The sequence below is a fragment of the Panthera leo genome, chromosome C1 (assembly GCF_018350215.1).
Source record: "Panthera leo isolate Ple1 chromosome C1, P.leo_Ple1_pat1.1, whole genome shotgun sequence".
NCBI lineage: Eukaryota > Metazoa > Chordata > Mammalia > Carnivora > Felidae > Panthera > Panthera leo.
The window spans coordinates 71,699,153-71,832,473 of record NC_056686.1 but is presented as its reverse complement, the minus strand read 5'-3'; the positions used below and the strand labels follow the sequence as shown (position 1 = coordinate 71,832,473).

At 40.0% G+C, this 133,321-nt stretch overlaps 2 protein-coding genes across 3 annotated transcripts; one reads left to right on the top strand and one right to left on the bottom strand.

Moving 5' to 3' along the window:
* Window positions 1–12,551: 12,551 nt before the first annotated feature.
* On the top strand, window positions 12,552–117,345 carry ZNHIT6 (zinc finger HIT-type containing 6). 2 transcript variants are annotated; one of them, XM_042952470.1, is made up of 10 exons: window positions 12,552–13,398; window positions 14,533–14,598; window positions 14,685–14,791; window positions 14,876–14,961; window positions 23,985–24,088; window positions 45,974–46,042; window positions 47,428–47,508; window positions 48,882–48,959; window positions 65,888–66,012; window positions 116,945–117,345. In XM_042952470.1, exons 1-10 carry the CDS (start codon window positions 12,737–12,739, stop codon window positions 116,959–116,961), a joined length of 1,395 nt encoding a protein of 464 aa, XP_042808404.1. In that variant the 5' UTR covers window positions 12,552–12,736; the 3' UTR covers window positions 116,962–117,345. The 2 variants fall into 2 exon arrangements, with proteins under 2 accessions (XP_042808404.1, XP_042808403.1); XM_042952469.1 differs by lacking the exon at window positions 116,945–117,345 and adding an exon at window positions 69,832–71,390 and having other exon boundaries at window positions 12,553–13,398.
* A 7,518-nt stretch (window positions 117,346–124,863) lies between these two features.
* Window positions 124,864–127,773, bottom strand: CCN1 (cellular communication network factor 1). The gene is made up of 5 exons (XM_042952829.1): window positions 127,438–127,773; window positions 126,924–127,137; window positions 126,218–126,574; window positions 125,871–126,082; window positions 124,864–125,753 (listed from the first exon to the last, which is right to left on the bottom strand). The coding sequence occupies exons 1-5, from the start codon at window positions 127,498–127,500 to the stop codon at window positions 125,451–125,453; spliced, it is 1,149 nt and encodes a 382-aa protein (XP_042808763.1). The 5' UTR covers window positions 127,501–127,773; the 3' UTR covers window positions 124,864–125,450.
* Window positions 127,774–133,321: the final 5,548 nt, after the last annotated feature.

The window sequence follows — 133,321 nt, the reverse complement described above, 5'->3', positions numbered from 1 at the left end:
TATAGTGTAAATTCTTGGGACCATACCAATTCTTTATTGTTTTTAGTGTCTACATGGTATATCTTTCTTCATATTTTTATTTTTAACCTCTCTTCATCCTTTTGTTTAGGCATATCTGTTACACTCAGCATATGATTGGTTATATTTTTGTTTATTTTTAATCTATTTTGAGAATTTTAGACTTTTAATTAGAGTATTTAGTCTATTTAGTTAATGTAATTACTGTTATATTTGCATTGAAACCTGGTATTTTACTATTCTTTTGTATTTGTCTCATCTGTTTAATTTGTTTCTTTTCTCCTTCTTTCTTGCCCTCCTTTGGATTGGTAAATGAGGTTACATAAATTAGTACTTTTCTATTTTCCAGACAACTCACAGATATTATAAAACTTTAATTCCATCTATCTCTCAGACATTTTGGAGTGTTATTGTCAGTTATTTTAATTGTGCACATATTTAGAATCCTATAGGATATTTTTATTTTCTGATATTTTAAACTGACAATACTTACTTCGTTTTATTTACCTACTTATACTTTCTTGTACTTTTCTTCCTTTATTCCTTGAATTTTCCTTCTGGATAACTCCCTTAAGTATTTCTTTTTTTTTAATTTTTTTTAAGTTTATTTTTTGAGAGACAGAGAGAGACAGAGCATGAGTAGGGGAGGGGCAGAGAAAGAGAGGGAGTCACATTCTGAAGCAAGCTCCAGGCTCTGAGCTGTCAGCACAGAGCCCAACGTGGGGCTCAAACTCACAAACTGTGAGATCATGACCTGAGCTGAAGTCGGACGCTTAACCAACTGAGCCACCCAGGCGCCCCAAGTATTTCTTTAACAAGTTCTCTGTTTTCTGTTTGTCTAAAAACAATTTTGTCTGTAGGACAATTTCACTGGGTATAGAAGTCCAGATTGTCAGGCATTTTCTTTCTAAGGATGCCTCTACTGTCCTATAATGTCATCATTTTTGTTGAAAAATGCTACCAGTTTGGGGTTTGCTTATTTGAAGTTTTTTTTTTCTTTAAAGAGTGTTTTGTCTATCTAAAGATAAAATTCTTTGTTGCATTTTTTTCTGCAGTTTGGGATGTGTCAATCTAATGTCTCTGGCCTCTACTGTTTGTGTTGAGAAGTCATCATTCATATTGTTTTTCCCCATATGTAATATGTCATCTTCTCCTGCCTCTTTCAAGGTCACCTAAAATATGCTTTTATAGAGGCAAAGTTACCATGAAGCTAATAAATTTAAGTTTTAGGGTCCCAAAGTGGCCTTCAAAATGTCTTCACATGGGCATTTATGTTTGTAAAGTTTACAGATAGTATAGTAATTTTTAGTTGTTTTCCGTAAAGAGGACCCTAAATTGTGTGAGCCTTAGGCTTCACAAAACCTAGATCTATCCCTGCTTTTTGCCTGGAATGAAACATATAAGTAGTTCTTTCTGTAGAAAATAAGTTTTTATTATTTGATGACTACAATAAACAAAGAGAAAGAATGTTGCTAGTGGCACAGAAATGGCCTGAGAAGTAGAAACATGGGGTTTGGCAGCAGGCACCTCAGCATAACTCATTTTCTGACTAAAATGTTAAGTTTGATCCTCCCATACAAGACTAGCAGTTTTTATAGCTTCAGAAATAAATGTAAGCTAAGCCTTCAATGTATTGTGTCCTGCCCTATTCAAGCATAACTTTTTCAACATGACCTACATAGTAATTGGCTCTGAAGGTATGATTAAGTCATTGTCACCTCAGCCTGGGTACACAATTATGCAATTTGGGGGTTTTGGATTCAGAGTCCTGGTATAATTCAAAGCTAAATTAGAAAAATGGCACCTCTAGAGAAGAGCGACCGGTGGGGAATCTGAGCTATTGTCTCAGCTGTACCCAGCAGTGGAATTTTAGGACTGCACATAAGTGCAAAGTGATCTCAGTAACAAGCCATTAAAAATAACTCGATTTTATTAGGTATCGAGTTTAGGACAAATTTAGAGTTGAAATTCAAAAAATTTCTAATTTCTTCAAGCAAACACTGGAAATCCAGTTTCATGAAAAAAAAAACATTCTTCATGAAGGGATAAAAATTTCTCTCAACTATTAGAATATAAAAACTTTATTTGTACTTTATTGATATTACATTCAATTTTTCTCACTGGAACAGTTCAATTTGTAAAAGAGGGTAAGCCATTAACTACCAAAACAAATGCCCAGACACGGTATAAAAGATTCAGTTAAAATAATTTTTAATTGTTCCCAAATATTTCCTACACAATTCAGTATACCATAGAAAAATACTATAGTTTTTGTCTTCCTACAATGAAAAAATAAAAAAAATGTGAACAAAACTTAATTACTAGATATCAAAATGTTTTTGGTTTCGTAGTTGGAATTGAGAGATTAAAACAATCAGACTTTATTTAGTTTTGTTTTATAACCAAGTGTTGTTCTGGCTGGTAAAACTTGCTGCCTTCTGGGTTCAGGTGTTTAAAAGAAAATAAAATACATACATAAAATAAATACATAATAAAATTTCTTTTACAGTTTTTTTTTCTAAAATCTTTTTAGAAAGCTATTCCACATACTTCTCTGCTACAAATAGTTATGCCTTCTGTATTAGGTCCTGGATTCCTCTAATAGTAATGACCCAATTGTTGGATCCTTCTAAAGGCTCATCAATTATGATTGAACCTCCTGAATCATGATTTATTTGTTTCATCCAAATAGTGCCTTTGCCAATAATAGATGCAGCCAATTCTTCGGAAACAAATCATCTGTGTTGTAATAATAGGCCCATACAAATCACAGTATGTCATGCTCCCCCACTATAGAATAATCATACCCAGAACCAACCTATGGTTTCTTCTCTGATCACCTACTTCTGTGTCCCAATCTTAGAACCCAAGCTGAGGAAATGAATCTGGCTCCTGATCACCTATGGAATAAAGAAATTCAAGGCCTTTTCTGAAGGCCTAGAAGGCCACAGTGACTGGGCCTTTTATTATCTGTCATCCTGTTCACCTTCTTTATTCATCAGAGTCAATACATTCCAGCCATACCTAACTTATCTAATGTTCCCTGAAGACACATGTTTTCATTCCTGTGCCTGGTAAGTTCTCCTTGTCCTCCTGGCCACCTCCTATTCTTTCTTCAAGTTAGTTTTCCTTGGGAAAACTTTCCTATCTTTCCCCATAAAGGAATGCATGCTGCTTCCCCTTTAGGTCATATTCTGTCTTCTACACTTGCTTCACTGGGGTTGTTATTGCTCTTCACATGCCTGTCTCCCTTCACTAGATGGTGACCTCCCTAAAGGCAGTGTATAGATGTTAATGCTTATAATCACCCAGAATGGCACAGCGTATGATGCAAATAGGTGTTCACATCCTTGGTGTCTTCATGTTTTATTGCATAATGTGAACCAGAGACTATGCTCTGAGTTGGCAATTCAAACTGAGCAAAAAAGCAAGGTCCCTGTGCTTGATGAGCTTACCATCTAGCAGAGAAACTGATGCTAAGCAAATGAAAATATTCATGAGTATATTATTACAATGTGAAACAAGTGCTTTGAAAGAAACACACACACACACACACACACAAACTGTGACTTAGGTCCAGCAGAGAGGAGAAGGAGCGCCTAATGAATGCTTCCTTAGGAAAGCCGGGCCTACTTTTTCTGGCTGAAGGATAGGTAATTAGAGATGAGGTCGAAGAGAAGATATGGGTCAGATTATGAGGGATCTTTGTAAGGCCATAATAAAGCTTTAGTTCTTTATCCTAAGAGCAAGTTAAACATTAAAGCATTTTGAGGAGTTAGTATCAAACTTATGATTTGCAAAGATGCTCAGGCTTGCAGGTTGAACAAAGAGGAGACACATATTTATTGACTGAATTAACAAATGAACTACCACACTTAGCTAATTCTTGAATATTTACATTATCTAAATCTCACCTAATTGGAATTTGAATTCTAACAACCTCTTCTAGTACAGCACTGTCCAATAGAAATACATGAGCCACACATGTAATTTAAAATTTTCTAATAGCCACATTTAAAAAAGTAAAAAAAAAAAAAGATAAAACAGGTAAAATTAATTTTAATAATATAGTATGCATAACCAATATATCTAAAATATTTTTATTGCAACATGTAGTCAATATAAAAATGTTATTAATGAGATATTTTAACATTTTTGTAATGTACTGAATCTTTGAAATCCAGTGAACATTTTATACTTACAGGACATCTCAATTTGATTAACCACATTCCAAGTGCTCGTAGCCACTGTGGCTAGTGGCTATCATGTTGGCCAATGTAACTGTAATGCCTTCACCCACTGGTTCCCAAACATGACTACACATCGTAAGTATACACAGAGACAGTAGTTAAAAGACTTTCCAGCAGCTGTCTCCATTTTAAGTACCTCTACAGAAAGACCCAGAAATCTGTTTTTTATCAAGCACGCCATATTTGATGCTGATACAACAGTCCATGGAAAAGTATGTGGGAATTGCTGCATTGCCTCAAAGTTGTGAATATAACGAAACCTTTGTGAATATAATGAAACATCTTACATCCTGGAAAAAACTGAGTAATATCATGGGAAGCCCATAAGAAGGGTGTTTGGGACACCTCTGAAGTCATTTCAGAAAGTTACTATCATCCTTATTTTTTAAAGTTCTATCTGAGAAATCCAGCTCCTGAAAAGATAGCAAATTAATAACACTATTATCTCCTAGAGTTCCCAAGGCTAATCCTGAAGATGTTATATAAGTGAGAGGGTGCTAATGAATCTTGGAGCCTCCTCAGAAAGTCTGAGAAACCTGCAGAAGAGGAAAGTGAGTTGGGGCCCATTGCAGTGGGGAAAGAAAGGCCTAGAGTCATAGATGAACACTAATGGAGATGGAACAGGGGTAGAATAGAGGAATAGTATCTCTGGGTGTGCTCTTGTCTACCCACATTACCCTAGGTGGATCACAGCCCACCCCAACTCGAGATGGGCATAACACAGCAGGGCCAGCTGAACACCTGCCAATGGAGGTGGCATAACATCGGGGAAGCTGATAACTATACGTACAGGTTGGGTTGCAACAGGTTCTCTTCCTTCTACCCCAGGTTCTGGGTAATACCACAGAACACAGTAGCTCTTGAGAGCAGTGGCAAATGCAGGCATACTGGGAGATGGCCTGAGGGGCATATTCTCCTCATGGATGAACAGATTCTTTCTAATGGAACCCTGGCTATAACACCAGAAGCTTTCTACCCACTCTCCTCCTTACCCGCCACCTGGAAAAAAAATCAGGATCATAATCCAAGTCTCAGGATTTTGAGCCTCCCTTTCAAGTATGAATTACAGTTGAAGTTGCTGATATTCCCAAGTGAAAATGAGATCACAGGGGAAAATATTAATGTATCTGAGGAGTATAATCCAAAATTTCTTAGAAAACTGGACAATTTGTACTAGCAGAGCAGAATTAATGGATTTTTTTTAAGTAAGAAATTTGAGTAATGTCCAAAGAGATAACGGAGAATATTAGCAATATGAAGCAATAATAAGCTGGATAAACTGCTGTATGTATTTTATACATATTTGTGAAAAATATGGTGATTGAAATGAACTTAGTGGATGGACTAAGATTGGATATGATCAAATAACAAATCAGCAAGGTAGAAATTAGTTAAGGAACTCTCCCAGAAAGCATAAAGAACCCTGATAACAAAACCTGACAACATTACAAGAAGAGAGAGCTACAGACAAACATCTGTCATAAACATATATGAGATCTCCTAAATAAAATATCAGCTTGTCTTAAAAAAATTAAAAGACAATCTGACAATGACATTGTTAAGTGAAATTAAATGAATGAGTGACATTCCATTTTCATGGACTGTAAGACACACTATTGTTAAAATGCTAATCGTCTCCAACTGATCTACATATTCCACCCAATCCCTGTCAAAATTCCAGCAAATTCTTATGCAGAAATTGATAAACTCATCCTGAAATTTATATGGACATGCAAAAGACCAAGAATAGCCGACACATTTAAAAAATATATATTTTGAGTATAGTTGGCACACAATGTTACATTAGTTTCAGATGTACAACATGGCAATTCAACACCTCTATCTCTTATACAATCCTTACCAACACAATTTTGAAAAAGAACCAATGTAGGAGGACTTAATTACCCAGTTTTAAAACTAAACAAAAAATTGCAGTAGTCAAGGAAGTTTGTGGTATTGGTACAAAGATAGGCATATACATCAATGAAACAGAATAGAAAGTCCAGAAATAAATCCTTACGGTTGTGGTCACTTATTTTTGACAAAATATCAAGGCAATTCAAAGGGGAAGGATGGCCTTTCCAACAAATGGTGCTTGGATCAGAAGAGAATTGCGAAAAATAAATCAATTAATTTGCACTATAAAAAAACTCAAAATGGATTCTAAATCTAAAGGTAAGAGCTGAAACTATAAAGCTTTTAAGAGATATAGGAGAAAATCTTTTGGGTGTTGGGCAAGCCAGAAATTTATTAGTATGACACAAAAAGCAGAATTCATTTAAAGAATTGATAGACTAGACTTCATTAAAATGTAAAACTTATGCTCTTTTAGAAGACAAAATTAGGAAAATTAAAAACAAGCCATATACTGGTAGAATACATTTGCAAACCATACAAGGACTCGGTATTATCTATTGCTGTGTAGCAACTGCCCCGAAACTTAGCAGTTTAATACATTAAATATTTATTATGTCACACAATTTTCTGAATGTGAGGAATCGGTGCAACTGTTGGCCAGAGCTACAGCCATGTCAAGACTCGACTAGAACTAGAGAATCTGCTTCTGAGCTCACTCACATGACTGTTAGCAGGCCTCAGTTCCTTGCTGGTTGTTGCTGGGGCTGCTGTAAGAATATCGGACAAACTGTATGGCTTAAATAACAGAAACTTGCTTTTGTTTTTTTTAATGTTTATTTTTGAGAGAGAGAGAGAGACAGAGACAGAGACAGAGCACAAGAAGGGGAGGGGCAGAGACGGAGAGAGGGAGACACAGAATCTGAATGAAACAAGCTCCAGGCTTCGAGCTGTCAGCACAGAGCCTGACACTGAGCTCAAACTCAAAAACTGTGAGATCATGACCTGTGTTGAAGTTGGACACTTAACCAACTGAGCCACCCAGGTGCCCCAGAAACTTATTTTCTAATAGTACTGCAGGCTGGCAGTCCAGGATCGAGTGTTGGCGGTTTGGTTTCTTCTGAGGCCTGTCTTTGTAGATGACCTCCTTCTTGCTGTGTCTTCACATAGTCTTTTCTCTGTGTGCATATATCCCTGATCTTTTTGTGTCCAAATTTCCCCTTCTAGATATACACCATACTGAATTAGGTTCCACCTGAATGGCCTCAGTTTAAGTCAATCACCTTTCTAATGGACTTATCTCCAAATATAGCCACACTTTGAGGTACTAGGAGTTAGGGTTTCAACATATGAAGTTTGGAGGGACACTTCACTTCACTGTTACATGAGCCCTCCTGGTAGGGCAATTCAGAACATGATAGCTTGCTTCCCCCAGAGTGAAGTGGGAAAGAGAGTAAGAGAGCAATTGCCTGAAAGAGTAACCACAGCCATTTTTCAAACCTAGTCTCAGGAGCAACACAATATACTTCTGTATGCTGTCGGTAACACAGACCAATCCTGGATAATTTGGGAAAGTTTTATATCATTAAGGAATATCTTGGTAGCTATCTACCCAAGATTTTTATCCATAATATATGAAGAACTACTATAATTTGACAATAAAAAATAATTCAATTAAAAATAGGCAAAAGATTTAAATAAATATTTCACTAATCCAGACAGAGAAATGGCTAGTAAGCCCATGAAAAAATGCTCAACATCATTAGTTATAAAAGAAATTCAAATTAAATTCATAGTGAGATACGACCATACAACTATAATCAAAAAGACCGACAAGAAACACCAAGTGTCGGCAAGGATGGAAAGGAACTGGAACCCTCATACATTGCCAGTAGGAATGTAAAATGGCATAGCTATTTTGGAAAACAGTTTGACCATTTCTTAAAAATTAAACATAAGGGAGCCTGGGTGGCTCAGTTGGTTAAGCATCCAACTCTTGATTTTGGCTCAGGCCATGATCTCAAGGTTCATGAGCTCAAGCCCCACATCAGGCTCTTCACTGACAGTGTGGAAGCTGCTTGGGATTCTCTGTCTCCCTCTCTCTCTGCCTCTCGCTCTCAAAAATAAATAAATAAACTTAAAAAAAATTAAACATAAACTTGCCATATGGCCTAGAAATTCCACTCCCAGGTATCTACTCAAGAGAAATGAGACTGTGTGTGTGTGTGTGTGTGTGTGTGTGTATACACACACACACGTATGGGAATGTGGAAACAATTTTTTTCATTATACCAAACCTAGAAACAATCCAAATGCTCATCAATTGATGAATGAACAAAATGTGATATATCCATACAATGGAATATTATTCAGCAATAAAAAGGAATAAACTACTGGGGCACCTGAGTGGCTCAGTCAGTTGAGCGTCTGACTTTGGCTCAGGTCATGATCTCATGGATTGTGAGTTCAAGCCCCGCATCAGGCTTGCTGCCGTCAGGGCAGAGCCCACTTCAGATCCTCTGTCCCTCTCTCTCTCTCTGCCCTTCTCCACTTGTGCTCTCTCAAAAATCAGTAAAACATTTTTAAAAAAGGAATAAAATACTGATACATGCTACAACATGGATGGACCTCAAAAACTTTATGCAAAATGAAAGAGGCCAGGCTCAAAAGACCACATGTTATATTATTTCATATGAAATTTCCAGGAAGGGCAAATCTATGGGGAGGGAAAGTACATCAATGGTTGCCTGGGGCTGGAGAAGGGAACAGGGATTCACTGCAAATGGGAAAAAGGAAATTTGGGGTTGAGGGGGGTACATGGAAATGCTCTAAAACTGGATTTGGGTGATGGTTGCACAACTATAAAATTTAAAATTAAAATTATTGAATTGTATGTTTATAATAGGTGTATTTTATTTCATGTGAATTATACTTCACAGAAGCTGTTAAAAAGATGCATATGATAAAACAATACTATGTATTTCACAAAGACATGTGTATATATAGGGAGCCATATCAAATGTATAAGAGTGAGGGGCAGGGTAATGACAGTAGGGATGTACAAATAGTGACAATATTAAGGAGAGGGTTGTCACGCATGAGAAAAATAGGCCAAGAACCAGGGATTTGATTACCTCAACTTTGTCCTCCGTTATCTGAAAGAGAAAACAATTAAACAAAGCTATCATCAGCAGGACTTCCAAAATTAATAGTAGGATGAAGAAAGTAATACTCATATTTGTAGAATGCTTTACTGTTTACAAAGCTCTTTCACATACATTTTCTCATTTAATTCTCAAAATAGCTCTGTGAAATAAGTATAAATATCTCTATTTCATAAATATATTCACTGAGACTTGGAATGGTCACATAGCTACTGGCAAAGGAGATTTAAACCCAGTGCTTTCCCCTACCTCCCTTAATTGGCTGATCCATTCAGATTTTTTCCCCCAGATATTTGTAATTAGACAAGAGTCTCCATGATTTTATGCACTGAGGATATACAAGTCTTGGAGTTGCGGAGTGGCTATATTTTTTAGCAAGTTACATGGAGAAGAGAGACAATGTGCCTTCAAAGAAAGAAGAGTGAAGCCAATTCAGTGACAAGAGGCCATGTGGCCACAGAGGCACACATTCACACCCTCGTAGCCATGGAGACGTGCCACCCAGACAGAGTGCAGTCCAGCTGTCAGCTCTAGCTGCAGAGAGGCCTCTTGCCCACGATCATGCCCTTTCTGGGGCAGACTGTATCAGATGACTGAGTGGGGCAAGATATAAAGTATGAGGCAGTTCTGCCTGAAGTGGGCCGCTCTAAAGAGAGATGCTTTCTCCGAGCTATGCATCAAGTTGACCAAGGCTTGTCAGACCTGTATCACAATTTGAATGCTTCCTCTGGCCAATTCTGCTTGCTCTCCTTTCTTTTCACCAGTATTGATTCCTAATAACTCCTATCAGCATTTGTTTCTGAAATGCCCAACCTGCAACACATCACAACACATAGCCATACAAAATAAAACTCAGGCTTCCAGTCTTTCTGGTTCCTGCCTCTTGGGTGGACATAGCTGAAATTCCACTTCCCGGCCTTTATCTTAGGCTCTGACCAGAATGTTAATTTTCTGTTTCAGTGATGCCACTAATAGCCACGTAATCTTGAGCAAATCATTTTATTTCTCTGACTCTTTGTTTTCTTACTTGTCCATTGAAGGGTCAGGAAAGGCCCTTCTAATCCTCCTTCTGCAGTCAGCCATACAGTTGACTACACAAAGTGTCTGCTGGGCCACTGAAATGATTTTAACCATCCTTAATATATACCTTTTCATGACACTTCAGTCACAGCTAAAAGGCTTTCCTAGAAAGCACTCCCAGGTTTCTGGCTGTTAAAATGAACTCAACTATGATTTTGGCAAAGGGCCAGTTCCCAAAGTAGTTAGGGGAGCTGCAAGGTGATGCCTGGCACAGAGGCAGGAAACAGAAGTGATAGTACAGCAAGAAGATATAATCCTAAAGTGAAGGAGCTGGGCTGGTCCCACTATTCCAGTGAGGTGGAAAAAGGAAGGAAAGGAGTTTGAGGAACTGGATAGGAATTCAGTGACAGTTCCATATAACTTCTGCCTCCCTTTCTCTGTCCCTGTCCTGTCTCCAGCCTTGCATACAATGCCATGCTCTATACTCCAACAACCCAAAGTTCTCGCCTTCAGGACCACCCAAGTGTCACTTTTCCTTCAAACTACCGTTCAACAATACCACCACAATCTCTGATATTTCCATTAAAACTCCAGTCCCACAGCATTGGTTGTTTAACTTAGGTAACTGATTAGCTGGGATGCTATTGAAGAGCCTTACTTGCGTAACAATTTTTCCTCCAGTGACTGTGAAAAAAACACACAGATCATAAGAAGAACAAATGTAGGAACAAAAGTTTTAAAATCTTACAAAGTCTTTATGCGTCTCGTGTCTAATCTGTAGTTCCAGAACTTTCTTTGTGTTCTTAAATGGAAATCCAGATGGTTTTATTTTCTTGAGGATCGACACTCCTTTTTGTTGCTCCCATCTCACAAATCTTATCTTTAGCAAAAACCACAGGGATTCTTCCTGTCATTTCCGCTTTCCCCAGTGTAAATATGTAATCTAGTCTGAAAATCCAGTCAGGCTTTCTTTGACTCCATGAGCATCTAGCACCTCTAAGTATCTCTGAAAGAGACTATCCATATGATTCCTCTGGAGATTTCTTTCTCACTACCCATCAAGAATATTTTACTAAACTTTCCCAATTTACTTCAGTGATCCTTCCAGCACTGCTTAATCCCTGGTGCCCCAACTAGGTTTCAAAATTATCTCCCTCCCTCCCTTCCTCAGCTCACCCAATCAAAATTCTCATTTCCTGACCAACTTGCCAATGAGTAATACATCGAAATGCCCATCATTGAGGAGGTAATACAAAGCAGCCTACAGGTGAGAAGTCATTTCTTTGAAGTCTCCTTATGCAGCAAGAAAACTATATCTCCTATAAAGTCTCCTTATACAATGAGAAAAACACCTCGCAGATATGATGTGATGATTCCTAATATACATAATAGTGTATGTAATAATAATAATTTTGAAAAGTAACTGTGGGTTTTGTTTTAAGATTTTATTTTTAAAGAATCTCTACACCCAATGTGGGATTTGAATTTACCACCCTGAGATCAATGGTCCCATGCTCCACTGACTGTGCCAGCCAGGCACCCCTGTTTTGTGTGTGTGTGTGTGTGTGTGTGTGTGTATTTTTTAGATCTGTTCTTGGGGATTGACCTTCTGGCCCAGTCTTTAAATAGGGAGATATCTAGATCTAGATAGATCTAGATCTAGATAGTCTTAAAGAGAAAATCCTGTAGGATTCTGGGAATGGGAAACTGGCTGTGTTGTACACTGTTACAGAATTGAAAGAATAAAAGTTAATTTCTTCTTTCCTATCTGAAACCTCTCAGGATACCCTGTAACACTAGCCACCATGTGTTGAGTTTATTTCAGTAACTATTAGCTTATTTCCACGTATGATTCCATTTAATCTTCACAATAATATTAAGATTTGTAATGCAGTCGTCTCCAGAGTACAGGTGAAGAATGAAGCTTGCAGAGGCGTAGCATTAGCTATTTCTTCCATTTTCATACAAGATTCATCCTTAATGCAGCAGGGTGGGTCTTACCATCCCAAAACTGTCAGGGTTTTACACTGGTCTTCTCCGCCTGGCACCTCTGCTCTGTACGGAAAAGTACGGCCTCGCCCAGATGAGGGGGGCGGGGAAAGAGGGCGGAGGCTGCCTCCCCCCAGGGGATGGGTTTGGCGAAGCCCCGCCTCAGAAGAGGGAGGCGTGGCCTCACTCGGATTCTCTCGGAGGCTCTTGGCCCGACTGCCGCAGAGCCGTAAAGGGCTCTAAGAGTCGTGAAGTGGAAAGGCACGGAAGCGTTGCTTTACGACGATTCGGACGGAAGCGCCAGGCCGGCGTTTGCTGCTTGCGGCTTTCGGGCTCACACGTGGGTGGTTTTCGGTGTTCCGGCTCTCAATTCATTCCTTTTGGCGTGGACAAGCCTCATTGAAGGACAGAGTGGCCGCAAAGGCCAAGGGTCGTGAGCTGATGAATATTGCTGTTGAAAATGAAGAGACGTTGGGAGGAGGTCTGCAGAGTGGAGCGGAGGGGTCGCGGCTACGGCTCAAGTCCGGTAGGGAGAGAGTCGGGGGCACAGCCGAGACGGAGGCCGGCCGTGTAGAGGCGGGGAACGGATTGACAGGAATGGGGAAGACAGAGGATAGAGAAGGAACTGGGCAAAGGGTAGAGGAAATGCGAGTGGACCTAACGGTTGTGAAGCAAGAAGTTACGGACTGGTCAGAAATGGAAGAAGGGATGCTGGATGGCCGATGGGTAAAGCAGGAGGTAGAGGATGGACCTAAGGTGAAAGAGGAGAAACCAGGCACTTTGGAAGTGAAGCAAGAGATGGATAGTAGTTTTGTGGTAAAAGAAGAGAAGGTGAACGAAACAGATGTAAAGGAAGAGAAAGTGAAGGTGAAGGAAGAGGTAATGGACTGGCTAGATGTGAAGGAAGAGAAGAAAGCTACCATGGAGATAAAAGAGGAGGTGTTTGTTGGTCAGAACATAAAAAAGGAGGAAATGGTGGATGAAATGTGTGTAAAAGAAGAGAAGTATTTTCCAAAAGAAGAAGTAATGGATGATACAAAGATGAAAGAAGAACCTCACATAAATCCCCCAGTGGGCTTCAAGCGGAAACTGGCCATGTCCAGGTAGGACAGGGAGAAATTCATTGGGGGAAATGCTGTAGAGTCCTCCGTTGTCTAGATTGAAGGAAATCTAGCAGCCAGATGTAGAATAATGAAAAATAAATGCAAATTTTGGTCCCTGAAGCCTGCCTGTTGGTGGTGGAGGGAAGGGGGAACTGGGAAGGCAGGGTTTTGTCAGATGACAACAAATACAGTGAAAATACTTCAGGCTGTTAGTGTCCAGTGGACAGTGTGGTCAAATCAGGAAGTGAAAATTCTGGGGACCAGAAAACCCTTGGGCCAGATTCTGGTTTGACTTAATATGCTCTTGACACACTATTATTCTTAAAGAGATGATGGAGATAAGGAAAAGTCCAATCAAACTAACAATGAAAAAGTGGAGAAGTTAAAATTAGATAAAAATGCACTTGAAGTCTCTCAGTTGTCTAATTTATGGGTTCTATGAATATTTACTGCTTTTGATTTAATTTCCTTATAGTGTGTGATCATGTGACAGCATAGGAAATAAAATTGGGACTGTTAACTGTTAGAACACAGTGGGCCAAATAAAAATAACTGTAGTTTGGTTTTCAGTATCCCAAGATCCTAGAAGAGCAATTAAAGATAGATGATGGTTAATAGTATTTCTAGGCTATTTTAATCCTTATTCTAAGTTGGCTGTGGAGTTGAGAAGAAAAGATGCAGCTGACATTTTGTAAATTTGACTGGGTCTTATATTCTTTTTCTGGTGTGTGTGCCTTTAAGTATCTAAATTCATGGATTGGACTTCTCATTAATGCGTGCACATACGATTGTTAGCAGATTGCCAGGAATTACAAGTTAAAACGTTAGTGAATGATACCATTCTCTGATTGCAGTAGAAAAGAGAAGTCAAAAGTGAGATGATTTTTTTTTTAATTTAATACGTCTTCTTGAATTACGTAGTACTGACAACATTGTAAATGTTATTTGGAGACCGTTTCTTAGAGGAGAATTTTCTAAGGATGTTAGACAGCTGTCAAGTATTTTATCGGTTCCTGGCATATACTTTATTCACTGACTACATGTGTGTAAATTGGTTGTGATGAGTAACTCACCATTTAAAGTTTATGAATAAATAAGTAGAATTAATATTAAGTTTCTCGTGGGCTTTTGTAGGTGTGAAACTTGTGGTACAGAAGAAGCAAAGTACAAATGTCCACGTTGTATGCGATATTCCTGCAGGTATATATGTAATTTCCTACCTTACTACCTCTCTCTATACCCTTCTTACCTCAGAGTATAAAAGTACCTCCTCTTTGTCTCTTCAGTTTGCCCTGTGTAAAGAAACACAAAGCAGAACTGACATGTAATGGAGTTCGAGATAAAACTGCATATGTTTCCATACAACAGTTTACTGAAATGAATCTGCTTAGTGGTAAGTCATCTTATGCACAGCAGATTGGTGATTCCTGGCCATTGCGTATGTCATTTGTTTATTTTTCTATTTTGAAATTTTTAGATTATCGATTTTTGGAAGATGTGGCAAGAACAGCAGACCACATTTCTAGAGATGCTTTCTTAAAAAGACCAATAAGCAATAAACATGTAAGTATTTCTTTTCATCCCTTACAGTTACAATTCCTTTTACTCAGTTAGATTCATTTTTAAACCTAATAAATGTATTAAGTGACTACGGTGATCCAGAGCTATTGCAGTTACTAGTGATACATCTATGACCAGAACAAAGTTCTTCCCCTCATGGAGCTTGTAGTGTGGGGAGAGACAGATGAGAGGCACAGCTATAATTTCAGACAGAGTTAAATACCTGTGGAAGATAAAGCACAGGAAATTAAAGAAAATGAAAATGGTGTTTGTTGGGAGGAGATTGTGAAAGTATTTTCAATATAGGAGTCAGGAGAAGCTTCTCAGGAGATGACATTTAAGCAGTGATCTGAATAATGAGAAAGAGGCAGCCACGTGAACCTTTGGAGGAAGACTATCCAGGTAGTGATAAAAGCATAAGTAAAGACTGGCTTGGAGGGGAGGTTGGCACATTTGATGATTAAAATGGGGACAGGGTGACTGAAACATAGTTGAGTGAGGGAGAGAATATTGAATATGAGGTTAGAGAAACTGGTAAGGGCTCCTAATACAGTCTAAGTGAAAATAGAAGCCATGGCAGTGTTTTGAGCACGTTTGCTTTTTCAAAGAGCATTCATGCTGCTGTCTGAAAAATGAGCATTAGTGGGCAAAAGTGGAAGATTGAAAGCAGGGAGTCCAGTTACAAAGTTATCACTGTGGTTGAGATGAGAAATGATGGTGGCTTGCATAATACTGTTAAATTATGGGGAAGTGACTAGATTCTAATTTTGAAGGAAAAACTAACAGGACTTGTTTTAATACAATTAATTTTCATACCCTTTTATCCCTTTTTCATTCCTTCAGCAGTATGCAGAATTAAAGTTTACATGTTTGAAATATATTTCAACTGCCATTCTAGAAATTCTTTAATAGTGTTATTGAATCATGTCATGGAATTATGTTCCTTTTTCAAAGGCCATTTTGACACTGGAGTTGCAGAATTTTATTGCTTTTAAAACACCTTATTTTATTGGTATTACTGTACTGATACGGACTTGACATTTCACATATCTGAAAGGAAAATTGTCATTCATCAGCATTTTTTCTCAAGATTAATTAAGGATAATTAAAATTCTGCTTAGGAGCACCTGGGTGGCTTGGTCGGTTAAGTGTCTGACTCTTGGTTTCTGCTCAGGTCATGATCTCATGGTTGGTGAGTTTGAGCTCCATGTCGGGCTCCTAACAGGCAGTGTTGAGCCTGCTTGGGATTCTCTCCCTCTCTCTGGTCCATCCCTGCTTGTGTGCGCGTGTGCACACATTCTCTCAAAATAAGTGAACTTTAAAAAAAAGAACATAAAATTCTTCTTAAAAAATAAATTACTCTTTAAATTTTTTGTTTTTATCGTGAAATCTTGCATACATATAAAAAAAGGATAAAATAGGAATACACTGTTCAATGAATAATCATAAAGTGGACATCCATTAACTACCACCCAGGTCTAGAATTAGAACATTATCAACTTCAAAAATGCCCTGCCACTCCCTTGTGCCATTCCCTGATCCATTTTTTTCTTATGAATAGTTTTCTAGTTTATGACCATATTACAATTTATTTATCCATTCTATTGTTCATGGACTCTGGGTTTTCTGTAATAACAAAAAAAAAAAAACCCTTAAAACTGAGAACACTTTTGTTAATGAATTTTGGGTTATGTGCACACCTGTTTTTTCTAGGGTTTACGCCTGGGAGTGAAATTGTTTTATTGTGGGGTGTGCATATCTTCAGTTTTACTGGATGTAACCAAAACATTTTCCAAAGTGGTTATACCAGTTTAGACTCCCAATGGTGTACGTACCTGTTGTCACATCCTCTCCAACACTTGATATGGTCAGGGTTTTAAAATTTTTGTAAATTTGATGGCTATGTAATTTTACTGGGGTTTTTCACTTGCAGTTCTCTGATTCCTTATGAGATTGAGCATCTTTCAAATATTTTATTGGCCATTCGGATTTCCTCATGTGGAATTCCTGTTCAAGTCTCTTGCTCATGGTCAACTTTCTTTTTCTTAACTGGTTTGTAGAGATTCCTTGTATTTCTTGGATGCCTGTTGGTGGTTGTATATGTTATAAATACTTTCTTCCATTCCCAGGCTTATTTTTCACTCTCTATAGTGTCTTTGATGAATAGATGGTCTTAATTTTTTAATATAGTCAAATTTATTGTACATTTCCTTTATTGTTAGTAGTTTTATGTATTTATAAAGAAACTCTTTTATACTTTGAATTTATGAATCTCTTCTTCCATAATTATTTTCTAAAAGCTTTATGTAAAGCATTGCATCTTGCATTTATGACTGTAAACTACCTGAAATTAATTTTTGTGTATCATGTGGAGATCCCATTTAATTTTCCATATGGATAATCCACTTTCTTAGCACCATTTATTGAAAAATTCATCCTTTCCCTACTGCTCTGTAGGACCTCCTTTGTCATATATCACACATCCATACATGCTTGCGGCAGTTTCTGACCTATCTATTCTATTCTGTTGGTCTACTTATCTATATACACCAATATTACACTCCTTTATTTGTAGGTTTTTGTTTTTTTTTTAATGTTTATTTATTTTGAGAGAGAGAGAGAAAGATGGCAAGAGCAAGCAGGGGAAGGGCAGAGAGAAAGCAGGAGAGAGAACCCCATGCAGGCTCCTTGCTGTTAGCACAGGGCCCAACATGGGGCTCGATCTCACAAACCGTGAGATCGTGACCTGATCTGAAATCAGGAGTCGGAGGCTTAACCGACTGGGCCACCCAGGCACTCCTCTTAATTGTAGTTTTTTACTGCAACTAATTATCTCATAGAGTATTTCCTATGACTTTGTTCATTTTTTAGAGTATGGCTATACTTTAGTATGGGTATGGCTGTTAGTAATTCTATAAAAATGTGAAGAATCAGCCTGCTGACTCTACAGTCCCCTAAATTCTCCTGGGAATTTTGATAGGGTTTGCATTTATTTTATAGAGTAACTTGGGTAATTGGACTTCTTTACAGTATTAAATCTTGAAATCCTTCACTGTGTTGTATCTGCATTTACTTAATAGCTTTAGTATCTCTCTAATTTTCTCAGTGGAGATCTTACACATTTTTTGTTAGATTTATTCCTAGGCACTTTATTTTTTCATGCTTTTTTAAGTAGCATTTTCTTTTTTTGTTTTTTTATCTCTTTGCTGGTATTTAAGAATGAGATTTTTGTTGTTATTTTTTTTGTGTTATTATAATCTATGTTTTATAGCACTAAAATTTATCCCAGTGCCTTATCAATAGACACCTTGAGATTTTTCAATTATATACATTTGTGAAGTTAATACATTTATTAAACATTTCATCACAATTTCTTTTTATCTTTCTGTCCTTATTCTTCTCTTTCTCTTGTCTTACTGCCTTATGTTAGGACTTCCCATTCAGTGTCAAGTACTGATGTTGGTAGTAGATATTTATGTTTTAAGCCCCAAGTCCACACAGTATGCAGTTAATCCCTTTGTCAATGAGTTGTGATAACACATGTGAAGTAGTATCTACTAGGCAAGCTCATCAGAGATTCACTGCCCAAGGTTTTTATGGGGGCTGGTCACATAAGCACCCTCTGCCTAGCGAGTGCCAAATTCCAGACTCCCAGAAGAAAAGGAAATCAAACCATATTGTTTTACAGACAATTCAGGCACAGTGAACCATACTTACTATTTTAGGAAAAGTTTTATGTTAGTTTAGGGAACCATTTACCAGTCATTCAAATTCCCACACACTAGCCTAAAGATAACCGTCTCAGGCCCGCTATGTTACCTCTTCTGTACATACTGTTTTGCAACTCCTGATCATAGAGGGGAAACTTTCACAATTGCACCATAACGTTTGCTCTTAAATTTTTTCTAGAAATAATTTGATGACTAGATTATGGAAATTCTAGTCCTAGTTTGTTATCAGATTTTATCATGAATGGTAGTTACATTTTATCAAATACTTTTTCTGTATTTGATTATTTCATTTGTGTTCTTTTAATCTATAATTTTCTAATAATAACAAATAATATTTTAATTGATTTTCTATTTTAAGCTAAACTTGCATGGTGTGTCATTATCATATCAAGCTTTTTATACTTTGCAGAATTCATTTGTATTATACATATATATATACCTTATCCATGCATTCATTTTGTATTTCTGTGCATTAGTGAGATTGACCTCTCATTTTCCATTTTGGTATTCCCAAGTTTCTGTATCAGTATGATTCTAGTTTCAGAAAATTATTTGGGAATGTTCCCATTTTATTCTTGGATGCATTCACTAATATTGTAATTACTTCTTCCTTGGGAGTTTGGTAAAATTTATTAAGGAACCAGTATGGGCTTAGAGTTTGGGCCACTGAGGTATATTCTTTACTATTTGTGGGACCGTGTGTAGGTTTTCTGTGTCTTCTTGAGTTAGTATTAATAGATTACATTTTTCTAAGAATTTGTTCATTTGACCTAAATTTTCAAATTCATTGGCATAAGGTTCTTCATAAACCTTCTCCTTTACATGTCTATAGGAGTTACAGTAATTTCTTTTGTAATATGGTTATTTATGTCTTTTTTTTCCTAGATCAGTTGCTATTACGTTTTTTTCTATTTTGTTAATGTGTCCTCTTAACTTTTGTTATATCTTTTTTATGTTAGCTTAATTGCATTATGATCAGAGAACATACTTTTTTAAGTTCATTCCTTTAAAATGCATCAAGACATGGGGCACCTGGGTGGCTCAATAGGTTGAGCATCCAACTTCAGCTCAGGTCATGATCTCATGGTTCATGAGTTTGAGTCCCACATCGGGCTCTGTTCTGACAGCTCAGAGCCTGGAGCCTGCTTCAGATTTTATGTTTCCCCCTCTCTCTCCCTGTTCCCTGCTTGCTCTCTGTCTCTCTCTCTTTCTCTCTCTCTCTCTCTCTCTCTCTCCCTCTCTCTCTCTCTCTCCCTCTCTCTCTCTCTCCCTCTCTCTCAAAAATAAATATAACATTTAGGAAATCAAATCAAATCCATCAGGACTTGTGTTTATGGCCCAGCATATGGTCAAAGTTTTAATGTTCTCTGCTTAAGAAAAATATATTCCGGGGCACCTGGATGGCTGAGTCAGTTGAGTATCCAGCTCCTGACTTAGGCTCAGGTCATGATACCCAGGTCGTGGAATCAAGCCCTGTGTTGGACTCCGTGCTGAGTGTCGAGCCTGCTTGGGATTGTCTCTCCCTCTCCTTCCTTCCCCTGCTTGCATGCATGTATGCATGTGCGTGTGCACGCTCGCTCTCTCTCTCTCAAAATAAATAAACGTTAAAAAAAAATTCTGCAATTGCTGAATATAGTACTCTATATATACTTTTTAGGTCAGATTTATTAATTATGTTCAAATTGTTTATAATGTTACTTTTATTTTTCGGTCTGTTTTGTCTATAATTTTTAAAGAGAAGTATGTTAACATTTCTCAATAGATAAAATCAAACAGATCTGTGAGTTTACCTTGTGATTCAGTTTGTTTTGCTTTGTGTGTTTTAAGGCTAAATTATTAAATGCATACCTCACGAAATACTTCTTGGTGTATTTAACCTTTGGCATTATGAGGTAACCCTCTCTGTCTCTAGCTTTTTTTGTACTTTGACTAACATTTACAAAGCTGTATCAGTTCTTTGGTTGGTTTTTGTGTGGGCTATTTTTTTCCTTACTTAAGGCCTTTCTGTGTCCTTATGTTCTGGACATAGTTGGTTTCCAGTTTTTCTCCCATCTGACAATCTGTAACTTTTAACTGAATCATTAACCTCATTTACATTTTAATAAAATTACCTGTATATTTGACTTTAAGTGTGTCACCTTAGTTTTGCTATTTGTCCCAGTTTTTTTTTTCTTTTTCTTGTCTTTTGGGCTGATTTTGTTTTTTTTTAATCATTTGAATTTTTCTCTTTTATCAGTTTAGATATAAGTTTATCAGTTTAGATATGTTTATATATCAGTTTAGATATATACCCTTTTTCTATCCTTTCGTTGGTTAAGCTATACATTACAACATGCATGCTTAATTTGCCAATATCTGAAGTTAAGCAGTACCTGAACCAAATGCCTAGACAATGCAAAAGACCTTAAAACAAGAGTTGGCAAACTTTTTCTCTAAAGGGTCAAATAGTAAATATTTCTTCCAGGCCAATATGGTTTCTGTCACAACTACTCAGCTCTGCCATTGTGTAGCAAAAAAGCAGTCATAAACAATATTTAAACAAATGGGTGGGGGCTACATTCCAACAAAATGTATTTATAAAGATAAGTAGCAGGCAAATATAAGTTTATCAGCAGTTAACTGAAATTCCATTTAACCCTATACTGACTTTTCTTCCTGTTTCAATTCTTTAAATTGACTTTTAAAAAAAATCTCCATACAGTAGTTACTGTTTTATTCAGCCAGTGTTTATTTGGGTTTATCTTTATATTTCCCACTGTCTTTGCTCTTTATTCCTTCTGTCATCATCTTAGACCCTTTATTCCTTCTGTCATCACCTTAGACCCTTAGAGATCACTTTTTTTCTGCCTCAGGTACATCCTTTAGAATATCCTTTAGAGACGGTTTGCTGGTTACCACCACTTGGGTTACTTTGTAGATTTTTTGAATTTTTATTTATTTCCCATTCTTCACTCTAAAATGATTTTTCTCTATAGAATTCTGGGTTTAGAATTATTGTTCCACTGTCTTAGGGCTTCCATTGTTATTGTTGCAAAGTCATCTGTTGTTTTTAATTGCCTTTGAAATCTTTTTTACTCTGGATGCATTTTTTTACGTTTTCTGTTATTTGTACTATAATATGAACATGCATCTTTTCTTTTTCTTTATCTTATTTGAGAATTGTTAGATTTCTTGAATCTGTGTTGTATCTTTGATCAGTTCTGGGAAATTTTCAGCCCATTTCTTATTCCTTCTGTCTTCTAAAACTATCATAAATGTAAGTTAAATCTTCTTCCTACCTATCCTTTAACTTAATTGATTTTTTATCTTTTTTTCTCTGTAGTGTATTCTGGATATGTTCTAGTTTTAGTTAGTTCTTATGAAAATTTGCTGAGTCAGTTTTTATAGTTTCTCTTCACTGCAAGTATTTTCAAGCTGTTCTTTTTTTTTTTTTTTTTTTAATTTTGCATAACTGTTCTACAATCTGTGTGATTCTTTTAGTGTCTGAATACATGGAGAATTCTTAGCTACCTCTTTTTTTCTCTTTTGGTCCCTGCTCGCTAACCTTTGTTTTCTTGTATTCCTTATGCTTGCTTATTTTTTATTGAGTGCTACTTTTTTTTCTTAAATGATTTGTGAGAACTTTTTTCAAGAGTAGGACACAGGCCTTTTATTCTGCCAGGTACCTGGGAATATTGCAAATCTGGGCCTATCCTAAATCAAGTTGAAAGTTTAAGATTCCCTTGACCACACAAGCAAAGCAAATCATTTCAGACCTGAGCAAGAACTGGCCCATGACCACAGCTTCTGATGAATTGTTTTTCCTCACCCCCTGCACCCTCCACTGTTCCAGTCATTCTGATATAAATTTCCTAGCATGCTCTGGGGGTAGGGTTTATTTCTGGTTCACCCTTACCTGAATATTAATTAGGCATATTCTGTGACTCAGCCTCATTTCATGAGGGGTTCCTAAAAGATTAGAGTCATAACTCCTACCCTCTTACTGAGAAAGCTGTTGAAAGGAAAAGCCTGTATTTGCCAGAATTTGCAAAATTTTCCAAAAAAAAAAAAATCTGGAGAATTTTCAGCCCATTTCTTATTACTGCTTTGCTTACCTGTCCTGGTTTTCACTTCTTGTTAAATATTGGCGTGTATTTTCTTGTTTTCTTGTTAGCTCTCCAGTGTTTTTTAAGGTGATTTTGAAATGTATTTTATTACATATGTGTCTTTTCCCCATTCTCTGATATTCTTAGATGTTTTCAGTGGGAGAATTGGTCCTTATAATTGTCACCATTACTGAAACCAAAGCCCTATAAGTTATAAACTTGCATGTAATTTCTTAAATTATTTCTCTTTTTAACAAGTGATAGCTGACTCTTCCTTTCCCTTGGCTTATGATTTAATTCTCTAACTCTTAGTGTTGCAGAACCAAAAACTTGCACTTACACTTTGCCATTTGAGTGTTCAAGGAAGAAAACTTGATGATATTACTTCCTTCACTACTTTCTGGTATTGCCTAGTTCTGCTCAGCCAACCCAGACGGGTAGTGGAGTAAAACATGTCAGAGCCAGAATATTCACATGTCCCATTTTGTATAGCCTACAGTAGTAGCTACATTAAGTTAAGCCTTGTAAGTAGGCAATGCCTTGGTTCCTCCCATGAGTGAACTACCTGTATAGTTGTATACAGCCAAGTATGGTATAAAACCTCAGAAAGGGGTACATGGGTAACTCAGTTGGTTAAGCATCTGACTCTTGATACCGGCTCAGGTCGTGATCTTGCAATCGTGAGATCAAGCCCTGCAACAGGCTCTGTGTTGAGCTTGGAGCCTGCTTGGGATTCTTTCTCTCTCTCTGCCCCTCCCCCATTTGTGCAAGTGTGCATGCGCTCTTTTTCTAAAAATAAACATCAAGAAAAAAGTTCAGTAAAAGAAAAGGAACGGTACAAGTAGCCCCTATGAATTACCAAATGTTTTTAAACATCTCATTAAATCCTTCTTTTGGCTTACAGAACATATGATTAACAAGACAGCCTCCAGAATTGGCTATATCTGGGTTTTATTACAGGCTCTCACTCTCAGAAATAGGTGTATAATGTTGGCATCTCATTAACTTTCCTTCCTAAATTGAGGGTAGTAGTAGGTACCAGTCTCAAAGTATTGTGAGGATTAAATGAGATACTAATGTTCAGCACAGTTTGTGAAACATAAGTACTCAATAAATGTTAATTATCATATTTTGAACACTGTTTTATTCACTGTTGAAATTTAAGGCATTTTAAAATTAATTTTTCTATTTATTTATTTTTGGTTGTTAGATGTATTTTATGAAAAATCGTGCTAGAAAGCAAGGTATTAATTTAAAGCTTCTACCCAACGGATTCACAAAGAGGAAAGAAAATTCAACATTTTTTGATAAGAAGTAAGTTTCTAACTTCATTCTTAGTATATTGGGTATTCTAATTTGATCAGGAACATCTTTGAAGGTTTGGTTTGATATAGAGCATTGCTGCCCAAAGTGTAGTCTGTGAGCTTTTTGTTACTGGTCTGTGGCAAGATGATCGCACAAATTGAAAATAAGCATTTAGAAATTTTAACTAATTTTATGTCATGTGAATAATAAAAATTTGAGCTTACAGTTTATGTGTATGTGTGTGTATGTGTGTATCTGAGACCTAAGATACCATGGAAGGTTTCAGGGGCAAAATGATGAATCAAAGCAGGACCCTGCACAATTTTGACCCAAGCAGTTTGGCATTTATAATCCTTTCTACTTAGGGAAATACGATTTCACTTGAAAGCCAATGCTGAGGAAGAGAGAGGCTTGGAAAACTTACTCTGTAGTAAATCTGAAGTATAGATGATACAATAGAGATTAACCTGTGCTTTCTGAGAGTTTTAGGTCTGAAAGGTCCCATTAGTACAGAGGGGAACAGGATCCCAAAATATATCAAGTAGCCCACTAAATTATTAGATAATACTTTTCAAATGTCCACCTTCTGGATTTGGAGTAAAAAAATTCCTGAGTGAGTTCCTCCTTCCTTAGCCTCTTAGTAACTTAGTAACTGCAACTTAGTAACTTGCAGTTAAATTCTCTGGGCCACATCTGCATGATGTGGGGGTTGTACTAGGTAAACCCTAAGGTTCCCTTCCAGTTTTACCACTTCATAAATTGAAAAGGCAAAACCATCAGAATTATCATTACTCTAATAGAATTTCCACCTTTTCAAAAAAATGTTATATTAGGAGATGGTGTTACCCATTTATTTTTTTATGTTTCAAGAGGAATATTTATAAAAAGTGATTTTGCTTTTTCCTGGGTAGCTTTCCAGAAATAAAGTAATGTTTTGCATTTATCAAATATGAGATGATTCCACTGTGCATTTTCAAGCTGACATATTTAGAAATTGACATAATTTGTTTGTAATTTAAGGTAACTGGTTTATGTCTTCTCAAATATAAAATATATTCCTGTGTTATGAAGGAAACCATTCAGACTGATTGTTATGAGAGCTTAGTTCTCAGCACTAAAAAGCATGTACCCTCAAATGTAAAATTTGGGGGTCTCTATAAATACAAGAATGTATGTTAGAGGTTTTTTTTTTTTTTCCCCTTCCAAAAATAAACATTCAGTATGTCTCTTAGATTTAGAACCCAAATTTATACTCAGTTATTTTGTTACACCTCAGATCTGTGAAGTGGCAAATTGGACTCTTTCTGCATTAATGCCTTTGGCTGGTGAATTTGCAATTGTCTGGGGTTGGTTTTCCTTAAATTTTTTAGTGTTTTCCCATGAGGACATTAGCAACATACTTCATAACAGGCTTTATTATTTTTTTAATATTATTAAAAAATTTTTTTAAATAATTTACTGTCAAGTTAGCTAACATACAGTGTATACAGAATAGTCTTGGCTTCAGGAGTAGATTCTCGTGATTCATCACTTACTATAACACTCAGTGCTTATCCCAACAAGTGCCCTCCTCAGTGCCCATCACCCATTTTCCCTGCCTCCTCAACCCCTCACACCCTATCAACCCTCAGTTTGTTCTCTGTATTTAAGAGTCTCTTATGGTTTGCCTCCCTCTCTCTTATTTTTTCCTTCCCTTCCTCTATGGTCTTCTGTTAAGTTTCTCAAATTCCACATATGAGTGACAACATATGATACCTGTCTTTTTCTGACTGATTTATTTCACTTAGCATAATACCCTCCAGTCCCATCTATGTTGTTGTAAATGGCAAGATTTCATTCTTTTTCATCACAGAGTAGTATTTCATTGAGTGTGGAATCACACCACACCTTTATCCATTCATCAGTTGATAGACTTTTGGGCTCTTTCCATAGTTTGGCTATTGTTGATAGCATTGCTGTAAACATTGGGGTACATGTGTCTCTACAAATCAGCACTCCTGTATCCTTTGGATAAATTCCTACTAGTGCTATTGCTAGGTGGTAGGGTAATTCTATTTTTAATTTTTTGAGGAACCCCCCCCATGCTGTTTTCTAGAGTGACTGCACCAGTTTGCCTTCCCACTAACAGTACAAGAGGGTTCCCCTTTAGATTCAATTTCTTTGCTGTTTTCACACATGTAAAATGGAGCTGATGGTAGCTATTGTGTAAAGTTGTGACCTTTAGTGTATTAATTTACCTAGCCACTAACTGGAGTGTAGGAAGAAATGAGTGTATGTAGCAATTGTAAAACTAATACATCTTCATCATAAAAAAAAGTGTAATGGAAAAACAGCACCTATAAATTCTACTATGTGGATATGACCACTGATAACATTTCATGTTTCTTCTAATCATGTTTTCTTCTTTTTCCATTAGTAAAATACAACATTAAATACATAAGAGTATGCAAAGTTACATGGCTCTTTTCAAGTTCAAAATTATTAATATTTTTATGAATAAAAGGATACTTTTTTCTGCAGCTGCATTTGTTAATGCAAATCTGCCATATTTCTAAGTAGTGTATTCTAGTTATGACTATCATATTTATTTAATTATTACCATATTCATGAACATTTAGCTTATTTCTGGTTTTTAATTATTAGAAATGCCATAATAAACATTACATTAAACAATTCTTCCTTGAAGAAATGGCTTTGTGTGCTTACATGACTTTTTCTTTGCAATCAATCCCTAGAAGTAGAATTGCTGGATCAAAGACTGCATGCATTTAAAATTTTGAGAGGGGTGCCTGGGGCTAGTTGGTAAGGGTCTGACATTGGCTCCAGTTATGATTTCATGGATTGTGAGTTCAAGCCCCACATTGGGCTCTCTGCTGTCAGCACAGAGCCCACATCGGACCCTCTGTTTCCCTCTCTTTCTACCCCTTTCCTACTTGCGTGTGCGCTCTTCTCTCAAAAATAAGCATTAAAAAATAAAATTTTTGAGAGAGACTTCAAATTACCCTCCCCAAAAAAGTACTGCTTTGTATCTTCATCAGAAAAGTATATGAGAATGCCTATTGTAGTTATACTTGCACTTTAACTGAATGTAAATTTTTCTTGCATATCTGATTATTGGAAAGACTGAGCTCTTGAATTTTCTCTTTTAAGATGTGCTTTTTTATAGCTCATCTTACTCTCATAGGGAATATTTTCACCAGTCTGTTTATCCTTTAATTTGGTCTTACAGTCATCTTGATTCGTTTTAAATAGTTGTAAAAAAATTCTGTATAGTATAGAGATAGGAAAATGGAGTGGTTAAGAGCACAAATTGGACCTGAGCTACCTAGGTTCCTATTTATGATTAGCCTTCTCCTAGCTATGTGATATTAAGCTAAACCACCTAACTTTTTTGTCTTAGCTTCTCATCTGAAAATGTGACTAGTAATAATACTAAACTGGGACTAAACCAGTTTTCAGTTCCATTTGTGATATATGAGAATACCTATTTAAACATCTTGCTATCACTGAGTTCTCTCTTAAAAAAATATTGCTAATTTGATTCAAATGACATTTTTTAAAATTTCCTTTTATTTAAAAAAAAATTTTTTTTTTAACATTTATTTTTGAGACAGAGAGAGACAGAGCATGAATGGGGGAGGGTCAGAGAGAGAGAGGGAGACACAGAATCTGAAACAGGCTCCAGGCTCTGAGCTGTCAGCACAGAGCCCAATGCGGGGCTTGAACTCACGAACCGCGAGATCATGACCTGAGCTGAAGACAGACGCTTAACCGACTGAGCCACCCTGGCGCCCCAAAATTTCCTTTTATTTAATTGCTACTGAGATGAAACATTTGACTACACGTTTCAGAGTGATATCTGAGTTCAAGTGTAAAATTTGACTTGCTGGAAGGAGGGGATACTACATCTTTTCAAAGGATTTATTTTCACTTTCCATGCCCCAGTAGTCTGTTTTTAAGAGACTCATTTTCAGTACTCTTTTTCAACTTTCAGAAGTGATTAATGCTTTGACTCCGAGAAACCTAAATTTGAACATTGCCGCTACCATTTAGTACACAGTACGTGACCTTGGGCAAGATTGAATTTACTGCATTGAATGGATTAAATGAAATGATAACTAAAGTAGTACCTAGCACTGCTTCTCTTAGCTGAAACCCTTGGGGATATGGTAAATTTACTATATTCACTTCTAGGAGGTCTGGGGCAGTATTACATAAACAATACTATGTCTACAGTGAAACATGCAAATATTTACATTACAATAGGTAAATGATTGTGAACTGGCTCAGGCAGGTTTTGCTGGCTAAGGAGTTAAGGAAAAAAATCTTTAAATTTCAAATATTTGGGGACTTTGTTACTGGTCACATGAGATTTCAGTCCTGTATACTAAGAGGACTATTATAACTCCTAAAGTATTAAATTGCCCATTTGCTTATTTAAGCAGCTTGAGTTACAGTTTAATAAAAAACTCAAATGGAACTTGTTTAAAATTAAACATTCCAATGTTAATTTCTGAACAGAGTGAAGAATTCTTTGTGGTGTTTTTGTAAGTTTTCTGTGAAGTCTGAAATTATTTCAAAATACAAAGCTTAAAAAACCTAAATACCCTCATGTGAAGTGTGACTAATGCTGTATAATTGTGCCTGAGTTACCTCTGTAGAACTATCAGTAGGTTATATAGCAAGTGTAATAGGTACCTTAGAAGCATAGGTTCATTGCAAACCCAAGTATCCTTTATGGTAGGAGTATTTGACCAGTATTCGACCAGTATGAATCTCCTAAGTCTCATATGCAAAATTGTGTGATGTGCAAATTTTTATAAGAATAGGAAATGTAATTTTCATGTTATAGTCAAAGGTGGAATATAACACTAACCAATCTGTGAGGTCAAAAATGTATTTAATAGTGATGAATTTTAGAGGACTGGTGAATTTACAGGAATGTCATAATAGGTAGCTTCAATGAATAAAGAAAAGTTAAGGGATGCTTATGTTAAGAATAAGTTGAGGGGCACCTGAGTGGCTCAGTTGATTACGCTTCTGACTTGACTTCGGCTCAGGTCATGATCTCACAGTTAGTGAGATCAAGCCCTGTGTCAGGCTCTGCTGACAGCATGGAGTCTGCTTGGGATTCTCTCTCTCTCCCTCTATCTCTGCCCCTACCCCATGCACATGCACACACACTCCCTCTCTCTATCTCTCTCAAAATAATAAATAAACATTAATTTAAAAAAAAGGAATAAGTTAGGCTAAAGCAAGATTGACATTCTCTCTTAAAAAATAGAAGAGCTTAATAAGGAAATGTGTCCAGTAGAAGACTCACCTGCTTTCTCTGGAGCAGATCCCAGACCACTTCTTTAAAATAGTGACTCTTTCAGGGGCGCCTGGGTGGCTCAGTCAGTTAAGCGTCCAACTTCAGCTCAGGTCATGATCTCATGGTTTATGAGTTTGAGCCCTGCGTCGGGCTCTGTGCTGACAGCTCAGAGACTGGAGCCTGCTTCAGATTCTGTGTCTCCCTCTCTCTTTGCCCCTCCCCCTCTTGCACTCAGTCTCTCTCTCTCTCTCTTTCAAAAATAAAAACTAAAAAATAAAATAAATAAATAAAATAGTGACTCTTTCAGAGCTAACTTGTTTACCTCCTCTCTTTGTGGGGCATTATAAACTTATGTTCACTTTCACTCATTGCTAATCAATTACTGTTGGAAGAAATATGAAAGATTTATATGAAGAAAACCTAAACTGTACTGAATGACTTAAAAGATTGGAACAAATGGAAAAAGGTACCTATTCTTAGGAGACTCGGTATTATATAAATAACATTTCTTAAATGAATGATTTTTATATCTGATGCGATCCTAATGAAAATACTAATTTTGTTTGGTTTTGATTTGTGATTTTTTTTGAGAAGAAGGAAAGAGTTTATAATAATATGACTTATGTTCATTTTGAAAAATAAACATGGAAGAAGCACCAGGAAAAATATGAAAAAGAGTAATAAGGCGGGACTCATCGAACTTTATGAAGTTCTAGTAAAATTTTTTAATGTTGACATAGAAATCTATAGTTAGCTTAAATTATAGAAACTAGATATAAGGCTGTTTGGTACTCTAGCATCTGATGAAGGTAGCATTTCAAATTAATAAAGATAATTACTTAATAAATGGGGTTGAGTCAGTCAGCTTGCCATTTGTCAGAGGAAAGCCGGATTTTTAACTAGAATTTCAGGTGGATCAAAATCCTAAACTTGAAATAAAAAATACTAGTATATTTTCATAATCTTAAAGAGAGGAAATACTTAATCCAAAGCCATAAAGGAAAAAAAATAACTAAATTTGCATAAAAATTTTAAAAAATTGTGTGGTTAAAAAAGACCACAGTAAACTCAAAAGACCAACAGGACAAAAAAAAACTTTAACATGTATGACAAAGAGTGTTTATGCATTAATAAAAAAAAGATTGGTACCTAATTAGGAAAAGGGGCAAAGGATAAGAATAGGTGGTCATGGAAAGATACATATTTACATGTGTCATAGAAAGATATGTATATATATAATACATATATGCCGTAATAATATATGCTACATATATGCATATATATGCCATATATAATATGTGGCACATAAGTATTTATTGATAATATCTAATATAATGAAAGTATGGGTTAGCCAGACCAATTTGCTGTTCCACTGTTGCTGAGAATATACTTTAGTGGTCATTTTAGAAGGCAATTTGGTAGTATTTTTCAAAATGTTATATATGCCTACTCAAAGAAGTTAGCCTACAGATGTATCAGTACAGTTTATAGAGATACATGTATATCTGTTGCATCACTGTTTTTAATAGTGTAAAAACTGGCAACAACCTCAAGTGTTCATCAGTATGGATCGAGTCAAACTGATAGTCTCTTCACAAGATAGAATTCTAGGTAACCGGTAAACAAAAACAAATTAATTGTAGAAATATTGTCATGGAATGATATCCATGATATGTTCAGTGAAAAAAAAAGTTTAAACAATTGTCTGAAAGATAGGAACCTCACTTGTCCTGTTTATATACAGTTTGCATGCAGTGAAATGCACAGATCTTAAGAATACACGTGTTGAGTTTTGACAAATGCATAGATAGGCATACCTTTTTTTGTTGCATTTCATTCACTTTACTGTGCTCTGCAGATACTGTGTTATTTACAAATTGAAGGTCTGTGGCAACCCTACATCAAGCAAGTCTACTTGTGCCATTTTTCCAACAGCATTTGCTTGTTTCATATCGGTGTCACATTTTGGTAATTGTCACAGTATTTCAGACTTTTTCATTATTATGTTTGTCATGGTGACCTTTGTGATTAGTGATCTTTGATGTTTCTATTGTAGTTGGTTTTGGGGTGCCATAAACTGCACTCATGTGACAGTGAACTTAATTGATAAATGTTGTGTAGGTTCTGACTGGTCCACCAACTGGCCATCTCCCCATCTTTCTCCCACTCTTCAGGATTCCTATTCCCTGAGACACAACAATATTGAAATGAGGCCAACCAGTAACCCTACAGTAACCTCCGAAAGTGTTCAAGTGAAAGAAAGAGTCTCCTGTCTCTCACTTTAAGTCAAAAGCTAGAAATGATTAAGTTCAGTGAAGAAAGCATGTCAAAGCCAAGATGGACCTAAAGCTAGGCCTCTTGTGCCAAACAGCCAAGTTCTGAACTCAAAGGAAAAGTTCTTGAAGGAAATTAGAAATGCTGTTCCAGTGAACACATGAATGGTTAAGAAAGCAAAATGACCTATTGCTGATATGGAGAAAGTGGTCTGGATAGAAGATAAACCAGCAACATTTCTGTAAGCCAAACCCTAATCCAGAGCAAGGCTCTAAATCTTTTCAATTCTATAAAGGCTGAGAGAGGTGAGGATGCTGCAGAAGAAAATTTTGAAGCTAGCAGAGGTTGGTTTGTGAGATTTAAGGACAGAAGGTTTCCCTGTAACATAAAAGTGCAAGGTAAAGTAGCAAGTGCTGTTGTAGAAGCTGTAGTAAGTTATCCAGAAGATCTAGCTAATACAATTTAAAAAGGTGATTACGCTAAACAGATTTTCAGTGTAGACAAATCAGCATTATATTGGAAGAAAATGCCATCTAGACTTCCATAGCTAGAGAGGAGACCAATGGCTGGCTTCAAAGCTTCAGGCACAGGCTATCTTATTAGGAACTAATGCAGCTGGAGAGTTTAAGTTGAAGCCAAGGCTTACTTACCATTCCCAAAATCCTAGCATTATGCTAAATCTACTCTGCTTATGCTCTGTAAGTGGAAGAACAAAGCCTGGATAACAGCATATCTGTTTACAATATGGTTTAAGGAGTATTTTAAACCCACTGTTGAGACCTGCTGTTCAGAAAAAAAGATTTTTTTCGAAATTTTGCTGCTCATTGACAATGCAACTGGTCACCCAAGAGCTCTGGTGGAGATGTACAATAAGATGAATGTTGTTTTTAGGCCTGCTAACACAACATCCATTCCGCAGCCCAAGGATCAGAGAGTCATGTCGATTTTCAAGTCTTACTATTTGAGAAATACATTTCATACGTCTATAGTTACCATATATAGTGATTCCTCTGATGGATCTGGACAGAGTTCATTGAAAACCTTCTGGAAAGGATTCACCATTCTAGATGCCATTAAAAAATATTTATGATTCATGGGGAAAAGTCAGAATATCAACATTCACAGGAGTTTGGAAGAAATTGATTCCGGCCCTCATGGATGACTTTAAGGGGTTCAGGACTTCAGTGGAGACAGTAACTGCGGATGTAGTAGAAATAGCAAAAGAACTAGAATTAGAAGTGGAGCCTGAAGTGAATTAGAAGTGGGGTGCCTGGGTGGCTTAGTCAGTTAAGCGTCTGACTTCAGCTAAGGTCATGATCTCACAGTTCATGAGTTCGAGCCCCGCGTCAGGCTCTGTGCTGACAGCTCAGAGCCTGGAGCCTGCTTCGGATTCTGTGTCTCCCTCTCTCTCTGCCCCTCCCCTGCTCACGTTCTGTCTCTCAAAAATAAATAAACATTAAAAAAAAAAGTGGAGCCTGAAAATGCAACTGAACGGCTACAATCTCAATAAAACTGTGGATGAGGAGTTGGCTTGTTATGAATGAGGAAAGAAAGTGGTTTCTTAAGCTGGAATCTACTACTGGTATAGATGCTGTGAAGATTGAAATGACAGGATTTAGAATGTTATATAAACTTAGTTGATAAAGCAGTAGTAGGGTTTAAGAGGATTGACGTCAGTTTTGAAAGAAGTTCTGTGGGTAAAGTTCTATCAAACAGCATCACATGCTACAGAGAAATCATTGGTTGTTGTCTTATATATATATTTTTTTTAATGTTAATTTTTGAGAGAGAGAGAGTGTGAGTGAGAGGGGCAGAGAGGGAGACATAGAATCGGAAGCAGGCTCCAGGCTCCGAGCTGTCAGCACAGAGCCATATGTGGGGCTCAAACCCACAAGCTGTGAGATCATGATCTGAGCCAAAGTCGGACGCTTAACCAACTGAGCCACCCAGGCACCCCAATTGCTGTCTTATTTTAAAAATTGCCACAGTGACCCCAATCTTCAGCAGTTGCCACCCTGATCAGTCAGCAGCCATCAGTACTGAGGCAAGACCCTCCCCCAGCATAAAGGTTATGACTCACTGAAGGCTCAGATGATGGGCAGCATTTTTTTTTTTTTAGCAATAAAATAGTTGTAAATTAAGGTATGTACGGGTTTTTTTTGACATAATGCTATTGCACATTTAATAGACTAACAGATTACCATATAGTGTAAAAATAACTTTTTATGCACTGGGAAACCAAAAAATTCATTTAACTGGCTTTGTTGCAATATTTACTTTTATTATGGTGGTCTTGAACCCATGATTATTTCTGAGGTATGCCTATATCTGTATAACACGGTTCCTATGGATATGTAGAATATTACCATCACTCCAGCAAGGTCTTCCCTTGTTAGCTCCTCTCCTCTCCATAGACAACCTGTTCTAACTTTTTCCCTTGAAGGTGAGTTTTGCCTGATTTAAAATTCCATATATGGAATCCTGTAGCTCACCCTGATAATAGTTTAGCTGAATATGAAATATCTTGACATTTTAGTACTTCCATTCAGTTATTCCACTGTCTTCTTTTTTTTGCCACTGTTGAGAACACTTTTATATATAGTCTCCCCCCGCACCCCCCTGCCTTTCAGTTGACTTGCAGATCTTCGCTTTGGTCTTTGGAGTACTGCAAAATGGGTCTTCATGTGATTTTTTATTTTTTATATTTTTTAATGTATATTTGTTTTTTAATTTTATTTTGAGAGAGAAATTGCTGGGGATGGGCAGAGAGGGAGAGACAGAATCCCAAGCAGGCTCCACACTGTCAGTGCAGAGCTCAGTGTGGGGTGTGATCCTATGACCCTGGGATCATGACCTGAGCCAAAATCAAGAGTCAGACACTTAACCAACTGAGCCACCCAGGTGCCCCTCATGGGATGTTTTTTAAGTTTATATATCTTCTTTGAGATTTGTGCTTTCTGAATATGACAGTTCTGGAAATGCTAAGGTATTACTTTAATTTCTTATTTGTCTTTGCTACATTCGGGGTAGTTTATTCAGGTAGTTTATTCCAAGTCATTCTCCTCAGCTATATCTAATCTTATTAGCTCATGCATTGAGTGTTTGTTTCAGTTTTATTTTTCATTTCTAGAAGTTCTGTTTCTTTTTGCAGTCTGTCTTGTCTTTTAGATAGAACTGTATGCCTTTCTCATGTTTAAGTTCCCCTTTGTTTAATAATTTAGAATATTTATTATCTGTGTAAATAATTCCAGTGTCAGAAGTTCTTGGAAGTCTGTTACTGCTGTCTGCTGTTTCTGCTGACTTTTGATTATGGTGATTGGTTTCCTTGTTGTTTATCTAAAATGTAGCCGTGAACTCAAGTTGAGACAAAAGGTGGTATGGATTTACTTATGCCAAGATACTCCATGGCACCAATTCAGGACCCTCTTTAATTTCTTCATCTTAAGTTTCCCAGACTGTACTAGTAGGGATAATCTGAACCCCAACCAGTTTGAGGAAACAATAGTTTTGCATTTTCAATTGAGATCTTTCTATTCCCTCTGCCTTTCTCCCTAGAGCCCAAACTAAGGTCAATAAGTTTCCTAGTTGTCTTCCTTTGATAGGTATGCAGGATTTTTCTGGTTTACCCTTTTGCTGGTTTTATGCTCTGATTCCAGTTTAAGGTCTCTAGCTTATGTGGGCCCAAGATCTTGTCTTCTATCACCCCGTGGCTGTTGACAAACCTGTTACCAGGATTGGCAAAGGCTTTCAAAGCAGATCTAACTTCAGCATTCCACCATAGTCTTTAGTTCCTGCTTCCTTTTGGTTCCTGAAGATATCTCTTACTTGCTGATGAACTCCGTCTGTGTTTTATTTCTCCGGGATTTCTTAACGTATGCTATTGAGGTTTTCAGATTATCTTTTCTAAAATGTCCTAATGGTTTAAAATAAGCACTGGCCCCAGTACAAAGGTAATGTCAGTAGTGGAAAAGAGATGGATCAGGAAGACATAGCAATTCTACTTCTAGAAATTTATCTGTTAGATATAATCATAGAAATGGAAAATGAAATATGTACAAGGATATTCAATGCAGGGTTGGTTGTAATAGCAGAAGAGTAGTATGAATCTAAATAATTCATTAGTGGACTATTTACACAAATTATGGTATGTATTTATAATGGAAAAAGAATGAAGCAGGTCTGAATGTACAAATATGGCATGATTGTCAGAAATACAGAGTAATGTTACAAATTGGTAACAGTGGTTATCTTAAGGGAAGGAAATTGGGTAGAAGGGGACAGGGATGGAAATTTGCTGTTTTGTACCTTTTGAATTTTAGACCATTGGCATGCAATGCTTATTTTGAGAATAAATGAATTTTTTTAAATAGTAATTTTAAAAGGCATTGATAGATGTGGGCAGGACCATTATACATTTTGAGTTGTAAATCGAATCTCTGAAAAGTATTCTGGTACTATCATATAAAAAATACACATTTTTATCCACAGTTGCCACTCTTTTTCAGTAGCGTTTTAGTGTTTTGCTACAGGAAGCCCTGGATATCAAACCTAGAGATGTATTGGTTGTACCTGGATTAAGTAGCATGTCTCATCTGGTCACATGAGTCCCTCCTTGAAGTTTTATTTTATTTCTATTTGGGTCTGTGGATTCAGCAGTGAGGTCAGGAATGCATTTTGACTTACCAACTGGAAAAAAGAATTGGACTGAGAAGCCCCTTCCCCAAGAGCATTTTTAGGTAAATTCCAGGCTTGGGCTCTTTTGTGTGGACTAACCACCCATTTCCCAGAAAGGGACCCAACTTTTGACCTTCCTTTCCCCCTCAGTTTGTCTACACATTGCCTCTAAGCAACTCAGTCCTACTTACCATTCCTTTACAACTGTCAGTTTACAACTGAATTTTTAAGTCCCTTTTGCCTCAGGGTTCTTTAGTTGTCTATCTGTGGGTATCTCTTGGACTTACAGTATGAAGATAGAATTGTGCCCATTATTTAACAACAGTGTGAATTAATAATTGAGCTCCAATCCTGTTTTAGAAGTCAGCCACTAGATGTCTCTCTTGTAAAGAAATAATCATGTACAGCTGACAAAACTTTTTTTCTTTGGATAACATTACAGCATTCTAATTATATTGCAATAATATACCCATCTACCTCTGTATTAATGTCAGTAGCACTTTTTTTCCTTCAGCAATTATGTGCTGATCCACTTCATAAAGCACAGTATTTTGTTTGCATGATAACCTATAAGTAGTATATGATTATACTTTACGGCAAACTGACTTTAGAAAAGAGCAAAGGAAAATGAAGTGATGGGTTTAGCAGTTGTGGTCATGGGGGACAAGTGGATTTTGCAGTGATCTTTGAGGGATTACATAATAGGGACTCAATACAAACTTATTCACTAATTGAAAATGTTTAGCTCTGTGGTTTCTCTGCCATAGCAGCTTTGGATTAGTTTGGTTGGAAGAGTTTCAGAGCAACTGCAGGGACTTAGGAAACAACAGTGTGAAAGACTAGAAACTTAATGGTTCCCCAAACAGGCATATACTTACTGGGGCCATGTAGACAGTGGTAAGGAAGTTTCTGTGACATAGCATCACAGAAGTTGTACTTTTCCATAAGGGCAGTTAGGCAGCATTCATGGAAATAGAAAACAGTCTTGATCACCTTGGGGTCCCCAGACTGGTTCAGTTAGGGAAGTCCTTCCCTAGTCACCAGGTCTGCTTCTTCATGATGTGCTTCTAACATGTATCCCTTTCTACTTCCTTCAGTACAGTATTTATCAACTATTCTCCCATGCAGGCCTACTTTATCTCACCCTGGACTATTAGGGAACTTTCCCCACCTCAGTATCTCCTTACCTCAGTCATTTGATGCACTGATGCCCGAGACATCTTTATAAAATGTGTTTTTACTGTGATAGTCACTTGTTCAAAATCAAGGAGGAGTTAAGGATGTCTTGAGGTGAGAATATCAGATGCAAAAGGATGAAGTAGTAAATTTAAGACAGTGTATGTAGACACTAGGGTGATGTATGTCTAGAAACTAGGGTGAGAGGAGAGTTGGTAAGTGATAGGGGATGGACTGGAGAGAGCCCCACTGGAACTGAGCTTTGCAAGACTTTATATGCCAGGTTGGGGAGTTCAGACAGAGTCAAACTTTGAGCAGAACATTTTCCTGTTCATATGAGTGATCCATACTAAATATGGATCAGCCTACTCTGTCCCCACCCTGATTTCCTAATGTATTCAATGGAGTGTACCCAGGCTGGTTACCATGCCTAATCCTAGAATGTTTTCCTCATCCATTATTTTCTAGCCATCTGTGAAAATACATGATAGCTCATCTTCTCCATAATTTCTTTTTTGCCGCAGTTCCTATAGTACATATTCTCTTCACAGCTAATACAAAACACATGCCACATTTAGTGCTAGCATTCGATTTTTAGTATGCATATATATCTACTCTCCTTTCTGCATTCTAGTGTTTCTTAGTAGGGGCTCTTGGCATTTTGAACAGGACAGTTTTTTTTGTTGTGTGGGACTTTCCTATGTATTACAGGAAGGCTAGCATTTCTGTTCTCTGCCCACCTAAATGCCTAAAGTGCTTCCCAGTCTTGGAACAGTCAGAACTGCCCAGCCATTTTCAAATGTCCCCACCGCCCAGGTTGGTACCACTCCCAGTTGAGAACTGCTTTATTAAGTACTCAAATATTTATCAGTTATTTGAAGCAAAATGTGCTTTTTTATTTCACCTGCTATATCCATTTTCTTAATATACTGTCTACTAAAGCCAGTACCACATACTTAACCTGTTTCCTATTATTATTGTGTAGTGGTGAAACTAATTTTTAAAAGAGCAAAATGTAATATATAACTGGAACTTTTCAAAGTATTTTCATAATGATGTGAGACATATAAAATTATGGTTTTCATTCTCCCCAATTCCAGTAATTTTAATCCATGCTAAGTAACTACACAGATCCTTTGTATTCAGTCTTCCAAAAACACTTATTATGGTACCAATCCTAATAAAATAGATGGATTATTTTTATGAGCAATAGTTATATTTATTCTTGAGACTTTAAAATTGTTCTTGAAGTATATTTTAAAAGATTAAATGGCTGTGAGTGAAGGATTATGTAGATATTTTATACATTTGTTTCTTCCTTGAAGAGTTTCAAAATTTGGTAGATTTTCTTCCTGCTTTAAATTAAAATAAGGTTTTATAACTGACAGTGGAACAAAATGTTTTTTTCCTGAAATTCCTTTAGGTATTATATGCTGCTTCCGAATTTCATAACAGTTGACAGTTTACAGATTAGTCTGTCTCCCTTTTCTACTGCTCAGAAATGAAAGATGAAACCTAGAAAGAAGAAGACTTTAATTATTTGTGTCATTTAGGATGCTTTATGTTGCTTGAAATAAAATACCCACTTCAAACTGTTTGAGCTATAAAAAGGTAAATTATTGGCTGTCATAACTCAATATCCATCCAGATATAGGATGGATTTCAGAGTTCATAGATAAAATGACTCAATTACATCATTAACGGCCCATTTTTTTTGCTGATTTTCCATTGTATCTTCAGTGGTGTCAGCTGAATCCTCATGGTCATAGAATGCTCCTGGTAACAGTTTGAGTTGCAGTAAATATCCAGAAGTGCTTCTCTCCCAGCATCACTGAACAGGAAACCTGAAATTCACCACAATTGGGCCACCTAGGTCATCGGCCCAATCCTGAATCACTGTGTCAAGGAAGATTTAAGATAGTGGTTTTCTTAAGCTGACTAGTAAGTGCATGCCTCTAGAGGTAAGGAATGGATTCTATTCGTCAAAGTATGGTTGGGGATTAGGAAGGAGGATGATGATAAGAGATTGCCAAGGAGGCAATTAAAATGTTCACTATAACTCCTAAAAATTATTTCAAAATATGAAGGCAAATATTTAAAATAAAACATAACATATATTTGAATTGATGTTACATAAAAATACATAGTTTGTTGTTGAACTTTCATTTCTGGTAAGATCATAAAAGAATAGTCGATTAGAGCATAGACTCTGGAGGTATTGTACTGTCTGGGTTCAAATCCCAGCTCTGCCATTTCCCAGCTGAATAATGATCTTGGAGGAGGGACTTTTCTTTTCTCTACCTTAGAGTTCCCATGAAATAATGGCGTTCATTCAGAGTTGCAAGAATTAAATGAGTTAATACATGTAAAACATCTGGAACAATGTCTGACATATTGAAAGCACTTAATAAAGCATTACTGAAAGCATTACTGTTATTACTATTACTACTTGGCTAGTGCTATCTGGTAAAAGGATCTACTGATAGATTTCATAACCTGTGGACTTTACTAATTAGTGGTGTAGCATTCTGAAGATTAGACATGTGGAAATTCTAGCTTTCCTTACTCCCATGGAGGGACTTGTATTTAAAAATCAGAAGTAAAGGGGTGCCTTGAATAGGATTCAAGCATGGAGTCCACTTATCCTTTCCCCGTCCCACCTCTCATTCTTACAGTATATTGAGTATTCTCCCTCTGTATAGTATACATGAAGAACAAGGTGCTTTCATGTGAAAACTGTACTCTTCTCACAGTGATATGGAAGGAAAACACAGTGCCCAGGATTGGTGGTTGACCTACTGCCCTAAACAGAAGCCTGCCTTGGACTCATCCCAAATGCCTAGTGAGCCCTTAGGACTGCTCTTTGAATAAATATTGGTTAGTCAGTAAGAGAGGGGGATGAAAATTGGTGACTTTTTTCAAGAACAAAAATAATCAGGCTCATTTAATTTCATATTAGAAATCTTAGTTCTTAGAATTCAGCCTTCTTATGTAACTCTTAGCTATAGCATATTTCTTGAGGAGGATAGGTTTGAAGCTGTCAAAATGATTAGATAAGTAACCCTAGTTCTGGTTGGGTAATAATTTCTGAGATAAAAAAGAAACCTCTTAAAAGAACACTTCCAATAATGAAGATTTTTAGTTTTAAAAAGAATGTTAAAATTAGTCCTTTCTATGATTATTACCATCCTGCACTTTCCAGTGAAAACATTTTTGACTTTGCTGATTGTAAAAAATAGCCAATCATTATGTCAAAGATTTGTTTAATACAGACATATAAAGTAAGAATTAAGTCCTTTCATAATGGCAAGAAATAACTAACCATAGTTAAAAGTTTGGGGCATGTCCTTCATACTTGTAAATACATGTATGAATATATATTTTAAACATAAATGCCATCATTCAACACGTACATTTTTCTACTTCAGTGCATAGAGTTCTGCCTCATTTTTTCATTCATTATGTAGATTTAGTATAGTTTAATCAGTTTTTGATGATACCCATTTAGATTTTTTTCTTTCTATTATAAAGAGTGGCACAGTGGACATGAACATATGTCATTACCCATCCAGTTATTTCCTTGGACTAAATTCCTGGAAATAAAACTGTTGAGGCTAAAATATGTGTATTTTTTTCATTAAGAATATTTATTTTTTGTCTTTATGAACTTGAATTGCCAGAAGTTCACACCAGTTGATATTCCTATCACCAATGGAAAGTCTCCATTTCACCATGCTTCCCTAGTATTTCCCCAGTATTTCTGATTTTAACAATGTCTTTGTAAATTTGATAAGTGAAAATATTTCACTTCTATTTGCACTTCTTTGGTTATAAATGAGCTTGAAAATCTTGTTTCAAGAGATCAGTGCCATTTAAAAGGATCGGATATCTGTCTTTGTTTTCTACTCTTCTTCCTTGGAATTATGGTAGCACTCCAAGATGAAAGTTAACCATTTTAAGTCATGGAGTTAGAAAAATATGGGTATAGAACTTCCCTCCCCCTGTAAGTTTGTGTTATCATACACATATTACTTTCTTGAAATGGTGGGAGAGAATGACCCTTAATTTTAATAAGCATTAGCTGTTAAGTGCCCTGTATTAACTTGTTAAAACCGAGTATAAAATAACATTTATTTTCCTCTTTTAATACATGTGTTTCTCAACGTTTTTTTTTTTTTTTATTGCCTCCCAAGGAGCCCTTTTAGACATTTTCCTTCTATTTGCTCCCCCATGATATTTTGATACCACAGATATACTGTGTATATGTTTATGTGTAGTGGCCCTTTGGAGGGCCACAAACCATTGTAATATTTAAGATTATTTTTTTTTAATTTATTTAAGATTATTTTTAACCCTCCCCAAAACAAATTTTTATCCCTTTGGGGGTGATGCTGCTCCTATTAAGAATGCATGATTGAGGGGGTAGGAGAAAAAGCTTTGCTATGCATGAGTAGTTGCTTTTGTTTCATGGGACTCAGATCACTGTTATCTTACTTTGTCAGGTGGTCTATAGGGGAACATTAGGTTTAATAATTGCCATCATTACTTCACCAGTCTGTCATCAAACTCTAAACTAGTGTGCCATGAGGTGCTGAAGTTCCCTAGAATATTCAGGTACAGTATTTCCATTCTTGAGAACATTGATAATTTTGGCAAGGACACAGTGACATAATTGAAAGCATTTTGTTTAATTTAGGGAACAGTAGTCTTGATATAGTAAGAATAATAGTGTTTATTTTTTTTTTAATTTTTTTTAACGTTTATTTATTTTTGAGACAGAGAGAGACAGAGCATGAACGGGGGAGGGGCAGAGAGAGAGGGAGACACAGAATTGGATGCAGGCTCCAGGCTCTGAGCCATCAGCCCAGAGCCTGACGCGGGGCTTGAACTCACGGACCGCGAGATCGTGACCTGAGCTGAAGTCGGACGCTCATCCGACTGAGCCACCCAGGCGCCCAATATAATAGTCAGTGTTTAAACCTCTATCCCAGTGGTTCTCATTCAGTGGTGATTTTTGCCTCCCAGAGGACATTTCCAATAATTGAAAACATCTTTGGATGTCACAACTGGAGGAGTGGGTGTTGCTGGGGTGGCATCTCCTTAGTCAAGGCCTAGAATGCTGTTAAACATCCTGCACAGGAAAGTGCCTCCTCTGCCCCCTTTTTACCCTACCCACCATAACAAAGAATTATCTGGTCCAAAATGTCAGTACTACCTAGGTTAAGAAACACTGTTTTATCCCATGATTCTACTCCTTATGCTGTGTTTTCATAAAATAGTCCAAACAATTATGGTGGAGGGTGGGGGTATGCATACATAAAGATACTCACTAAAGCATTACTTTTTCCCTTTATAAAATGTGTTCTTTTAGAAAACTTACTAATATAATACAAAAAAGCATATAAAATTATCCACAATCCCCCTCAAAAATAATGTTGAGATTTTGATGTATGTGTATTTTTATAAGTGGGACATGTATCACTATGTGTAATTATGAAAAGTGGGAAACAGACTTAATGCTTTGAAGAATTTTGATGGTTACCAGAGGGGAGGTGGTTGGGGGGGGAATTGAAATCGATGATAGCGCTTATTATGATGAGCTCTGAGTCATGAATAGATTTAGTGAATCGCTAAAATTGTACACCTGAAATTAATGGAATATGTTAACTATACTGGAATTAAAATTAAAAACTTAATTAAAGAACTTAATTATTTGAGACTTAGGAAGTGATTTGATTGCCCAGTCAGGACTACATCAGTTTCAAGAACACTGAAGAATTGGCAACTACTTTAGAGATTAATTAACTCAACCCATTTCAGGAATTCTTATACAATACCCTTCAACCTCTCTTTGTCCATTTGTTCACTTAAATCTTCTATTCTGAATTACTGTTTGCAAATCCCTTTTAACCCTAGAGTTAAAAAGTACAGTTTTCCAATGAAGCTAACTTAATCCTTTGTACTAGTAGAGGTAAATGATAGACCCATCCCTAGGGATAGTCTTTTATTATTTTTTTTTTACCATAATTTAATATGGAAGAACAAATGGTAAAAAATTGGAAGCAGTCATAATGTCTGTCAGTAGAGAATGAATAGATTTTGGCATTTTTCATAAAATGAACTAATCTGCATATATTATAAATAAACCTAAAGCATAATGTAAATGAAAAGCAAGGCATAGGATATTTAGAGTATGGTAAGTTTGAAGTAAATGTTAATATTACACAAAATACTATATTGTTTATAGGTATAATATGTGTGTGTGTGTGTGTGTGTATAGAATATAAAACCATGGACGGTAAGAATACACACCCAAACTCAGGATAGTACTTACCTCTGATAATGAATGGGAAGGGAAGGAGATCAAGAAACAGTAGCAAGTTGCATCATCAGCTATATCAATAGCCTTTTATTTCTTAAAAGAAAAAAGTATTTTGAATAAATATGGCAGTTTGCAAGTTGGTTAAATCTTGAGTATGGGTACATTGTTCTTTATACTCTCTTTTTCTTTGTTTTTGAAATATTTCAAGATCACATTTTTTAAAAGTAAATGTACTTTTCAAATTTGTTCATGTTTGAACTGAGGCCAAATATAGAAAGATTTTTATAGTAATTTAGCAATGTGTATGTAATAAAATAGTAGTGAATGACTTCCTTACAATCAAAACTAGTTAACTATAGCAAAATAATTTCCAAGGGCTTTTCTCCCTTTGTTTTTGGAATGTTAAGTACTTTCTGATGGTATTTAGGGTCTACTGAGTGTTAAGAAAGATAAATGGTTCTTGAAATTACTCAAGCAATGATTGGGGTAACTTAATATGATTTAGAATTCTGCAAGATGACAAGTTCATAATCTTTTTTTCTCCTATAACTTAACATGGAAAAAACAAATATATTTAGAAAGAAACCATATTATACAACAGGATTAAAAAATCAATTTCTTTCTTACAAGGAAATGTGGAATCTCTGAGTCTCCCTTTTTTTTTTTAATGTTTATTTTGAAAGAGAGCGCACACAAGCAGGAGAGGGGCAGAGAGAGAGAGGGAGAGAGAGAGAATTCCAAGTAGGCTCTGCACTGTCAACGCAGAGCCCAGTGCAGGGGCTCAGTCTTACAAACAGTGAGATCCTGACCTGAGCTGAAAGTAAGAGTCACTTGCTCATCTGACTGAGCCACCCAGGTATCGCCTCTGAGTTTCTTGATGGTGATATGATGCTCTGCCTCTTTCACAGATAACGAACATTGCAGGGGTGTTTTCTTTTAGAAGAATTGTTTATTTAAAACCATTAACTTACATTTGCATTCAGATTTTTTAAGGTTTCTTCCTCTGAGATTTTAGATATCTGGTCTTTAAATTAGTGAAGGGTGTTTATGCCTTTGTTCTATCAAAAAAACACATATTAACATGACTTTCTTATATGGTAAGTGGCACTCTCAATGTAAGCATAAGCAAGCATATTTTTTCTAGCTAATGCCAAAAACTGTCTTGTTACTAAAGAAAACTTCCATAAGCAGATCTGTGATAACTTACCCTAATAGAAGGATTTTTACTTGATTTTATGGTTATTGTCTTCTGACAGAAATTTGACTAAATCGTATGAATGTTTAGTGGGAGATATTTTACTAGACTGTATTAAAATAAAACTATTTGAGATTTTGGAGCCAGGCTGCTAAAGGATAGATTTATAAGTGAAGCTGGCCATTTTGCTTGACAGTGGGTTGTTAGAAATTTCTCCTAAATAAAGAAAACATGTAAAAGCCATCATACAGTGAAAACATTTAAATTTCTGTATTGGATTCAGTATTTCTAACATTAACTTTTTTTAAAGAAGGAATGGTATATAGTGTCACCAAACTTAGATATGTTAAATAGAATATGGTCATTCCAAAATTAGACATTTAGTGAATTATTACTGTTGATCATGTATCAAACCAAAGTTTCGACCTGGAAGCAAAGGGACTCTAGCTCAGAGTGCATTCTGCTTAGCAACCAACTTGTCTACTGTTTTGCTACTGAATGCACGTACTCATGGCTAAGAAGTATCTGCAGCCAGCTGGTCGCAACTGGACAACACTTCATTCACCTAATTTCCAGACTAGTCAGGCAAAGACATCAGCTCATTATTTTTGGTCATGAGCAAATTTATTTGTAAACTTCCAAGTAGTAGCACACTGATCTCAAAAGCCCCTGAACTGTGACAAATTGCCATCTAATTCAGGAATATAAAGTCCTTGTAATTCAGAACTGCTGCACTTAATTTTGCTTTCCTTTTAAAAATCCTTGCAAGTATATTGTTTAGAAAACATAGTCTCTGAAATCCTAGAAAAAATAGAAAAGATACGTTAAATTCTAGGAATACTTTTCAAATTATTATCTGAAAATGAAAGTTCAGGAGGTTTGATTTGTGCGCACACTTTTATTATCTACCTTGATCCTCGTGATTCTTTTTTCATTTAGAAAACAGCAGTTTTGTTGGCATGTGAAGCTCCAATTTCCTCAGAGTCAAGCTGTGTACATAGAAAAAAGGTACAGTACTACCAATGTTTATTAAGAACTCCTTTGTTTTTATTGTGTTTTTGTATTTAAAATAAACTGTTAACTTAAATGTGATATCAGTAAATGTATGTCAGTAGTAGAATGGATAACTCAGTTGTTGGTATCTTGATTCAATGAAATGCTCAATACTATTGAAAAATGAATCAACTACAGCTACATCAACATGGTTGAATCTTAGAAATAATGTTGAATGAGAAGAGCAAATGAAGGAAGAATGCATAGAATGTGATTCTACGTCTAAATATAAAACAGTGTAGTCTTTAGATCTGCAGAGCTGGTAAAACTCTAAGGGAAATCATGATGGTGTTTCCTTCAGCAGGGGGAGCAGACATAAGGAGAAAACTGCAAGGAGACACAAGAGGGCTAAAAACTTTCAATTTCTTAAGTTGAGTGGTTGTAGAACAAATGAAAAATGACCCAGAATTCTACTATGCAAAGATTACTGCTATTAACATTGTGGTATAGCCCTCAAAATATGTATACTCAAAATTGGAATTAATTTGCATAAACAACTTTTTATCCTACTTTTTTCATATTTGCATATTTTTAAGTGTGATTTAAAAACTTTAATGACTGTGTACTATTTGATTCCTTCGGAAAATTTTCCAGTTGCTTTTTAAGTAATATATTGAGCATATATCCACATTTTGCATTAAGTGTCCTCTCTTTGTAACTGTGCTATGAATTTTAGTGAAGAACTTCCTTATTTGAAGTTGTATGCCAAACTAAAGTCAGAGAAAGGACTTCAATTTTTTAGATAGGGGTATGTAGCACATTGGTATATATGAAAATGTATAAATGAGGAAAACTACACATTCAGTGTCTTAATTTTGTTTCTGTAGCTTTATAGTTCAAAACAGTGTGCATACTTACAGGAAAGTTGAAAAATTTGAAATATGTTATTTCCAGGGAGAGTAGTATCAATTTTTACCCTGGTCTTATGATTTAGAATGAATAAACTTGAACATGCACTGAAATTAGCATCATCTGAAACCTTTTTTCAGATTTTTAATTTCTGTAGCTTTCAAATATATTTCATCCTGAATTCATTCTTCCCATCTTTGAGCACAGGTGTGTGTTAAAAGAGGCTTCATGTTTTTATAATTGATTTATAGGGAGCTTCTCAAAATATTGCTTTTTAGGACTTTGTTAAGTGTGTCCAAGAAGCCTTTTTGAGCTTTTTTCCGAAGTAATTTTTGCTTAAAAGGATGTTATATTTTGCCAAGAGTAAAATAAAAGATCTGTGTTCAGTTATTTAAACAAAAAAGCCACAAGATTTAGTAATTCTAAGTTAACACCTTTAGTAGAAACTTATAAATAATAAATTTTGTTTTTGTTTTTTTGTTGTTGGGAAGAGTACCGGATGATAAAACTATTAATGAAATCCTAAAACCTTACATTGATCCTGAAAAGGCTGATCCTGTAATTCGTCAAAGGTATGTTTCAAAAATCTTGTAATTTTCTGAAATTACTAAAAATATTGAAGTATTGGTTATGTGAATATTATGTAAAGCCATGACACTATTAGACTGTGATATGCCAGTGCAGTTTACTTTCTGTGTCATTTCCTTGGTATTTATTCAAGGCTTTTTCAGTCACAGATGATGCTTTTGGATAGTAACAAAAACAGTTCTCAACACTTAGTATTCACTGTTTTCTAGATACTCGTTGAAGCAGATAATAAAAAATGTATGAATTAATTTAATCCTCACAATAACCCTTGAAGGTAGATTACTGCTAATATGTCCATTTTACAGATGGGGAACCTTAAAGTGCTTAAGTGACTTCATACTGCAAATAAGCAGGGAAGCTGGGATTTAAACCCAGCCAGTGTGGAATCAGAGTCTGCACTCTTAACCCTTAAATCAAACTTCTTTAAAATTGAGTCAAAAACTCTGAAATTAAGAGTTTCCAAGTAACCCTTATAAAAGACAGGAAAATTCTGTTTCAGCCAGGTCTTCATAAAACTAATTAAGATACACTCTGCCTCATCTCCAGAAGTGTAGCGTGGACACAAATGGGCTAGAATAGCTAGCTCTGTCCCTTTTCAGCTGTGTGATCAGGAATAAGTTACCTAAGTTCCAGACCTTAATTTTCTCTACTAGATAAGGTTATTTGAAGCTTAAAAAAAAAAAAAAAAAAGCAATGTATATAGTTACTAATACAGGGTCTAACACACAGTAGGCAGCACTCAAAATAGGAAACTCTTATTAGAATGTGGATTAGTTTTCCTGAGCAGGAACCCGGTTGACTTTCTTTTCTCTGGATGATACCTGCTTGTTTTGGTTCCAGAGTAACCTAGTGTTTAAATTTTAAACTGAGTGGATTCTAAAATGTCTGACCCAATTCTAATTAAATCTCATGTTCTAGTGCCAATGAAAGGTTGTACCCAGACTGAACCAGAATCATGTCCCATATCAGGCAGTGTCTTTGGAATATGTATAATAGTTGTATTTCTTTCCTTCTTATTATTGATAATCCAGTTGTCATCATTGGTCATACGTTTGGCAGTAAGACAAAGTACCTGTCACTAAATTGGGTACATTTTAAAAAAAATAAATAAAATAGCAAGATTAACTTAATTTACTGAAATAGATATTTTTGAAATTAACATATTGTACAGAGAGAAGAAAGGTAATATTTTAAAATTCAGATCCTTGGCTAGAAAATATCTTTAACCCCTTTTCTGTGCTTGGCTAGTTGAATTTTAAGTATTGTTAGCTACTCATAAATGTTTAATCTGTAGATACTGTCTTGAAACATATTAAAAATCAGTTTTGCTTCCTTCAATATGACATTTTTATTTCAGGTTGAAAGCCTACATTCGCTCTCAGACTGGGGTCCAAATTTTAATGAAGGTTGAATATATGCAGCAAAATTTAGTAAGGTAAAATTATTTCCCTCCCCATTTCTTTAAATATTTTCAAATTCTAAAATATAATTAAGTAGCTTGATTAGCTCAGGTAGCTAGTTATTATACCAGTATGACTTTCAAATTAAAATTTAAAAATAATCAGACTTATAGGATAAATTCAGTTGAAAGTTACTTTGGTTAGGGGTGCCTGGGTGACTCATTCAGTTAAGCGTCCACCTTTGGCTCAGGTCATGATCTCATGGTTCATGGGTTCGAGCCCTGCGTTGAACTCTGTCCTGACAGCTCAGAGCGTGGAGCCTATTTCGGATTTTGTGTCTGCCTCTCTCCCTGCCCCTCCCTGACTCAGGCCCTCTCTCTCTCTTTCTCCCTCAAAAATAAACATTAAAAACAATTATTTTGGTTAAAATATTTTAAAATAGCATTATGTACAATTAAGAGATTCTTAAATCCCATCTTAACTTATTTCAAGAAGTATTCTCTACAACAGTTCTAGTGTTCAAGTTTTTACCTTTGGGAATACAAACATTTATGTGATCAACTGAGCATTGCATATATGGCAATGGAAAAAACACTGCAGAGAAATGTAAGGAGAGCTGGGTTCTAACAAACTGTATTATTTGAGGAAGTTTTTTTTGTTTTTGTTTTTTGGGTTTTTTGTTTTTTGGTTTTTGTTTTATTTTGGGGTTTTTTTTTAGAGTTTATTTTGAGAGGAAAAAAAAGAGAATGAGAGCAAACAGGGGAGGGGCAGAGAGAAAATCCCAGGCGGTCTCCGCGCCAGCAGCATAGAGTCCTACATGGAGCTGGATCTCATGAAACTGTGAGATCGTGACCTGAGCCAAGAGTCGGTCAGCTGCTTAACTGACTGAGCTACCCAGGTGCCTCTTCCCTAGACTTGTTCATTTAGTATATTTACATGCAGTTCATGTTTTACTCCCTTCCTTCCCCCAAAAGATTTAAGGTCTCAGATGAGAGAAGGATGGAAAGTTTGTGGGTTTTGCAGAGATAGCTATCTAGAGTTACAACATCCATGTTAACCAAAATCAGTATTTTTGAAATTGGTAATCAAACGCTTATGTAATTAGTGAGAAATACTGATGTAAAAGGTGCGTTCTTTCAGTTTTGCTTAGCGAAGTTTTAAAGTCAGTTTCATACAAATTCATGTTTAAACAAAACCATTTGCATTGTTCCCTTGGAATTTACCTCCAGTCAATCATTAAATATTTTTTCCTTCTTTTATCGTCTCTTACCTCATTCAGATTCAGTTCCTTTCTTAACATTTACCATATTTTACTTACTTAATTCATGTAAATGTTACTCCTATTTCATACCTTGGTGCATTCTTATTGAGTATACTATGGCTTCAGTCTCATAAGCCTGTTAAGAAAACACCTCTGAGGGTTTTTATGAAAAATGAAATCACTTTTTGGAGAGTTGTCTCATCTCATCTTCTCTAGGCTGTGGAACTAATATATACTCTCCCAACTCTCCTGACAACCTGGTGACGTGTCCAACATTCTAACACTTCTGCAGCACTCTGAGCATTTGCCACCTCCTTGTCATAGACTGCCAGTGTGGGGATAACATGTAAATGGCTCCAGAAGGATTGTAGAAGGGAGACAGTAGTAGTGCTATCCATCAAAATGATTGCCTCATCATTTTTTTTGTTGTACTTATCTGACCTTGAATAATTATAAATAGTAGCCATTGGCTACTATTTTAATGGCTACATGAATGGAATTGTTTGTTTTCTTAGTTAATAAGCATGCATCAACTTGACCATGGTCACCTTATTTACCTAATCTGTTAGGCAAATAATTAAATTTCTTTACCAGAGCTAAGGAAAACAACCCAAATCATTTTGGTACAACTGCTAAGAACAAAAGGTTTGGGGTTCTCTTTTTCTTCTGTTAGTTTATTAATGGTTTTTGTTCTGTTTCTTTGTTGTTTTCCTCCATTACCTGAAAGAGAAGGTTTGCTATATTTCCTTTTAAGTCAAGGCAAACTGGGGAGTGGCCAGTGAAGAAATGTGCCAGCTCACTAAGCCAGTCAAACTTGACTCTTGGGCATAGTATCTTCTTCCTCCAGAATTCAAGGAAGCCAAGATTGTATGTGTTAAAAGGTAGAATACTGAGCATTTTAAAGTTTATAATAAGGGCAGACTGCTTAGGCCTAGATAGCATTCATTTTTAACTTGAAAATGTGTAACTCTAAATGCTTGAAGAGGCAAGGAGGATGGAGATCTCCAGATGGAGATCTCAGCATATCCTAGTAGACCAGGGTCTTCTAGGAGAGTGGCAGAAATGCCTATAGCATGACATGATCCAGAGGGAAGCAGTTGGGGAAACCACTACATGCAGTTGTATTAGAAAGAAATCAGGATGCACAAGAGAACCAGAGCACGGGGAAATGCCAGTCAGATTGCTAAGGTTTATTTTAACAAAGAGGGTAAACCTGAACCCAAAAAAACATCAAAGAAGTACACTGAATTGAAGGTCAGATGACCTAATTCTAGACACTCAATTTCTTTGTGCTTCATTTTCAAGGTCCTTTATTTTCTCTTATTTTATACCTTCTTTAGGAACCCAAGGAGGACCAAAGTTGGGCCTTGGGTTAACCTTAGTCCCCAAAGGGACTGTCATTCCTTTGATAGCTTAATAAAGTAAAAGTTGAGTGTTAACTTCAAGGAATACCTAGAATTAGCTATTTTGATATTAAACCTGAGCTTATCTGAATAACATGATAAGTATTTTTACTTTATCTTATCTATATAGAAAACTTACCATTCAGATTTCCCCATTTGAGTTGTTTATTTGAACTCAGTGATCTATAAAAGCATCAAAGGATGGGAAGGTTATGGATTTAAAAATTGCCACTTTAGGGGTGCCTAGGTGGCTCAGTTGGTTAGGCGTCCGACTTCAGCTCTGGTCATGATCTCACAGTTCGTGAGTTCAAGCCCCACGTCAGGCTCTGTGCTGACAGCCTGGAGCCTGCTTTGGATTCTGTGTCTCCCTTTCTCTCTGCCCCTCCCCCACTCATGCTCTTTCTGTCTCAAAAATAAACATTTTTTAAAAATTTATAAAAAATAAAATAAAAATTGCTACTTTATTTCACTTTGAAAAGTGATGGCATTATTTTATGGCAATCATAATCTCAAACTCCAGTGAAGGAGTTTTTATCCTAAGTTGGGAAAAGGTACACCATATATTTCTGATTAAGTCAGCTTCATGATATAGTTATCCTAATTTCTATAAAACTTCCCAGTTTTCAAGTATTTTCTAATCATGAGTAATGAAATTAGATGCTATGAGGATACGTTTAGAAATAGATTTTCATTTGATTTTTTAAAAATTTACTTATTTATTTTGAGAGGGACAGAGACAGTGCAAGTGAGGGAGGGGCTGAGAGAGAGAGGGAGAGAGAATCCAAACCAGGCTCCACACTGAATGCAAAGCCTGACATGGGGCTCGAACTCACAAAACTGAGATTGTGCCCTGAGCTAAAACCAAGAGTTGGATGCTTAACCAACTGAGCCACCCAGGCACCCCTCATTTGATTTTTTTTATATTAAATATAATGTATTGTCAAATTGGTTTCCATACAACACCCAGTGTTCATCCCAACAGGCGCCCTCCTCAGTACCCATCACCCACTTTCCCCTCTCCCCCACTCCCCATCAACCCTCAGTTTGTCTCAGTATTTAAGAGTCTCTTATGGTTTGCCTCCCTCCCTCTCTGTAACTTTTTTTTTCCCCTTCCCCTCCCCCATGATCTGTTACGTTTCTCAGGATCCACCTATGAGTGAAAACATATGGTTTCTGTCTTTCTCTGCCTGACTTATTTCACTTAGCATAATACCCTCCAGTTCTATCCATGTTGCTGCAAATGGCCAGATTTCCTTCTTTCTCATTGCCAAGTAGTATTCCATTGTATGTATAAACCACATCTTTATCCGTTCGTCAGTTGATGGACATTTAGTCATTTGATATTTTTAACTAAAGATATTTAGGGGTGCTTGGGTGGCTCAGTCGGTTGAGCATCCAACTCTTAATTTGGCTCAGGTTGTGATCTCAGGGGCATGGAATCAAGCCCCACATCAGGCTCAGCACTGAGCGTGAAGCCTGCTTCTCTCTTGGGGTGCCTGGGTGGCTCAGTTGGTTAAGCGTCTGACTCTTGATATTGGCTCAGGTCCTGATCTCATGGTCGTGAGATTGAGCCCTGCATTGGGCTCTGCACATGGAGCCTGCTTGGGATTCTCTCTCTCCCTCTCTTTCTGCCCCTTCCCTACTCATGCTCTCTCTCTCTCTCTTTCCCAAAATAAATAAACATTTACAAAAAGATTTCTCTTTCCCTCTGCCCTTCTCCCCTGCTCCCTCACTCTGTCTCAAATTAAAAAAAAAAAAAAATGTAACCACAGTATTTTTCAGATAATGCAGTCATTGATAGGCTGTACACTTAGATGTATAATTATACTTCTATCATTAAAGGAAAGTACATTCAGAGAACATCTAAGTAAGATTATTATAGGTTTTTAAATGTTAGACTTCTGATATAAGATAAGCATGCTAAAATAGGAGGATTTTATTATTTCCTAAAAAGTACTTACAAGGCAGAAGCATGTAGTTTCCTTGTGGCTGTTGATTTTAAATGTATCCTACGATTTACAGCATTCCAGTGACTCCAGAGTAAAGTCTTTTTAACCAAATACTTGATGTTGCCAGTTTCCACTGGTTGTGTTTTACATTCTTGGAGGGTTTATAACAGTTGTCTCATGATATATATACCTGATGAGCTAGAGCAGTCTTAAATGTTTCCCAGTTTTTAGCATTGCCATACATGACTTTTATTTTTAGATTTAGGGGATTATAGAATGCAAGTCTAACCCTAAGGAATTTGCTGCTGATGTATTTGAGAGTTTTCTTTCCAGAATACACAAGGTTTGGATTTGTGTTTTCTTATAAAAGCTAACATGGCTTCTTAAGTAAATTCATGTATTCATTCTCTTGCAAACACTTTGTGATACTCACTGTGGTCCAGGTATCATTCTAGACATTGGGGTGATGGCAGTAAGGAGAACCATTCCTGTCCCTGGGAGCTTACATTCCCAGTGGAAGAGAATTCATGTAAGATGCTTGTGTTATTAGCAAGGCCTCTTTTTCTCCTCTTAACCAGCCCAGAAAGTAAATGAGTGGTTTTGAAATAGAAAAGCCTATGTTGGTAATGCCAGGTACTTTCAGGGGCAGCCATTGTATTGCTGCTCACTTATGCTATTATGGACTGAGAATTTTGAATACTCCGAAGTGTGATACTGTTCATTCAGTTGTAATTTTCCAAATCTACTTTTTGTATTTTACTTATTAATCCAACCATTTATTTTCCATAAAGAAGTTCAGCTACACTTTCTTTATGTTTACTTTGCTGCTTTGATGTTTATATAAGGTTCTAGTTTTGATAAAGGTGTGGTTTAAGCTGTTATGGGATAATTCTTTCCAAATTTACTCAGAAACCATTAATTAAGCACATTTAATCTTCTAGGCATATAAATACAACTTGAGGTTGATACAAGAATGAATTGGGTACAGTTCTACAGTAGTGGGGGAACACAAACACGAAGCAAAGGTGACTGACTGAGGTTCCTGGCATGGATCTGTTTCTGGAGGGATGGAGGTATAGGGCCTGGAGAGGCTTAGGGCACATTGAGTTTTAAGTAGAAGTGGCATTGTTTTTTGGAACATTATTTGCAAAAAGAATGGTCGTTTTATACTGTTCATTTGTTCTTAGTATCTATTCATAGTAAGATTATACATATTCCAGTAAGAAATAGTAATACTATCCTTTCAGAATACATAATCTGTGGAGAAGTAGACCTGATTTTACTTTAAGACGTTCCAGACTAGACTGTAAACCAGAAGTCTCACCATTGCAAACACTTAAGTTTATTAGAACACTGCTTCTCAAACCTAGCCCAAATTAAGAGATGTTCCAAAATAACGTTTTTGTTTTTATCCAAAAACCTACATCAAAGTAGATATTCTGTAAAGTCGAAATAATGTTATAAATTTGGTACAAACCTGAAAGTGGGGATCAAGGCAGAAATGATATTGCATTGTTGTGAAGATTACTGTGAGATGTTAGCTGCTTAGCACAGCACCTGGCACATAGCCAGTCATTCTCAGTAAATACATATTATTCATGTATTAGCAGTTGCAGCATTCAGGTCAACATCTTTTAGAATTGACTCAATATAAGAGTTTTTATTATTGTTTTAATCCTAGAGATTACTTCCGTAGAAAAAGGAGGAAATCTGTTTAAAACAAAAAGTTCTATATAGCTAGCAGTTGACTATATGTTATACAGTACTTTTATTTTTAAAATAATGGCTTGTTTCAGCCATTTGGCATTTCTTATACTTGTGGGAAGTAGCCTAAGTTCAATATTAGCTATACTCCCAACAGGCCACTCACCATTAGCCACATGGGGGCAGATACGTAATCATGCTAGTTTATATTTCTTTTAACATAAATTGGATATTGAAAGAATATGAGGTTTGAGGAACTTGTGTACTTATGGTGTTACCAACTGTTATTTCTGTACAGTCACTCCCACATCTAGATACATTTTCAACCTTTCTCCCAAACTCCAAATCCTGGTTTATATCTATCTTCACCTACATATCTCATTAAATCTTAAACTGTTTAGACCTCCTCACACCACATCTGTTTTTTCTGTGTGTGTGTGTGTGTGTGTGTGTGTGTGTGTGTGTGTGTGTATGTGTGAAATATGTATTAAATGGGTTGTGTTCCTGGCATCTGGTAAGCAGTCAGCAAATGTTGATACTTACTCTGTGTTACTGGCTCTGTCACTCTTGCAGTATATGAGACATAAGACCTTAGAGCCATCTTTTACTTCTTCCTTGCCACCCTGTGGCATTTAAAAACCTCCGTAATGAGTCTTCTCTATGTTCTCTCTTCTCCATTTTTCTGGGTTGACTGTATCCGTATCTGCAGCGGAGCCTATCCTTTCCCACCAACTAGATGTGATTTCCTTATCCTTTAAGCCTCAAAAAATATGTTGTGCTTCTCATAGTTTCCTGCAATCATGTTTTATTTTTTTCCCAATACAGTTTATCCTATTCAATGATACATTCTTTTGAAGACAATGACTATATTAGGCATCTTCCTGTTCACATTTCCTGCAGTGCTGAGTCAGTGACTTTCCTATAGTATGAATTCAGTGTAAATTTTCTTAATAAGTAGTGTGTTAATTCACTTAAATATATGTGTGCTTCTATTGGTAGATGTTGCTACCACTTTAATACCCAAAAGGAGGACTGAGACAACTTTTTCTGAAATGGCCAAAGAGTAAATGTTTTTGGCATGGTGGGCCATACTGTCACAATTGTCAACTCTGCTATTATAGCCCATAAACAGCTATAGATAATACATAAATCAATGGTATGGCTTGTGTTCCAGTAAGACTTTGTGCACAAAAAACAGACAGTGGACTGGATTTGACCTGCTGACCATAGTTTTCCAGTCTCTGCTCTAAAGGATTTTTATTGGTCATTTGTGACAATATCATTTAGTTAGCTGAGGGCTTCAATTCTCAATATGTAAAATGAGAGCAACAGAAAAAGAGATTATAATAACTCCCAGTGTAATTTAAAGTTCCTTCTGAGAAGCAGTACCTGCTCAGAAGACAGGCTTTTTGATAAATGAACTTGACCTAAAGTATCCTCGAGTCCCTTCCATGTGCCGGCACAGTATGATACACAGGCCTCTAAAAGACTAGCCCTCAAGGAGCTCACAGTCTAGGAGAGAAAGTAGATATGTGGTAAATGCTACAAATCTGCATTTAGTTCTATACTAAATGTACCAGGCATAACAGGTACCTGGAAAGGCCAGGGCATTTTACATAGACACTCCAGACTTGTCCTATTTTTATGGAAGCACACCCCAATTGCCATCACTCTGCTTCCAAAGATTGGCACATGAAGTCGAGACTTTAGATTTTAAACCCAAGCCAAACTAAAGTATTATTTAAGTTTTGACTTAATGAACATCACAGAAGATTGTTACTTTTCTTGGGGATACTACCCTATTGTACATGCACAGATTCTGTTGTTTCATAGTGTACTGGTTGTATTTAATAATTTTTGGAACACCTTTTTCTTTCTTTCTTTCTTTCTTTCTTTCTTCCTTTTTTTTTTTGAAAAGCAACCAGCAAAAGTATGAGTTCTTTTTCTTGGATGATTTTATTTCCAGGCTGAGAGGATGTTTTTTAAATAAAAACTAAGATTACTTTCTTTGGATCTGTAACATGAAATGTTTTAAAAATCATTTACAGTGAAGTTAAAGAGGTAGGATACTTTTTTGTGTGTCACTTTAGAGAAATTGGTTTTGCCTGTGGGAAGGCCTCAAATGAGACCCACCTGACCTCTTTTACTAACACGCAGTTCCCAGAAAGTAAAGACCTTTTCTACCTGAGAGCAGACCTGATGTCCAGTTCATGTAACTCACTCAGATTCTGACTTCTTAGATTCTCAACTCTGTCTGCAGGATACCACCTCTCAGCCTTAGTTGATTCTAAGAGCCTGGTCTCTTGCCCAAATCTCCTCATAGCCCTGCCACATCCCTCCTTGCTTTCCACCTGGCCCATATCCCTATTAGCCAGTATCCCTTCTTACCATAAACATTCCCCCAGCTGAGCATTTAACCTGTATTTCTTCTTTTCTCAGAACAGTGCTTCTCACATTTCAGTGTTCATCATAATCATTTGAGACAGTTGTTGGAAATATGAATTTCCAGCCTACCCTCATAGCCTCTGGTTTAGTCAGTCTCACATAGGACATAGGACCCAGAAACCGGCCTTTTTTTTTTTTTTTTTTTTACATCCTCTGCCTCTTAAGTTATGCCTGTGATCATACTTTGAGAAACACTGGCAAGGGTGTAAACTCCTTGAGGACGTTTTGGTTCCCATACAGTATCTAGCATATTTTCTGTATAATAAGCGTTTGGTAAGTGTTTATTCAGTTGGATTATTGAAGCTGTATAAAGAAATAAGTAATTTGATTTTAAGTTGGATTTATTGAAATCAGATTCTGACATCTTTAAAGATATTAATCTTTCTCCTTTGCTTAATTGAACCAGAAGTAGAAAATTAAATTATCTTATTTCAGGCTTACAGAAAATAATTGGGAAATGTACTTTGAAGATACTCTACATAAGAAATTTATAGTATGTGGTTAAAAGCTGGGATTTTTAAAAATGTCCTGCTGTTAGAAAACTGAAGATCTTGGAAGTTAACATTATTTTGAGAATAATGGCACAGAATTAAATACATTATCAGAGAACATTAAAGGGATTCCAGCATGTCTGAGAACAGCATCAGCTGCTTTCAGATGTCCTGTGAAAATTGCAGGCTCCATTGCTGCCTTTTAGTTAGATCCCTTGAAAGTAACTGTGATGTTAGTAAATAACAGCAGCGGGCTCTCTAGATGGGATCACTTAAGTTTTTTCCTTTTCCTTTTCAAATTCGATTCTATTAATGAGTACTGCAGAGACAAGTGGGGTAATTTACTTAATCTAAGAATCAGTAGTAAACAAATTTGCATGTAGTAGAAGACGCCGTCGTCCATGCTTGCCCATCACATTAAGAGATGCATTTCCAGTAAAATTTTACTTCAATTGTTGTATGTTTGTGTTTTGACCAATTTTATACTAATTGTCAAAAATTACTCCATCCAGAAGAAATTGTAACATTTAAAGCATTAAAGTCACAGGTAATAAAATTAAATTTTTAGCTTACATACACATTTTTGATACAGAAAAGTATGAATGGGTAATCAATAAAAGATTTTTAAACACAAATGTATTATTCAGGATAAAATTCTTTGGAGAACTGGAGTGGAAATACAAGTTCAAGGAGAAGAAACCATATAAGATCTGACTGTTGAGGAAGAACTTGTTCCTTTATCTTTTAAATGGATGATACTGATGTCACATTGCTGTGATATTTCGATTCGAGTGAATTTACTTAGGAGTGATGTAACATTTTCATTTTAAATCATCAGTTTTTCCACCACACGATAAATTCTGTTCTTTTATTTAAACTTGTGAATAAAGATTTTAAATGAAATTTTAGATGTCTATTTAAAAATATAAAAAAGTATCCTTGTTTTCCAAAACTATTTTAGGTCATAATATAAGCAAAAAAGTGTGAAGATCCTGAATAAGTTTTCCCAAACACAAAAAAATGTTTGCTGCAAGGGTGAGTTAAAATCAAGGTTAAATCTAGAGGCAAAAAGACATCTTTAGGAAGCATAGTATTACTAACAACCTCTTAATGAGTGCCTCCTACTGTTTTTTAGTGCTTTGGTAAGCATTTTGTATACATTATATGTATACATTATGTTATTCATGCATTATAGATTTTACACATATTATAATTTTACAGAGAGTGCTCCCTGCAGCTTTGTAACCACCAAATGGTGATACCTAAATCCAAACCTAGGCCTGCTTATCTCCAGTGCATTGGTATGTTCTCTGCAATATAGCACATGCCATAAATGGACATAATCCATGTTCTTAGATTATGTAAAACCACCCCAGTTCTTTGTTATACCTTTCTGGGATTGTTGATTATTTTTCATAGAGTCATGATCAAGGTGAGTATGTGCTCAAAATGGTATTAACCTTTGGTCACAGTTTGGATATAGACTCAAGAACAAAGAAAGCAAGAGATCATTTGAAGACTAGAAAGTGTTAGAATCAACCTGAAGAATGTCCATACATAATAAAGGAAATACATAGAGCACTAAATATTTTTATCAGAGAAGATATGTCCAGTGGGCTTTGTGTGGCATTCTGCTTGAAGCAGTTTTATGGTAAGAACTGTAGTTAGCTGTAGGAAAGCTGATGCTTACCTAGTTGCCACAGCTGGGTTAGTGTTTACAGGACAGATGCGAGCACAGCTATCCAAGTTTCAGTAGCTCTGACCCTGAGAATTTTAATTTGAGAGGTTGTACTGAAGAGTATATCCAAAGTGATATGATGGTCAGTTCTTAGCAGATTGTAAGTCTGCAGTTTCCATAGTGATGATCTCATTTCAAATATATACTGTATTGATTGTTGAAGAATTATGGGAATTATGTGAAACATAAAATGAGAATTTTCTCTAAAAGCTTTGGAAGTATATTTTAATTCTCAGTGTTAATCTAAATTTATACATTCTAGTTATATGGTAATTGGTAACCAACTTTATATACTCTTCGGAGGGAATAACTTGATTAGTTGAAATTTCTAGGTGATTTCAGATATTTCATATTAGCCAAAGAGCTTCAGCCTCCCCTCTAACCAAACCTCTCTCTCCTTTTTTAAAATTTTTAAAAATTTATTTTATTTTGAGAGAGAGAGAGTGAAAGCAAGCCAAGGAGAGGGGCAGCGGGAGAGAGGAATCTTAAGCAAGCTATATGTTCCGTGCAGAGCCCAATGCAGGGCTTGATCCCATGACCCTGGGATCATGACCTAAGCCAAAATCAAGAGTTGGACGCTCAACTGACTGAGCCACCCAGGTGCCTAATTTTTTTTTATAAGTACCAAAACTATGAATTCTATATATATTCCCATATCTATTCTCCACTCAGTCCTGTGGACACCCAGCTTATTCCTGACTCTACCTTGTACATTACTTTCTTCCTGGGAAGCCTTCATCCTTCACCTCGAGTGAATACCTAATAGTTCACCACTATTTTCCCAGTGCCTTGAACAGTATCTGGTATATGGCAGACCCTCAGTAAATAGGTATTGAGTGACAAATAAATGAACAAGCAAACAGTAGAGTGAAGGAACTCAAGATCTGCTTTATGCATTTCCGTATGTGACCCTCTGCAAGATACTTAATTTCTCAGGGCTTCATTGCCCTTAGCTGAAAGACCAAAGGAAAGGAAAAAAAAAACAAAAACAAACAAAAACTGGAGTAAGTTCTTGCCAACTCTAAAGTAATATAATTCTGTGGTATAGTTAATTCATGAACTATTTAACCTTTAAGCAAAAGTTTCTCTGAAGAAGCTGGTCATCATATTTTGCAAAGTGTTACTTCCTAATAAAAATTGAAGATTAAGAGTCTGTACTACTCATACTCTTACATTCAACTTAGTACCAGATGAAATATGTCTTGTTAACAAGAGTAAGGCTAATTAAAATTCCCTGTGTTAATTAGGAAAAAAATCCCTGAAGGAGGAGGGATTTTAAGAACCAGATAAAAACGGGTAGCTAGGGTTAGCAAATGAAGTGCCTAGATATCAAAGGCACTGTGCAGCCTGTAAGAGCATCTTCAGGTGGATAAGGAACAAAGAATGTTTTTTTGAGTGTCTGCTTAGCTTTAGATTTCTATCATGACACTTGTCCCAATGAAATGTGATAATTGTTTCTTTGGTGCCCTCAACAAACTGGGTTTTATTTCTATGACCTTTTGTTATCTAGCAGACTACCTGTATGTGGTAAACAATAAATATTTGAGGAATTAATTGATGAATAAGTGCTTACAGCGTTTCCACATGTATTACTAATTGTAATAGTATGTATCCTATCTACAAGATAGTAAGCTTAATAAGCTCTGAGAAATTGACCTACATAAAGAAACCAGTTTATACTTACAAAGCCTGAATTTGGACTTGGGTCTGTTTGTCTCTACAAGTTCATACTTCTCCTACTAACTAGTCTTGTCATAGATCATGAACATAATTCCTAAGCGTGTCATATCCCTGCTAGAGGTGCTATATAAAATCTTTGTGGAGTATAAAAAGTTATTACTGATACTAGTTTGGGCAAGTTCCACTTTAGAAACATTTTCAGCTGTTAAATTCACTTACTTAATCTTTACAAGCTAGATAACTTTTCCATCATACTGATGAAGAAAGCTGAGCATCCTTAAGGAGTCACAGATCTTAAGGACCTTAAGAGCCTTAAGGATCTTAGGATTGGAGCCCAAGCCTCTGGATTTAAAAGTAATTGAGCTTCCAGTAAGGATCAGAAAAGACTGAACAAATAGCATCTAGAACAAGTAAGAGCCTTGTAAGACCCTCCTTAAGTTTTAAAATGTGTAATTGGTCACTTTATTTTACCACCCCATAGCTGTCATACCATGGATAGACTAGAGTCATTTACCACTGCAGTTCTGAACTATTGAGCTTTCTGAATGAGGAGGCATATGTCTACACTTGCAGAATTATAAAGCTGGAGTCATCTTGGTGATCACCTCATCCGGTGACTTTATTTTTTAGTGGAAAAAGGTCTGTCACTTAGGGACTACTAGGAGATTGTTAAATTTGGAGAGTATTCATGCTTAGTTTCAGTATTTTGTAGGAGGAAAAGGGGAGATGATGTAAGGTGTGTCAGTGATCAGATGGGAAATAAAATGGCTTAGAACTTTTTTAAAATTCTGTCTCCTTTTGAGTTATGAGAAATTGTTTTTTAATCCTAATTTGTAGATAAAGTGGAGGAAGAAGTTTGAGAACTTGGCCAGTTTCTTTGAAAGTTAGTAACAGAGCCAAGATTAAAAGCATACCCTTGAATATCAAGACAACTTTTATTTATATAATGCCAATCACTGTAACACCTGTTTAGCCTACTGAGCCATGCTGGCCTTATAGTGCCCCTGTGAAGCTGCCTGTACAGGGTCAGCTACCAGGCCTGTGAGGGTAAGCAAGTGAAATAACAAGAGGAAATGTCTCAGAGAGTCCCTAAGGGTAAGAAAAAAAAAAGACAAATGTTGGTGTCTTAATCCTTCCAAACCTAAGTAGTTTGTCTTATGGTAGCAGAGCCGTTCTACTAATGGGAACTCCAGAGTTTGAGAAGATTTCAAAACGATAAAGCTGTCCCTTAGGATTCAATAGCTTAATGGCTTGCAAAAGAGCTAAAGACTGAATGTTATAGGCAGTGCCAAGCTGGACTCTACACCTTGCCTAAAGATAATAGAAATAGAAACATTCAAAGTACTTTTAGCCTCCTGGAAGTAAATGCGATCTAAAACAATGGTTTGAAAGTTGTAAGGCTATGTTTAAAATGTAAAATGCATTAGAAGGGAAATTGGCGTTTCTGTGCTTACAGAATAAGTGCCATTCTTTGTTACTCAGAAAAAACTGCTCTGAACTTTAGTTTCCATCAGAATGTGTTTTATTTTAGGTAAATATAAATATAAAGTTTTGTTTATGGCTTAAGTAAGTGAGCTAACAGTTTTCAAGTGTGGAAACTGGGGGTCAAAGAAGTAAAGTAACTTGTCCAGAATCACAGAGCAGTAAGTGATGGTGCCAGGACTGGAACTCAAGTGTTAGACCCAAACCCAAACAGCCACTAAAAGTTGCTGTTACGTTTCATGCAGATCACAAAATGTTACCCCATATGTGTTTGATAGCTTTTCTTTATAAACAGTTCACATAATTTACTTTTTAATCACGGGCAAATAGTAGACTGAGAGTAACCACCAGTAGTAGAAAAATCACAGAAGTTCAGAATTTCAGCTAAAAAGATTATCTAGTGAAGTCCAACCTCTTTAACAGACTGGAAAGCTGAGGCCTCAAAGCTTACTGACACTCAATAGCAATATTGCTGTGATTAGAAGTTTGCAACATTTTAGGGTAAACACTAAGGAAAATTTGGTAATTCTAATCAGAACCATCAACATACCAGATTTTCACTGTATTTGAATAAAATATTTTAAAAATAATTATAAGTTCTTAGAAATCTTTGTGCATGCTAAGTGCTTTGTAAAAGAAAGTAAAGTGCCTATTCCACACATAAAAGGGGGACCAAAATTTTTTTTAACTAAACAAGTAATCATTGTAGTTTTAAGATTGAAGTAGTGTATAACTTATTACATGGTGATTTTTAAGTATCTCTAGGTGTTCCTGTGCTGGGAATGTGTTTTATACTGTGTCAGCAAGATTATTAGGCTGTAGCTACCATGTGGCTTTTGAAGAATTTTTTTTTTTTTTTAATCTTTGGAAATCTAGAAAAACCTAATGGGATTACACAAATTACCTAAAACGTTAAGTATACAATGAAAATTATTTCTCAAAAACTGAAATAAGTAGAAAACATTCCCGTATTTGTGAAATGTCTCTTAATAGAAGTCTTAGGATTCAGTTTAAAATACACAGAAGATAAGTCACTGCAAGCGTTTGTAGGCTACTACTTGAAAGTTTCCTATTTGAACATTCAAGTCATATTTTCTCCTTAGAAAATTTTGGTTATATCCATTTTATATTTTACTTTAAAAGTTAATCTTACACTTTGATATCTAATTCAATCTCATTTTTCTCTTATATATAATTACTGCTAACTTTTAAAAGAACACTGCTTATTTCAAAGGGAAATAATGTTTAAAAGATGTGAAGCATTTAATCCTTGAATGCTGGAACCACTTTTAAAGTATCATAAGCACATCTGTGTTACATTACACAGGGAAAAGAATGTGTGCGTTCCGTGGCCTATGGGCACTAGGGTGGCTGGTTTAGGAAAACTGAGTAAGTTGGGGTTTTTTTTTCAACATAAAAAATTTTCTGTAATTCTAAAACAAAGAATTGAATTCCAGGGGTGGGGCATGTGGTCATGCAAACATAAGTAATGTTTTGGTTTTACAGTTGTTCTGTCACTTGTCACCTTCTTCTGAAAAAGAAATCAGAGCATTTTGATAATAAGCCCTTCCATTTTCCCTTATTTGAAAACTATTCCATGGGACAGACTTGCAGAGGAATCATGCACTGCATGTCTCTCTTAGTCAGCTGCGAGTTATGGTGCAAATAATTTATTACTAACTAGGAAATACCAAAGTTTGTGAATGATTTACTCTTCACAGATTCAAATGTATTCCAGGGATCACTTCATTCTTGATCTCTTGTACTCCATCCAATGTGTTTTCTTGAGTGGGACAGAAAAGGATGGACTTACAGCTGTCAGGCTGGGTATCACCTAGGATGTGTGTTTTGCATGTGAATATCATCTGGCATTGGTGGAGATGAAAGAAAAAAGGTTGGAGAACTTCTGCGCTGTACACTGGTGGACATGTTCTCAACTTTTTCCTCTTTAACATGACAGTATTCACATGCCAACACATTCCCATAGGCAACTCCTAGTGAGCTAGCTGAAATTCTACCGCTTCCCCTGCTACCCAAGAAAGCCAGCAAGGGGGAGAATGTTAGGGGAATGCATCTTTGATCAACTAAAAACAGTTTTTTTATAATGGCGTGAGAGTTGCACACCATAAATAATACTAGCATCTAATTAATTACCTGTGGCACATTTGACAGCTGTGTCATGTTACCATGACTGATAAACTCCGTATTTCTTAAATTTTGTGCTTTAGGCTCATCCAGAAACTTAAACTTGGTTTTTTGTTTTGTTGTTGTTTTTAATTTGAAGATAAAGGAAGGCCAAATTTAATTGTATGGTAATGTAAATTTCTGGAAACGATTTATAATTAGAATGAGCTTGTTACAAAAGTATTTGTAGTCAGTTATTTTAACACCACATATTACTGAAAATTATCATGGGATAGGTTTTTTGTTGTTTTTCCTTTAAAGGTCAAACTAAAGATATTTGAGGAATTTGAATTTTTAGCTAGTCATTCTTTTGTCCAAGAAGAATTCATGACACATTAAACATAGATATTACATAAAAGTTAGTTTTACTCTTTGTGATATGAAAATGACTTGTTCTAAAGCTTTCCTAATGTCATACTTGATATACTCTTGATTTTATTTTAGAACCTATATAGTAATAGCTCTTTTACCTGGTTTTCTTAGAGATGTTATAAGGAAATAACTATTAAATTAATGTCATTAACATTTAAAAATTTTCTAATGGAAGGGACTCTATTTTATTTATGAGTAACTTTGAATATTAAGGGTGTTTTTTATTTTTGTTTTTGTTTTTGTTTTTTTGTAAGATATTACGAACTGGATCCTTATAAAAGTCTCCGTGACAATTTGAGGAACAAAGTGATCATTGAGTATCCAACATTACATGTGGTATTAAAAGAATCCAGTAATGACATGGAAGTTCTTCACCAAGGTAAGTGTGCATCTGTTTGTCCCTGTAACACTTAGAGTAACTCTAGGGAACCTGAACCCTTACGTGACTGTCTTTATTTCTTCGTGTATGTGTTTTCCCACTGTATTTACACACTTAACTGAATTTGCTCTATAGCTACGGTTAATTCTGTAAAGAACCAAATGAATGAGCTGCTGATTCTCTCGTGTTTGAGAGCACATAAGCTTGTCATAATCAATTTAAGATGAATATGTTTGAATGGCTGTAAAAGGACATTCTTTGCCTTCTTGGAGTTCTGTGTGTTTTTGTCTTTTTTTTGAGCTAATAGTCTAACAGTCTGTCCAATAACAAATAAATTTATTCTCTAGTAAAAACTCTCTCTTTAGGGATTCCTAAAATGAGGGATTGTAAAACATTTTTAGTATCCTACATTATAGAAAGGGATATATTTGAAAGAACATCATGTTAAAATTTGGACTCTGTTTAAATAAGCTAGTGCTGTTGCCTTGACCTTTATCTCCTTTTTTAAGACCCCTGGTTTTATTTTCTTTGATTTTGTTTCTTTGTCATTTTCATGATTCTTTAAAAGTAGATACTGATCTTCTTTGGTGGGTAGTGGAGTTGGGAGGAAGTATGAAAACTGGAAATAGTATATGTAAAAATTTAGTACATAAAATGACTTACCCATGTTTGCAACTGCTGATTAAAGTAAGCTGTTTGTGTTGCCGAATACACCTCCAGAAAAAGGATGACTAAAATTCAGAAATTACTTTTAAAAAGGGAGAGAGGTTACTCAGCTTAAACCATTAGATACCACTTTCAGCTAAGAATTACAGTTACAGGACAAGTTTCATTGTAACAGTCTCCAGAGGACCATTGAATCCTTGGATTGGGTTGAAATCTATTTTTTAAATAAAATTATTTGAAATATATGGTTTAGATTTATTGTTCTGCCAGCATCATAGGCTGTACTAGGCAGTAACCTTTGTTTTAAGGTGTTCTCTTACATGTGTATAATAGGTTTTTTTTCTTGGCAAAAGATGAATAGGAGAGTTTTTATTTTTCGAAGTGGGCAAAACTTTGTCAGCGTCACAATTTGACTTAGATTTTTAGCTAGCAAACATGAAGTTTCTGATAATCACTTACGGGCCTCTAAATCCTTAGGTTAGCTCTTGGCTTTATGTCTTTCACAATTTGAATGAAAATATCCAATTTTATTTTCTCAAATTAAATTAGAAGTGTGTTGTAAATGGCCAGTTTCGCTTTTTTTTAAAGCTGTGTAAAATCTTACTTTTTCCTTAATATAATTCACATAGCTCTCTAAATGCTGGTTTCAGGGAAAGATGTTTGGTAATGTGGGTTACTAGCCAGGGCAAACATGTCTGTGTAAATAAACATAGCACACACAGCCCCTCTTTCACCTTGTTTAGGAATGCACACTGAGGAAGCCTTCCTGTAATGAAGCAAAAAGAAAAGGCTACTTTTGTAGTATATTTGGAACCTGATTAAGTAAAATTTGCTATTTTTGGGGGGGGGGGGGTATGTGATATTTGACTTATTTACAGGAAAAAAAGTGGTGCTTTCAGGATAGAGGATCATTTAGAGCTGCTGTAGCAAAAAACTTAGTCTGACAGGATTTGAAGGACCATACCACTGTTGTCACATCAGAAATACACACACTTTAAAAATAATGCCAGGTCTTTCGTACGTACATTTCTTTGTGTGAGCACTTAACGTATCTGATTCTTTGTACATTCTCAACAGCTTTGGATGTTCGGCAGGGTGGTCCCTTAATGCTGGAGGAGGGTTATATAAGAACAGGGCATTTTCTTTGGAGAGCCTTGAAATTCTTTCTCTCTCCGGAGGAAAAAATGTTGGATTTTGATCTTGAGTTCAGAGCACAAGGTGTCTCTCTTCTAGTTTGGGAAAAATGTGTTTCTGGGCTGGGATTCAGTGGTTTTCACACTTGATCATTGTTATAATGTTTGTTACGGTTGTAGATTGCCATAATTTTTTTTTCAAAAGTCTGCCAGTATTGATGGGCAAGAGGCAAGTTTTGTTTGTTTGCTTTCTGCTTTTTAAGGAATGTAAAAGGTTGACTGTAAAAGGTTGAGCAGTTAAGGTAGCCCAGTAGATTGGAAATGTGGTGTGCTTGTTCACCCATCTTTATCAGTCCAGCGGGAAGTGCTCAGAATGGTGTTACTTACTTCACAGATCCCTATTTGCCAATGTAAGTTAGTAGATTTAAATGACTTAATAAGAACATGCTGCATTTCAGTCTTAGGAAAAAAGAATGGAGTGCTATTAAAAGAAGAAAACAGGCAACTTCAAGAAAGCAAAGAAAGAGTTTTCCCCGAATTGCAATGCCAAATACTACAAAGCTCCATTAATTTAAAAATATCAGCAAAACATATTTCTCTGTTGTTCTAAGATAACTCAAAATTAGAAAACGTCTCTGCCTTTAGGAAGGAATCCAAACCAAGATTGATGACTTGAATTAGTGAAAATACATAGCACAGCAGCTACTCATGCATCAGTCCCTTGTTGGGCCAATAAATCCTTTCATCCATTCTCCTCCCCTCATTCCTCCTAACCCCACCCACCCACCCCCACTTTTTCTTCTTCTCTTTCACTGTGTGTATGATACAGTGGGGTAAGGAGATGAGAATGGATCTCAGGCCCATGAACAGACATGTAAACTTTACAGGGCAAGAGTTGCTATAATAAAATTTGTATAAATTGCAAAGAAAGCCAGAGAAGAAACAACTGACTTGTATTATCATGGAGACACTTGAAAGGACTCTGCTGGAGTTTGTAAATTTCCACAAGCATCAGGACCACATCTTGGATGGAACCTGTCTCAATGCTTTATTTATAAAAAGGATTCAGGAGACATCATCTTGGTTGCTGGGACAATCTGAAATCTAGGTAACATCAGCAAACCCCAAGGAACTCGGCAATTGAATATGAGGCAAGATCTAGGTTTATGATTCCAGCGTCACCTCCTATTAAGCTGGGGGCCCTTGAGCATTCACTTTACCTCTGAGCTTTATTTCCCTTATCTTTTTAATAGAAATAAATGGCTGTAAGCCTGAAGCAAAATAATCAGTATTTTAACCTTAACTTTCATAGTGTTTTAATATAGGATTTCCATTTAGCTTCACTGTGCAGTGAAATAGAGCTGTTATTCTGGTTCCCATTTTGCAGATTGCAAAACAAAAAGAGTGACCTGCATTCATACTGATTCAGCAGACAGGCTATGCTGGGAGGTAAACATAAGGGGGAAAGATCTAGTTTCTGTCCATAAGGAACCTCAGTTTAGTAAGTGAATCATAGTCTTGCTGTAGTACGGACAGCTCCTTTAAAGGAACTCCATTTCTGCTGTATGCTATCTTTCCTGTGAAAGGAAGGAGAAGGCGATTAGCTAGTTTTCTCTCAGCCTGCATTCACTCAGCATATACTGACCTTCAATTTTAAGTTAAAAAAAAATTATGGAAAAATTTCTTCCAACCACACTTGGCCAGCCTATGTGATAATAGTGATCTTTTCAGTGGTACCAATATGGGATCATAACCACACTGTGAAGTGACCATTCCCAAGTCTTCCACAGAGTCAGGAAGCATGTTGCCTCACAAAATATAATTGCCACTCTTCAGACATCGACTCTTTATTGTGGCCAGAACTGTATATCCCGGCTGCCTGGAACATGACATGGTTTGTCTGTCCCCATGAGCAGTGCTGTTGGTATGCATCAGAAGGAAGGAGAGAAGAAGGAAAAACAGTACAAGCTAAACAGAATCAGTATAAACACTTGACTATATGTTTACTTATTTTTTTCAGTGAAAAGTGAATCTACCAAGAACATTGGCAATGAAAATTGAGCACTTCTTCTGGAGGAAGAAGGCGAAAATTCCCAGACAATTGCAGAGGACTGTGCATTGACTAGCTGTTGGATGACTGGGATATTATCAGCGGGTGGTTGAAATTTTTTGTTTCTCTGAAAGTAATTAAACAATCCAAACTAAACTAAAAATCTAAACATTTTTTTTTTTGAGAAAGATGTAGCCTCTTAGATTGACTTGTAAGGCCCTTATTCCTAAGAACTCTTTTCTGCACCTGATCAGCATAGTGCTTATTTTAGTTAGGCCCAGGGTTTTAATATGCTTAATTCTGTAGGCTGAAAACTTTTTTGTTTGTTAATTTGATGCAAGACCGTACCCAAGGATCACCTGTGTCTGCCGCAAAATTGGCATCCTTGTTAATGGAACCTCACTAAACATAAAGACCGTGTGACACACCCTGTATCCACAGGAGAACTGATCCGTCAGTTGCCCATTTTTGTCTTTGGGATTCTTTGTAACTTAGTCTCTTGACATGACTGAGTGGATCTTTTACTTGGTTAGCATCCAGTGGAGTGTCACATGTACAGGATGAAAAAATACGTTAACTACTATTTCTTCTATTCAGTTCAGAAAATCAGTGGCTCCTCATCGTTTGAACCATCGGTGCTTACGAATTTGGGTGTCCTTGTTTGTACAGTGAGCTGTGTCTTATTATGAATTCTGTGCCTTTCATCCTGTTCCCATTTCACTCTCCTCATTACCACACAGGGGTGTTATGATGAGCAGTTTTATGCTGTTTTGAAACATCTAGCAATAACTAAAGAAAAAAAAAACCACTTGGAACTCTTCAAAGTGTTCTTGGAATGTATATGTGCATTTATGTATATATATGGCTTAATTTATACCTTATGGCAGCTCTGTATACATTATGATCTCACATATTGAAATTAAAGTTTCCTAGTTTTACTGGAATTTATACAGTTATGAAATTGCAATATGGCTATAAAAGAGTAAAAGATGATTACATCTGTGTTGCATCTGTGTATTTAATGGTTAAGAAAACAATGATAAAATTGGACATTGGTGAATTCATTTGTAGTTTATAATTGGAAAAAGTTTTAGACCAAAAGGAAGCCAGAGACATTAATTAAAGAAGCTTGTGGAAAAAATAGAATAATGAGAGGATGAGCATAGGAGAACACAAATACGTGTAACTTGAGATCAAAACTGGAGAAGAGAATCCAAATACAGTGATGCCACAAGACCTTTAGCCATAAAAGTAATAGTGGAAATATGATTATTCCTAGAAAATAAGGCCTTGAAATTTGAGAAATAGGTATACTTCCTCAATCAACTTCAGGAATCTTCCTGTGCAGTGAAAGGTTTGTGTAGAATTATGTTTTTCACAGTATTTCTGGGGAGACAACTAAATGGGATTTCACAGGACTCCTATTTAATCTGTAAGTGAAATTTGTTTTCTCAAAAGAGGCAAGAAATAGGACGAACTGGGGGGCTCAGTCAGTTAAACATCTGACTCTTGGTTTTGGCTCAGGTCATGATCTCACAGTTCGTGGGATCGAGCCTCACGTGGGGCTCTGCGCTGATAGCATGGAGCCTGCTTGGGATTCTCTTACTCCTCTCTCTCTGTCCCTTCTCTTACACACACACACACACACACACACACACTCTCTTTCTCTCTCTCTCTCTCTCTCTCTCTCTCTCTCTGTCTCTCTCAAAATAAATAAACATTTAAAATACTAAAAAAGAAGAAGAAGAAGAAGAAGAAGAAGAAACAGGATGAATTCAATCAAATGCATCACAGAATTGTTCCTGGGAAAAGTAGGATAAAGTACACAACAGGAATGTGTGATCTGAATATCAGGATGGAGAGCAATTTCCTGACAGTGAAATCTGTGATGACATAGTCTCATTTCCAAGAAAAGTATTGAGTTCCATCTCTTCTAGAATTTAAATTGAAAACTGGACAACCGAAGGATTTATCCCCTGTCCAGGGTACTTTTCCCCCCTGCCCAGGAAGAAATTGAAAGGGGGGAAAAAATCTACATGATGTAAGTCATGCTTGCCATTTCTATAGTCTAGAATTCTGTTAGATTTTTCAATTATAGACTGTTCCTTAGGAAAGAATTTAGTGTAGTTCCCGTAAATATAAGTATCCATTCATTTGATTAATATACATATTTATTCCCACAGGATTTACAACAAACATGTGTTAGTGAATAACCACGGCAGCTGCTTAGAGGGGGTGAAGTTGGAATAATTCACTGAGAGCCCTAGAAGTTCATAGTATTAAGACTTAATTTCTTTTTTTAGAGGGCCTCTCCGTTTGGATTCTTGACAAATTCGGATGAATAAACAAACTCCCTGGCCCATGTTAAGTTCAACATCCTGCATTTTGTTCACAAATCACATTTTAAAAGTAGAAAAGCTTCACCTGGCCTTCTTTATTTTTTAAACAATGATTTCAAAGGCAAGGTAGGCCTTTCATAATTGCTAATTATTGTATATGGGATTAATAGCCATAAATTACAGTAAACAAAGCTTGCACCTGTTCATATTATAAATAGGAATTAAAGAAAGTTACTATGATAGATATTTAAGATTCCAAAGTGTAGTTGAGCCAATTTGTTTCCCTGTAGCAAGTAGTGCTATTCAGGTTTCACGGTGTATAATAAGATGTTAAAGGCGTAACTAATGCCAACAATTTCCTTTATACATTTGGTTTAATTTGGTTGACGTATACAGTGTGTTCTACCTGATTTCATATTAGTCATTAAATTTTAAGTAAAGATACCCAGTCTGCTTTTATTTAATCATACACTACTGTATTAAAATTTATTTTCAAGTGGATCTTGTACACTTTGATTTTTTTAACCAGTCGTCTTTCAGTGGCAAGTAACAGAAACGCAAGCTAGTGTAAGCATGAACGACAACTTACTGGCTCATATACACAGAAGTCCCGGCATGACTTGGTCTAAACACCCTAAGAAGCCATCCTTCCATCTCCCATACATACTTAGCTCTGATTTGTTTTTTCCTGGGTTGGTTTTCTCTTTCAGGCAGACTTTCTCTTTGGGGAGGGAGGAGAGAATGGTAGATAGCACCCATGGGCAGTTTTGGCTTACATCATCATAACCAAAGCATGGCAGTGAGTTATGTAAAATTTGGGAAAGAACCTTGATTTTGCCCACATTGGGTTACATTCCGTCCCTTAGCTGATGAGGAGAGGAGTTACCCCAAAGGAAGGGGAAATTATCAGAAAAAGGAGAAAGGGAGCAGGAGAGGAAAGAGTTCCTGAGAATCCGAAACTAACAGAGGTCCATTGTACCCTATTTGAGTTAAATAGCAAGAGGTTTCTGATTTGAAATAACATGAGTAAAATTCAAAACTAACCTGCAAACCCTCATTGGCTTTAACTAGAGGTTTTAATTCCTGCTTGATGCCATTGCTGCTTTCAGTTGCCATGTTAGGCGTTGAAAAAATACTTTCCGTTTGTGTTTGACGTTATGTTGCTGCTGGTTTGATCACATGCACATAGCACCGGTCCGTTGCCATCACGGATTTGGCAACTTCCAGTGTTGTCAACATTTGAGAAATTTTGATATTGAAATTAGAGTTGAACGGGAGGAAAATACTTCAAAAAATGAATACTACTTAAAAAAAAAATAGGCCCTTAGGGCACCTGGGTGGCTCAGTTAGTTAAGCATCCGACTTGGCTCAGGTCATGAACTCACGGTTCATGGGTTCAAGCCTTGTGTTGGACTCCGTGCTGACAGTTCGGAGCCTGGAGTCTGTTTTGGTTTCTGTGTCTCCCTCTCTGCCACTCCCCCACTCGTGTTCTGTCTCTCAAAAATGAATAAACATTAAAAAAAATTTAAAAATAGGCCCTAAAATAAACTTTTGGGGATCTTACTTCACTACAAAGTATTTTCTTTCAACTTTGGTCAGTGAAAGCTATCTAAAGTATGTGTGCATATGTTCTTTAAATGAACTATAATGTAAACATTTCCCATATTGGAGTGTGGTGGACTGCACTCATTTTGAACTTCATAACCAAATGTATCCTTTGGTCTTTGCACACAAATCTCTTGCCAGTTTTCTTGCTGAATCAAGTACCAGAATCCTTACCCTTTATGACTTGGCCCCAACCTCCTGATTTTATAGCCTTCTCTGTCTCTGTCTCTCTTCCTTCCTTCCTTCCTTCTTTCCATCCTTTCTCCCCTTTCTTTTTCGCCCTTTGCCTCGGTCACACAAAACAACATAGAAGATATCTGTATGGACATCCCAGGTTTCCCCCCCGCCCCGATGTGCCTGCCTTTTTGCTCATTGTCTCTACAAGAATGTATTCTACCTATTCTTTGAGATCTAGCTTAAGCAGTCATAGCTGTGATCCCCCGCATGTGGAAGTCCTTGTTATGATCACACTGTATGTGTCTCTTTATTGGCTGATGCTAATGCCATACTGGTTATTAAATGTTTGGGGTGGGGTTTTTTTTGTTTTGTTTTGGGGGGGGGGGTTGGTTTTTTTTGTTTGTTTTGTTTTGTTTTTTGAGAGAAAGAGCATGAATGGGTGAGGAGCAGACAGAGAAAATCTGAAGGTGGCTCCACACTGTCAGCACAGAGCCTGACACGGGGCTTGAACTCACAAACCATGAGATCATGACCTGAGCCACCCAATGCCTCAGTTATTAAATGTTTTTAATATCCTATTAGTAATAAGAGTAATAGCTAACATGTATCAATAGCTTACAAAATACCAAGCATTATTCCAAGCACTTAAAGTGCTTGGATCAGCATTTAAGATTTCTCCCAACAGTCCAGTGAAGTAGATGTGACAGTAAAGCCCTGCACTAAGTGGGGGCACAAAAAATTCTGTAACATGACATGGGTTTGCATTATTGCAGGCTGAAAGAAATGACAGGTGAGCTAGTATACCTAGCTGTCCAGGAATTCCTACTGTCTAACTTTTTTTTTTTTTAATGTTTATTTATTTTTGAGAGAGACAGAGACAGAATGCGAGTGGGTTAGGGGCAGAGAAAGAGGGAGACACAGAATCGGAAGCAGGCTCCAGGCTCTGAGCTGTCAGCACAGAGCCCGATGCGGGGCTCGAACTCATGAACTGTGAGATGATGACCTGAGCCGAAGTCAGACACTCAACCGACTGTGAGCCACCCAGGCGCCCACTACTGTCTAACTGGAGTCCCAAGTCCATTCTGTAGTTTGGCACCATGTGGTGGCAGATGTCCACTCAGGCTAAAATGTCAATGAGACAGTTCTGAGTCAGTCCTGTATCTGACTTGTCCTTCTAGGATAACAGAATGAGTCCAAAAATCTAGGTAGTCAGTGCCTGTTTCATCAACCTTATGTAAGATTAACCTGCCCTCTGCTTCCCCACTTCTGAAACAGCCTGAATTTCTTCCCCAGCTTCACCTTCCCTCTCCTATTCTTCACCAAGAGTTAAGAATTTGAGCCCACATGGCCACTTTTGAACAGGGGCTAGGTGGAGAATGGAAGTGGTCTTGTTGATAGCATTGCTGATGGGATTTACTGTAAATCCATTTTACAGATGGAAAACCCAAGACTCAGAGGTTAAAGCTTATTCTTAGGTCAAATTGTTAAATGAGAAATGATAGAGCTTGGATATTTTCCTTCACTTGATTCCTCTCTGCACCTGGGATTATCTTTCTATTTAATTATTGCTGAAATTCTTCTAGTCTTAAAGGCCAAGTCTGTGGTTGATTATTGCATGAGAATATAAGCACAGTTTCTGTCATGAAGTAAGCCCTCAATAAAGACTGGGCATTGAGGGGCACCTGGGTGCTCAGTCAGTTAAGCTTGGGACTCTTCATTTCAGCTCAGGTCATGATCTCATAGTTTGTGAGTTTGAGCCCCAATTGGGCTCTGTGCAGACAGTGTGGAGGCTGCTTGGGATTCTCCCTCTCCCTCTCCCTCTCCCTCTCCCTCTCCCTCTCCCTCTCCCTCTCCCTCTCCCTCTCCCCCTCTCCCTCTCCCCCTCTCCCTCTCCCTCTCCCCCTTTCCCCCTCTCTCCCCCTCTCCCCCTCCCCCTCTCTCCCCCTCTCTCCCTCTCTCCCTCTCCCCCTCTCTCCCTCTCTCCCTCTCTCCCTCTCTCCCTCTCTCCCTCTCTCCCTCTCTCCCTCTCCCTCTCCCTCTCCCTCTCTCCCTGTCCTCTCCCTCTCTCCCTCTCTCCCTCTCTCCCTCTCTCCCTCTCCCTCTCCCTCTCCCTCTCTCCCTGTCCTGCTTGTGCTTTCTCTCTCTCTCTCTCTCTCTCTAAGTAAACATTTAAAAAAATACGTATAAAAAAAAAAGATTGGGCATTGAGATGAGGTAGGAGGAATAGGAAAGCACTCTAGGTTGAAAATTTTATAAAAATTTTTAATTTTTATAGATTGATCTCTTTCAATCTACAGCAAAAACCCTGACTGATAGGATAATAAATATTAAGAGCTAAAAACCTAGAATTTAGCATGAGCAAGACACTATTGTAAACATAACTGTTAACATTGAATCCTCACAGTCCTGAAATAGGTACTGCTGTATTTCTTTGAATCTAAAATGCATTAATGGTAAGATGTGCATTTTATGTAACTTGAAGAAAGGAAAAAAAAAATGCTGCCAATTAAATTAATGACCTAATGCTTTTTAAAGAACTCAATTTAGAATGTTTATACTTACATAAAGAGCTCTTTTAGCTAAGCATTTGATTTCAACAAATCTAAGACTCCATCAATTTGTAAGACACACTATTTTGTATACCACCAAGAACGAAAAACACAGCTTAATTAATTGTGTGACACATCCTGACTTGAGATGGTGAAATATGAAACAATAGTGTAGAATTAATGTAATGTGGTATTGAGATAAATTTTTATATCATTCTGTGCTCCTATAAAAAGATAAACATAAGTGAAATTAACTGGGTAAGGCATCCTGAAGCTTCACGACAATCAAGACAATGATTTATGAACCAAAATATTGAAAGGCTGCAGTTGTCCATTTGTGCCACCAGAAACAGCCACCAAGTCCACATTTGCACAGGCAGTGACAACTGCATTGTGACTGTGGCCTGGCCAAAAGCTATTTTAAGACTAAAGAGTTCAGAGATGTTAAAGTGTGGGCTCTAGAGTCAATTAGGTGCGTTACCATCATCCCCCTTTCGTATGATACGAGCAAGAAACAGATCCAAACACATTAGTCACATGAAGAGGAAATAGGTAAACAAGGATTCAAACTAGGGCCAGGTGGGCTTCAGAGGTCACATTCTTAACTTTTAGGCCACAATAGCCTCCATGGGCTCCGTCTGGGTGATCAGACTACTTTTAACATTTTTTGGAAAAGACAGTTTCTTTACAATTTGTGAAACTGCTTTTCTTGGAGGTTTTTCTCCTCAATGATGGACAGCAGGCTAAGTTTCTCCCCGTGTGTTTAATTCCTCTTGGGTATTTCATCCATGTTACTCACATATTTTGCTGGTTTGGGCATAAAAACTTCAATCGTTTCAGTTTGTTTGAAACCAGCTGTTCATGCTAATGCCGGTTTCTTTCAGTGGATTCCAGGGTCTGGGTATCAAGTCTGTTCTACTGTCCATTATGAATTGTGAAGTGTACGCTACTCATTTGAGCGCTGCTCAAAGCAGTTGCAGCAGACCTCAGAGAATGTGGCTCCCCAGGACTACCTGGGTAAGGGGCCCACGAGGAAAGGATGTAAGGACGCAAAGGCAACTGTCAATGACTATCACATTGACTTTATGTCAGGTTGCAGGGGGAGCATGTGCTGGGCGTGCTGGTGACTCCCAGCTGAGAGCTGTTGAGGCTTGCCTCTGGACAGGATAGACTTGGGGAGTCAGGACAACCACAGAGGAAGTATAATTTCGGGACCTGTTGGGAATTGGCTTCAGAAGTGGAAATGGGATGGTTGGAGGAAATCTGTGAACAGACCAGAGCAGCAAATGAAAGGTCTTGTAAACAGGGAAATGTGCATTTTAATTGTTTTGTTTTGTTTTTTCGTGTTAACTCTTAATTCCATAGAACTAAAGCCACTTTCCATGCTCTCAACCATATAACCAAGGAGAGGGAAGTACATTAAACCATGTGATTTTTAAAAGGGAAATTTCTTACCTCCCGGAGGTAGATAACGCAGGGACTATCAAGTGGTGGTTTTGCTTTTTACTGCAGAAAAATGTCCCTTCTCCCAGGTTTCTGCTAAGCACTCTAAGTTATTTTTACTGTGAGAAGAGACTGTCATACCACCTCTTGGTATCATGATTTCTGTTGGCCCCTCAAACAGTCGATTCTAGGTTAAGCCCATATGGTATGAATCTGTGGTGAAGATGGTCTCCAAAGCCCAGTAACTTCTCATTTTTCCCAGAGCCCTGTGGTCCTGCTCCTGACTGCTGCTCTGTGTTCCTAAAGAAAAACAGTAGAGTCCAATCTCTGTTTTGAAGTTTCGGTGGTTGGTTGACCAGATGCTGTGATGCTGTGCTTCAGGGTCCCCGCCAACACAGAAGAGACAGCAACTTTTTCCATGTTCCTGACAGATTGGAAGGTGTTTTTTCACATTCTCTGCTTCAGATCTCTCCCTGGAAAGGTTGGTCGGTTGTGCAGCCAACATCTTTGGCCTCCGCAGCTACTGCAGCTTAGGAGCCTGTAAATAGTTCCTGCCACATTTGGACCCTCACAAACAAAACTTCTAAGCATTGGAAATGGAAAACTTGGGGTGGTGAGGAAAGCCAAGCGAGAGCGGGCATCCAGTCTTCCAGCTAATTAATTAATGGGACTCTGCAAGAAGGAAGCCACTGTTTGTGGCTGACCTGTGTATGGATAGTCGAAGGGAGAACAGGATCCAGATGTTCTTTTCTCACTTTCCTAAGTGGAAAGAGGAGCAGTTGTGAGGTTTGGTTTGTTTTTTTTTTTTTTCCCCTAAGCAATCAGATTCTCTTTTTCCTACCAAACTCAGGTGCCCCTTAGGAGTGAGAGGGCAAGCAAGGTTCTTTCTTAGTTCCTTTCACAGATCAAAAAGTACTTGCTTTGAAATTCTATAATTGAGCCCACACAAAAGTACTTCATTATCATCTGTAATCTCCAGTAGTCCCATTTTGTCTTCCTCCAAAGAGCAGTAATGAATCTAGAAAGCTTAGGCCGAGTGATGGTACAAGTATGGATTATATTAAAAGGTATAGTGAAAATCTGTTGTTTGCTCCCCAACGTGCACCCCCCCCCTTCTTTCTGGTAACCATACCTTGAGTTCTTCTTGGAAACTACCAGCTCCCCTTTGTTCTCAGCCATCTGGTTTGGATGGGATTAAACCCAGCCCTAGCTCCTGGGTGGGTTTTCATCAGCCTGAAGAGATCAGAGTGCGATCGCATGTTTGGTTCCAACTGTGCAGGTGGCCTAAGCTGGTGCAGTCTGTGGGAGCTACAGAACAGGCCGGGCATGGACTCTCCCGAGCTGTAAAAATGTAAGGCTAAAAGTGGGTTAGCCTGTTCTGCTTCCGTAAGGAGAGCCAGCCTGAAGCCAAGCCATCTATCCCTGTGGAGTGGTCAGATGCATTAGCCAATACATTCCTTTTCTGTTTCCTTATTCAAGTATTTGTAAGTTGGGTTTTCTGTCAACTATATCAGAATTTGAAACTAGGAAATGAAGTGTGGCAAGTTATAGGCCCTTGATTATGGAATTGGCTGAATCAAGACAGGAGAGCCTCTATCCTAGGCTACAGTGTAAGGACTACATTGGTCCATAAAAGAAAAATAATCTTAACTTTCCCTTTAAAGATATTTTATAGCTGTTGCACACAGCACTTCTGTGACATCCCATTTGTAGAACTTGGCCATGTGGCCACACCTAGTTACAAGGAAATGGAAGAAAGTATTTACTCTGAGTGGCGATGTGACTAACTAAAAATTGTGGATCTTTTTACTAAGGAGGAGAATTAAATGGGTATTGAAGGACATTGGGTATTGAAGGGTATTGAAGTCTTTTCTGTAGTTGGCCATTGGCAACTCTTGGTGGGACTGTAATAGTTGTCTAATGTCTATCGGGACCCTCAGTCCATATGTCTTCCTGGGCTATAGCATTAAGGGACTTGAACAAAAAGTTCAGGCCGTAGGATGCACTGACTCTAGGTTGAAGCTTTGTAAATCTTACAAGAAAGAGATTTACTTTGAAACAAATGCCTCTGAAAATCAAGAAAGAATGAAATTCTTTGCTATAAGAAATCCTTTCTGCTTGTGATGGGCAGACCAAGTATATGGAGCTCAGTAGTTTGGATTCTTGACTAAATGGAAAAGCCAGATTCCTTCCTACAGTTCAGTTAGTTTGAGCAAAACAAGGAGGAAAAGTGCGATAAAGAAAGATTAGGACCTGGAATAAGTGTGATCTCCCAAGCCTCTTCTAGAATCCTCTTGTTAAAGCCTTCCACCCTATCCAAAGGGATAGCTATGCCTTTTGAAAAGATGCAGCTGGTGTGTTGCCTTCTGACAAAGGAACGTAACTGTTCCTCCCCTCTCCAGATCATTGCTTTGTATTGCCCCCAAACAGAGGCCAGTGTGGAAGCAGAAACCAATAATTACAGTCATCCCACACCTGTGCTGTAAATGAAACGCTATTAATCAACTAGATCTCTACTTTTATTAGAAACAGAACCAAAAGGGTATATCTAGATATAGATAGATATAGATATAGATATAGATATAGATATAGATATATAGATATATAGATATATATAGAGAGAAGTAAATTTATTATAAGGAATTGGCTCTTGTGATTATGGAGTCTGGCAATTCCATATCTGCAAGGTGAGACAGCAAGCTACAAACCCAGGAGAACTGATGTTTCTGTTCAAGTCTGAAGGAATGTTCCAGTTCAAAGGTGGTTAAGGAAGGGAAAATCTTAGAGGATTTTTGTTCCACTCTGGCCTTCATCTGTTTGGCTGAGACCCATCCACATTGGGAGAGCTATCTGCTTTACTCAGTCTTCTAATTTAAATGTTAATCTCATCCAAAAATAACCCTCACAGAAACATCTAGAATAATGTTTGCCCAAATATCTGGGCACTCATGGCCCAGTCAAGTTGACACATAAAATTAACCATCACAACCAAAAACACACAGATGGGAGCCAACTAAACCCATGAAGATTTGTATCAGAGAAATCCCCAATGACAAAATCAATTGCCCAATCCCTAAATCAGTCCTCAGAACCCCATCCCCCACCACACATACACTCCAGTGTTACACCAGCCAGCAGTGGCTGCTAAAGCTGTGTGGTCCTCTAAAGAGGTTCTCTTACAGAAATAATGGACAAGGGAGATCTTCTTGGAGAATGAAATTAAGGCAACCCTGACCTTCACTTCACTGCAAGATATAGGGAGTCTTTGCCATTTCTGTCCCAAAAGATTATAATATGTTATGAGGACTGATGGCCACTGGATGTTTTACATTCTCTGCTTTGCAATTTGGAATTTTTATTGGAGTTCTGTTTTCTCTCTTCTATTATATATAGGGTGTGGTTAGGCTTATTATTTACCCACAGATCACTGAACCATGAAGAGGTACTTAACATGATTTGTACATTGACATAAATATTGGACTTGGATCTAGCTTTAGTAACTGGATGAGATTTTATATTATCTCCCTTCGGGAAGGGAATGTGGCCTGTAGGTGTGGAAGCTGTGGGATGATGTTAGGTGGCCAGAGGTTGGACTGTCCAAAACTGCTTAGTCCTTCTACCCAATACCCCACATTTCCTTCAAGAGCTTCTTTTCCTCACTCTCAGCTGTATGGTTTGGCTGGGATTGATACTCCTCCCCATTCCACCCTCTCAGCCAAAGTAATTGGCTCAGGAATGGGCATGTCAGTCCATCTCAGGATGAGCCCCTGGATTTGTATTAGGAATGCTAGAACTCAATCTCTCTTCCTCACTGGGCTAACTTATGGCATGTGAGCTTTAGAACGGCTGTACCCATGGTCCACAAGGGGAGCCAGCCTGAGAATCAAGCTAGAAGCAGAACTGAAAAATGATCCTACTAACATTTACCTGTCATTTCTGCAGTCCTTCTGGAGTACTTTCCTCTCATTTGCAACTGCCACAGTAACAAAAGTTTCCCAAGTGATAGAATGTGAGGAAGTTCAAATGTGCTTGACATCTTTTTGAAACAGCTTGACATCTTTTCCAAACCACTCTCCCCTGTAGTCACCTCCATTGTGTGATTGAAGTCTGCAGAACCACAGAATCTGGGGATCTGACACCCAAAAGGATTAGAGAGAGATCAATCCAAGGCCTTCCAAGATGCCTTAGGGGGTAAGCAAGGTGACTTTTAGTTGACTCATGAATATTTTTATTTTCATAAATATAATGATAATGTGAATCCTAGTAAAATATAAATAGCATTTTCACATCAAACTTGTGATTTCACAGGTTTTATGTAACGCTTTTACTGAAGGGGAAATTGAAGCTTTGAGAGATTAATGGCTTTTTTAGGGATTGCCCAGATGGTGAATGAAGGGTGAGAGATATTAAGTGTGGAATCTTATAATTGGGAGGGATCCTGGAGATCATGGAGTCGCTTACCCACCCTTGCCCACCTCCGATGTCTGAATTCCCTCCACACCATCTCTCACAAGTGGTCATTCAGCCTCTATTTGAATACCCCCATGGATGGGAAGCTTATCACCATTGGAGGCAGCACATTCCATTTTGGCAGTTCTGAGAGAAAATTCTCCCTTATACTGAGCCACGATCAGCCCCTTAAAATTTCTTTCCATTTGGTTCCAATTCTTTCCCCTGAATCCACTCCTTATGTTCAAATGTTCAAGTCAGTTACTCTGCCCCCACTCCACTTCTCCCTCAACACACACACACACACACACACACACACACTACACACACACTTCATGGAATGTGGTTTTGAATCACTCAATTATTTTCTCATCATTTTTGTTTTGATTTAACACTCAAATGTCTTTGTTGTTATTAAACCTGTGTGTCTAGAACATGACTTACTATGTATGCAGTGTAGACTACATCAGAGTTATCCCACCTTTGTCCTGGACCTTATGTTTCTATTAAGGCAGCCTGAGATTACCACATCCCATGGTTGGCCATTGAGTGACAGCATCCATCTTTTTTTTTTTTTTTAACCATCATTCTGTAGTCAACAGGCTGACTAACTGAACCTTACTTAGTTCACGACCTATAATTTATTCTTATACCTTTTCATTCCAGTCCATTGATGTTTTTATCTTGATTCTATCAGCAATTTATTAAAAAACAGAATACTAGAACATGAGGGCTTCCCTTGACACTTACCAAAAGCAGTTTCAGGATACATAAAAATGTAGCAAATGAATAGAATTATGAACTTATAAAACCTAATATCCAAGAGATTGATGTAGACTGTAAACATTAATGGATTTAACATAAATGAATGAATAACAAAGATTATTTAGATTATTCAACTTTTTAAATATAGTGGCCCAGCCTTGTCTACCTAATGTCCCTGCTGGTCAATATCAGAAGCAGGACATTGAGTTACACTAGTCAAAGGTCTCAACATGGAGTTTTTTCCTTGTTTCCTTTATTTCCCTGCTGCAGAAATAAACCTAGTTTTGGCCCTAGGAGCCAATCTAGTATACTGATTAAAGGAACTGGTTTGGGATTTCAAAAGAACTCATTTCAAACCCTGACTCTGTGTACTAGTTGTATATCCTCTCAGAAGCTATACAGCCTCTTTGAGCCTCAATTAACAAGGAAACAATATGGTACCCATCTCAGGCTTATCAGAACTATACAAAATAACACATATATAGCATCTGGCACATGATAAACATTCAGTACTGTGGCTATGGTTGTTTCTAAATCTGTTGATACACACAAAATAATTAGAAGAAATTGAAAATAAAAATTATTTTCTCCATGAAGAAAGGAGCTGTCCATCATGACCACGAATGCTTTGGTTTGGTCAGTTTCTGTCCTGAGGTACTTCAATCAGGATACTCTATTAGTTTGGTAAAGAAAATTCCTAACCTTCTTAGGGCTTCCTGTTTTGGGAGCGTTGAGAGGTTTGGGGAGCAGCTTTGATGAAGGAGCCAGCAGAAACCAGCTGGAGCTGTTTGCTTCACGGCGGGCTAAACATAGCTATCTGGAAGGCACAGGAGTGTCTCCTCCATTAGGAGGCCACTCTGAGTGTCCTCTCTAGAAGTATCAAAGTCCTTCTAGAGTTGCCATTCTAAGGGCCTTTGAGGGACTAAAGGACTTAGGAATGCAGAGACAGGATAGGAACAGTAGATGGGTTGTGTCTCCCCTAATGTGGGGGTTTTTTTGTTTGTTTTTTTCAACCTGCGATTTGCCATCCTACCTGAATGCAGTTTTGAATGTAAAGAAGTTGCTGGATGCATGTGTCTGGGCAGGCACAAGCTTCTAAGGATTGTGCTTTCAAACACTGATGGGGCTTACCAGAGTTGGGCGAGGGTGGCCTCATCTGATCTGAGGATTACTGTCAGGCAGGAGGGTTTTAAAAATTTAAATCCCAGTTTTTTAACATGCAGGAAAACACCTGGCTTCCTACCCTGTGAAATAGATGGCTTCAGTTGGCTTCCTTGTTTTGTTTTTTTTTTTAAGAGTTTTTAGATGTAGTGGGTTATTTTCCTTCATCAACAACAAAAGAGCAGTCAGTGCCTGCTTTCCATCTATTGGCCCCACTGTTAAGACTGGCAAAGGCTCCCAGATTTATACCTTCTCGTGACCCCCTGATTTACACCAACTCCCCCACTTGCTGCCATTCCTGTAGCATTCAGTGCTGCCTTCTTGAGACAAGGGTACTAACAGTTTTTTACTTGGAGGTTTTACAGTATTTAATTAGTCATTTATCTCTCGATATTCAAAGCTGGTGTGTGTGTGTGTGTGTGTGTGTGTGTGTGTGTGTGTGTGTGTGTTCACGCGCATGCACAGTTTTCCCTTTGCCACATTGTTGTGTTTCTTTCCATTTGCACAAGGTCACATTCAGAGCTCTTCCTCCCCAAAGGGGAGGTTGCACATTCGTCACTTAATCTTCCTCTCATTTCCTTCTGTTAGGATCACATAGCCCTTCCTGAGGTATTACCATTTTTCCATTTCTTCTTTGCTCCCTCCTTTTAATAACTCTGGGAGACAGGGAGGTACCTTGTAAAGTTAATTTCCTCTGAAGCTTTCAAAGCAAAGGCATCTCTCAGCCCAGACACCACCACCCCTCTCCACCCCTCAGCGACGACACACTCCCCTCCTCAAAGCCTTAGTCACCCTGGGTTGTGCCCGCCGCTCAGGACTGTCCGTGCCCCGGCTTCGTCTCTGGGGCACAGTGAATTGCTCTGTGTAGTGGCTCTTTGGTCTGGGCGTGGGGACCCTAGTGGGAAGAATCTCCCCATTTATTCGCTCTGTTCCCTCCCCTTTTTTACCTCTTCACTGTGCCTCTCCTTCCCCTTCACTGCTTTCTGCTTTTCTCTGGTACTTTCAGGACTCAGGGGCTGGCTGCCTGCCTGTCCCAGGGATGGCATTTCCTCTTCAAAGGTCTGTGGCCTCAGCCACCCAGCTCTACCAAGCACACAAGCCTTTGGAATTGCTGTGGCTTTGCTGCCTGCCTACTTGGAAGGCAAGGGCAGTTTTTTAAACACCCCTTTGGTTTCTTGGGGTGAAGCTTTCCTCAATCCTATTTTATTTATGTGAACATGATCTGTGGCTTTTTAATGTTTGCTTTTGAATGTTTGTGTTAATGGACTCAACTGAAAGCGTTTCCTCTTACCGGAGAGAGGGCCGGCACACAGCTGGGGGCCAGGCCGCTCAACTCAGGCGAAACCGTCCCAAGAGGAACAAGTTACCAGCCAAGGAAGTCTGGAGGCTCCAAGAGGAATTCACTGAGGCCTTCATGGGCAACAGCGGTCAGAGCTGGGATCATAGGCTAGGCCAACAAGGTTCAAGCAATTCCTTGGATTAACGAGGGCTAGACTGGAGACCCCTATATTTTTGTAAATGGCGTTTTTTAAATTGTGCATTTATTTACCACAACTGTGTGTGGTTTTCAAGATGATCTTTTGCCCATATTCCCAGCTTTCTGAGTCTCTTCTTGGTTGTATTAAGAACTCCAGGTTGATCCCTGAATCATCTGTCTACAGGTGACCTGTCATCTGAATGTGTAGCAGAATTCCAGCTCCGCCTAATGTGCTCCTGTGTATTTTTCTCTTCTTGTCTTGCTGGTACCTCAGACAGAAACAGAAACACAGACACAAAGGATCTGGTGGAATGCACAGTTTTTCCATATCCAGTGACTGGATAGCCCAGCCCTCACTGGAGTGAGGAAGGGAGGCAGGAGAGGGGTAACTGGGACCACACTGTGTGGAAGGAATTCAATCCTCAAATCTGCCCTGAGGACCAAAGAACAGAGTAGCAGGGCGGGGCCTAGTCAGGGCTGGGCTGTCCTCAAGGGTGGACCCCACCATCCCACCACCACCAACCCATAGCCTGTATAGCCTTGGGTCCGTTGGCCCTGGAAATCTGTAAGCCCTTGAACCAAAGGTGGGCTACTTACCTGGACAATCCGTGTGAGGATATGGCATGATGAGGAACACTTCTCTCTCCAAACAAGCTGGAACTGAGCTGAGCCAAATGGCAGATCTACCAGGAGTGTTGCCTAAGTTATTAATCTCCTCAAATGAAGGAGGTGGCTGTTGTCACACAGTAGAATAAACTGCAACAGAAAAGAATTGATGTGGTCCTCCATAGGACGCAGAAGTGACAACTGAATCAGCATACTCCAGGGTTTCTTTATTTAAACTATGAGTTCAATGTTGGTGACCCTCTCTGTTTAATTTACCCTCTCTCCTTGGGCAGCGTCTTCTAACTCCCTGACTTAATGCCCACCAGTAACTCCATATTCTGAATCTACTGAGCTGCAAACCAGACAGCTAACTTGCCATGGAATCACACATGTCCTCAGTGTGACCCACAGCTAATTTGTCCTTTTCTCCACCTGCCTCCAGCCACCTCCTCCTGGGTTATCCATTGTCATCATCAGTCATCCAGTTGCTCATACCAGAAATACAAGAGTTATCTTTGTCTCTTTCCTTTCTTAGAACCCTTCAATCACCTAATCCTGTTCATTCTACCTCCTAAATATCTCTTTACTTATTCTGTCCATATCTCTTTATCTCTTTGGCCACCAAACTAGTCCAGGCTATTGCTTTTTCTTATCTAGCTGCTTCCTTGGTCCTCTGTCTGTTGTCTTGACTTCTGGTCTTAACACTTGCAGCCCACTCTCTCTACATACCATTTAGAACGGTGTGTCTAAAATGTAATCTGATGTTTCTTGCCTGCCCAAAACCTTTGAGTAACTTTCTGTTGCTTTTCAGATAAAGCCCAGAGTCCACGTTCCAACCTTGCTTACTCTTTCCCTCATCGGTTACCAGGACAGAGACTGTGTCTTTCCATTTCATTACTGTTCCCTCAGCACGTAGAACAATGTCTAACAAAAGGTTGCTCTCTGTAAATAGTGATTGCTGGATGAATAAATGAGTAAACAGAATTTGTATATATTTAAGGATAACCCAGGGAGAAGGGAGAATGATAGATCAATATTAAAACCTCTCAGGATAATTGTTCTTATTCTAAGACTTAAATATTTTAATCCCAGGGCTGGAAAAAGGGAAAGTTCTTGAACAAGCATTGCACAAAGTATGAGGAATAGGATGGTCTCCTTTATTCTGCTCCAAGGGCTCCCCTTTTGGATGTGAGGAGCATACTGTCTGTCAGATTATCTGTAGTGACCGTGGGGACTGGGCAGATTTACAAGGTGAAGGGAAGAAATGGCAGTTGTAAAGTTTAGTGTAGGGGATAGTTTTGTTTGGTTTTCAGCTGACTAGCATCCATTTCGCTTCCTTACAGTACTCCAGTTTCTTTTGAAGAAGGATCTCTTTCCTGTTAGATTCAGTCTGTTGGAACTATAACGAAGAGGCTTTCCTCCCTTGAGGCCCAAGTCAAGCCAATAAGATCCTTTCTCCCTAGAATTAGTCTCTTGAGCACAGAGATCAAGAAATTTGAAACATTGGCTGTATGGAGGTGACCTCCTAGCCATACCATGCTACCTACGAAACCACTATGATATTCCTGGGGCCCAGTCGTCCATTAATTAGCTCAGTGGTGGGCTCCCAGTAGTCGTCTAATAAATTTATTTTTCCATAACTTGAACAGAGTTGTTTCTGTTACATGTAACAGTGTGATAATGGTGGTACAAGGGAACATTATCAGAATACAGTTCTGACATTTTTTAATGCTTTTGGCCAAAGCCATTACATGAATCCCAGAATAAACATCTGATCCAAATTGACCTTGGGAGTTTAATTATGACCGACTTTCCTAACATGGAAACGTGGAACATTCATATGTGGATCTTTACAGGGATCAGTAGCTCAAAATATCACTGTTTTGATTGGTTATCTCTATCTAAAAAAAATAAACCAAAAACCACACCTTCAACTTTGTCTTTTATTATAGCCATAGTAAAAGGAAAGACTAAAAATGATGATCAGCCTCACTACTGGCCAAACACAAATCAAAATAAGTATCAAGCTCTTGTTAATCAGTTCTGCCAAAATTTAAAAAACTGGCAATATCCATTGTTGATGAGAATGTGAACAAAGGGCACTCTTTCATAGTTGCTGGAAGCACAGATTGGTCTATCTTTCCGGAAGATAATTTGGCATTGCCTATCAAAATTTAACACGTACATATCCTTGACCCAGCAGTTCTCCTCTTAGAAAAAAAAAAAAGCAAAAGTATACAAGTATAAGAATGTTTACTATGACATTAATGTGTACTATTAAAATATTAGAAACAACCTAAATGTTCCTTAATTGGCTGAATATATGATGGTGTATTTTTACTAGGATTTCATGATGCATTCAGAAGCCATTATACAAAGAATGTGGTAGGTAGGTATGTAATAGAAGTAGAACCCAAATATTTTAGTGATTGCAAAAAACAAGTTAACAGAATAATGTGAATTTAAAAATGCTTTTAAAAAACATAAAGCTATACATAGACTTTATGAGTGTATGTATATATATATGTAAGTATGTCTGAATGTGCATAGAAAAGATCCAAAAGTGTCCATACTGAACAGTAACTGGCACGCTTGGTGAACTGGGGGAGAGAAGCAATGGAATAGGAGGGAAAGAAAGGGAAGTTTGATTTTATATTTTACATCTTTGGGGTTACTTGAATGTTCATTGCCTTTGCATTACTTTTATAACTTAAAAAAGTTGGATAACTTTGGCAATTTAAAAGAACAAAAAATGAATAAAAGCTACTAAAATGTAAAAAAATAATAATAATAATCAGAAACCAAGCAAAGTAACCTTTCCAGAGATTTTGACCCACTTGTCTAGACAAGAGTGTGGTCGATCCTAGTAGGTAGAAGCTGAGGGACCAACCATACCCAGGATACAGCCAAGTTTCTGTAAGAGAACCACCCAGGCAGGCCAGAGGAGCTCCTGGCCTTACCCTGGGCTGGGTGGAAATCAACCCCTACAGGAATTGGAATTGCGCATTTGATTGTTTTTATTGGCTGCCCTTCTTGCCTTGAATACCTCCTTCTTTTGTTCATGAACGTTTAATTTGTCATCTTGTTTATGGCTGAAGCAAGATTCCTGTCTATCTAATGAACTTAATGATTCTGACGTGAGTGTCTAACAGACAGTAATTAGAACCTCTTTGGCTCACTGAGATGTCATAATACCACCAGGTGCCTGCTTTTCATGCTGCCTTGTTTGGGCAGAAAGTTTATTTATTTGTATTGTACTTTATTCCAAAACACATTGTATGTGAAATACACTATTTTTTTTAATCAGAAAATGGGGAATGAAAGAAAAATAAGGATATAGAATCAAGACTGAGCCAGGAGTGAGGCTGCCACACAAGCTACATGCTACCTAATGATTTAGGTACTTAATAAGTAAGGGTGGGGTGCAGATTTGGTTCTGAGTTTCCTAGTGGCCAATGCAAAGTGATCCTAATGGCCAGTGCACATGATCCGGTACAGAATTAAAGTAATAGTCTTGGTTTTCCTGAGCAATGAAAAAAGACAAATTTCTCAGTGAGTGTAGATATATACATATACATACATAGTGAGGAGGTTGGCTGAGAAAAAAAGTATAGTCTATAGTCTCGTGAACTTCAAAGCTGCATCCTGACTAATGTCCATCAGCTTAAGTCCTCTTCCAAGGCTGCAGTAGTTTCCTTCTTTCAAGTGGAACCTTGAGTCACTTTGACCCCTTGAATTCTTGTCCCTCCTTTCCAGAGGGATGCTTGTCCCTTCCCCCAAAACCATAAGCCTGGGGAAGAATACTACTTTGTTCAAGTTATTCTTGATTATTTTGGAACTTCCTAAAGCTCCTGTCATGTGGTTCCAAGTTGAACCATAGTCACTTTGGACATGGTTTTGTTTCCACAATGATGTGTGTCAGCAACCACAGAGTGAGCTTCTTGTATTTTTGTATCAATATGATACCCTTTGTTTATTTGTTCCTCAGAGGTTTCACTTTCGCTTATGTAATGGGCTATGGCATTTTTCAGTCATTACCTCATGCTGGGATCTCCTTTTTCTTTGTACCTCCTGATGCGTCATAGTCTTGACTCTACTCCCTTGGATCTCTTAGATACAATGCTCTGAGCTAGTGGGTGGGAGTGGGTGGGAGCCAGATTATATGATGACTTTTCCACCCTTCCCTCTCACAAGAGCTGCCTGGGTTTGTCACCGAGCCTTTTCTGTACTCAGTCTTTTGGCATCTTTCAGAAAGCATACTGGCTTAAAACTGTAGCCCCTACCAAAAGCAGTTGGTTTAGGTGGGCCTGGAACACTCCAAGCTCTACTTCTGGGTTGGGCACTGGGCAGGCACATTCCCCTGAACTCTGGAGCTACAATGACTATTCCCACAGAGTCTGTAGCTGGAAGTGGTCAGTCTCCAGTGCGTACCCCTGTCCAAACCTATGTTATAGGAAGATCTCGAAGGAAACCTATGTCTCAAAATTCAACCAGTCCTTTGCTTGGGGCTCATTTTCCTGAACTCCTCCATATTCTCATACACAGCTGTCTAATTAGAGGTGTAATAGGTATCTTAAGCTTAATATGCCCCAAACAGAACTCCTGCTTCGTGTTCCCACCTCACCCCCACCCAAGTGTTACTCTTCTACTCTTCTCCATCTTGGAAAATGGCACCACTCTTCACCTAGTTGCTCAATCCAAAAATAGGAATCCTGCCTGATTCTTCCTTTTCTTTCCTTCATCTTTAACATCACTTCAAATACAGTGTTTCTACTTCCAAAAATAGCTAAATCCAACCACTTTTCTCCATACACACAGCCATCATCCTGGTCCAAGTTTCTGTCATCTTTTGCCTGGACAACTGAAATCACTAAGTAGGCTCCTTGCTTCCATTCTTGCCCCCACTACACTCCATTCCCACACCACACAGTAGCCAAGGTGACAGACAACACTGCTCCTACACTTAAAACCTTCCAGTGTCTTCCTGCTGCTCTCAGGAAAAAAAAGGAAAAAATCCCATTCTCCTGCCCTCCTCTCAGATTACATCTCATACCATTCTCCATGTTACTCACTGATCCCGACACACTGGCTTCTTTCTCTTCCTTGAAAATGCCACATTATTCCTCACTCAGAGCCTTTGCACTTGCTATATACTTTGTTTAGGATGTGTTCTTTCACTTGACTTATCATTGAGGCCTCGCTTCTTCGATGAAATCCAATCTCAAAATATTTATTAAATAGATTATATTTACTTCCTTCATCTCACTTCTTATAATCAAAAAGTATTTTAAGTATTAATTTGTTTACTTATTTATTATTTGTCTTCTTCATCCAGAATGCAAGGTCAATAAAGACAAGAATTTTGTCTATTTTGTTCACAACTGTATCTCTGGTGAATTTTTTAAATAAAAACTGACATGTGTCTGTTCAACTTAACAAACATGTATTGGGCATGTACTAGATACCAGACACTTGCCAGATGCCTTAGATTCAATGATTAAACAAGCCTACTTCTTTTCTTTAATTCTGGAAATATTTTAGCTATTTTCTCTAAATACTGCCTTTCTCAGATTCTTTTTTTTTTTTATTCCTGACCTCTTTAACATCTCATTTCCCATTTCTTTGCCTTCTCTTTTTTTGCTGTAGCCTGAGTAATGTCTTTAGATTTATCTTCCAGTTCTCTAATTCTCTCTCTATCGGTGTCTATTCTACTTGTACTCATTTACTGTTTCTAATTTTAATAATTACATTTTATTTTCAGAAGTATCTAGTGTTTTTCGCAATTCTGCCTGGCTTTTTTGTTTTTATTTTTTTAATGTTTATTTATTTTGAGAGAGAGAGCACAAGCAGGGGAGGGGCAGAGAGAGGGGGAGAGAGAGAATCCCAAGCAGGCTCTGTGCTGTCAGTGCAGAACGCAACATGAGGCTCAATCCCATGAACCATGAGAGCATGACCTGAGCCAAAATCAAGAGTCAGACACTTAACCGACTGAGTCATCCAGGCGCCCCTGGTCTTTAAAGAAAATTTTTTTTAATGTTTATTTTCTTTCTGAGGGAGAGAGAGAGACAGAGCACAAGCAGGGGAGGGGCAGAGAGAGGGAGATACAGAATCCGAAACAGGCTCTAGGCCCTGAGCTGTCAGCACAGAGTCCGATGCGGGGCTCGAACTCACAAACCGTGAGATCATGACCTGAGCCGAAGTCAGACACCCAACTGAGCCACCCAGTCGCCCCACCCCTGGTCTTTTTAGATTGTGTTTATTCTTTTTTTGTTTCCCCTTTCTATTGCCTTAAACAGTTTAATCAATTTATATTTGGTATATGATAACTGTTATATAATGTCTAATTCTGTTCATTGTGATTTCTACTGGCTTTCACTCATGGTAGCCTGCGTCTTAGTGTGGTTTCTCATTTTAATTGTAATGTCATGTTCAGTAGGGCTTTATCTGTTAGACTCCTGTGAAATCTTTGGAACTATCCCTCCACAGAAGATCTGCTTGTGCCAGTTACCCTGGTATGCTACAAACCTGGGGGTAATTTAAACTAATTTTATAGCTGAAGTCTCCCAGACCATGGAGATAGTCTAAATTCATATCCTCCACTTGTGTGAAGGAAAGACTGTGTTTTAAAATCTTACAAGTTCAGGGCACCTGGGTGGCTCAGTCAGTTGAGCGTCCAACTTCGGCTCAGGTCATGATCTCACTACTTGTGGGTTCAAGCCCTGCGTCGGGCTCTGTGCTGACAGCTCAAAGCCTGGAGCCTGCTTCGGATTCTGTGTCCCACTCTCTCTCTGCCCCTCCCTCGCTCATGCTCTGTCTCTGTCTCTCTCTGTCAAGAATAAATAAAACATTTTAAAAAATTTAAGGATTGTTTTAAAAAAAGAAAATAAAATCTTACGAGTCCAGGCCAAGACAGATGAAGTTTCTCATTTTTCATTGTAGATAGGCAGGCTTTTTTTCTCATCTATCCTTTTATTTCATATCTATCCCTTTGTGAGTCTCACTTGTATGCAGAATTCTCTATTCCAACACTCCCTCTTTTGAGAACACTAACTTTGGTCTCCTGGCTCCCATAAAGCCCCCAAAACCAAGCCTTAAAGTCACTTGGATAGATAGACTTTCCAAAGCAGCAAAGATCCAGTGGCAGTTGACCACTTTGAATCCCAGTCGTGTTGTGTGTGTGTGTGTGTGTGTGTGTGTGTGTGTGTGTGTGTGTGGTGTGTTGTGAGGACCTCCCTAATTTGCATGAGAGTTTGTACATCTAAAAGTATATTTGTTATGTTTTATCTACGATATCCAGATGTTCTGTCTTATAGCTAGAAACACAATACTCTGCCTTCTATGAACTGTGATATAGTTCTGGGAGACAGAAACATCCATTCATCCAACCATCAACATTTTTATTGGTTTTTCTGTGCCAGACACTAATAACCAGGTACACATAAAAATATGCTGAGAGGCATGCCCACAGTGATAGGAGGATATAGAGGTAAGAGAGACCAATTCTAATGGGGGTTCTGGAAAGTCTGCAGATAAAAACGTGTTGGAGCTGGATAATAATAATACCTAACTTTTATCACAGGCTTTCTCTGGACCAGGCACTGTGGCAAGTACTTAAATGTATGGTCACATTATCCTTACAAGAAATCATCAAATACGTGCTATTCTTAGCATCTCGATTTTACAACTGAAGCATAAAGATTTTGAGTCATGTCCCCAGTAATTGGCAGTGCCTGGATATGAATTCAAGCAGTTTGAGTCCTGATCCAGGGCTTTTAGCTACTATGCTATATTGTGCTTGAACAGACAGGATTTGGGGGAGGGCGTTCCATCCATACACTGAAGAAAATAATGCCTATATCATAGACTATTGTGAGGATTATTTGAGATACTGTAAGGAAAACCACATGGTAAGCACTCTGCAAATGCCTACTTAGTTTTCTCTTTAACTTTGTACCATCAACTTGTCATAAATTCCTTTAGGGAAAGGGCAATACTATACACATGAAGATAGCTTCACCCCCACAGAACCTAGTATTGATTAGTGATTAATCCCTTTACTGATTTATTAATTGAACTAATGTATTACTTTGATAGTAGCTTCAGTACTTAGAATTGAATTGCCATACTGTTCTCAAAGCACTTATATCTATCAGCTCAATTTATCAGCACGTCAATTCTTGGAGTTAAGGCAGATATCTGGCTTAGGTGATAAATGTGAGCTTTTCTGAGATGGGAGTAGCTTACTCTTGGGAGAAGAGTAAGTATGAACTATGTGCAACTGGATGAGAAAGAACCAGAAAAGACTCTGACTGTGAGGCTCTAGGCAGCCTCAGGAAGGAGGTACTGGCAGAAGGCCAGGCTTCAAATGATCTCTCTGGTTCTAATCCTGTCATCAGCCATCTGTGAGAGCCCAGATGTGAGGTATGCCCTCTCTTGGAATCTTAGCTGCCTCACAATTCAGCCACTTGAATGCTTGAAGTGGTCTTGCCCATCACACGTTATCGTCGGTGTTCCTCTTTAGACTGAGCTCTGTAAGAGCAGAGAGTCCTCAATCGCTGGTTATAAAATCCAGCATCTAGAACATATCTGACACAGAAGGTGATCAAATATCTAGTACATAAATGATGTATGAGTTATTTGGATAAAAAGGAAAGAAGAGAGGAGAAACGAGGTCAATGTCATAGATTCAGATCTAGGGAGTGGAGAGAGGAAGCAAGCAGGAAACAATGAGAAGGCTGAGCCAGAGAGATGGTCCTGCCAGAATGGGGCACTCAGTGAGCTAAGTACAGTCAAGTCTGATTATGAAGCACTTTAAGAGCAGGGGGCTTCCCCAGTGGCTTTAATCACAGCCTGTCCTTTCCTTTTGTTTAGCCCAACCTTATTTTAAAGGGAGCACAAACATAAAATGTAGCACTGGCCTTTCCCAAAGGAACACAAATTCCAGATAGCTGAGCAAGCTGAATTAGTGGAATGTCTACCAGTGAGATTTTATACTGGTGAGGAATTGTAGAGCACTTTGTGAACATGGCCCAAATCAGCTTTCATCTGCAAAATAAGCCTCCATTCCTCTGGGGTTGCCTTTCTGTCTCTCTTCAAAGTCCTAGGTCAACGTTCACCCTCTACACTGGCTTGAACATCTATATGCATTTCTAGCTTCACCTATAGGGGCAGTTTGCCCCTCCTCTTCACCCTGTTACTTCCCTTTCCTTCTCCTTTGCTCAGGGTCTACTTCAGCAAACCCTCCACATACCAGAAAAGCCACAGGCCACCAGGAAATAGTCTGTTCTTTTGTCTGGAATATTACAATACAGGGCTAGATTTGGCCCAAGGAATGGCGTGATTAGATCAGCAAGTCAACCCGAAAATTATAGAAACAGGATGTGCTTACCACCCCATTACAAAGGGATGCTGTGGTTCTTTCCACTTGGTCGGATGACCCACATTAAAGCTTTCAGATCCTGGGTGCAGGTAGAGTCTTTGGAACCGACAAGGATGGGGATCTGAGTGCACATCCCAGCGGGGAACCAGCTACCAGCTATAGTTCATCTCACGTCTGTAGTTCATCTCAGCGTCTCCTCACCCAGCTATGAAGATGACCTAATTGTGTACAGACAACAGCAATTGTACAGGGAAAATAATACAGTAATGCAAATATTCAAACCAAATTGGAAAAGCAAAGCAAGAAGGAGCCAGAAAACATTAGATCATTCAAATTGCAACCTGGCCAAGACAGCATCTGGGCGTGCACCCTCTGTCCAGCTTTTGTTCACATCCCATCCCTAATGCTTCTTTGCATTTATAGAATAATAGCTCGGTATTTGCACAAAACCCTTTGTGTGACTACATTCTAAAGAACAAAGTTCTCACAGTGTGCCTTCAGAAGGGTCAGAGTATTCCCCAGTGGAATGCTTTAATAGGCTTCCAGGTCAGAAAGGGCCTTTCTCTCTCTGGAAGGAGGGGTGGGGGAGTGATGTACCTTTGGCCAGCATATATGTTTTAATTGTGTGACCAGGGCAGCCTGTGCTCATTTTCCTTCCTCACTGGGTCATTTCCACCTTAGTTCTGAAAACAAAAAACAATTGATTAAAAAAAGAGCCTTCCTGACTGGAACCTTGGATCCTCTCTTTGGATTTGGACAAGAAGCAGGGATGTTCCCACTCTCCCCACACACTCCCGCTCCCTCTCCTCTCAACCCTCATCCACCCGCCTCCCACCCTTTTCCTATCGTAAACCTGGTTCAAGTTCTGCCTGAGAGTCTGAGGCATAACCTGGTCTCTCCTGGTGCACTTATTTGGGTATCTCTGGTGAGTGGTCCCCACCCCTTCTACGAGGAAGTCACTCCTGCACAGGCTCTGGAGTCTGAAGCCCTGGGCAGAATCTGGCTCTGCCACTGCAGGATCTTGGACAGGACAGACTACCTCTGAAAGCTTTGGATGTCTCATGGGTTAGAGCAGAATAATACTACCTGCCCCCTGGGTTTGTGAGGATGAAATATCATAAAGAGCTTCTCAGATCTCCCAGCACCTACCAAGTATTCCAGAAGTGACAGGTGTTCTTGTTATCCCCACTTGGCTGTCCCTCAACCTCCTACCCACCGCCTTAGTAGACCATCAGGTACCTCAGCACGAGTCCAGTGAGGAAGCAGCCAAGGAACATTTCTTCAGGTTTTAGCACCCGGTCATAACAAGCTTCTCTGGTTCCTGAATATGCAACCCGGAAAATGGCATTTACCTGGTGCATTCCTTCCCCCTTCAGCTAGTGAGTGCTGGACCTCCTATAGGAACAGGAGCAAATCAGGGCACAACCCCACCTGACTAGTTGCTTGAGATGTCTCCCTCTCTGTGGCGTCTGCATTTGTCAGGACCTAGAAAGCCTTAAAAAAAAAAAAAAAAAAAAAAAAAAAGCCAGGGCTCTGGGGAGAAGAGAGAATCCGAAGGGAAAGCAGGGACGGCAGACAGACCGCCTTTACCTGAATCACTCCAGTGGATGCCTCCAAACCCAGCGGGTCCCCTGGAGGCGCAACCGGGGCGGAGTAACCACACAGGTCACCACAGGCACATGGGTTCCCCAGCACCCTGGCAGCCAGGCGCCACGCGAGGTAGAGTAAAAGGAAACACAAGTCCTGGGTTCAAATCCCTCCGCTCTCCTTTTCCAGCCAGTCACTTAGGGCAAGTTGCTGTCTTCTGGGAGGGTGGAGGCTTTCGTTTGTAAAATGGGGCGAATTTCACCTGCCGAAGGAGGCTCGGGCGGGCAGAGGATGGAATGGAACGCACCGCCCTGGGAGTGCGGAGGGAGCGCGCGGGGATGGCAGGGCTGGCCGCCCACCTCTCGTCTCCTGGCCCCGGAGGGCAGAAACCGCCCCCTCCCCACAGTCACACGCTGTCCTGCGGGGAGCGTCGCGGGGACACGACCTGGCCTGGTCGCCAGAGCCACTCTGGATTCCGCAAGGGTCCCCGCGTGGGTCAAGGGGCAGCAGCGGGAGATTCTGGTCGGGGACTGGCGCTCACGCATTGGGCAGTGGCCATTGTCCCGCAGGAGGCCCGCGCCCAGGGCCCAAGGATCACTGAATGGGGCCCCTTCTTAGTCACAAGTGTTGCAACTCAGTTTGTGTTCTAAGAGCATTACAGAGGAAAGAGAAGAAAAGATTTAAAGGAAAGAACCGTGTGTAGGTTTGTATTTGTTACCGTGGGATTCGGTTCAACTGTGTACTGGTGAAGGGTTTTTTTTTTTTTGCTTTGTTTTGGGGGTTATTTCGTTTTTTGCTTTTTTTTTTTTTTTTTTTTAAATAACTTTTCAAGCTGTGTACTGCAGTGGATAAAGATTACACCATGTTTGTGTTGCAGTGTTGCTATGGAAGAGCATATGGTTTTATTTGGTGGAAATGTGCAGAGAAATTGAAGGAAGTCATACGCATGCAGGGCAAATACTGGAATTAAGGAGGGCTCCTGACGATAACTGGGATACTGGTCCACCTGCTTGGGTGGTAACCCGGGAAGCAAGGGAAAGAGTCAGGCAGCCAGAAGTTTAATCCGATCTGCCACTTGCTTGCCAGGTGACTTTGGGCAAGTTACTGGGCCCTGACTGACCTTTTTTTCTTCCCTGTTTCTGAAACAGAGAACATTACCCTTACTGTGCATTGCTCTTGCTGAGAGACAACAAGGTAACAGGTCATGAGCACCATAGTAACTGCTCAGTAAATGGTAGCCACCGTTAGGGAGTGGTGAGGCACTCGCATTTATGCCCCAAGGATATGGGTTCAGTCATCAAGCTATCTTTTGGCGTTTGAAGTTTGGAGCGCTTTGGGGAAGCCAGGGGTGTTCCGTGTTGGCCAAACTTGGTTTTGTGTACATTTGTCATCAGACTGGACAATTGCTGAAAAGTGTATACCTCAGCTGTCAAGGGAATTAAAAGGTCACCCCCTGCAAGCAGTAAGGTCTTCCTGAGTCTCAGCAAGTTGACGACACTGTCAGGTGGAACAGTGCAGCCCTCTCAACATGTGGGGTTTTTTTTTTGTTTGTTTTTGTTTTTTTTTTTTTGTTTTTGTTTTTTTAAATTTTCTTAGCGTTCACTAAATAGGACTTGTTTCTTTTTTTTTTTTTAACGTTTATTTACTTTTGAGGCAGAGAGAGACAGAGCATGAACCGGGGAGGGTCAGAGAGAGAGAGGGAGACACAGAATCCGAAACAGGCTCCAGGCTCTGAGCTGTCAGCACAGAGCCCGACGCGGGGCTCGAACTCAGGAACTGTGAGATCATGACCTGAGCCGAAGTCGGAGGCTCAACCGACTGAGCCACCCAGGCGCCCCTCAACATGTGGTTTTGAACCCCACCCCCCACCTTTATGTTGTCAGCGCTGGTCAGCATAGGCCTCAGCACCTCTGAGAGAACAGAAGACTCGTCTCCCAAGTGCTCACACCTGCTGCCTACCCTGAATGAACCCTTTGGGAGGGAGGATGATTATAATTGTAATGTTTTAAAATCTTCCTTGAAATATTCAGGTTTAATTCATGTAGATCAAAATCTGCCAGGAAAATGCTCCACATACACTTTGCATATGCATTCTGGAAGATTCACAGACCTGCTGAAAGGCTGCCTGCCACACCATACCCCCAGCCCCTTTCTCGAGTACGCGCACTAGAGGTTGGCAGAAGACGCTGAGAACCTGCGCGAACCTTTATCAAGTTACTGGATCTAACTGGGCCTCTTGTTTTCTGATCTGGAAAATGAAGATACTGGATTAGGTGATTGCCAAAGTCCTTCTAGACTTAACTGGCTATGACAGTATATCATTCATGCATCTTGAATAGAATACAAGAGGTTTCTTTCAGCATTCTAGACTGTTGATGTTCTAACCTACGTTAGGAAACGATGAGAAAAAAGTCTGTATCCTCCCTCAACCTGAGTGTTCTAGTTTCTCTCAGCTCCTCGAAGGGCCTTCAAAAAGAAGCATCTAAAATACAGTGACTCACCCATGCTTTTCATGGGCATGGGGCCTTGCCCCAAGCCGGGGACTCCACAGTTGGGCAAACTGTTCCTCACCCTGTTAGGACATGCGTAGGGCTGATTGAATGGACTTTTGTCTTTGCCTCTTTCTTAACACCTTCATTATGACTGAAGTCACTTTTTTAAAAACAAATAAATGGTGGAAAAGGGAAGGGGGACCTAACCAATTTTGTTTTTAAACTACACACCATAAAACTGTGTCATCATTCTGTGTATAATTCAATTGAAGTGTTTTTTTCTAACAAAATTAAGGGACATACGTTCACTCATTCAGTGTACATAATAGAATGGTCAAGGTGTGTGTTTAGACAGGAAATGTGTAAATCTCGTTTTATATGTGTATTATTGCTAGAATCCTAAACGTGAAAAAAGTGTCTGGCACAAATGGGTACTGTACCAATCACCTCATTAGTGCAATAAATATCGCCTCTCACATTAAAGACATTAGCAAGTTTAACTGGCTAATGATGTTCACTGTGTGTCTAATGGTAGGATTACTAATGGATCTCAAAGCTCATACCTTTTCCCCTTCTTTCTGACCCCCAACTATTTTGGTCTTGGGTTACACAACGGCTGAGGCAGGGGAATGAAAGTCAGCTCACCGTTCTGCTCCCAACTGTGCCATAACCAGGTGTGTAACTTTGGACCAGCCTTTACCCCATCTGGACCTAGGTTTCCTCACGTGAAACGCAAAGAACTCAGTCTGGAGCCATCTCTAAGATCGCTTCTGGCACTGACAGTCCAGGACTGTGCCATCCTCCAGCCTGGAGAGGTTATCTGCTGCCAGCTACTGTTGACTCTTGGAACTTCTGTTCCCAAGAAGCTGATTCCAGACTCTACCAGCTCTAAAAATCCTTGGCCCTTGCATTCTATACTGTTCTTTCTAGAATCAAGAGTGCAGCTTTTGCTCAGACTTGGGTTCAAAACCATGGAGTCAGTAAGAACCTCCTCCCATTTCAAGATGAATTCAAGAACCAGAGTCCTTCCTAGGGTAGGTAGATCATATTTCTTGTGTGTTTGCTCTGTCACCTGCTGTTTGCTTATCTTCTGTTCAATCATTCGGGGTGAACATTCCATTTTTTGCCCTCTTCAGATTCCAGCCAGTTGAGCTTGTAGGCCCCTAAGAAAACTTTCCCTGTGGGCATTTCTCATCTCTATTCTCTTTTTTTAGAGAAGTTTCCAGGAAGGAATGTGGAATACAGCCAAACAGAGTGGTAGGTAGTTATTCGGGAGTGGCCTCCCCTGGCCCCTGGGCCAGAGAAACAGCAGCCCCTGGTGATATAGACTAAAAGTTGACTCTGGCCCTGGCGGACCGTCCTTTGTCCTTAACTAGCTGAGGGAGTATGTGGTCCTCCTTTGTACCTTTCCCCTTTGTCTGCAGTGGGTATATAGCACCTTTCAATTAAGTACCAGACTGAAAAGTCACTGGAAACATGCCTTATACAGTACTCTTACTCAGCAAAGAAAATCTTTACGAAGAAATTAAATGGAATATTCTTTCTGGACTTGGATAAGGTTTGTTTTCAACTTCTCCCATAAGCTCTTTACTCTTCTTTTATATGCTTATTCTCTCTTTCTCTCCTTCCATGTTCTAAGTGAAAGCCAGGGGATGATTTCTGGATTATCTTGAGTTTTGAGTAAATTTTTGCTGCTAAAATGACTAAATGAGATCGGGAGTCTGCCATAGGGCACATCCTTTCCTCCCCCTCTTCTGCTGGACCCACTGCAGGCAGCATGTGGTGCTTGGGAAAGGCCTTTCTGGAAAGGCGAACCACAAGAATGCAGTCCTGCATGTTGCCTCCTGAGCCACTCAAGGCAGTGATGATTAGCCCCACGCGAATGTGCCGATTGGTTCTGCTGCTTAACAGCTCATATCTGGAAATAGATACTCAGGTCATTGCCAAACTAAGGATGGGGGGAGGTGGGGGACTGATTTGACAGGGATTTCAAATTCGTAAGTGGGCAACCCAAGCTGAACAGTGCGTCCAACTTTGCCCCGTTGGTATGTTGTTCCTACCTTGTATGTGACATTTCCTTTCCCAAACTGGTATTTTGCCCTGAATCGTAGGGCATAAGAGCGCAAACAAACAGATGGTATACATTAGCTACATCTCTTTTCTTAGGCCCTTTGCTGATATTAGTTAAAGCTGCTTAGCTCTTTACTTGGAAGTAGTTTTGACTCCACTTTAGAAGTAACATTTGCAAAGGGAATGCAAACCAGTGCTTTGTCATGATTCCTCATGTTCGGGGAATTCGAGATTTGAGTTCTTGGCTGAGTGAAGGAGGCCTCAAAAAGCATGCCTTACCGAGCTGTGGCTGCAGAGATGCTGATCAGAGGGCAGGGCTCCTGGGCCTTTCTCCCCTCCGCTCATTCCGATGCAACTTTCTGCACAGACCTCGACACGAGGCTGCTGGTTTTCATCACTTCTTCAGCTGGAGGTGAATTTTGGCTAGCTGCGGACTCTTTAAGGCATTTACAAAGCCACCGAGAGGAATTCAAGGGTCGTAAGGGAGAGCTAGAGAGACTGTGCATTCCACACACAAGACCTCCAAGCAGCGGGGACCGTCTCGGCAGCAGCAGCAGGCCTTTAACTTATTCAAGGATATTGTTCCGTATCAGCTGCAGTTCAGTGACATGGATGAGTCTCACCAACATAAGGGGGCATGGAATGAGCCAGACACAAGAGTATGTGCAGTCTGATGCTTTTCATAAAACCTCCATAAACAGATGAACCTAGTCTGTTTAGAACCCAGAAAAGCGGATACCCTTGGTGAGGGGATGAGTAGTGTCTGGAAAGGAGCCGGAGAAGGATTTCCAGGGAACTGGTAATGTTCCATTTCTTGATCAGGGTGCTAGTTATCCAGGTGTGCTCAGTTTGTAAAAATTTATCCAGCTGTAAGCTTACAGTATATACACTTTTGTGTATGTACATTATATTTCAATAAACAGAATTTACTAAGAAACATGTCTATGTACAGTGACGTGAAACTATCTCTAAGGTATATAGTTAAGTGGGAAATACGCAAAACAGCAATATGTAGAATATGCTATTCATGGTGTACAAAATGCATGTAGGCATAATTGTGTTTGGAAGGATACTGGGAAGAGCGGCTGCCCTGTGGTGCCTGGAGACAGACGTAGGAGGAGAATTTGCTTTTTACTCCATGTCTTTTTGTGCCTTTTTGTACACAATGAGTATGAGTATAACATTAAAATAGAGTTGAAAATTACTCATTAAAATATTAATTAAAGAAGCCATTATGCTAAGTGAAATAAGCCACAGAAGTTACACGTGCTGTATGATTTCACTGAAATGAGGAACTTTAGAGTAATCCAATTCATAGAGACAGAAAATAGAATGGTGGTTGCCAGGGGCTGGAAGGAGGAGGGGATGAAGAGTTTTTGTTTAATGGGTCCAGAGTTTCGGTTTGGGAAGATGAAAAAAAGTTCTGGAGATGGATGGTGGTGGCGGTTGCACAAGAAGGTGAATGTACTTAATGCAACTGAACTGTATACTTAAAAATGACTGGGGGCACTTGGGTGGCTCAGTCGGTTAAGCATCTGAGTGTTGGTTTTGGCTCAGGTCATGATCTTACGGTTCATGGGATCGAGCCCCGAGTCGGGCCCTGCGCTGTCAGCATGGAGCCTGCTTGGGATTCTCTGTCTCTCCCCCTCTCTGCCCCTCCCCGACTGGTGCTCTCTCTTACTTTCAAAATAAATAAATAGACCTTTTTAAAATGGCCAAAACGGTAAATTCTATGTTGTGTGTATTAAAATTGAAAAATATATTAATTAAGGCTAAACAGTCATTTTTAAATGAAGGTAAATTTATATGTGCTGACTCAGTCATTTGCAAGCTGTGTGACCTTAAGAAGTTACCTCCCTGTGGCTCCATCTCTTAGTTTCCTATTCTGAGATAGCATTAGTGCCTATCTTATGGGGTGGTTGTAAGAACCACGTGAAAGAATACATGTAAAAAGCTTAGAATAGTCCTTGCGACATAAGTGCTTAAGAAATGTTATTATTATCATCATCATCATTTGTGGCAGGATTCTCTGTGTTATGCCTACCATCCCGTTTATATTTTGGGGAACAATCTGTACGTTCGCACACAGGTGCCCCTAACGTGCCTGCTTGCATCCATCACATATCTTTCAAATACCTTCATTGTGCTAAGGGTTGGGTAGACAGTGGTGAGCATAGACTGTTGGGGCAGGATGGTGGTGGTGACAGGATTCCTGTTTAACTAGAGAGGTCACAGGAAATCTCTCTGGGTAGGTGACAATTCTGAGCAGACATTAGCAGAATACTGAAGGAGCCAGCTTTCCAAAGACTAGAAGAGCTTAACTGACAAGGGGGAAGTAGACTATCACAAGATCCCAAGTTTGAAGGCCTCTTGTATAAGGTGGAAAGTAGTATGAGAGGAGATTGGAATGCACATAGAAAATTCTGGAAAAATGGGGATTAAACTGTTAAGAGTGGTTTCTGCTGAGGAGTGGGTCTCAGGAAGGTATGGGGAGGAGGGTGTGGAGTGGAGAAAAGGAATTGTACTTTTCACCTCATTTCCTTCTACACTGAATTATTTGCCATAAGCATGTATTTTATTATTTTTTTAAAGCTGGTTAATAAAAAATTAAGAAATTTTAATGATTAATAGTAAGGAATCTAATAACCTTTCTTCTTTCAAGAATCACCTCGTCTCAACTCTCCAGTTTCTTTTCATGAAATGAGAGAGTCATGTAATTTGTATCTGCTCATTGGTCTGAAAATAGGGCAGACGTGGCCTTCTCTTATCTATTCAGCCATCTTTTTCTTTGAACAGGGAATACTATTCTTCAGTGCCTTTCAGTGAAATCCTTGAATCATCTCTTCCATTGGGAGTATTTTTACTTCAAAAAAAAAAAAAAGGCTTCCAAATTCATGGAGGATTCTTACCTTGTGGTCACAGCAGTGACAGACTCACACGGAGGCAGGTGCCTGCCTTTTCCAACTGAGTGGAAGAGGAGAGGCAAAGAGGAGGACTGACAGGCTGAAGTAGAAGGAAGAAATCAAGCACCGTGCTGGCCAGACATCCTCAAGGTCTCACAGGGCTGAGTGCTTTCCTTCCCTGTGGCTCACTCGGGGGCCCAGTGCCTTATTGAAGTTGGGCAGGAGTGAGAGTTCCCTGGGGTGCCTGGGTGGTTCAGTCAGTTATGCATGAGACTCTTGACTTCAGCTCAGGTCATGATCTCACAGTTCATGAGTTTGAACCTCGAGTCGGGCTCTGTGCTGATAGCACAGAGCATGCCTGGAATTCTGTCTCCCTCTCTCCCTGCCCCCCCCCCCTTCGCTTTCTCTCTCTCTCTCCCTCTGAAAATAAATAAAAATAAACTTAAAAAAAAAAAAGTGAGAGTGAGCGTTTCCCTGAAGAGTGTTCTGAAAGACAGAAAGAGGTTCACCTGGTGCAGACAGAATTCCAGCAATGGAAAGACTGCTTGGACTCAACTCTTTGAATCAAGGCAACTGGTGATGTGTTCCAGCTCCCAGGCAGTGTTGGTGGGAGTTTTTATCTGGAAGTCTCCTGACGTTTTCAGTCCTCTAGATGGAACTGGAATCAGGAAAGAGGAAAACAGAGCATCTGATCTGTGCTTGGCTTGCCTTGCTGATAAATTTCATTGCCTACATGGCAGCGGGAAAAATAAGGTGGACAACCAATTTGGAACTTGGCACAGGACTATTTGTATGCCCAAATGCTCATGCTGCAGATGTCTCTTCTCTGTCCACTGTTTATTCTCTGCATTTTGATACCCGTTTCCATCCTGGAGAAGTACTGTAGTTGAAACTTTGTCTTTGGCATCTGGCCAGGTGCAACACTTGAGTTCCTTCTCTTCCAAGTCTTGGCACTGCCCTTCCACTGTATGTCTATCATGTCCCAAGTCCTCTTCATCCAGACAACTCTATACACTGGAGAAGACGCCTTCCTTTCAGGTTTAGCTCATACAGTCCTATTCCAGGAAGACTTCCTCTGTCCCCCATCACCTTGTTTTGAAAACTCACTCTTTGCCTACCATGAGCAATAGTAGCAATAATAAACTGGTATTTATCAAGTGCCTATTGTGTGTTGGCAGTGTTCTAAGTACTTTACGTGGATTAATTCATCTAGCCCTTCATCATGACTCTCTGAAGTAGGTGTGGTTATTGTCCCTGTTTACATATGAGGAAACCGAGGCACAGAGACAAAAGCACCCATGGCTTCCTTTCTGCTCAGGATCTTTACTTTCTGACAAAGCAGGCTATTCTCTGTGCATTTAGATGGCCCTTGCCAAAGGGGCTTGGCCCTTGATGAATGATCTTCCCTTGATCTCCTTTCACATCCTGGGCAAAAAATCTGTCCCCGTATTCTTCCTGCCAGCTCCATCTGTGAAGCATGTGGGCCGATGTTTGAATAAGAATGACTAAAGGGGAAAGCGATTTTATGAACTTCAGACTGTGAACTCAAGGAAGAGAGTGAGTCAGGCCTCCACATTCCTAAAATACTTTCAGGAGGCTCAGTGACCTCAGACAATAAGAACCTGAGGCAGAGCTCTCTGGACATCCTTGGGAGGCCCTCCCACATGGTAGAACGTGAGGGGAGACACTGTGCACCTGGTTCCTATCTGCACTGTGTGGGTCTGAAGATCATTAGCCAGAGCAGCCCAAGGCTGTCCAGAGCACCTCCTCGCTTTTGCCCAGGCTGTTCCCTCTGCCTGGCATGCCTTTCCCTAAGCTCTTGTCAGCTTGTCCTCAAAGGCTAGGCTGATGTGTTGCCTCCTCTGACTGCTCCAGGCAGAAGTAGAGGCTGTGCGGTCTGGCTCCACAGGGCTTTGTGTGTACCTCTCAGCCCCGAACTCCTGGTGCCTAGAGGAAATGGCTTTCAACATGTCTACCCTATACATAGTCACACATACTGAGCTTGGTGGCAGCTCCACAGTTGAGGAAAAAGTCCTGTCCTGGGAGGTGGGAGATGTGGGTTCTAGTCCCATCTCTGGCCTTGACCATGCAGTGTGACCTTTCACACCTCACATTCCTCATGAATTAAAACGATTTGTTTTGATCTACCTCTCCCACAGATGGTCACTTCCCAAAGTGCAGGGACCTTTAACCCCTGATTTTGTTCTCAGTGGGAAATATGCACAATAATCATGGACAAATCTTTCCCTTCCATCCCTTTCCATACCAAGTTTAACCCCCTAGTTAGTATGGTGTACAAACTATCATCCACTAAATTTAAAAAAAGGTGATTTGGGGGTGTCTGGGTGGCTCAGTTGGTTAAGCTTCTGACTTTGACTCAGGTCATGATCTCATGGTTTGTGGGTTCGAGCCCTGTGTCCAGCTCTCTGCTATCAGTATAAGCCTGCTTTGGATCCTCTGTGCCCCTCCCCCACTTGCACACTCTCTCTGTCCCTCTCAAAATGAATAAATAAACTTAAATAAACAAAATTTTAAAAAGACGGGTCATTTCTTCGTGTGCACGTTTCGGGGGAACAGAGCATCCAGAAGCTGCACAAGTGATACCACACAAGTGAGTCGTGGAGAATGACTCAAGATGAGCCTTCCAAGATCTTTTGAGCAGGAAAGGAGTAAAAAGGTTGTACCTGGAGCCCATCCTGTGGATGGAAAAGCTGAGAGAGTAGATCACAGGCACGAGAATTCCCTTAACAGCTGCACCCCTTTCCAAGAGGACCAGTCATTGAAGGATGGAATGAGAGCATCAAACTAAGTAGGCTGTGAGTCCTTGGCCTAAAGGCCAAGATTTAGATGCTCTAGTCCCTGATTCCTTGGGAGAAGTGCTTTCAACTGTTTCCCCACAACATTCATTAAACCTACGGAGATTGGCAACAGCACCAATGCCAAGGGAAAAGCCCTGTCTTAGAAGTCTCACCTCAGCTGTGACATGAGGAGATTGGGCTGGTAAAGAGGTTAGCTGAGGTCCTATGATTCCCAGCCACTTCTGCTCTTCTGTGTCATCTACATAAACATTTCTCCAGTGACCAATCTGGCACTTGCCCCAGCCTCTATTTTTGCAATTAACGAGGCTGTCACCTCATAGTTGCACTCTCCATGAGAGGAAGGAAAAAGTGTGGGCAAATGCAGGTACATATGGCACATTTTCAATCAAGCAAATGGGATCTTTATTACCTAATGAGTTTAAAATCCATTTGCAAGCTAGACAAGGGAGGTCCTCTTCCCCATCCCATTCTTGCCTCCTTTCTTGCCCACTGGCCCATCCCCATCTCCTCCTGCCCCCATGGTGGTCTTTCCCTCATTCTGGCTGACCAGCGGAAGCTGCCTCAGGAAGCCCACCTCTGCATCCTCACTGGAGCTGCCCTGGTTCTCCTTGCTGCACCTGCCAGATGCCTTCCACAACCTCCCAGGTAGTTAATGATCTCCCCTTGGGCAGAAGAGCCCTTTAATAATTTACCAGAGTAGATAAAGAAAAAAGCATAGTTCTCTACTTGGAGGCCAGTTCAGACAGTATGGATGGGGTTAAGATTGACTTCAAGTTCAATCTCAGCTTTCTTGTGTAGGAACCCTGCCTTATAACCATGTATATAGAATCTTATCAAAACCTTCATTCAGATATTTAAACATCCCAGCCTTACCGTATGATCGGCACTTTAGGGCTCCTTCAATTCTCAGGGGAATATGTGTGTGTGTGTGTGTGTGTGTGTGTGTGTGTGTGTGTGTGTGTAGACACCGAAATACTCTGGGACAAAATGAGATTTAAACATTTAAGGAACTCTAGAGAAAGAAAAGTTATTTTGCATTTTCTGACTTCTTGGGTTCTTTATTAGAATTTGAAAATCATTTTTTGCAGGGAATTATATATTTCACTGAGTCAAAAGTGCAGACTTTGAGAAACAGCATCGTACAGTGGTAAAAAAAAAAAAAAAAAAAAAAAACGGCAACAACAACAACAAAAGAAAACACATGCTTCGGAATTAGAAACCTACCTTGAAATTTTATCTTCAATTAAATGTGAAACCTTGAGGAAGTTATTGAGATTCTCTGAACCTCATTTTCCTTATCTCTAAAATGAAAATAATAATTCTGTCCTTGGGCTGTTTTTCGGGAATCATAAATTTGTAAAGAATAACCTGGCACACAATAGACAATAAATGATGTGTCCTCCTCTTCCTCCTCCTCCTCATTGCCTGTATCCAGAAAAAGTCCGAATTTGTAAAGCCATGAAAAAAAAAGAACTCCCTCTCAAAAGTGTAACAATGAAACTTAATAAGGATAAATATAATAGACTGTAAGACTACGGATTCACTGGTGGCCCCCAGTGAATCACCTCCTGGTACCCAAGGAGGTGCAGTTCTCTCCCACATTGACTCTGGGTTTGACCATGTGACTTGTTTTGGCCAGTGCGACATTAGTGAGTCTGAAGTACTAGTGGGCTTAATAGGTGCTTGCACATCAGGACCATCCTCTTGGAACATCTCCTCTTAGAAGCCAACTGTTTGACTGTAAGGAAGCTCAGTCTAAACAACTGAACAATGGGGAAGCCACAAGATGAGAGCCCATCTTGGACGTTTCAGCCCCCACCCAAGCTCCTGGCTCAGTGAGTCACTGCATGAATAACCACCCAGCTACACCTAGCCAACAAACAAAATTGTGACAAATAAGTCCTTGTTGTTTTAAGCCATCAAATTTTGGAAGGGTTATACAAATGCCAAAGCCTAAATTTACATTAAGGAAAGGCAGTAACACAAGTAGAAGTGGTGGGTTATCCTTACAGAAGGTCATCTGAAGAGACCTTAAGATGTCAGTTAAAAATTATTATATTAATAAGTGTTGACATACTGCCTAGAAATTAAATGCAAGCTTAGCCTGCTTTCATTAAACCAGTGAATCGGCTGATGGACCATACAGTTATTACAGCCTGGTTACCAGGCTCTGCGCTGGTGTGTGGGGATACTAAGCAAGTGAAGACCCAATTCTCCTATTTCATGTTGTCTCTCGGATTCTGAAACTTGTCTGCACTTGTGCTGGAGGCTGGAAAGGCTAGGGAAGAAGTGCTCACTATTTAGTAGGGAAAGTGGATTTGTGAATAAAAGTGCACTTAGATTCCTGAAGGGAGCTGATAGGCTTCCTGGCCTTGGCACTCAGGAGAGATCTAGAGGGCTCTGTGAATCCACCAATATCCCCTTTTTAGAGGAATCTTGACAAACTCAAGTGTATCTGGAAGCAAGCAACTAGAGAATGAAGGCCCGAAGATTAGACCATGTGAGGAATAATGGTACCCACTGTAAATGTTTAAGGGAAAAACAAAAAACAAACAAAGGAACAAATAGAAGAAAAGAAAGGCTGGGAATGCAGGTAGGGATGGAGCACATAATTGAGAGGACCTAAATATGACGTGTAGAAGAGGACCACATTCATTCCTAGGACTGCCAGGAGGACAACCATTAACCGTTACTAAAAGTTATAGGGAAAAGGATTTCACATTAGTATTCAGAAGAACAGCTCCCACTTCTGGAGCATGAACTACAGAAGGAGGCAGAGCGGATACCACCTCTGTGAGTGAGAAAAGCATGGGTCACTCCTTGCCAAGGATGTGGGGAAAGGGTTCTGGGGGTAGGTGGAGCCAGGAACCTCCAAGTCGCTCCCAAGTGTAGGGTCCCCCAGTTCACCTCTGGAGTTCTGTCATTTTTAGTCTGACTGAATAGTATTAAGTAAAACAGATGGTACATGCCCACCATTAAGGAGGGGGAGAATTGTCCGCCAGCGATGACAGGAGACTGTGCCCAGAGATTAGGAATGTGAGAATTCAAGCCTCAGAAACCCATAGCCGCTGCCTCTGATGTCTCTCACCACTTTGAAGGGATTATGAGAACTTGTGTTTTCCGGGGATTATTTATCACACCCTGGGGGGAGACTCAGAGGAGCAGGTCAGGCAAATATGAGCCTGCAGATTGCGCAAGCATGTGACAGTTTAGGATGTACAAGTGAAGAGAACTAAGCAAGTATAAGGAAGCCATCTGGCATTTCTGACTGGGTAGTACAGCCTCGTTCCAGAACCACCATTGAAGAACCTAACTGGCTCTCTCCTGCTTCTCCCACCGTTTAGCCTACAAAACTGTAGAGGAGATGGTCTTTTCAAGAATGTGGGTCCGATTTCCCATCGGTGGGTCCTGTGGGCCCTGTGGCACCAACAGCACTGGGACTAGAGGTTCATAGGTCTGTGGGAAACAGGAGATGTGGGAAGTCAAGTTTAGGATTGCCTGGAGGCCTTGCGATTATGGATCCAGTCCAGGGATGTCTTTCACCTTAGTGTCACTGGCTTTGGATGGGAATAAAAGGAGATACTTGCAGAGTGCCCTCTGACCGACAGTTTCTTCGGTTCCCACGGTCTTGCACACCCGTGCCTTTGCACGTGCTGTTCTCACTACTCAGCTTGCCCTTTCTCCCTTCCCCTTTTCTTTTTTGTTTTTTTTTTTAATTTTTTTTTCCCTTCCCCTTTTCTACCAAGACCTGACTTCCAGATTGTACTCCACGTAAAACCTTCTCCAACTCTCTGAGGCTGAGGCAGCCTCACACCTGCATTGTTTTTCAGCACAGCTTACTGTAACTAGACCATGAGGCCAGGGGCTGCATCTTGTTCATCTCTTTGTTCCCCGAAAGAAGTAACACAGAACCTGGAATGTCTCAGATGCTTAGTACACAGGGGTCGAAGGTATGAAGCCCATTCCTCTCCCTCTGCACACATGTGGCATGCTCACATGTGCTGTGTTCTGTGCAGGGTTCATGCCTGTGTTATCATTGTGACCCATGTCTCTAAAGTTGGAATGCAACTCTCTGGTCAGAAGTAACTTCATTCTAAAGTAAACAAAACAAAGGAAAATGTGATTTCCATTTGCTCCATCCACTGCAGCGAAGCCCTGGCCTCTGGGGGAGGGGATTGGTCTAACTGGGACCGCCCGAGCAGACCAGGAACCCTCAAGGGAAAGAGGCCCGTTGTAGCAAAAACGCTTCGAGCTACTGACCCAGCACAAAGACTCTACTGTGGGGAAACTCAATATAAGGGTGTGCCTTGCTCTACGGGAACGCGATACAGAAAAATACAAAGTCATAAAATAGATAAATCTGGGCTGGTTATTGACTTTACAAGAGAGAACTTGCCAGCAGGCTCCTCTAAATAGCCAGCTCCCATAGTCCACTTAAACTGTGATTTTATTTTCAGAAGTTTGATATTACACACCGGTTTTCAGGAGAAACATAAATAGGTCCCCAAGGAGCCTGGCGTCACAGCGTGTCTGGCCAGCAGCTCCTTGACCAGGGCTTAAGGTGATCGGATCTTAAGTAAGTGCTGTAAGTGCTAAAGGCTCCCCCTCCACGTCTGCTCGTTGAGTCTGACTGTTTCCAAAGTTGGGTGTAATAGGAAGAAGCAGACCCAATCTGGACCTTCTTACCTCTATTCAAGTGGGCTGACTGAATGCTGTAAGGGGGACATAGAATTTGTCTCAGCTAGTCAATTCATTCATTCATTCATTCATTCATTCATTCATTATCATCATTCATTTATTATCAAGTTTATTGTGCACTTTCTATGTGCATGACACTGTGCTAGACACAGCAAAGTAGAGAAGGACTATAAGATGTGTTCCTGTTGGGGCACGTGGGTGGCTCAGTCAGTTAAGCGTCTGACTCTGGCTCAGGTCATGATCTTGCAGTTCTTGAGTTTGAGCCCCGCGTCGTGCTGTCTGCTGTCAGCACAGAGCCTACTTCAGATCCTCTCTCCCCTTCTCTCTTTGACCTGCCCCCACTCTCCCTCTCTCTCTCTCAAATAAATAAACATTTAAACAAATCTTGAAGAAAGATGTGTTCCTGCCCACTGAGAACTCACACACTACACTAGAACTAAGGCTAGTTAGACAAGCCCTTGGATATCATCGATTCTAGAATGTACATATTTTTACCCTTTAACAGCTCTGTAATCAAGATACATTTTACTGCAACCATGCAACTGTGACATAGTTGGCCATAATTGGCTGGGTTTTTCTTAGAGGTATGTAAAATGATGTTGTGTCTTGCAGTCATCCATGTCTTAGATGATATAGGGTACGTGAAAGCGCTAAGTAATGGTTTAATACCACAGGACTCCAAGTGGAGTTTGATAGTTGAAGAATAAAATTGGGCCCCTGTGTGAGTATACCTCGTGGATTTCCCTTTGCAGAGAATGAATATCATAAGTTTAAAATAATGCCCCTTTTCCATGGTTCTCCAGGGAAGCTGGGCTGGAGTGGGCTTGCCCTCCCTCCATTCTGGGAATCAGGTGTGTGTAGCAGCCTAGCCCCGATTCCCTTGCATGCAGGTCGCAGGAAAACCAGAGGAGCAAAGTAGCAGAGACAGGTGTTAGTAGCAGCCCTTGAGGAATGAGGACACTCTTCTTGATCCCGTGATTCGTAGATGCAAGTCCTTAGTGAACTGTACCCTCCGGGACCCACCACGACACCTGACCTATAACAAAACAGGAATTATAAACCACAAGGCTGTGTGTGTGTGTGTGCAACAGACAGATATAAGTGTGTGTGCAGATATAGGTCAATGAATGAATTTCTGTTACTGAGGCCAAAAATGCAATACAAAAACACTTCAGTGTGACTGCTAATCTTGATTTTTTGGCCCAAATTCAGAACAGTTTCTTACAGTCTATCTAATGTTACAGGGGATTTCTTCCCTTTCTTTTTTTGGCGTCACCATTCCTCACCCCCCAAAAAAAAAAAAAAAAAAAAGCAGTGGCTCCTGTTGCTGGCCCTGTACACTTGCCATGTTCCATTTATTTCAATAGCTGTGTTCCCACAACATGCCAAGAGACCTAGTTTCTTTTGAGATTGTAGAGAATGTACAGCTTCTAGGGAGATGACAAGGAAGATGACTGCATGGGGTGGGGGGGGGGGGTGGTTCAAGAAGTCCCTTGGTGCATATGCAAATACCCAGCATGCTTTAGACCAAACGCCATCGACATAATAAAAAAATCCAAATCCTCTAATTCATTGATGCAGCACAGAAAGACCATGAATTACTTACTCACACTTGCCTATACAGAATGTGAGGACTCCTGGCTGTTAATGCCTTTTCTCGACATTCACTTTGATTGTGAGTGCAATTATGACAGTTCTTTCGTGTCCGGAGGAATAGATGAGGTTATGGAGCCAGCATGGAGCTGTCCCTGTGGCCTTTTGCTTGCATGTCACATTACCACAGCCTTTAAAATCCTGGACAAGAAGACTGCGCAGCTAGTGGTAAGGATGAGCATTATTCTAGGAGGAACCGGAAGCCATTAAGGGACTGCCTCCTACCGGAATCTGACCTGTGGCACAAACACAAGAGCATCAGATGGCAGTAACCAAGTTTTCCAGGTCGCTTCTCTCTGGGCTTTTTGCCTTTGCCACCGGGTCCAAGTAGTCACTGGGGCTGCCTTGGGTGACCCACTGGTGGGTCAGGCCCAGGCTAGGTCCTGTCAGCCTGAGGTTATCCTGTCATATGGAGGCTGTTGTGTGGGGAAGCAGACCGCTTTTGTCTCCTGGGGGTATGGTGCACTTCACCGTTTCCAGCTCATATCTGGTGATGTCAGTGCTACCTCACCCTGTGCAGGCTGGCAGCTACTGTGCGGGTGGGGGATTTCCAAAGGTAACACCCATGGAAGGGACAGGCGTGTCCCCATCACCAGGACAGGTCTCCTGTAGGTCCCTACTGAGGGCTGCTTTTCCTCTTCTCAGCCACAAGTGCAAAAGTGAAGATGCAAAATGGCTTTTAGTGCTCAGGTCTTGTCTGAGGCTGTACATTTGCTGACTCATAGTATTCGTAGGCTTTGAATACTTCGGTATTTTTCAACTTGGGACGTAATTCCAAACAGCCTTCTATTCATCCTTCAAAACTCTGTTCAGATACTGTGTCCTCTGTGAAGCTTTTTCTGACTACCCTCTGAACTCTCATATTCCTAAGTTTCTGGCACAGTTACAGTGCACTAGAATTACTTGTATATATTACTATCTCTGCTAGATGTGCTACCCTTGAGACCAGGGACCCTGTGTCATTATTTCCTTTTTGTTACCCGTGTCTAGCTGACCCATAGCCAATCAAGTGGATGTTTTTGTTTTTGTTTTTAATTTTTTTTAACGTTTATTTATTTTTGAGACAGAGAGAGACAGAGCATGAACGGGGGAGGGTCAGAGAGAGAGGGAGACACAGAATTCGAAACAGGCTCCAGGCTCTGAGCTGTCAGCACAGAGCCCGACGCAGGGCTCGAACCTGCGGACCGCGAGATCATGACCTGAGCCGAAGTCAGTGGCTTAACCGACTGAGCCACCCAGGCACCCCAGTGAATGTTAATAACTGAGTTATATTCCTGCCAAATATTTGTTTGTTGGTTTATTCATTCACATCTAAAAGTACTTTCTTCTCCTTTGGAAATGGTTATTGCTACATTATTTATAAAACTTACGGACATCAAAAAGGGCCAAGTATAAAATCATCAGTTAGGATGCTTTTAGCTGTAAGTAACATTTGGCTTAACAGAACCAGCTTAAACAGTAGGAGGTTTATCATCACACCAAGCAAGAGGTCTGCATTTCAGGTGAGCCCAGCGCTGGGTGATTCAGCAGCTTAGTGATCTCTTTAGAGACTCAGGGGCTTTTCACCTTTCTGCTTTGTCATCTTCAGTGTGTCAGTGATGCCTCCTGCCTGGGCTGGAGACAAGTTATGCCCAGGAAAGACGAAAGGCATTTCCTCTCCCAGTCTCTTTTTATTATCAAAGGCCCTTTTCTCAGAACCTTTCCCTACCCCCACAGGATTTCTCCTTGAGGATCACCAATTAGGACCTATCACTGATAAGGGAATGAGACTCAAGTTGGCTGAAGCCAGTCCTGATGCAATCCCTCAGGTTAGAATGGCAACAGGGGATTTCCTTTCCTGGTCAAATGAGAGAGAGAAAACTTGAAAATGAATTATGGCACACCAGGGGCGCCTGAGTGGCTCAGTCGGTTAAGCATCTGACTCTTTTTTTTTTTTTTTTTTTTTTTTACATTTATTTATTTTTGAGAGACAGCACCAGCAGGGGAGAGGTAGAGAGAGAGGGAGACACAGAATCCAAAGCAGGCTCCAGGCTCTGAGCTGTCAGCACAGAGCCTGACACGGGGCTTGAACCCACAAACCATGAGATCATGACCTGAGCCCAAGTCGGTTGCGCAACCTACAGAGACAACCAGGCGCCCCCTAGCATCTGACTCTTGATTTCCACTCAGGTAATGATCTCACGGCTCTTGGGATCCAGCCCTGTGTCCGGCTCCACACTGTCAGCGTGGAGCCTGCTTGGGATTCTCTCTCTCCCTTTCTCTGCCCCTCCCTGCTTATGCTGGCTCTCTCTCTCTCTCTCTCTCTCTCTCTCAAAATAAATAAACTTAAATAAATAAATGAATAAATAGATTGTGGCTTATCAATAATACAAGGAAAATCTATAAAGCAATTATAGCGATTTTGGGAGAACTGCATATATCAACATTAATTGACTTTCAAGGTATAGTAAATGTAAAGCTCTATATATAGTCTAATCTTTTTTGTTCATAATAATAATATTAATAAATGCAAGTTAGTCACTCCCCCAAATCTGTGAATAATACACATCATGCACTTAAAAGTATGTGTGTATGCATGTGCGTGGGTGCACGTGCATGTGTGTAAAGGGGAATGTTTCCTAGGGACCTTCGTTTTTGACAGTCTGTATTTCTTACAATGTTCTTGCATAAGTATGCCTTCCTTTTGTTAAGAAAAAAACCCAGACATTAAAGAGAACACTGTAAATAGCTAAGTATCATTCTGAATGCAAGAAGTCAATTAAAGACATAGGCTCCTTTCCAAGAACAAACTAATTTGGAATATAGGAAGGACCTCTCTCAAGTTTTGCTCATGAGCCCAGAATTTAAACTCTCTCCATGAATGAGCAACGTTTTGTTTTTTGTTTTTTGTTTTTGTTTTGTTTTTTTTTAGCTAGCAAATCTCCTTAACAGAAGATCCAAATTTTTACATGCTGAATCATTCTCTGTTTGCTGGAGAAGGGCGTCATCCTTGCAGCGGGATGCTGACGATCCTGACTCACCTATAGAAAATCCATTGGCCCAAGTCTTCCCAGGAGCCACGTTGACACCAAAGAACCAGCACCAGCTTCCCTGTAACCCAAGTGCTTTCCTGTGTCCAAATGCCCCTGTCAGAGATAAGCCTGAAGAATAAATCCTCTGAGGTCCGCCTTCCACTCTGCTACTGGCTAGCTAACTATAACTACTTAGACAAGTTCTCAGTCTCTCTGGAGTTTATTGAATGTCTCTGAAAAATGAGTATTATTTATGTGACAGCACTTGAAGGAAGGACTTTGAGTCATTAAAAAAAAAAAATTCTAGAGCAAAATCCTGGCTATGGGTTGTGATTCCCCTTGGAAGGCTCTTTGGTCACTACAAAAATGGCTGGTTAAATTCAGCAGAGGTTCGGGATGCAGGCTATATCTCTGATCAACTCATCCGGTGTCGGTGGGAAAATGTGACATGATATTTTACGTGGAATGGGTATACTTCTACTCAAAAATACACAGACCGTTGCCGTAGAAGGAAGCTGGGAAGTGACGGCATGTTTATAGCCCCATGGCCATCTGAAATGAATGACGTGGCCTCTATTTTTCCTGTGCTTATAACATGGTTCCCGTGCTAAACATTACTTTTCTAAGCACTTCCAAGTAGTATTCTGGGTTGTGCCAGTAAAGAAAGAACCTGTGTTTTTTAAAGATCGTCTCTTCCCCGCCCTTCACCTCCCCCAACCGCACTCGTACACATACGTGTCTCTTCTCCTCAGTCTGTGCTGGTGAACAGCAGAGCACACGTTCCGAGGAAGCTGTAGCACTGCTCTCACCATGCAGAAGCTGCCATGTAGAGACTGTAGTCCACTGCTGCAGATCTACGAATTTTTCAAAAGAAGCCAGAAGTTTGGACTTCTTAAAAAAAACTTCTCAGCTTTCAAATATTGGCAACAAAGCTCAGTTTTTATAAACCCTGTGCCAGTTGAACAAAACGTTGTCTATTGGCCCAATCCTGCCCCAGCCACCAGCTTGGGAATTCTGCCCTGGGGCGATTTAGAACAAACTTGCTTTCTCTTCTCCACGAAGATCTGGAGATGTTAGAACACAGTTCTCATACTCCTTCCAATTTATTCTTAGTTGGTACTCATTCATTGACCAAAACCCTTCAAGGAGCTTAAAATCTCATGGGAGCAGTTAAAGAACGAGTCACAATATAGTGGTGTCAGTGCTACAGTGAGGATTTGCACGAAGGGCCAGAAGAAGGAGTGCTCTTTGTCTCTCTCGGGGTGTGTGCAAGTGATGGATTGTGTCCTGCTGTATCCAGACAGATTTACAGAAAGCTTTTCTCTAGAGGTCTTATCAGGATCTCTCTCCACTCCCCCACCCTGCAGCCATCTTGACTAAAGTAGATCCTGCCAGTTCCGGAAGGACCTTGCGGTCAGTGTACCAGGAGCGTTTCTGAGAAGCCCACAAATCTGATTGATGTCAAACAAATGCTGGAGCCCTTCCCCACTCATGCATAAGCACGACAGGCCTGGGAACGTCTTGGGTATAACTAGCAAAGCTTTTACCTTTTCTGACTCTGCTCAAATTCATTCCATTTTATTTATTTATTTTTTAATCTTTATTTATTTTTGAGAGAGAGAGTGCGAGTGGGGGAGGAACAGAGAGAGAGGGAGACACAGAATCTGAAGCAGGCTCCAGGCTCCGAACTGTCAGCACAGAGCCTGACGCGGGGCTCGAACTCATGAACTGTGAGATCATGACCTGAGCTGAAGTCGGCTGCTTAACCAACTGAGCCACCCAGGCGCCCCATTCATTCCATTTTAGAGAGTGGACATGAGCTTCTTGCCCCCAAAAGGGTCTACTACACAGGTACTATGATGGCTAATTTTCTGTGTCGTCTTGGCTAGGCTATGATGCCCATTTGTTTGGTCAAACACCAGTCTCAATGTTGCTGTAATGGTATTTTAAAGATGTGATTGACTTTGAATAAAGCATATTACCCTTCATTATGTGGGTGGGCCTCATCTAATTAGTTGAAAGCCTTAAGACAAAACACTGAGGTTTCCCAAAGAAGAAGGAATCTGGCCTCAAGACTGCACAATAGAAACCCTGCCTTGTTTCCAGCCTGCCTGGCCTGACCTATGGATTTAACTTTTACCTGAGTTTCCAGTCTGCTGGCTTCCCCTAAGGATTTTGGACTTGTCAGCCCCCATAATCGCATGAGCCAATTTCTTAAAATAAATCTCTCTTTCTCTTGATGCGTGTGTGTGTGCGTGCACACACATATACATGTATCCTATTGGTTCTGTTTCTCTGGAGAACATTAATATGGATAACCTCTTCATGATACGTCTGAACCCAAAGTAAGAATATAAGCTGTTTCAAACACTAATGATCTGTAAGACTCTGAACCCAGGTAGTGTGGGTGTCTTTGACTTCTCTTAATGGCTGAGATGAGAAAGGTATCACTGGTTATTTCAGAAATTTCCAACTCAAGCACCAAGGCCTTTGAATAGTTTCTGACCTATGCATCTTTGAAGAAACTACTGAGATGACCACTCCTCCAAGAAACCTCTCTCATCCCAGCTTCAGAGAGTTGGTAGCTTTCCCCTCAACCATCCTCTGTGCCCTATTCTTCTTATAATGTATTTTGTGCTATGTGGTATAGACTACTAGTTCTCCCCTCTGTAGTAATAGGATCTCTGATTTTTAGCTGGGGACGTGGCAACCCAGGATAGGAACTACACTTCCTAGCCTTCCTTGCAGCTAGGTGAGGTGAATTGGGGAACGGAGGCCACACATGGTGAACAAGATAGCAGAAGCTTTGGTCCCCGAAAACTTAGGGCATCACATCAGCCCTGTACAGCCTACCTGGATTTTTCACATGACAGAGGAATAAACCTTTGTGTTATTTAAGCCATTTTTTATTTAGCTTTTTATTTGCAGCTGAACCTAACCTTAACTCATCTTTGCTTACATGTATGTCCCCAAAGTGAAGAAACCAGGCTTCTTCATCAACTAGTCCATAGCACTGTACATGGAATATAGTGGTGCCAGGCAGGTGTCTATTGACTGGATGTATGAATAGAAGGACGGATGAATGAGGAACAACCTAGGGGAAAGCCCAAGGGGAGGTAGGAAGAAGACATTGTGCTAAGGGAGGGGTGCCTTCTACATAATGCAGTTTTAAGACAGCATTAATCTAAATTAATGAACATCTGCTTTATGCCAGGCACAGTATCTAGTGATGCTTTTGTAGTGGTGAAAAAGCCAAAAATCTCTCATCTCATAGAGGCTATTCTGGAAGGGGGAGACATAGTAAATAAATAATATCTGGTGGGCCTCAGGGCCATGGTGAAAATAAAACTGCTTGTTGTAATGAACTACTTTAGACTGGGTGGCAAGGGAAGGTCACTGAGAAGGTAACATTTATGCTGAGACCTGCATGACAAAAAGAAGTGTAGATTAAGGGACATTGAGGCAAGAGGGGCATTTGAGACAGAGGAACAGCTAGTGCAGAGGCCCTGAAGAGGCACTGATGTGGCTTAGTTCAAAGAGGAAAAGGCAAGTGGGATTGTGGCGAGGGTGAGTGGGAAGAAATAGGCATGGTCTAGGGCCTGTGTACTTAGTAAGGAGGGAGTTGAGTGTTATTCCAAGAGTAATGGGCAGCCATAGAGCTTTTAAGCCAAGGGTTGACGTGTTCTGATTCACATTTTTGAAGAATCACTCTGGTTCCCATAAGGAAAATGAATCTTTGCAGGAAACCAATGATGTTTGGGTTATGTATGCTATCCAACAAACAACACCCAAAACTTAGGGCCTTAAAATAACCAGTTAGTCTGCTCACTATTTTATGGGTCAGGAAATCTGGGAAGGACTCAAACGGCTATTTTATCTCTGATTCACAAGACATCAGCAACTGGAGCTGGACGATCTACTTCCAAGGTGGTTTCTTCGTGCACCTGTGATGCCCATGAAGATTCTCCCTGACCTTTCTCTTTCTCCTCATGTCTTCTTATCCTCTAGGGCCTGTCAGTGTGGTATGGGCTTCTCACAGCCTGCTGGTCTCAGGATCATTGTGCTTCTTACATGGAAGCTCATTTCTAAGAGAAATGAAGTAAGAGCTTCTAGTCATCGCCACAGTTGGAACTAGCACCACAGTGCATTGCTTCCTGGATATTCATTGGTTAAAGCAGTCAAAGAGCCCAACCAGATCCAAGAGGGTAGAATAAACCCCATCTATGCAGTAAGGTCACATTGCAGAAGCGACAAAGATTAATTATGTGGGGTGGAAGATATTACTCCAGCCACCTTTAGGGAATACAGTATGTCACAAGTGAAGTCATTTAAGTAATTCAGGGAAGAGATGATGATGGCTTAGCTTTGGATGTTTGCACTGGGCATGTGAAAGGGGTGGATTCCAAATATGTGAGCAGAATATCTGAGCGTCGTAAAGCACTAACAAATGCGTCTGGGTACTTGCTTAATTGAATTGCACTTTATAAGATTAGGTGGATAAGTGTTGCCCACCACCAATAAAGTTAAGTTACAAATAAATTTGTCCTATCCATAGGACACATACATCATTGTCATGCTTCACAATGTGCCTTGTTTTGAAGAATGAGTTATTTAGGGCAGGGATTTAATGAGGCCCAGATATCGGGCTATGCAGGAAGATGAAAGCATGGACCTATAGGCTGAGATCCAGGGATTGCCACATCCTATAACCATGAGTACTTCAGAGAGGAAGAAGGGTCAAATAACATTACGGTTTTCAAAGGCTTCCTGGAGATGAGTGCATTGTGCATTTGCCTACAGAAAGACCCAAGTAGCTTTCACTTCATACATTCAGTGGCTTGGGGAGATGAAGTTTTTAAGGTACGGAAGTCAGTGCACCAAAGAGAGCATATGAAAAAGAATATTTATGGTGGAAACAAAAGAGCTGGAAGCTATGGTTCCATTTTAAAACAGGAGAGATCCATCCAGACACTTGCCCAGAATCACCTAGTTAATTAATGGCAGAGCTGGTGCTAAAAGACTCCCAGTTCCAGTCTGGGATTCTTTCCCCTGCACCACCTGCCACCCTGCTCAGAACACAGCTTTGTTGTGTCCTGTGGTCCTACTGGACCCTTGCTGTGGCTCCACTGACTTACAAATAGGATCCAGAGGGCAGGAGAAAAGACGGTGTACGAAGCAAGTCTAGTCTCTCTACTGGAAAAATCACTCTAAAATATACTTTGCTAATTTTGACTCTGTGGCATCTCTTTGTGGAGTGGATAACACATGTGTTTAAGTGAAAATCATCACAGTGAGACCACTTACGGTGCTAAATGTCCCAGAGACTATTTCTTAAAATTCACTGAATTCCTAAGATTCTGAGGTCACCCTATGACTCTCAGTTCTTACATCTCTATTAAAAAAGAAAAAAAAAAAAAAAAAAAACAGCTCAAGACCACCAGGGTCTTTTGGATTGGAAAGTAAGAAGAACACAAATCTTTACTGTATGTGGAGGGGCACATGTATATTATGATGCATGTTTATATATGTAACTTCTGTTTCATATGTGCAAATGCCTGGTGTTGGATTTTGTTTTCTCAATACTTGAAGTAGGCAGAGCTCCACACTGCACCTAGATAAAGGTTCCATGTTCTAATTTGCATAATTTTATTCTCACCTACTTTGAATTTCTTTACTTTTTTTATAGCCAAATAAAATGGACATAATTTGTACCTATTTGTCTTCACTAATTGAGCACTAATTACCACTTTATGCAGCACTCTTATTGTATTTACTACAATAAGGTTAACGACCCAGAGATCCAGTATTTTCCCATGTCTGGTTTTGTTTTGCATTTGAGCTTATTTGTATACCTATTACATCCCTACGCTCTTAAAGGATCTATAAAATATTACTCCTTGATCTCTATGTAAGAAGCAATTTGCTGGGCTTTAGTGTTGGAGGAAAAGACCTCAGGATTGGTGCCTGGGAATGTGAAAATCTTTCCCGTGAATTTGGATGTCTGCTCAACAAGATTGCACCACAAAAACCTCACACTTTTATTGTTTCGCGTGTTACATTGCACTGTTAAGTTTAACTGCATCGGAGAAGGCACAGGTGGTGTTTAAGTTCCCAAATACCTTAAAATTTCAACGCCTCGGGCAAGAAACAGACAACTGGGTAGGCACAAGTTGTAATATTTCAGGCAAGACATTGCCAAAATCAGAAGAGCCTTTGCCCATACATTTTACCGTCACATTTCTATGAACCTTTATGCATTTCAGTAAGGCTTTTAAATAGATTCTTAGGCAGTGCTTTCCTGTAGGTCTTCATTAAGGCATTGATATTAAACTGTTTTGAAAAATCCTTTTTACAGGATCCCAAGAGTTGTCCCCCTTCTCTTTTAAAGCACTTTCTCGATACCTAAAGATTCAAGTACTTTCTTAACCAAGTGCAGACTGAAATATTTCACTATGGATTTGAACAGAAGCCAAGAGCGTCGATGAAAGGAAAACTTCTCTATAAAAGGTTTATTGTCAGTGCTTTCTAAAGAGGTAGATTCTTCTAAAACAGGCTACCAGCATTTTCACAAACATTGACGCAGCCTTCTCAACCTCTCCTAGACCTAAGATTGAGGTCCTTTTCTTTTAGGAATGCTCTGCATCTAGCCTTTGACCTTCTGGATAGCCAACTCTATCTAACTGCTCCCTCCTCCAGCAGCATAACGTATATTATAAAAAGGAAAGGGGGGATGGGGTAGCTCGGTCCTCACGCTATTGGAAAAGTACTTGAAATTCCTTGCATTCCTTTGCATTTAACAGCATGTTTACCTAATCACTGGCTTATTAGGATTAACACAAGTCATTGCTTCAAGCTCATTCAGTGAAAACAAACTGACTCCTATAGACTCCAAGACTTTTTTTCTGCTCCCAACTAAGAGTGGATCTTTCGGTAGTTCTCCTATGCTTTCAGAACAATATTGGGAAAATATAAAGTTATAAACAAGTGACCTTCTATAACACATTATCCAACCAGACTTAATCTTGCCCATGAATTTAGATATGGGCAGCCTGGGTTATGGACTGTTTCATTCAAGTTCCTCTCTTCTTCCAAGGTGACAAGCATAATAGCCTAGTAATTAAAATGATAAATGACCCTACTATACCCACCTTACAATGATGGAGTGATGGAGACCCTTAGGCTTTGAATTCTTATGAAAATAAAGCATTATTATTTTTTTTTAATTTTTTTAATGTTTATTTATTTTTGAGAGAGAGAGAGTATGAGCGGGAGAGGGACAGAGAGACAGAGAGGGATACACAGAATCAGAAGCAGGATCCAGGCTCTGAGCTGCCAGCACAGAGCCCAACGCGGGGCTCAAACCCAGGAACCATGAGATCATGACCTGAGCCCAAGTCGGATGCTTATCCAACTGAGCCACCCAGGCGCCCCATAAAGCATTACTATTTAAATCACAAATTTAGCTTCAGATTCCTTGTGCTTCCTAGGATGCCTAAGTGTTCAACATGTTTTAAAAACAGATTACTTTACATGCAGAGATTTTTCTCAACTGAAGATAAAAGCAGTCATTGTCTTCTTTTTGTAGGTTAGCTCCCTGCTCTTATCCCAAGCTCCTAGAACAGTTCCTGGCACAAAGTAGGCACTCAAGTAGTCCTGGTTGAATAATTGAAAGAATGCATAATACGCTAAGCTTTTGCCAATGACTTTGGATAGTCTCTGAAAATATCGAATACCACACACTCAGATATTAGGTAAATATTTCTTTATTAAATGATTAATTCCATAAATAAATTCTTTTCACTGAATATAAAATTAAAATCATTTACAAATTATTCCAGTATTACATTTCCCTTCCCTCCCCAAAAGCTACATTTAGATAAATAAAAACATTCAGTCTTAAAACACCTGATTTCTGTTTGCAGTTTAGAGTGCAGATAGCTGCCTCTCACGGTCACTCACAGAGTGTCCCCTTCAGGAAGGGATGGCACCCCCTCCCATTTACTTCTTTCAAAAGATGAAGACTTTAACTGATCAACTAATCTTTTTTTTTTTTTTTAACAATTGTAGAACCAAAAGGAAAAAAAGCCTAGAGAAAAATATGCTTACCAAATAATTTACAAACAGAAAACAGAACGTCATCAACAGCACAAGCTCCAAAATGAAGCAGTAACGTGGGCTCCAATATTATGAAGCGAAGTATTCTCCCATCGTGGCTGCATTAGTGTCCGTCCATCTGCACCAGCACACCTGGCAGTTTCAAAATACCTTAATACTACTCAAGAATGAGCAATGCATCCCTTCTACAATGAGTCCCTCACCCCCACCGCCCCCACCCATATCTCTGTGATTCTGGCACTCTTCTCCCCCCTCGTTTGTTCACCCTCGCGCTGGAAACCCAGGTGGCATTTAGTCCCTAAATTTGTGAATGTCATTGAACAGCCTGTAGAAGGGAAACACCGCCTCGTTGGCATGTGGACAGTTGTAGTTGCACTTGCAGGACTGGATCATCATGACGTTCTTGGAAAACGTCTCCCCATCTTCGCAACGGAAGCGCATCTTCACAGTCCTGGTCTGCTGGGGCGTGCAGCAGCGGCCGTCCACGCACGAGCCGCAATACTTGGGCCGGTATTTCTTCACACTCGAACATCCAGCATAAGTAAACCTGACTGGTTCGGGGGATTTCTTGGTCTTGCTGCATTTCTTGCCCTTCTGTAAGAAAGAGGAAAGAAGGAGAGTTAGGAACAGTGTTTCTCTGTCTTGGAAGAGAGGGTCACATCTCGCCCAGCTGCCAGGCAACAGTCTCCAACAAGCACCACCGGAACTTACTTTCAGGCTGCTGTACATCTGCTGTCCACAAGGCCGCACTTCACAAATCCGGGTTTCCTTCACCAGGCGGCATTCAAGGTTGTCATTGGTAACTCGTGTGGAGATACCAGTTCCACAGGTCTTGGAGCACTGGGACCATGAAGTTGTTTGAACGATACATTTCTGGCCATGTAAAGAAGGGTTGTATAGGATTCGAGGTTCCATTCCAAACGCTAGAGACAAACAAGAGGGAAAATTTCTCAGAGGCATAATGACACCAACAGACTCAAGGAGTCGTTTCTACAAAGCTTCAAACTAGGAATGAATGTATTTCAGTACAAGGTCTTTCAGGCTGAGTCTCAACTTACCTGGGAGCCGCTTCAGGGAGCCGCCTTTTCCAACCGCAATTAATTCATTGTTCCTGGTTAACTCCACCTCCGAGGCATCAAATGCCAGCCCCTTGCCCAGGAGGCCATCCCGGTCGTCCGCGGGGTCCTTGGCACCATCCTCATCACAGACCCACTCCTCACAGCACTGCCCGGTAACTTTGACTAGCCGGGGGTTGGGACAGCCCAAGTTGGGGAGAGAGAGTTCTTGGGGACACAGAGGAATGCAGCCCACAGCGCCGTCGATACATGTGCACTGATGTTTACAGTTGGGCTGGAAACTTTCCCCATTCTGGTAGATTCTGGAGTTATATTCACAGGGTCTGCCCTCTGATTGAGCTGCAAAGAGCACCGAAAGAGAAAGGGAAAAGAGGATAAAGTTAAGATTCCCAACCACGGCCTGAAACTCATACATATTTTCTGCTGTTAAATTCAATTTATGGTAAAGTTCCCTACAATTCCTCGGGGACTCCAGACCAGAACAATAAGTTAGTCAGGAATCACTTTTCCGTATGCGCTTTTCGTTGGGCCCAGACACACTGAATTGCATTCCAGACTGCTGAAATCATGTGCCTTTCTGCCAAGCTACCAACAACAAAGCATCACCATACATGGTCTCAAAATTACTAAACTTCTGGACTACGGGGACTATTATTTTTTTAAAGGGGCCAAACCACAAGCATCTTACCTCTGCAGATCCCCTTCGGAGCGGTGGAACTGGCGCCGAAATTGCATTCCAGCCCCTTGGTGTGGTCGCAGGGCTGCATTTTGCTGCAGTCCTCGTTGAGCTGCTTGGCGCAGACCTTACAGCAGCCGCAGCCGTCCCGGACCAGCCCGACTCCCGGGGCGCACTTGGGCGCCTCCTGGGGGCAGTGGCAGGCGGTAGGGCAGGTGGAGAGCGCCTGGAGGGGGGTGGGGGGACAAGGCACGCGTGAGACTCGGCGCGGTTAGCGGACGAGCCCAGAGAAGGGAGGGTTCCTCCGACCCTGTCCGCAGGGGGTCTCTGATCCCGTCCAACCCGGCCACCCTTGGCGGCTGCGGCTGCCAGCAGGCCCCCCGACGCGTCTCCAGGGGGGCTTGAAGAAAGAGCTAACCCGAAACGCCCCCGAACCTTTCAGTTTAGTTTTCTCTGCGGGGAGCAATCTGGGGAAAGGGGAAGGGCCTGGAAGAGCGGATGGGGAAGCGGAGGCAAAAGAACTCACCAGCCTGGCCAAGTGGAGAAGGGTGACGGTGAAGGCGAGCGTCCTGGCGGTGCGGGAGCTCATTGTGGCGCGCAGGAGTCCGGACGAGCGCGGAAGCAAAGACGCCGATACACGGGTGCGCAGCAGTCGAGGTCTGGTGCGTGGATCCGGGAGACAGGACAGGCTCCGGTCCGTGCGGCGGGGTGGCGGGCCCGGTGGCAGGAGGGCGAGGGCTGGGGCGGCGAGCGGGCTGCAAGCGTCCTTCTCTTGAGGTCCTTCCCGAGGAGGCGCGAAGGGCGCGGGTGCTGCTCGGGGGCGCTCTCGCTCGCGGTCTGCCCAAGCGTCCAGAGCCCGCCTTTTATACGGGCCGGCCGCGGCGCCGCGTGTTGCAGTGACGTCGGCTCTGTCTGCGCGTTCCAGAATTCTCAAACATCTCAGGAATGCTGGTTGGCGCGGGCTGCTGCCAAGCGCCTCCCCTGGCTCCGTTGCACCTTTTTTTTTTTTTTTTTTTTGTCCTGGACCCGTCTAGAAAACAATCTACCGTTTTTTCCACTTTAAATAATGACTTCGATTGGGAGGGCTCTTTCTGGCGTGATGGTGGTGATGGTGGTGGAAGGGGCAAGGGGGGGCGAGTTCAAAACTTTGCCTGGACTGGGAGGGTGGGAGGACCTGGGAGGGAGGAACAAAAGTGGTTTTGTTTGGTGATGCCGAGTTGACCGGGCAGCCTTGGAAGCCCTCACCCGGGAAGGCAGCGAGCTGTTTGCTTGTTTACAAAGAAGGTGAGAGTCAAGTTATCTATGGAGAGGCGAACGGGGAGGGGGAGTGTGTCTGTGAGCCAGGAGTCTATTTGTGGATTTCATAGAGGCATGCTCGAATCAAGTCCCAGCTTTGGTATGGTGTTTATTAGCCAAGTTAAGTGTATTGCAAATTAATACCCGCAGTGGCATTTATGAATGAGAGGGGGGAAAAATCAGCTTCCCCCACCGTCTGGCAGATTCCCAGGCAGAGGTCTTCCCCCTTCCGCCCCCCCTCCCTTTTTTGGTATGTCATACTTGTTTGTTTTTGGAGGTTCCCACTTTAGTTCCAGCCCACTGCCTGGGTTGGAAGTCCGAGAGGAAACAAACGCAGGGAGTTCTCCGGGAGGCTGACTTCTACTTCCTCACGGATGCGGGAGACAGGGTAAGCCCTTCCAGCCTCCCTCCCCGGTCGGGAGGCGTTGCTAACTAAGCAGCCAGCCAAAAGCAGAGGGGACCACCTTGCAGTAATTTGTCCTGAGATCATCACCTGTATATACTGCAATGCCAAACCAGATTCCAGCACCATTGGGCCCAATGGGTCTAAAGCTAAAAGTTTTGTGGGGTTTTTAACACTTTTCCTTGGGACCACTTAGAAGCCTCCCATTTCAAATGGATTGCAATGCTTTTCTAGCCAAGTACCGAGGAATATGAGATTTTCGGATATACTGTTCTGTAATAAAACTGTTAGCAGAATTTAAGATCCTGTTTTACCTGCAACACATGCACACTGTTTGCTTTAACATTATCAGTATCATTAGTGTTACTGATAAATTCTCCCTCAAAGTTTCAAAAACTATATTCTTGTGCAATTTTAATAAAAACACAAAGTAATTATGCCAGTCTTTTATATGTGCTCTAGAACTTTTCGTCCTTTCTAATGTGTTAGGGCTGTTCCTCACAATTTAGCAGTCTTGCTTAAGAAGTCCCTCAGTGCCAACTTTTCTGTGAATTACTCTGATAAGTACAATGAGAAGCTATTGCAATGAAAACATTATCCAATAAAGAGAACTGTGGCAGGAAAGAGTTAAGTTTCATTCATTCAAAAGTGCCCTTTCATAAGTCTAAGAGGCTTTGGCTTGTGGGAGTAGGATCTCTAAGGCTTTGTTGGAGGGTTTGGGGTGCGTGGCTTACTTTTCAGGACTTATCAGGTGTTATGCAAATAAAGAGGAAAATCTGGGCCCTACTTGGTACTCAAGACAGCCCATCCATTATTACTGAGAAAACGTTTTTTTCCTGCGTTAAAGCTTCATTATCGTTTCCCTCTTAATGAAGTGACTGGGGATGGGGGTGAGTAGGCGCAGTACAGGGTGGGAGGAGGTCGTGGGGAGAGAATGGAGAGGAGTGTTCCTGGCTTCTGTTGTGGAGTCTTTTCTATTTGACTTCATGGTTGTAAGTATTTCCAGATGGTGAATCAGACACCAGACGTAACAATATTTCCATATTTGGGTATAGCAGTAGCCTGCGTTTTTAACATTTTTCTGCCTCTGTTATCCAACCACAAAGCATTCTTGACAGCTTCAAATGTTGTTAAATATAGACTTAACTTCTGTTCCCAGAGCAGGAAATTCTTTGGAATTCCTTGTTTTTCACGCAATCTGTCTATCATGATTTAAAATAAAATTACAATGGATGATCCAACTGGCCAGTGTATATACCTTGCTTGCTCCTTTATTGAGGGGGACGGGAGATATGCAAAGAGATTCAGTCTGCCGCACAGCTTTGAAACACAGGCCATTCCAGAGATTCCTTTAAAAATCAGATTAAAGTTTTCTAACAAGGGTGTGTGGGTTTGTGTCTGGGCTTCAGTTGGGGAATCTTGGAGGATGAGTTTGCCCTGGAGGAGAAACTTAGAGAACCTTACCATCAGCCGCCCATTTAAAGCTGCGAGTATGTTGGGGTGGGGGGAGCTGGAGCAAACGGGGCCAGGAGGTGGGGGAGAGGGAGAGACTGGAGCAACCTATGTGCACAGCCTTTCCATATACTGCGTCCTGGTGCGCCTGCTAGTAAACGACGGCATCGGACCAGAGGAACAGCAGCTCCTCACGTCCGGCTTCAGGACGGTCCAGAAACCCCAGACGTCCCGTCGCCTTCTCGCCTTCTTCGCTCAGGGCTGCAGATCAGTTCACGTTGACAGATTAGAGGAAAATGTGCAAATGTTTATGGGTAAGTGTCTTCGGATGCTAATTCTGCATGTTTCTTTTGCTCTTTTTCCTCACTCCCTCCCTGCATGCGCGCCCCATGATGGAATAACGGGCCGCCTTGTTTCCTTGTGCTGCAAGGCACAGAGAAGGAGCTGCTTGTTGTCTTCAGCAGCTCCCAGGTTTGAGCTGAGTGATGGGGACATCTCTCACTCGCTGCTGCCAGGGAATTTTAGGTCACCAAAAGAAGGGCTCACTGTCTGGCGGCAACTGAGAATAAGAATCACCCTAAAACTGACGAGTCCAGTTTCCTAGCCCTAGACCAGTGGTTCTCAAACTTTGGCGTGTCTCAGAATCACCTGGTGGACTGATTAAAAAACTGATTGCTGGGCCCTACCCCAGAATTTCTTATTAGCTACATTTCTAACAAGTACGCAGGTGATGCTGCGGCTGGTGGTCCTGAGAACCACAGCCTTGGACGGTTAGGAGTGCTTCTAATAGCCGTGTGCATGTGCGTGCGTGTGCCCTCGTAGTCAGGTGCTCTCGCCCGCACACCCAGGCTCACAACTTACACCTGTTACAGCCACTTGAATGAACAGAACAATTTGTGGTGACGACGAAAGGCCGGCTTTAAGGTGGCGCCGCCGGGCCATCCCTTCCACCCCGCCGCGTTCCCCCACCCCCACCCTGGGGAGTGATGGCAGGGAGCGCCACAGGTAATCCGGCTGACCGCGGGAACTGGACGGCTGGCGCGCGGGGAGGGCCTCGGCTGCCCCGGGGGACCGCTGCGGAGACCGGGTGCAGGGTCCACGCGGCTGGGGGACCCGGGCTGGGGCGGTCCGCGCACCAGGCCGCTCGATGCCCACCGCCCCCTGCCGGCTGCCCGGCCCGCGCGCCCTGAGTCGCCGCGAAGGGCAGGACTCGAGGTTTCCGGCGCGCGCCGCCGCAGGACGTTTCCAGCCCCGGCCCATATTTGGTGAAAGTCTTTCAGGACTCCGTCATCCAGCTCCGGGGGGCGGCGGCGGCGGCACTGGGAGCGGGTCCGGCGACGGCGCGGCCGCCGCGCTGCTGCTGAGTGCCTGGGCCTCCGGCCGCGGGGCCTCAGGCGCGGCGGGCGCGGGATCGAGCGCGCGCGGGAGACCGCCGCGGCCCAGGCCCAGCCCCAGCCCGCACCCCGGCGAGGGCCGAGGCCCAGCCCGCGCTGCGTGGGAGGCTGGCGCAGAGGGCGCCGCGGCCGGATTATGTCACTTTTCCCGTCCACCCCACTGTTGACTCTTCCTCCCAGCGGGGCAGCGAGTTGCTGCGTTGTGCCAGACTTAGAGGGTACGCCCAGGCGCGGGGGTGTGGGCGTGTGTGTCAGAGGGTGGCGTTTGCTCAGGCTTCGAGCCCACCCGAGAGCAGAGACGTGGAATCGACTCTGGAGAGAAGTCCCAAAGGCTTGGGTCCTATTATCTCTAGAAAGGAGAGTAGCTAGAGCTCGCCTCTCGGTTTCTTTGGGTCTTCCACAGCCCCTTCCTCTCTTCCTCGTCAGTAAATTCCTAGGCGGAGGGTTGGGGGTGGGGTGGGGGCGGATCCCTGGAGGGGAAGTCCTGGCTCTGCGGTCCACTAGCCTGCAGCCTTCGGTAAGCTGTCCATCCTTTGTAGACCTGTATACTGTAGATCAGTATAAATTGGGAAAGGAGACCAGTAGGTGGTAGAACGGGAGCAACCCCTTTCAGAGCTAAATCTCTTGCCACTCTCTCCTAATAATGACAGAAGCAAACAGTACCACTCTAAGGCACCGTTTTGAATGACTCCTGTATGTTGACTCATTTAATTCACCAGTGCCCCATTGAAGCAGATCTTCTTGTAAACACCATTTTCTCTCTAAAGAAATGGAGGCACAGAAGGTAAGTGACTCACTAAGACACTCACCTGGGAGGTAGCAGAATTGGACCCAGGCGTCTTGGTTCCAACAAGCCTTGTACTTAAACATTGTGCATACTGCCTGTTCCCCATCACTTCCTTCAGGCATTCAGGCCTGTCCCCTTTCCTAGAACTTTACCTTTATTTAACTCTATCACAACTTACCCAGATATTCCAGGATAAATGCATCGAATAGAAAAATAGTTGATAAATTAACTGAAGCGATGGTAACCTCTGAGGAGAAGAGGGGAAGGGGTGTTGCATTTTAATAGGAGAAGCTTAATGCACATACGTTCATGTAGTATGCTTTTAAGCACCTTGGCAGGCTAGGGAAAGACATCTAGGACCTTTGGGGTTCTTCTGATATCTCACAAGCCACATTGATCAAGGAGTCTCAACGTCTGGAACAAGGCTTTAGCTAGTAGAAATTGCATTTGTCACAGACATAAAGTTTTCAAGGTCACTTACTTGATTGTTCATCAGTCTGAGTGTTCCTTATGGGCTGAATATGCTATGAACCTGTTTTTTGCATTATACATCATGAGTATATTTATCTATATATCTGAGGACAAATTGTTTATTCCCATTGAACCCTGGATTTATTCAGAGCTCATGATGTGTCATGGCACTGTGGTAGGAATTAGTGACATCAAAAAGAACACTTTAACATTGATGTTCCCCTGGAGGATTCTGCAGTCTGTTGCTGAAGTAGGTACAAAGTACTGTGTGGACACGTCTCTGGGTGGGGAGTGAGGGTGGAAATACTTGGAGTCTGAAAGGATGAGCAAGAATCTGTATATGTGCTGCCGAAGTGAGCACAAGATGAGCAAGAATCTGAAGGACATTTGAGACAGAGGGAACAGGGTCTTGACCATGCAAGACGATGGTACACCTAGTGTGTCTGGACTACAGGATTCCTTTGGGGAACTGGCAGCAGGTCTGCTGGGACCTTCTACAAATGGCCTTACTTGTTATAACACTGGGACTCTGGCAGTCAGGAGCCATGTGAGGCTTTGCCTTGGTTTCATCATCTATAATATAATGGGGTTGCCCTAGCTCAGGGTG

Bases quoted from the DNA above. Each gene is read 5' to 3' on its own strand.
- ZNHIT6 (XM_042952469.1), top strand. From the start codon at position 12,737: ATGAATATTGCTGTTGAAAATGAAGAGACGTTGGGAGGAGGTCTGCAG. The intron at 24,089-45,973 runs GTAAGTTTCTAA...TTTTTCATTTAG, and splicing joins TCAACATTTTTTGATAAGAA to AAAACAGCAGTTTTGTTGGC. The intron at 48,960-65,887 runs GTAAAATTATTT...TTTTTTTGTAAG, and splicing joins ATGCAGCAAAATTTAGTAAG to ATATTACGAACTGGATCCTT.
- CCN1 (XM_042952829.1), bottom strand. From the start codon at position 127,500: ATGAGCTCCCGCACCGCCAGGACGCTCGCCTTCACCGTCACCCTTCTC. The intron at 126,083-126,217 runs GTAAGTTGAGAC...GTTTGTCTCTAG, and splicing joins CTCCCTGAAGCGGCTCCCAG to CGTTTGGAATGGAACCTCGA. The intron at 125,754-125,870 runs GTAAGTTCCGGT...TCTTTCTTACAG, and splicing joins AGATGTACAGCAGCCTGAAA to AAGGGCAAGAAATGCAGCAA.